The following is a 130,306-nucleotide window of genomic DNA, read 5'->3' on the forward strand; positions in this document are numbered from 1 at the left end:
AAGAGAAACACTCAAAGCTGAAACATGGATAGAAGAAACAAAGCACTCACAGAGACAGAAAGACAGGAAAACCCACGAATAGATTAACAGGGAAAGAAAGGGTCCTTCAGACAGATGGCAAGAGAGAAATGGAGAGAAAGACAGAAAGAGGAAAACAGAGATATAGATGGAGAGAGCTACAGAGAGGTACGCTGAGAGGAGAGACTGAGGCAGAAGGCAGGGAGAGGGCCCAGAGATGGGCTAAGAGAGAGGGGGGATGGTCTCACTGACGCCCTGGGATCCAGGCATTTTTCTGAAGTCAAATCCGAACACAAACTTTTCAATTACATGAAACCCCCAAATGAATGTTTTCCGTTAGGCTGATTTTAGGAGAGTTTTCATCATATGCACTGGAAAAAAATACTTGCTAATAAAAGCTTCCACTGTTGATTATACATTCCGATAGTTTGGATTCAATGAGCAATAATTTTATTGATCTTTTGCCCCAGGGAGACAGTGCACTTGACAGAAGATATTTGCTATCAGTTTGATTCATCACATTGGGCATTGGGTCCATGAAGGGACCAAACCGTTTCACTTACACAAATATATAAAAACCTGTCAGACTGTAGTAGAAGCCAGAAAAGTCTGCTGCACACAATCCCAGCTTCCGGGACCCACAGACGATGGAAAACTGAATTTACTTCACACCTCACTTCATGTTGTTACGTGATACCTGAATTAGACCAAGGATGGGGACCCATGACTTTCTAGTCTCCTTGCCTGGATCTGACCTTCTTGGGGACATAACTGAACTTGAGAATCTGACCTTTTCTTTGTCAGTGTTTCCCCAGGACCACCACTCAATAAGAATTCCACCATCACACTCAATAAGAATTGGGAACACAAGGGATACACAAATCTATTTAATTTTGAAAACTATTTGATGGACAGATAAGAGTCTGACACTGAATTCACGGGCAGTCTTCAGACGAGAACGAGATCAGAAATGCCTGTTGAGGGCATTTATGGTTCAAACAGACTCAGCAGGCAGCTCAGAGAGCCAAAGAGGAGAGCCGAGTCACGGGCAGAAATCCAGGAAAAATCGAAACAAAAAGAGCACATGACAGCTGCTTCTGGGTCACCGGGAGTCAGGTCCTGATGGATGATGCGGGCGGAGCTGGCTTGTTCACAGGTCCTGAGAGAAGGGAGGCAGGAACCACGGAGAAGAATCGCAGGACAAGATCAGAGAAGAGTCATGACAGACCCCAGGAAGAAGAACCTGGAGGACAGACGCAGGACTCATAAGTCACACCCACCCCTGAAGCAGACTCAGCCCTAGCCCCTCTGGCTCCCTTGGGGACACTGAGATTAATCTCGTCTAACATCTGCTCTTCACTATGTCTCCTGGAACTAAGGAAGGACCATATTCTACCAAAGTGAACACACATCTTCAGCTTGAAGGGCCACGAGGCCAGCTTCTGAGCACAGGTCATGGACTATCAGATGGGTGAAAACTGTGGGTCCTACCCTTTCTCCTACGGGAAAGTTCAGGAGTACTTCCTGTCATGGTGGAGTCTGGGGCATCATTCAGACACTCCTGAATGGCTGATAGGAAAGGCTGGGTCCTCTTCTGGAGAAACCACTTCTGAGGTCTCCTGCAGAGACTGCACAGAAGGTTCCAGACTTTTCCTTGACCGCAACTCACATGAGTGAATGTGGTGTGGACCAAGAAAGGAATAACAGAGGCAGGTGACAGAGTCCAGACCAACCCGCTCCACAACTTTTTCTATCTTGTGTGTGTCATTGTTCCGGACCAGAAGGGGAGGGGTCTTACCTGTGGATGAGGCCTCAGGATCGGCTAGCTGGAAGGAAGGGAAATAAAAACTCATTCACCCGGCTGGTGAGAAAATAACATCTCTCTTTATCTCAGCCTCCGAAAGGAAATGAGGGGGGCAGTTCCAGAGCGTTCTTTGCTCCCACCCACATACAATAAGGATTCAACTGCCACAAAAGAAGATCACCCCAACGTCACTGAGACAGTCACTAGAGAAGGATCAACAGAGGCTTTTCAGCCCAGCACCTGTCTTCCCCCTTTTTCTCCCAAGGCGCCTTACCTCTCTTATCCCAAAAGTGGACAAAAAGGCCCACACCAAGGAAGATCAGCCCCAGCACAAAACCTCCAATTCCGCTCTGCATCTTGCTCTGGGCTGATTCAGACTGTGCCCCTGGAAGTAAAAGCCCTCACGTCAGTGTCCCCACGGCCCACAGCATCCTCGTCTGGAAGCCTGGAGTCTGGTTGTGTGTATAAGAGACAGAGGGGATCAGAAACCAGACAGAAGAGGGGAGGGCAGGCAAAGATCCCGGGGGGCTCTGATGGATGGTGGGGGGAGGCTGGTAGCCCCAAGGAGGCATGTCCATCTGTTTGTCTGTCCTCCACGGGTCACTTCAGATACCAGCCTCTACGTCAAAGCCCAGAGCTTGAACACTTCAGAAGGCACATTACTCAGGCTGAACTGCAGCCTGGAGGAGAGGGGAGAGGGGTCCGGTCGTGTGAAGGGACCACCATCACATCTTGGGGGGGGGAAATGAGATAAGGACTCAACAGATGATACTGGGATCTAGTCCTCGGTCACTTCCAGCCCAGAAATTGTATCAGGGAGTTACATAGGACACGAGGGATGAAGACGGACTCCACCCCCACCAGACCCAGCGCTCTCCCTGAACTTTTTCTTTCCTGTCGGGTCCGTAGGGTCAGTGAAGCGGCCCTTACGCCATTCTACTGTGATGGGGCTCTGGAGGCTGGGGTGGTCCACGTGGCAAACGTAGACGTCTCCAAGCTGTGGAACTGTCTCTAGCATCACGTGAATCTGGTAGGTCCAGTCCCCATTCTGAGTAAGAGGTGTGAACCCAACTCCAGCTGTCTGCTCCTGTTGATTCCGGAACCATTTGACTTTAACTTGGCGAGGGTAGAAATCTGTCACTGAACAGACCAGCAGATTATGGTGGTTCAGGGCCTCTGTACTGGCTGGAGAGACAGTCACTGTAGGCTCCACTAGGAGGAAACGAGACAAAATTAGAGAATGAGGCGACAAAGAAATTCTTACCAGGGGCTGCGGTCTGTCCTTAGAAACTACAGTAGACCAGATAACAGGTATACCACCACCTCTGCTGCTGCTGCTAAGTCGCTTCAATCGTGTCTGACTCTGTGCGACCCCATAGATGGCAGCCCACCAGGCTCCTCCGTCCCTGGGATTCTCCAGGCAAGAACACTGGAGTGGGTTGCCATTTCCTTCTCCAATGCATGAAAGTGAAAAGCGAAAGTGAAGTCACTCAGTTGTGTCTGACTCTTGGCGACCCCGTGGACTGCAGCCTACAGGCTCCTCCATCCATGGGATTTTCCAGGCAAGAGTCCTGGAGTGGGGTGCCGTTGCCTTATCCGACCACCACCTCTAACCAGAGGCAATTACTATTCTAATTTCCAACACCATAGATTAATCTTACATGTTTGTAATTTAATGTAAATGGAACATTACCATATGTGCTATTTTGTTTCTGGCTTCTGTATCTCAACATAATTTCTATGAGATCCATCCACGTAATGGTTTCCCGTTCCTTTCATTGCTGCATAGCATTCTATTGTATGGTTATAACTCAGTTCATTTGTCCATTCGCTTGTTTCTTTTTTTAACATTTTATTTATGTATTTGGCTGCATCAAGTCTTAGCTGTGGCAGGGGAGTCTTCATTACAGCATGGATATTTTGTTTGGCACATGGGTTTAGTTGCTACACGGCATGTGGAATCCTAGTTCTCTGGCCAAGAACCCCACTAGCCCTGCACTGGAAGGTGTGGGTGACCCCACTATCCCTGACCGCTAGGGAAATCCCTCTTTATTTCTTTTTATTGCTGAGTAGTCTATTATATAGTAGTCTATTATATAGTCTATTATATAGTATATTATAGTCTATTATATAATATATATAGTCTATTATATACTATATTATATAGTAGTCTATTATATAGCTATGCCTCAATTTGTTTCTTGACAAAAAGTTGGGTTGTTTTCAGGCTTTGTTATAAATAATGCTCTCTTAACATGCTTGCATACACACACACAAAGATAACAAATATTTGTCGCCTATTAGAATTCCAGCTCTGGGTTTATTTAGCTTATATGCTAGCCTACTTTGTAAGAGAAGAATACCTTTGTTTAGCAATCATTGGTTTCTTGAACAAGATCATTTATGTGAAAGGTCTTTGTAACACAGACTGGATAATTTTTGCTGAAGTAGGGTTGATATTACTGAAGTACCATTGATATTTTTATTGAAGTATAGTTGATTTTTTTGGAGAAGGAAATGGCAACCCACTCCAGTATTTTTGCCTGGAGATGTTCGTGGACAGAGGAGCCTGGGGGGCTACAGTCCATGGGGTCGCAAGAGCCAGACACGATTTAGCAACTAAACCACCACATAGTTGATTTACAATGTGTTCATTTCTGCTGTGCAGCCAAGTGACTCAATTATATATGTGTACACATATAGACTCTCTTCATATTCTTTCCCATTGTGGTTCATCACAGGATACTGAACATCATTCCCTGTGCTCTACAGCAGGACTTTGTTGTTCATCCATCCGGTATATGATAGCTTGCATCTGCTACTAGACGGGATAACGTTTAAACTGTATATACCTACCATACATGCGCACGGGTACATATATGCCGAGTGTGCTGTGCTCACAGCTGGAGGACCAAGGCCAGCTCCACCCAGCTGCCCCAGCAAAGCTGACAGAAGCACTGCTCTTGAGGTTGGGACTAAAAGGATGAGAGATTTCAATAGAGAAAGAAAGGGAAGGTGGAGAAAAGGAGAGCATTTTAAGGAGGAGGAATTACTTCTGCGAGGGTAAGGATGAAGGAAGTACACAAGACTCAGATGCTGTAGGAAGGTGTGGAGCCTAGGAGATGAGAGGGACTCAGAAGCCCCACCAGATACGGCCAGGGCTTGGGACATTCGAAGGATTGCAGTTGCCAGTCACTGTTCCCAATGCGTCTCACGTCTCCTGCATTGGCAGGTGGGTTCTTTACCAATACCGCCACCAAGGAAGCCCCCAATGATTTTCACACCCTCCCAAGTCTGCCCTGCCAGATCTTCCAACATTTTTCCTCCTTAGAGATTGACACCCCTCCTGGTCCCCCCAAGATGCTGGGAAACCACAAAAGCCCACTTTCCTGCGTCCTTCCCCACAAGGCTCTGTGTGAAGGCATCTCGGCCCGTCCTAAGCCCACCTCTCCGCTGGACAGTGAAGCCGGCCGTCTCTTTGTAGTTGTGTCTACACAGCGTGTCCACGTAGGCCCGAAACTCCGCCAGGAGGTCCTTCTGGGTGTTCCAGATCTCCGCACACACCCGGCCCAGCTCTGTAACAGCCACAAACTCGCCCAGGTCACTGTCAAAGTGCAGGATCTCTTCCTTGTTGTAGATCTGTCTGGCCACAAGCCTCACGTGCTCTGTCCCGTTGGTGAAGTAGCACATGCCTTTAAACTGGTACACGAAATTCTCTGCGGGAGAGCCCGTGGAGTGAGATTTAGTTCAGCCTTGCATCCCAACCAGCCACTTGTCTTAGGGAGGCATGGACAACAGAAGGGAAATACCAAAGGATTAAATAAAATCTGCTCTCAACCCTCAGAGTTGTATCCCCGGGAAAAATTTAGATGAAGCTAGACCATTCTTCACACCCTGTACAAACTAAATCTGGATGAATTAAAGCTCTGAGTATGAAATGCAATCCTACCAATACATTAGAGATGAAATCTGAGAACATCTTCATGACTCTGGAAGTATAAAGGATTTCTTAAGCAAATCATGAAAATGACAAGCCATAAAGAAGAAATTATTAATCAACTTCATTAGAATAACAGCTTCTGCTCATCAAAAAATATCTTAAGAGAATAAAGAAGACAAGCCAGGAAGCGCCAACAAATATTGGCAAAGCATGTGGTGACCATGTGCTTGGTTTGGAGTATAGTATTTTTTTTATTTCTTAAAAACAAATAAGACAGATACTATAATAGAAAAAGAAAGGAGAAATGTCAAAATAGGTACTACAATAAAGACTAAACACAAGTAGAGAATAAACAGAGGCAGAGTTGCCCATGCTCATTAAAATCAAAGACATTCAAGTTAAAAACACAGTGAAATACAGACAGTGCCTTTGGGAGGGGAGGAATGGAGTGGGAGTTTGGGATGAGCAGATGCAAACTGTTATGTAAGAATGGACAGACAATAAGTTCCTACTGTCCAGCACAGGGAACTGTATTAAATGTCCCTGATAAACCATAGTGGAACAGAATAATTTTTTAAAAGAATGTATATATATATATATATATATATATGTATAACTAAATCATTTTGCTGTACAGCAGAAATTAACACAACATTAAATCAACTACACTTCAAAAGAAAAATACAGTGAAATACGACTCTATATCTGCTGCTGCTGCTGCTGCTAAGTCGCTTCAGTCATGTCCGGCTCTGTGCGACCCCAGAGACGGCAGCCCACCAGGCTCCCCCACCCCTGGGATTCTCCAAGCAAGAACACTGGAGTGGGTTGCCATTTCCTTCTCCAATGCATGAAAGTGAAAAGCAAAAGTGAAGTCGCTCAGTCGTGTCTGACTCTTTGCAACCCCATGGACTGCAGCCTACCAGTCTCCTCCATCCATGGGATTTTCCAGGCAAGAGTACTGGAGTGGGGTGCCATCACCTTCTCTGAACTCTATATCTACCAGATATGAAAGCATAACATCTAAAATATCAAAAGTGCCAAGAACTGGGTTCTTTTTATAAGAAGCAATCAATTTGAATAACTTTTGCATATTCTGTTGTAAAGATACATATTCCATTTTGAACCTCCAATTCCATTCTAAATATATAGCCGAAGAAAAAGCAGGCTCATAGGCTTCAGGATACACAGGGGGAAAAGTAGAAGCAATCCAAAGGTGCGCATGGAAATGGTAAGTACATGAAGGCTTCGACCAGGTGGTTGGCAGTGGAGGGTGTGACAAGTGTCTGGACAGGGGCTCATTTTGGAGGTAGAGCTAGCAGATTGGACTTGGGATCCTACAGTGAAGAAAGACTCAAGAATATCTCCCAGCCTCAGGGCCTGAACGTCTGGGTGGGATGGTGGTGGTATTTAGAAAGAGGAGAAAATCTGGGAGAGAAAGAAGTTTAGTGGAGAAAGTCCACAGTCCATTTGTCCTTGTTAAGCTTGCATGTCCTGTGAGACAGCAAGCAGAGATAAGCTTGGCAATTAACATATATATTTGCCATTGCACGGAGAAAAATCTGGACAGTTATCACCTAACTGATAAAGGGATTCTCTCCAGGAAGTGGAATTGGGGGTGGGGGAAGGGGAGACGAAGGGGAAAGAAGTTACTTCTACTTTTGACTTCATATTAATAAGGTTTGAAATTGTTACAATGAATATGTGCTACCTTTGAAATTCAAATAAAAGAAAAAAAAAGAATGGGTAAGTACATTGTAGCACACTCATAACATGGAATCTCCTACACAACAATGAAAACAGGTTGATGACTGTTACATGAAAGATCTATGACAGATCTCAAACATTATCCTGAGAAGTGAGACAATCCATTCATGGAACAGATGCAACTAGAGCTTATCATACTAAATGAAGTGAGTCTGAAGGAGAAAGACAAATATAATACGATATCACTTAAACGTGGAATCTAAAATACGGCACAAACAAACCTGTCTCCAAAACAGAAACAGAGCCACGGACACAGAGAACAGGTGTGTGGTTTCTAGCAGCTTGTGGGGAAGGAGAGGATGGACTGGGAGTTTGGGGGTGGAAACTAGTACATTCAGAATGGATAAACAACAGGGTCCTACTGTAGAGCACACGGAACTCTATTCAGCATCCCGTGATACACCCTAATGGAAAAGAACAAAAAAAGAATGTGTGTAAATGTGACTCAGCAAATGAGTCACTTTGCTGTACAGCAGAAATTGGCACAACACTGTAAACCAACTATTCTTCAACAAAAAACAGTTTGGTAACAATAAAAAATTTGTAGTAACATTTAAAGAAGGAAATAACTAATGTATACTGTTTAAGGATATGTTCATATATGTCCAAACCACGAAGAAAAGCAGTAATATTAAGATTATAAGAGTCATAATAGAGCTGACTTCTGGAAATTAGAAGTGGGTGTGATTGGGAAGACAGACGTGGGGGTCTTTTGGGGTGCTGGGCATAGTCATTTCAGACCTGGTTGTTGGTTTTTTGGATATTTCTGTATCACTTTTATTAAACTTTCCATATATGTTTTGCATAATGTCTGCGTTATACAAATAATGTTGTATTCCAAAATAAGCAATGTTTAAAAATAAACAGCGGCTAGTAACACTTACCCCAGAGTCATCTGTGTGCGCGTGTTTGTGTTTTAGAAAGATGTGTATAATGTATTACTACGGGGTTTGGAAATTTGTGCGTGCGCTGCTGCTGCTAAGTTGCTTCAGTCGTGTCCGACTCTGTGCAACCCCATAGACAGCAGCCCACCAGGCTCCCCCGTCCCTGGGATTCTCCAGGCAAGAACACTGGAGGGGGTTGCCATCTCCCTCTCCAATGCATGAAAGTGAAAAGTGAAAGTGAAGTCGCTCAGTCATGTCCAACTCTTAGCGACCCCATGGACTGTAGCCTACCAGGCTCCTCCGTCCATGGGATTTTCCAGGAGAGAGTACTGGAGAGCGCAGTAAATGTTAATTCTCTTCTTTTCTCAGTAGTCTCCCAGCCCTATTCCACAGCAACAGGGATTCGGGGTTGTACATAAACTCAGAATTAGTGACAATCGTTGCCTGGACCCTTCCCATTTCTCCTCTCAGACCTGACAAAGGGCCTGAGGACCTGCAGCTCACACTCAAGGAGCTCACCCTCTTCAGAGAGTGAAGCTGCAGAGACTAAAGCTGTCTCGAATTTCTCCAACCTTCAGTCAGAGCGGACATAAACACCCCTCACCCCAAAGAGTTACCTAGGACAGTAAATCCTTGCCACTGACTCTCTGAGCAGTCTTAACACTTCTTGTTTTGCCTGGCCTCTGGTGTAGAAATGGACTTTCTCTTTTTCTGCCGGAACTCTGCGATCCCAAAATCTTTTCCCTGAGAGACACTAGCCTTCCTCCAAATGCAGAGGTTGAAAAAAGGAACCTAGCAACATTCTTTTTTCTGAAGAGGAGAACCCTGGACCTTGATAGAAGCTCTTATAAATTCTCCCTGCGATTTGGCCAGAGTGCACTGCATCCAACCCTAAACCAAACAGACATCGGAGGTTAATTCCCAGATTGGAGAGCTCTGAAAAGCAGCCGTCGAGCACTTACTCGGAGCGTCTCTGCAGTGAGCCTCGGGGATCCTCAGCACCAGGAACACAGCCATCACCATTCCAGCCACAGTCCCGGGGTTCCTGGGGATGGTCACCCTCATCTTTCCAGCCTTGAAACAGAAATGGTGTAAGGGAAGCTCTGGCAGTCACCGCAGCTGCTACCAACGGACCCGACGCTTCACTTTGCAGAGCAGGAAAATGAGGAAACCTGTGAACTTTAGGATTGGACAGCGCCTAGGCGAAAGGCCAATCAATCCGGTGACTTGGGATCTCATTTGTCTCTGGGTGAACACCTTCAAAGAAAGTTCTCCATTCAAAAAGTATTCATACACCGTTGATAGGTACCCATCACTAGGTCATCACCAAAACCCACTGAACTGGGTCGCTGAAAATGTGTTTGGAGACTTTAGGAACCAGAAAAGGAAAGTGAATTGGCGTATTTCTTCTTGGGACATTTTTTCAACTTTTCTGGTTCTCATATTCAAGGTTTGACTGTATGGAGGTAGAAAGAAATGAAATGATATTCCTTGGAAAAGAAGATAATTGTCTAAAAGCTGTTCACTACCTTCCTTGACTTATGAGACACCATGAGATATGACATAAAACAACAGATTTTGAGGAAAATGTACTTGTATCAAAAGGATGAACTCTGTAACTGTATAGCTCAGGGAAATTCTACTCAATGCTCTGTGGTGATCTAAATGGGAAGGAACCCCAAAAAAGGGGATAAATGAATATGTATGGCTGATTCACTTTGCTGTACAGTAGAAACTAACGCAGCATCATAAAGCAACCATACTCCAATAAAAATTAATTTTTAAAAATAATAGAATAAAACATAGAAAAAAGGTTTTAAATTTTTCAAAATTAAGAAGAAGACAAACTATCTAATGAGGACTTGCAAATGAATTATAACATAATTTCATACAAGAAGTATTATGCTACCACTGAAAATTATAATGTAGAGTTATTTGACATGCTGTAGAGTAAAAGAAATCTACAACAAATAGACTCTGTGACCTTCAACAAATTATATAATCTCTAGTAGAGATCTTTTTTTTGAAGTAGTATTGGTTGATAACATTATGTAAGTTCTCGCCTAAACCCCATCCACAGACCCACCACCACTCACCCCACAGCCCACTGGGGAAGCAGAGACATCCGTACGCTGCCTGTCCCTGGGGGCCATACAGGAGCCACTCTACCCTGGAGGCAGAGCCTCGTTTACTGAACCACCAGGGAAGTCCCCAGCCTTTGTTCGTACACTTTTTGATGATGGCCACACTGATCAGTGTGAGGTGATACTTCATTGTAGTTTTGATTTCCAATTCTCTGATGATTAATGACGCTGAGCATCTTTTCATCTACTTTTTGGCCATCTGTATGTCTTCTTTGGAGCAAGAAAATATTTTGATTCTGGGTAGTCCTTGTAATGATCCTGTTTGGCAACGAGTATAGACAGAGGGGCTTTCCTGATGATTCAGATGATAAAGAATCTGCCTACAAGGCGGGAGACCCAGGTCGGGAAGATCCCCCGGAGAAGGGATTGGCTACCCACTCCAGTGCTCTTATCTGGAGAGTTTCATGGATGGAGGAGCCTGGTGGGCTACAGTCCACGGGGTTGCAAAGAGTCGGACATGACCGAGCAACTAACACACTTTCATAGACAGATGTGGACCTGGAAATAAAGACTGAGAAGGAAAAGCAGTGGATATGGACTGGAGGAGTGGAGAACAGTCAAGAGAGACTCCTCTGGTGAGCACATCTATGAAAGGCCAGTTTTATGAGTTTCGGAAGTTTGTTGAGGACAAGCACTAACTTCTTTTGCCAGCATCTCAGAATCTTTGCTCTATGGGTAGACTTCAGTGTCACCATCAGAATCTTCTCCTATCGGAGAACCCAATGTCTTGTTTTGTATCTAATCTGGAAACCAAGAATTATGATGAAATTGTTCTGTGATTTTATTTCTGCCAACCTCAGCAATCTTAGGTATTCTCCAAACCACTGTCTCCTTTCCTGGTGGTTTAGTCATTAAGTCGTGATCGTCTTCATTAGCATCTACTAATTAATCAATTTCTTTGCAATATTTTTGAAGTTTGCACATTTTTCACCCATACCATCTTTGGGCAACCAGTTGCGTTAATTTTGCCAATCGTATCTAGAGAACTCTTCTGTCATACCTTTCCTCTTTCAAATTACAAAGTGAAAGTGAAACGGGTATTCTCTTTTTCACTTTGCAGAAACTAATGAAGAAACTGAATTAGTAGATGTTTCCAAATTTGTAAAAATTGATATACACCCTAGAGGCCAGTTGTTATGAACAGCAATGGACAGGCTATGTACTACAGAATGGCCTGTGTTACTTTTACTAGAATAGATAACGGCTTCAATTTTTTATATGACTATCAAAAAGAGAAATGTGTTTCTTTTTCTAATCTCGTCTGTGTGCCTGAATTTTTTGACTTCCTACTCTCACTGAATCAACATTTATTGAGTAGCTCTGTTCTAGGCACCGGGAATCCATCAGTGGTGGGGAAGAAGAAAGAATTCCTTGTCTCCTGAAGCTCAGTTCTAGCAGGACTGCCTCCATTATACTCTGAAAAATTCGTGGGTTGAACTGGATCATCGCTACTGTCCCTTCTAGGTCTTAGAGCCTGTGATGAGGTGACATCTCGTGGTGACTGGGGAGCTGGTCAGTGCCCTGAGGTCACAGAACAGTCAGTTTGCCAAATGGACTTGCTTCTTGTTGACTCGAGTTATAATAAACCAGATTTGGGTTTGTATCTACAAGATCCTTTTATAGAATATTAAATTCAATGTGTCCTTCACCCAGATCTGTACCGATACAGCTGCAGACTTCCTCTGTAAGGTCGGTGACAGCAAGAATTAGGAACAGTGGCCTAAGGATGGAGGGAAGGATACAGGCCGTGAGGGGACAGAAACACAGGGCTTCTCTGGCTGGACTGGAAAGCACCTCATCACCTCTTTTCCCTTCCATGAATTTCCATGTCCCCCATTGGTCCATTCAGAGCCTTGCAGACAGAGGTAATACGAGAAAAAGGAGATGCGGAGGCTAGTGCGGAAATCCCCTTAGAAAATGTCAGATTTCCACGGGGATTCCCTCCATGAACTTGGAGAGTTCAGTTCAGTTCAGTCAGTCAGTCGTGTCTGACTCTTTGCGACCCCATAGACTGCAGCACACCAGGCCTCTCTGTCCATCACCAACTCCCGGAGTTCACTCAGACTCATGTCCATTGAGTCGGTGATGCCATCCAACCATCTTATCCTCTGTCATCCCCTTCTCCTCCTGCCTTCAATCTTTCCCAGCATCAGGGTCTTTTCCAGTGAGTCAGTTCTTCACATCAGATGGCCAAAGTATTGGAGTTTCAGCTTTAGCATCAGTCCTTCCAATGAATATGTAGGACTGATTTCCTTTAGGATGGACTAGTTGGATCTCCTTGCAGTCCAAGGGACTCTCAAGAGTCTTCTCCAACACCACAGTTCAAAAGCATCAATTCTTCGACGCTCAGCTTTCTTCACAGGCCAACTCTCACATCCATACATGACCACTGGAAAAACCATAGCCTTGACTAGACGGACCTTTGTTGGCAAAGTAACGCCTATGCTTTTTAATATGCTGTATAGGTTGGTCATAACTGTTCTTCTGAGGAGCAAGTGTCTTTTAATTTCATGGCGGCAGTCACCATCTGCAGTGATTTTGGAGCTCAGGAAAATAAAGTCTGACACTGTTTCCACTGTTTCCCCATCTATCTGCCATGAAGTGATGGGACCAGATGCCATGATCTTCATTTTCTAAATGTTGAGTTTTAAGCCAAATTTTTCACTCTACTCTTTCACTTTCATCAAGAGGCTCTTTAGTTCTGCCATTTTCTGCCATCTGCATATCTGAGGTTATTGATATTTCTCCCAGCAATCTTGATTCCAGCGTGTGCTTCTTCCAGCCTAGCGTTTCTCATGATGTACTCTGCATAGAAGTTAAATAAGCAGGGTGACAATATACAGCCTTGACGTACTCCTTTTCCTATTTGGAACCAGTCTGTTGTTCCATGTCCAGTTCTAACTGTTGTTTCCTGACCTGCATACAGATTTCTTAAGAGGCAGCTCAGGTAGTCTGGTATTTCCATCTCTTTAAGAATTTTCCAGAGTTTGTTGTAGTCCATACAGTCAAAGGCTTTTGCATAGTCAATAAAGCAGAAATAGATGTTTTTCTGGAACTCTCTTGCTTTTTCCATGATCCAACGGATGTTGACAATTTGATCTCTGGTTCCTTTGCCTTTTCTAAATCCAGCTTTAACATCTGGAAGTTCACAGTTCACATACTGTTGAAGCCTGGCTTGGAGAATTTTGAGCATTACTTTACTAGCATGTGAGATGAGTGCAAATGTGTGGTAGTTTGATCATTCTTTGGCATTGCCTTTCTTAGGGATTGGAATGAAAACTGACCTTCTCCAGTCCTGTGGCCACTGCTGAGTTTTCCAAATTTGCTGACATATTGAGTGCAGCACTTTCACAGCATCATCTTTCAGGATTTGAAATAGCTCAACTGGAATTCCATCACCTCCACTAGCTTTGTTCGTAGTGATGCTTCCTAAGGCCCACTTGACTTCGCATTCCAGGATGTCTGGCTCTAGGTCAGTGATCACACCATCGTGATTATCTGGGTTGTGAAAATCTTTTTTGTACAGTTCTTCTGTGTATTCTTGCCACCTCTTCTTAATATCTTCTGCTTCTGTTAGGTCCATATTATTTCTGTCCTTTATTCCCCATCTTTGCATGAAATGTTCCCTTGGTTTCTCTAATTTTCTTGAAGACATCTTTAATCCTTCCCATTCTGTTGTTTTCCTCTATTTCTTTGCACTGATCACTGAGGCAGGCTTTCTTATCTATCCTTGCTGTTCTTTGGAACTCTGCACTCAGATGGGTATATCTTTCCTTTTCTCCTTTGCCTTTCACTTCTCTTCTATTCACAGCTATTTGTAAGGCCTCCTAAGACAACCATTTGCCTTGTTGCATTTCTTGAACTTGGAGAAAACCAACTTAAATTCCACCGCGATCGCCACTGGCTGTAGGAGTACCACATCACATTTTCAGAGCAGCTACCCATGGTTGCCTAAGCAAAGCCAACTCGGGTTTAAGATGATTACATTGGAAATAAAAGCAAAAATAAACAAATGGGACCTAATTAAAATTAAAAGCTTCTGCACAACAAAGGAAACTATAAGCAAGGTGAAAAGACAGCCTTCAGAATGGGAGAAAATAATAGCAAATGAAGCAACTGACAAAGAACTAATCTCAAAAATATACAAGTAACTCCTACAGCTCAATTCCAGAAAAATAAACGACCCAATCAAAGAATGGCCCAAAGAACTAAACAGACATTTCTCCAAAGAAGACATACAGATGGCTAACAAACACATGAAGAGATGCTCAACATCACTCATTATCAGAGAAATGCAAATTAAAACCACAATGAGGTACCATCTCACGCCAGTCAGAATGGCTGCTATCCAAAAGTCTACAAGCAATAAATGCTGGAGAGGGTGTGGAGAAAAGGGAACCCTCTTACACTGTTAGTGGAAATGCAAACTAGTACAACCACTATGGAGAACAGTGTGGAGATTCCTTAAAAAACTGGAAATAGAACTGCATTATGACCCAGCAATCCCACTACTGGGCATACACACCGAGGAAACCAGAATTGAAAGAGACACGTGTACCCCAATGTTCATCGCAGCACTGTTTATAATAGTCAGGACATGGAAACAACCTAGATGTCCATCAGCAGACGAATGGATAAGAAAGCTATAGTACATATACACAATGGAGTATTACTCAGCTATTAAAAAGAATACATTTGAATCAGTTCTAATGAGGTGGATGAAACTGGAGCCAACTATACAGAGTGAAGTAAGCCAGAAAGAAAAACACCAATACAGTATACCAACGCACATATATGGAATTTAGAAAGATGGTAACAATAACCCTGTATGCAAGACAGCAAAAGAGACACAGATGTATAGAACAGTCTTTTGGACTCTGTGGGAGAGGAAAGAGGGTGGGATGATTTGGGAGAATGGCACTGAAACATGTATAATATCATATAAGAAATGAATCACCAGTCCAGGTTTGATGCAGGATATAGGATGCTTGAGGCTAGTGCACTGGGATGACCCAGAGGGATGGTACGGGGAGGGAGGTGGGAGGGGGGTTCAGGATGGGGAACATATCTACACCCGTGGCGGATTCATGTTGATGTATGACAAAACCAATACAATATTGTAAAGTAAAAAAATAAATAAAGAAATAAACATCTTCGAGTAAAAAAAAAAAAGATGATTACATTTCTGAACTTTTCTCAACGGAAATTTTATTTGATGGTTAATCTAGCATTGTGACCATTTCCCTCACCTGGACGTGAAACCTAGCCTTCTTTCAGCTCATCCCTGGTTTGCCGAGGATGCTACGGTTGAGATTGTTCTGTCCCCAAAAGCCCACCCACATAAGACCTGTGACTGCCTCTCTCGCCTTATTACCTTCCCCTCCCAAGCACCCTGTGGAGCCCAATCCTAAGAGGTCACCGTTAAAATCCTTGAGTTTATGAGACTACAAACAATACTTTAACTTGGACACTAGTAAGTCAAGGGGAAGAATTCAACTTTGATCTTTTCTTTCCGCAGTACCATGTGGCAAACCACTCCTCAGCGAAGGGAAGCAGCTCTTTACAGAAGCAACAATGCATGTAAATGAAGACGGGATGATAGAATTAGCTCATCCCCTATCTACATTCAGTTCAGTCAGTTCAGTCTCTCCGTCGAGTCCGATTGTTTGCGACCCCATGGACTGCAGCACGCCAGGCCTCCCTGTCCATCACCAACTCCAGGAGCTTACTCATCTCTACATTTCCCAGGGAATTAATTGACCCAGGCAATGGTTACTAACTTCACGGAGACAAGCAGGGTGTGTCTCATGGTGAGGTCACAGCACCACCTATGGACGTTTCAGAGGAATGACATCTAAGTCTAATCCAACCTCTTCAAGCAGATGCTGATGTGCGAGACCTGCAGAGGACAGAGGGACATGGCAAACGGCACCGGCTGTCTCAGTCAGCAAATCCAGACTGCAGACAACTGTGTGGGCCAAGAGCTCAGGAACGCCACTGTGCTAATCATAGGAACAGAAAGGGATGGAGGAGAAACCTGTAAATGTGAATAAACATAAATGACAACACATTCGACTCAGTTCCAATAAGATGGGTGAACCTAGAGCTTATTATACAAAGTGAAGTAAGTCAGGAAGAGAAAGACAAATATCATATATCAACGTATATACATACGGAATCTAGAGCCATCCATTCTCGTGACACTGATGAAGCAACGCAGACGCAGACAGAGGACAGACACAGAGCGGGGAGGAGAGGGCGGGATGAGCTGAGGCAGCAGCGCTGGAGCATGCGCACTGCCGCGTGTGAAATTAGAGAGCCGGGGGACTTGCTGTATGACCCGTGACCTCGAATCAGGGCTCTGTGACCACCCAGAGAGCTGGGATGGGGAGGGGGGTGGGACGGAGGTTCACGCTGGAGGGGACATACCTATATTCGTGGCTGATTCATGCTGATGTATGGCAGAAACCAACACAATATTATAAAGCAATTATCTGGTTAAAAATAAAGAAATTTAAATTTTTAAAGAGACACCTAAGCTAGAGTGTCCAAAAATTTATACTTGAGTAAATAGACCACCAAGAAATTTTTTAAAGTAGTTGTTATAATGGTCCCGGAGAAGGCAATGGCACCCCACTCCAATACTCTTGCCTGGAAAATCCCCTGGACAGAGGAGCCTGGTAGGCTGCAGTCCATGGGGTCGCTAAGAGTTGGACACGACTGAGTGACTTCGCTTTCACTTTTCACTTTCATGCATTGGAGAAGGAAATGGAAACCCACTCCAGTGTTCTTGCCTAGAGAATCCCAGGGATGGGGGAGCCTGGTGGGCTGCCGTCTATGGGGTTGCACAGAGTCGGACACGACTGAAGTGACTTAGCAGTCAGTCAGTTATAATGGTCCAGATATGATTACTTTTTTTAATTTAATTTACTCTTTTAAAATATTTATTTATTTGTTTGTCTGCGATGGGTCTTAGCTGTGGTTCATAGGATCTTGTTCAATTGTGGTGTGCAAACTTAATTGCAGTATGTGGGATCTAGTTCCCTGACCAGGGCTTGAATCCAGGCCACCGCTGTGGGAGCAGAGTCTTAGCCACTGGACCACCAGGGATTACTTTTGCAAATTTTATTGAGTTATAGTGGATGTACAATATTGTGTTAATTTCTGCTGCACAGCCAAGTGATTCATTTGTATATATTCTTTTCCATTATTGTTTATCCCAGGATACTGAATATAGTTCCCTGTGCTAAAGAGTAAGACCTTTTTATTCCTCCGTCTTGTGTATAATAGTTGGCAAACGTATAATTCCCTTTGAGAAGAGGGAGGAGGAGCTTTGATTGGCCCTCAGCAGAGAGACTTCTGCAGCAGCTGGAAAAGTTCTACTTCTTGAACTGGGTATTGATTACAAGGGTTTTGTCTTAAGTCATGTATTAAATAACACATTTTACGTGGTTGTTGGTACCTCGGTTTTATTTTAAAGGAAAAAAAGACTTTAAAAATCAATGAAAACGGGACTTCTCCAGTGGTCCGGGGGGGATGATTCTTCACTCCCACTGCAGGGGGCACAGGTTTGATCCCTGGTCACAGCGCTTAAGATCCCGCAGGCCTCACAGTGCAGCCAAAAACAAACAAAAAACAATGAAAAGGGAGCAGTGACTATCTGAACACTTGTCTTCTGAAGACTTCGGGGCTGCGTTTGGAGGAGAGAAAGTTGAAGACCACGACTCAGAGGGCTAGGGCTGGACCACAGAAAAGTAAATCATCTGGGGCTGGAAGGAGCTAGGTCTTGGGGGAATTTCAGGGCACTGTCCTTGGGAATGAGGATGTGTGTAGACAAGGAGGAGGACAAAGGGCAGGAGGGTAAGAGATGCGTGATCTCAGAACACAGCACTCCAGAGTTAGTTCAGGACTCCTCCAAGATCTCACAGAATGAGACATCCTGAACATTGACCTCACAGCGTCCTTCACTTGGTCCAGGGCCACCTGATGAACCTTCAGGCTCCCAGGGAGAAGCATCAATGAGAACCTAGTGCGGCTGCTACGGTGGTGGAAGCACTGCTCTTGGGACCTGCAGGGAGAGCGATAAAGTCTCGTGAGGTCCCCACCCTCCTGGGCAAGGACTTAGCAGGCAGCGCACCCACCCAGAGCCACTTACATCTTATCCCTCCCTCTGCCAAAGGCTGGGTGATTGATCTGGGACCCAAAGACAAGGAAGGAGACATTACCTCATTGCCAGGCAACGGAGTCTCCACACGTCCTGGAATTAAAAAAAAGAAGGAAGAAATAGAATGCATCAATTAGGATCAAAAGTGATTATCCTGAGTGGTGGGAGGTGACCCCCAATGACTCCCTGGAATGTTTCTGGCTTCAGAAAAGATTATCCCAGTGATCCCTGAGAAGTATGGTCAGCCTTCCGCTGTCACACATCTTAGACGTTAGGAAAAGTGGAAAGTGGGGGAAGCTGGAGGCGGGGGTAGGTGGCAGGGTGCTCCTCAAAACTTATTACCTTTCCAGGCCCTGATGTGGACGACAATTCCCACCAGAAAGAAGACTAGCCCGACCAGGAAGGCTGCAGCTCCACTCAGGATCTTTCTCCAAGAATATTCAGACTGAGCTCCTAAGGGAAACAGGTCTCAAAGTTGGCCAAAAGCTCCCAATATTTGGTGCTCCTTCCTGAAACTCCATCCACCTGCAATGCAGAAGACCCCGGTTCAATCCCTGAGTCGGGAAAATTCCCTGGAGGAGGGCATGGTGACCCACTCCAGTAATCTTGCCTGGGAAATCCCATGGAAAGAGGAGCCTGGCTGCTACAGTCCGTGGGGTCCCAAAAGTCGAACATGACAGTGACTAACATTTTCTCCTGAAATCCCAGGGCCCATGCTGGACAGCAGTACAATGCTGTTCCGAGAAAGAATACATCTTTGGGTCCAAGTTTTGTACTCGTGGAGTTTCTGTTAACGATTCTGATGGCCAATAAGAATGCCCCCCTAAATCCCAAGGCCAAAGTACCAGAGGATGCACGTTCCCAAAGCCAGAAGTGAGTGACGAGGTGATTAGACCTCCTTATTTCTTGGAAGATCCAAGGATATCTATCTGCCATGATTTTTCTCCACCCCAGCCCAACGACCCCAATTTCTATGACTCCTTCAGGTCAGAGGGAGGAGCTAGTGCTGTGGCCAAGGTGAATAGGGAGGTAACACAGGCCCTGTCCAGAGTCAGATCGACCCCAGCTGGGTCCAGAAAGTACAAGCTGGTTCTCACTCCACTCCACAGAAACAGGGCTCAGCAAGCTGGGATGGTCAACGAGGCAGGTGTAGACCTCTCCAAGCTCAGGAGTCATGGCCAGCATCACCGTCATCTGAAAGGTCCAGTCTCCATTCCTGATGAGACCAGTGGACATGATCCCCTCTCTCTGTTCCTGCCCATTCCGGAACCAGGTGACCTTGATGTCTCCTGGGTAGAAACCTGTCACCAAGCAAAGCAGCAGATTGCGGTGCTGCAGGGCTGGGGTCTTCTCCGGATACACCGTCACCTCTGGTTGTACTAGGAGGGGAGAGAAAAAATGAGAGGTGGTGAAGGAAATCCACAAAGCCAACCCCGGAGTGCCTTTAGGGGCTGTCTCTGCCCTGAATCTCTTCCCCAGATCACCCACGTGGCAACCGGAAATGTGGGGAAAGCTCACCCCCAGGACTCAGACACTGAAAGTGTCAGTGTCCGCAAGGAGGATGTGGGCTTTATCAGACACACCCACAATTTTCCTTGTGTTCAGGAAGACACTAGCCCTCAAAGGCGCCGAGAACTGGTATCTGGGACCAAGACCACAGCGACCTGACCCCTGAGGACAGAGTCACAACTGGGGACAGGTCATATATAGTCTCCCCTGCACCTGACCCTGATGGATAGATATCCTGAAGCAGGAAACTGCCCAGGACAAGGAAGAAGAGCCACGCCCAGGCTCCCACCAAGGAGACCCCAACTCCCACCTCACCTCTCCTCCCCACGGTGAAGGGTGCACCCAGATAGTAGTTGCGTCTGCAGAGCATGTCCACAGAGGCTCTACTCCTGGCCAGTATATCCGGCCGGTTGTTCCACCGCTCGGCGTCCGGCTTCCCCAGCTCCGTCAAGGCCACAAACATCCCCAAGTCGCTGTCGAAACGTGCATACTCCTCCAGGTTGAAGATGAATCTGACCACAAACCGCACCTTTTCTGTCCCATTGGTGAAGTAACAGTCAGCCTTTGCCTGGGTCACAAAATCTTCTGGAAAAACAAAAAAAGACTATGAACTAGCCCCCATCTTTAGGAAACCCATACCTGGTATATTACTATGGACCATATGGATTGGAGAGGAGGGCTTTGACCTCAGTAAATCTGACAAAGTAGCCTCTGCTCCTCTGGGCCCCACCCTGGTTCCTCTTAGCAAACAGACATCCATTCTTTAAAAAAGAAGTGGTACGCATATACAATGGAATATTCAGTTCAGTTCAGTTCAGTCGCTCAGTCTGTCCGACTCTTTGCAACCCTATGAACCACAGCACGCCAGGCCTCTCTGTCCATCACTAACTGCCAGAGTCCACCCAAACTCATGTCCATTGAGTCGGTGATGCCATCCATTTCATCCTCTGTCATCCCCTTCTCCTCCTGCCCTCAATCTTTCCCAGCATCAGGGTCTTTACAAATGAGTCAACTCTTCACATGAGGTGGCCAAAGTAATGGAGTTTCAGCTTCAGCATCAGTCCTTCCAATGAACACCCAGGACTGATCTCCTTTAGGATGGACTGGTTGGATCTCCTTGCAGTCCCAGGGACTCTCAAGAGTCTTCTCCAACACCACAGTTCAAAAGCATCAAGTCTTCGGCACTCAGCTTTCTTCACAGTCCAACTCTCACATCCATACACGACCACTGGAAAAACCATAGCCTTGGCTAGATGGACCTTTGTGGACAAAGTAATGTCTCTGATTTTTAATATGCTGTCTAGGTTGGTCATAACTTTCCTTTCAAGGAGTAAGCGTCTTTTAATTTCATGGCTGCAATCACCATCTGCAGTGATTTTGGAGCCCCAAAAAATAAAGTCTGACACTGTTTCCACTGTTTCCACTGTTTCCCCATCTATTTCCCATGAAGTGATGGGACCAGATGCCATGATCTTAGTTTTCTGAATGTTGAGCTTTCAGCCAACTTTTCACTCTCCTCTTTCACTTTCATTAAGAGGCTCTTTAGTTCTTCTTCACTTTCTGCCATAAGGGTGGTATCATCTGCATATCTGAGGTTATTGATATTTCTCCCGGCAGTCTTGATTCCAGCTTGTGCTTCCTCCAGCCCAGCGTTTCTCATGATATGTTCTGCATATAAGTTAAATAAACAGGGTGACAACGTACAGCCTTGATGTACTCCTTTTCCTATTTGGAACCAGTCTGTTGTTCCATGTCCAGTTCTAACTGTTGCTTCCTGACCTGCATACAGGTTTCTCAAGAGGCAGATCAAGTGGTCTGGTATTTCCATCTCCTTCCGAATTTTCCACAGTTTATTGTGATCTACACAGTCAAAGACTTTGGCATAGTCAATAAAGCAGAAGTAGATGTTTTTCTGAAACTCTCTTGCTTTTTTGATGATCCAGCGGATGTTAGCAATTTGATCTGTGGTTTCTCTGCGTTTTCTAAAACCAGCTTGAACATCTGGAAGATTACTCAGCCATAAAAAAGAACAAAATAACGCCATTTGCAGTAACATGGATGGACCTAGAGATTATCATGTTAAGTGAAGTAAGTCAAAGGCAAATATCATATGGTATTGTTTAAATGTGGAATCAGAAAAAAAAAGGGTACAAATGAACTTACCTGCACAACAGAAATAGAGTACAGATATAGAAAACAAACTCATGGTCGCCAGGGGTAAGAAGGGGAGGGATAAATTGGGAGATCAGGAATGAGATATATATACCACTGTATATAAAATAGCTAACAGCAAGGACCTGCTGTACAGCATACAGAACTCTACTCAGTACTCTGTAATGGCCTATATGGGGGAAAAGATAATGAAAAGAGTGGATGTATGTATATGTATAACCGATTCACTTTGCTGTTCACCTGAAACTAACACAACATTACAGATTAACTATTGCTATTGCTAAGTCACTTCAGTCGTGTCCAACTCTGTGTGACCCCATAGAAGGCAGCCCACCAGGCTCCCCCGTCCCTGGGATTCTCCAGGCAAGAACACTGGAGTGGGTTGCCATTAACTATACTCCAATAAATTTTTTTAAAAAAGAACACCCTTTCTTCTTTGAAAGAAGCCTGAGGTGCAGCCTATCAGGCCAGCCAAATAGGAGACATGTCACCCAAAGAAGCAAGTCAAAATGAGTCCAGAGACACGAACATTCATTCAACAAATATACAATCATTTGTCCAGTATGTATAGACTGTTTGTGTTTTGCCAGAAAGTGCTAAGTGTCTCCAGCCCAGGCTTGCAGAAGCCCAGACTTTTAATTCTCCTTATTATCAAGTCAAAACCAACCATCCCTGTACGGAATAGTTCAATTTTCTTGCCATTAGCAGGATCATTCTGTATATTCCTTCTGGAGTAAAATGAAAGGAAGATGGGGGTGGGGTTAAAAAAAAATGCAGAGCAAATTCACAGTAGTAGAAATTTCCCTTCTACTTTCCACTCATACGGGTTTTCTCAAGAATTTTCTCCTGTACCTTTTCCTGTGCACGATTACTCAGAGACCTCATCCCCTCTGTTGGCTCTAATAAGGTAATGACCTCATTACCTCTATCAACTTTGGGCAAAATAATATTAATTCCTGGTTTGAATATGCCTTTATCATCATCATCACCATCACTGGCCCTATATGTACAGTTCTAGTGGTTGTAATAACATGGTGATAAGGAATATAAGCTTAACTTAAACCTTCTCTGGAGCCTTTAATATTAAGCACTTCCACTGAAGAGTGAATTAAAAAATCCAAATCCAGGGATTCCCTAGTGGCTCAGTGGTTAAAAAAAAAAAAAATCCGCCTGCCAATGCAGGAGACACGAGTTCGATCCCTGATCCAGGAAGATGCCACCCACCGAGAAGCAACCAAGCCCATGGGCCACAATGACTGAGCCTGTGCTCGAGCGCCCGGGAGTCACAACTACTGCACCTGCATGCCCCGGGGCCCGTGCTCGGCAGTAAGAGGAGCCACTGCCAAGAGCAGCCCACGCACAGCAACTCGAGAGTACCCCCCTGCTTGTCCCAGTTGGAGAAGGGCCCACGCAGCAATGAAGACCAAGCACTGTAAAGTAATTAAATAAATTTTTAAGAATTATTTTTAAAACTCCAAATCAAAAACAAAATCTAAATCCTTCAATATTCTGTGATAAACCATAATGGAAAAGAATATAAGACAGTATGTACATATTTATATATATATACACATATAACTGAGTCCCTTTGCCATACAGCGGTAATTAACACAACATGTAATTCAACCGTACTTCAATAAAAATAAATTTAAAGTAAATAAGTAAAAAAATAAAAATCAAACTCATTCTCCATTATGATTTTCTACTCTCAAAGTATGTTCCTAGTATTGGTAGTGATTAGTTTGAGCTCTATATTAACTTTCATACACTGTACCTCATTTCTAAATGGCTCATGTTCTCCAAAACAGTTTTAATTTTCCAAAGTTATTTAATCAATCTTCATAGGTGAGGAAAAGTGTGACTGTTTACTATGGTAAATTCATATGTTGAAATCCCAAATCCCAAGGGTGATGGAATTAGTTGGTGGTATCAGGGGAGGTACCTCAGTTGGGAGCGTGAGCTCCTGATGAATGGGATTAGCACCCCTAGGGAAGAGGCTCCAGAGAGCGCACCAGCCCCTTCCACCACGTCAGGACACAGAGAAGGCACCAGCTCCGAACCAAGATGACAGCCTTTCCCAGGACACAACCAGGCTGGAGTCTTGATCTTGGACTCCTCAGCCTCCAGAACTTTGAGAAATAAATGTCTGTTGTTTATAAGCCACCCAATCTGTGGTATTTGTCATAGCAGTCCAAACAGACTAAGATAATGATAGCTGTCTTAAACTTGAAGATATGGGTAATTTTAAGACAGAAACTGGTACCTGGCCGTGGGCTAGGTCTCAGTTGACTGGAGTTTTAGTTCTGCATATACTGGTGTCACATAGAAACAGACACTTCCACTTCCTGACCTGCTTCCCCATCAATAAAGACGGGGCTTCAGTTCACACACATCACCACCAAGGTAGAACTCAAGAGCATTTGGGTCAAGTAAGAAAAGAAGCAGAATGTGAGAAAGCAAACGTGCTGCACGTGTACAGTGGAATATTACTCAGCCACAGAAAGGAACAAAATGGGGTCATTTGTAGAGATGCGGATGGACCTAGAGACTGTCATACAGAGTGAAGCAAGTCAGAAAGAGAAAAACAAATATCAAATATTGATGCATGTCTGTGGAATCGAGAAAAAATGGCATAAATGACCTTATTTGCAAAGCAGAAATAAAGACAGACGTAGAGAACAAACGTATGGATAAGTGGGGAATGGGAGGTGAGGCGGGGGGATGAAACTGGGAGATTGGGATTGATGTATATACACTATCGATACTTTGTATAAAACAGAAAACTAAAGAGAACCTACTGTAGAGCACAGGGAACTCGACTCAGGGCTCTGCGGTGACCCAACTGGGAAGGAAATCCAAAAAAAGAGGGGATACATGTGTGTGTATAGCTAATCCACCTTGCTCTACAGTGGAAACGGACACAACAGTGTAAACCAACTACACACCAATAAAAATTAATTTTAAAAATAAAACTTTTTTAAAAAGCAGAATGTAATTCAACACATGATGACATTTACTAATATTTTAAATACACCCAAAAAACTGCTACATCTTTTCTAAAGCCACCCTGATACTTAGTTGGAATGGAAGGGAGGGAGTGAGGATAAAGAGAAGGGAGTGATGACAAGGCGCTGTGAGCTCGCTGGGAGAGAGAACTCCACTCTGTGCACTTAAGAACAACGCAAAAGGACTTTCAGATGGGTTGGTAGTGCAAATTAACCGGGGACGATCTCCCTGAAGAAACGGCATTTCGGCTGAGATGTGAAGGGTGATCCTGACCTCAAATGCAGACCTGCCTTCATGTCTAAGCCCAGAGGAACTGCTGGGCTGAGTGTCAGGAGGCCAACATCCTTCCTGGGTCAGCCAGACTGATCTCAAACTGAGATGAGTCTCTAATCTCCAGTTCCCTCTTTCATCTTACAGTCTAAATTAGAAAAATAATTATTTTTCAGCCAGATCTGTGTCAGAGTTTAGGTCTTACTGATTGTGTGTGTGTGTGTTGTTGCTGTTTTTGTTTAATAGAAATTATAAGCTCAGAGAGGTTTCTGTTCTCCAAGAACAATGATCTCCTCACACCCACCCTCCCCACCCCTAGGGTTTTGTTCCTCTTTTGTGTTTAACGAGACTGACGTTCAAAGGGGTTCTGTTTTTAGAATGCTGTGTCCTGTTTTCTTCTGATAAATATGTTTTTGGAATGTACTGTCACTTCACGCTTGCGTAGCTTAACTTCTCAGCTAGGCAGATACCAGTAAGCGTATGTACCTGGCAACCTGAGCATGGGCATCACACATTCAATTTCTCCTGTTTGTCCAATCGCTCGGTACAATCTGACCATGTTACAGAGGCTTAAAAATGTCCAATGAAGCAGTCAAGTCCATATGTGCATAAAGAAGCAGTCACAAATAGAAGCAGGCACAATCTTCAAACTCCTGGCTGAAGGACAGTGGCTATGTTCAGCCTGCCTCAATTTTTCCCAGTTCTCCAGATGGCCATCAATACCATAAGGACCCTGAGCAAGCAATATGTTTCCCTTTTGTTGAATCAGCGGCTCTGAGACAGGAAGTCCCTTTCCCCGCCGGTCCATTTCATGTGGTAAAGCGGGAGGGAAAGCTTTTCTGTGAGAAAAAAGAAGATTCTCTGAAGCCAGATCTGCTTCCTGTCTGGACTGGAGCCTGGACCTGTAGGGAAAGGCCTCTCTCCCCCGTGTCAATGTGTGCCTTACTTAGAAAGAAATCACTATGTTCTTACCTGGAGAATCTCTGCCTTGAGTCACAGAAGCATCCAGCCTGAGAGCCGTGGATAAGAAGGTCACCACCCAGGGAACCCAGCTAGGACTCATTCTGAAAGAAAACCAACAAGACAGGAAAATCTTCACCTCTTTAGAACGGGGCTTGGCCACACACACTCAGTCAAATATTCATGCAGAGCAGAGATGTCTTTCTGTCTACCCCGGGATTGGAAACTCCTCATCCAGATAACCAATCAAGCTAGAGGAGCTTAGTGTCATTAGGTGCTGGGTAGGATGCCTTCATAAAACCATGTGATACCACTCCAGAATTTTTCACCTGCAGAATTACTGACTGCAGTTCAGGTCCTTGGAAACTAGACTAGGAGAAAAAAGAAAACTACTCTACAGGGTATGTGGTCTCAGAAGGACAAGGCAGATTGTTCACCGTGGATCTTTGTCATCCAGCACGGTCCCTGGCCTGCTGTGGCCAGTAGATCTCCATGATGATGCGGTGACTGACACTGCCAACAGAGAACATCTAAATGGAGACGACAGCGGACAGCATTCCGAGGCACGGGCCTTGTGAGGACTCAGGGAAAGGGCTATTGGGGAAAAAATGGAAGAGACTGAGAATTATCTGGAGAGGAGGATTTCCTATAAACCAGGAGAGGGAGGAAAAAACAAACACGGAGAGAAGCTTCTCGAAAGAATAAAATGCTGCAAAAAAATGTTTAAAAGGATAAAAAGAGAGAGTGTGGATATGTGGATATGATTCACTTTGCTGTACAGCAGTAATTAACACAACATTGTAAATCAACTATACTCCAATAAAAATTTAAAAATATGAAAAGAGTTTGGTGTATATCTGGGAGACAATAGCTCTCATGGATTTATATTTATAATAACTTGGTGAAATCTAACATTTCTAACATTTAACATTTAGTGAATCTAAATGTTAAACTTCTTAAGCTAATAAAGGTAGATTTGAAACAATCTTTAAAGAGGATAAAAGGGAAAAAAAGCATTATTATGTTTTATAATTAATGGGGCACCAGTAGCTTTCAGTGGAACAGAGTATTAAAAGAAGAGGCAATATTTTAAAAAGGCAGAGTGAATTAAAATGAGAAAATGAAGACAGTAGATATACCAGGACTTCAGGAATTTGGGAAGTTGACATATGTGCACTGTGTTGTTATTTGTTCAGTCGCTCAGTTCTGTCCGACTCTTTGCAACCCCATGGACTGCAGCATGCCAGGCTTCCCTGTCCTTCACCATCTCCTGGAGCTTGCTCACACTTATGTCCATTGAGTCAGTGATGCCATCCAACCATCTCATCCTCTGTCGTCCCCTTCTCCTCCCGCCTTCAATCTTCCCCAGCGTCAGGGTATTTTCCAAAGAGTCAGTTCTCTGCATCAAGTGGCCAAAGTATTCGAGCTTCTGCTTCAGCATCAGTCCCTCCAATGAATACTCAGGACTCATTTCCTTTAGGATGGACTGGTTGGATCTCCTTGCAGCCCAAGGGACTCTCAAGAGTCTCCTTCATTGCAGGGAGATTCTTTACTATCTGAGTCACCAGGGAAGCCCCATAAACTTCTTAATTAATGATATTATTAGGTAGGCCAAAAAATTCTATTGATCCAAACGTATTTTGGGCCAACCCAATAGTTTCTGGTGGCTTAAAAGTGATATGTCTCTATGCTGAGGGTCAGTCACCTTTAACGTTAATACTTGTTTTTATAGCTACCTTCTGCAGTGATGAAAGTGAGCAGTGAGTAACAGTGGTTTAAAATTATTTTTTTTTCTGTGAAATTGGCTAATTTGATACGTATAAGGGATGTATGAATCTGAGTGTACTTTTAAGCTAGATTTGTACATATAAATAGAAGGTAAAAAGAATAAAATGCATTGTTTAAAAAAAAGAAAGAAAAAACACTTTTTCAGACACATGATTAAAGTAGGAAGATTTGAAAAACAGGGGAATGAGGAAGTTCAAGCTGTGTGGCTTCAACAAACTTATTTTAGAACAAGACAAGATCTTCTGCTAAAAAGAAACTGGAAAAAAATATTTGATAAGTAAGGAGAGCAAGACTTCTTTTTCTCCAAAGTGATCTATAAGTGTATTATTATTTAATTTGCCTCTCAATCCATGGCCCAATATTGTGAATCCTGCAAGATGAAACAGACATGTTTCTTGTCCACGAGAAATGTAAAATTTAGGTGGAGTGACAGAGAAACAATCCACTATAATGTTAGGAAGAATCAAATGAGCTTTAAAGCTTGGGCACACATGAAAATTCGAGCCGCCTAGAAGGCGTTCATGATGAAGCTGATAAAGTTGACATTTCACACAAGTGGCCAACAGGAGATGTTATAATTCGGAATACCCAGTGCATGGGGACAATAGAGAAGAAATAAACAGTGAAACAAAAAATGTGCCAGGAATTCCTTAAAAGTTACTGTTTGGCCACAATAAATATATGTATGCCCACTAATTCACTGAGTGGGAGAAGAACACAGTAGAATTTTTTTCTTTTTCACTTCCCTAAGAGAACACACATTTTGATGGGTGTGTAAGGTGGGACTGTAATGGTAGGCGATCCAGAGAGTCTGGAATACTTGAGTTATGTGTTACCGAACATGCCAAGAGGCCCTCAGCTACCCACAAATGCAATATTCTTTCCATAATGTAATAAATGCAATACTCTTACTCATAAATGTAACAGCAAATTGTAAATAAAAGGCCGGTCAAATCCCTGATGCTTTAATAGAGGGTTTTACGGTAAAGCTTCTATGAAGCATGAGACCCCAAGCAATGTTCTCATGTTTCCACTTTTACCACTGCTGCTGCTGCTGCTGCTGCTGCTGCTAAGTCACTTCAGTTGTGTCCGACTCTGTGCAACCCCATAGACGGCAGCCCACCAGGCTCCCCCATCCCTGGGATTCTCCAGGCAAGAACACTGGAGTGGGTTGCCATTTCCTTCTCCAATGCATGAAAGTGAAAAGTGAAAGTGAAGACACTCAGTCGTATCCGACTCTTTGCAACCCCATGGATTGTAGCCTACCAGGCTCCTCCATCCATGGGATTTTCCAGGCAAGAGTGCTGGAATGGGGTGCCATTGCCCTCCACTAACCAGCTGTAAATCCTGAAGGACTAGAACTTCCAAGCACATGAAGTGTAGGAAGAAGAAAGATAGCGGGTCACAAAGGAACTCTGTTGAAGATGGTGGAAATAATGTTCCAGAAAAGAAAGGCGAAACGTGGAGGTTCCCCAGAGTTGAAGGAGAATGGGCAGCACGTCCCTGTACCTCAGCTCGAGGGTGATTCGCAGGAGCAGTTCATGGGACACCTGGATCTGCAGAGAAAACCTCTGGTGTTGAAAGGAATTGATTTGGGAGCATGTACAAGCAAATGGACAGAGGACTTCCCTGGTGGCTCAGATGGTAAAGCATCTGCCTACAGTGTGGGAGACCCAGGTTCTATCCCTGGGCCTGGAAGATCCCCTGAGAAGGAAATGGCAACCCACTCCAGTACTCTTGCCTGGAGAATCCCATGGATGGATGAGCCTGGTAGGCTACAGTCCATGGAGTCACAAAGAGTCGGACACAACTGAACGACTTCACTTTCACAAGCAGATGGACAGTGGATCACCTAAGCCAAATCAGAAGGAGAGAAGTGAAGAGTCATGTTGGTGCAGTTGCCCCATGGACTTTCTTAAACTTTTAGCAAGCTGGTACAGAGGGCAACTGAAGAAAACCATAAGGAATTCTTTATATCAGAGGATCTACTGTACTTCATGCTTTGTGGATCCACTTTTTACTACAAGCATATATAGAGACATTTCTTCATAAGGCCACCAGAGAGCATTAATAGAAAAGACTGAGAAGGACGACCTAGGATCACTTGGGAAAGAACCTAGAAAGGATCTTGCAAATATCAGAAAGCAATTTCTGCAATATTGAGTTTCCAAAATTCTTCAAAGAATGGTTCTTTTCCAGTGCTTTTCAAATTAAGCTCACCAAAGGTACAACTTTGGATCCACTATAATGTAATGGATAACTTCTCAATACAAGTAACAGTGGAAAAAATGCATTATACTATTCAGTCTTCAAGATGCCCAATATTTATAATTACCAGGTATTAAATCAGAAGTGTCGAACATAGATAACCCAGACTTATCTAAATATCTACTGTTTTCCAAGGCTAGGTGGTACAAATGTTCCCTTAAAGCTGGAGATGTATTGTTCATTCTTGCTTTATGATTTCATAATATAATTTCTGAAGAGTTTGGAGTGAGGGTGAATGTCTTTTGGAAGCAACTTCCCTCTGAATGCTATGGTAAAATGGATACTGCCGAGGTCCAGCCCCAGCTGATCCAGGGTGTTCGAAGGGGAGATGGCTTCGGTGAGTTCACTGGGTATACTGGCTTTAATTAAATATTAATTAGAGATATAAAGAGTAATAGAATAAGGATAGCTCATTAGGAAAATTCAGTGGAGAAAAGAGGCTGAGTAGCTTGGTTTACGCGGGAAACCAATAAAACTTCAAGACAAGAAGCTTGCACCACTTATGTAGGCCGCAGGCGTCCTTCCGTTCTCCCAAAGGAGAGGAGACACTGAGGCCTCCCCGGTCGGATCTTAGAAGCCCAGGCAAAGTTAGTAAGCTTGGCGGGCTCTGTGCTCCAGATGGAAACTCAGCCAGAGTTTGAGAGAGAGAGAGACATGGGGAGACCAGTATTTGGAGGAACTGATCCCAATTCTTTATTTTCCAGAGTCTGTTTTTATACACTGAGGTGTTATACAAAAGTCATGTGGGGACAGCAGTCCTGACTTTTATCAAAGTCAGGTGCTTCATACAAATGTATACAGAGGTCTTAGGGGTGTTACATCATCTTCTGGCCAGGGGGGCCTGCTGACAATTTATGACCCTCTCCTTGTGATAGCAGTCAGTCAACCAGAACACTTATTTCTCCAGGGGTGATTATTTTTGAAACAGACGCCACCTTCTGAAGGTACCAGATAAAGTTACATTCCTATAGGGTGAGGGTGTAGTGGGTTTTAATTAAGGAAAGAATTTGCTTAGCCTAAGGTCTAATGTGATTAATATCAAAGGTTAATACATATTTCTTCTATATATTCATTAATGGCAGGGGATGTGGAGACTTAGAAGTAAACATTGGCTCAACAAATGAAAAACCCTTCACCAATACAATTTCTAATCAGCCCACTATACTTATACTAATAGTTTTCTAACTTCTCTAAAGAACCTGTTTTTAGAAGGTTTAAAGTATCTCATGCCTCTCATGGTTGGGAAGCTGTGAGCAATCACATGTGGCCAGACAAGCCTGTAAGGCAGGCTAGAGAACCTTCAGAGGAGATTGTAGGTTGAAACACTCCTATCACGCCCAGGAATTATTATTAACTGGAGCTCTAAGTTAACTCCTTCTCTGAAAGAGGTGGTGGGGGACAGCCCCATGTAAAGTCAGAGGTGTAGGTGAGAGCACAAAGTAGTAAAGTAGGCAGACTCTGGTTTTCGAGGTAGATGCTCGAGAATTTCCAGGGGGACTCCTGAGGCTCGATCCTGCCTTTGCGTATGTCGAGCCTCCTTCCTCATGACCTTTGCCACGGGTGGAGGTCCTCACGCCAGCTCCCTGAAGGATACCTATGGAAACAAAGATCCTACAGCAGCATCAAGAGCTGCACAAATTTTGGACAGAGCCTTCAGTTCAGTTCAGTTCAGTTCAGTCACTCGGTCGGTCCGGCTCTTTGTGACCCCATGAATCGCAGCACGCCAGGCCTCCCTGTCCATCACCAACTCCCGAAGTTCACTCAAACTCATGTCCATCAAGTCGGTGATGCCATCCATGCAGCCATCTCATCCTCTGTTGCCCCCTTCTCCTCCTGCCCCCAATCCCTCCCAGCATCAGAGTCTTTTCCAATGAGTCAACTCTTCACATGAGGTGGCCAAAGTAATGGAGTTTCAGCTTCAGCATCAGTCCTTCCAATGAACACCCAGGACTGATCTGCTTTAGGATGGACTGGTTGGATCTCCTTGCAGTCCAAGGGACTCTCAAGAGTCTTCTCCAACACCACAGTTAAAAAGCATCAAGTCTTCGGCACTCAGCTTTCTTCACAGTCCAACTCTCACATCCATACATGACCACTGGAAAAACCATAGCCTTGGCTAGATGGACCTTTGTGGACAAAGTAATGTCTCTGCTTTTGAATATGCTATCTAGGTTGGTCATAACTTTCCTTTCAAGGAGTAAGCGTCTTTTAATTTCCTGGCTGCAATCACCATCTGCAGTGATTTTGGAGCTCAAAAAATAAAGTCTGACACTGTTTCCACTGTTTCCCCATCTATTTCCCATGAAGTGATGGGACCAGATGCCATGATCCTAGTTTTCTGAATGTTGAGCTTTAAGCCAACTTTTTCACTCTCCTCTTTCACTTTCATCATGAGGCTCTTTAGTTCCTCTTCACTTTCTGCTATAAGAGTGGTGTCATTTGCATATCTGAGGTTATTGATATTTCTCCCGGCAATCTTGATTCCAGCTTATGCTTCTTCCAGCCCAGCGTTTCTCATGAGAGCCTTAAAAACCCTCAAAGAATTGCCAGAGGAACATAGGGATTTCTATGCAGGGCGAATGGTTTTGCACATTCAAGATAAAGCCTATAGCAAAAATTTTGAATAAATAATGAACTGAATGCAAAGAGCATAAACATTTAAACACAATTCAGTTCAAATATTGTAAAAGTGTAACAAGATGTAAGTTATTTTTTTAAAGATTTATTCTTCTCAGAGGGGTGCTGCTGCTGCTGTCATTTCAGTCATGTCCGACTCTGTGTGACCCCATAGACTGCAGCCCACCAGGCTCCCCCATCCCTGGGATTCCCCAGGCAAGAACACTGGAGTGGGTTGCTATTTCCTTCTCCAATGCAGGAAAGTAAAAAGTGAAAGGCAAGTCACTCAGTCATGTCTGACTCTTAGCGACCCCATGGACTGCAGCCTACCAGGCTCCTCCGTCCATGGGATTTTCCAGGCAAGAGTACTGGAGTGGGGTGCCAGTGGTAAAGAATCTGCCTGTCAGTACAGGAGACATAAGAAACATGGGGTCAATCCTGGGTTGGGAAGACCCCCTAGAGTAAGAAATGGCAACCCACTCCAGTATTCTTGCCTGAAAAATCCCATGGACAGAAGAGCCCAGCGGCTACAGTCCATGGGGATCACAAAGAGTCAGACACGGCTAAGCATGCACACCCACAAAATAGGAAAGGCAGCTCAATCTCAGATTTACAAATTAAATAAGTATGAAGGTGAGGGAGGTGAAAGGCAACTTTGTAACATTTAGTGTCCTGTGACGCCCCTCCCCCTCCACTGTTAGTATGCATGCTCTGCCCAGGGATCTGAGGCTCCAGAATAAATACTTCTTCCCCTGGAAGGCCATGACAGGAAAAATCAGAAAAAGATGGAGGGAGTTCCCTGGGGGTCCAGGGGCTAAGACTGTGCTCTCACTACCATGGGCCCGGGTTTGATCCCTGGTTGGGGAGCTAAGATTCCCCAAGCCATGAGAAACAAAAATAAAATCAAAGTTTTAAAAGAAAGAAAGAAACAGATGAGGCAGTATGGAAGACATTATTGGTGTTCACCAACTTTCTCTATTCCTTAGGCATACAGAAAACTGCAGCTCCTACTCTCCTATAGCTGCTAGAGACTAGTTCTAGCCCCCCTGAGAGAAGAATCCACCGCATTGATTGTTAAATTCTGGAGGACTTTTCTCTTCCCCTACTGTAACCAACCAGAATCCTATGAGGTCTTCCCAGAATAGACGCCCCACCCACATTCTCCACCTGCCTTTCGTCTGTAGAAAAACCTCAATCAAAGAAATGAGAAAATACAAAAAAAGAAAAAAAATTAAATAGTGAAACAAGACAAAATAATAATATCTGAGCCATTATACAAAGGCAAGGACCTTGAGTTCTTCCTCAAGGACTATAGATAGTATTCTGAGTCATATCCTGTGAGCTGTTTTGAAGATACTGAGCACTCCCTGGTGGAAGACGTTAACTGTAGGCTGCCCAAAAGCATGTAGACCCCAGATCCCGGGAACCAGGAGGTTGATGATGCTGACTCCAGATTACCTCATCACCAACCAATCAGAAGAGCAGTCCACGAGCTGACCAGCCCCCTGCTGCTTGAACACTGTGAGACTCCTCACTACCTCCTCCTCCTATGACCCCCCGCCCAGCGTGGCAAAGGAATAAAGTTATTTCTTTATACTTCACCAAAACTCTGTCTCCAAGATGTAATCTGGCACTGTTGTAAAGAGGTCCAATTTTGGCAACATCACCAAGTCAACCAAAACAGGCTTGTATTCAAATGTTGGAATCATTATATAAAAGCAATCTAATTAGATGAGTCATTGGGGAAAGAAGGTCCCTGGAGCTTAATTAAGGCATTTGATAATGGGTCCTCCCTGGAGCTTCAGTGATTGGGACTCCACTGCAAGGGGTCAGGTTCACTCCCTGATCAGGGAACCAAAATCCCATAGTCCATGCAGTGCAGCCAAAAAAAAAAAAGGCACCAGCAGTCCTTGTTACCACAGCCTCACTAAACTTGCTAGAACAGGAACCAGAATGTCACCCAAGTCCTCAGGTAGATTCAAATATTTATGAATTAGGAGCCTGACCACAGGTCAGAAATTGACTAAGTGTAGGGATGTGTCACCTGTTGTGAGTGTGAGTGTTATGGTTGTGAGTGTTCTAGAGCTGGGTGGGGGTGTTGCTCCCAGTTGGAAGGGTGTGTGTGGCACTGAGTTAAAAAAAAAAAGGTAGCCATCAGAAGGAGCTTGAGCCGCTGGATTTTAATTTCCTTCTTTCTTCACACAAATACCTATGTATCTTTCCCATGTATCTCACCTCATCTGAAAATGAAGAAAAGTGTTTTGCTTGCAGCTGAGTGAGTGAGGACGTGACCTGGGGGTACCAGAAGCAGAAAAAGTCGGAGATAAGAAGGCCCCAAGGGTCTCAGCCTGTCTCCCCTCCTCTGCTGCCAGCCCCCTGGCCGGGCTCCTGCACCTTCTCTCAGAGATAAACAAGAGCCCGTGGGGAGAAGAGGACCGTGGGGCCCAGAGAACACAGAGTAAATGGGGCTTGTGCGTGCATTTGGAGGGAGGAGGAGGTCCTTAGATGGGGAAGATTGGAGGATACGGATGCTGAACCAGAAGTTAGCAGGCCTGTTCTTTCTTACTTCCGGTGTGAATGTGTCCGCACCACGTACGTTCTGAAATCTAACTTGACTGCATCATAACAATAAGAGTTAATGTCTGTCAGCTGCTTGTTACGAATCATTTTTCTAGGCACAGTGTGAATATGGGGGGCAGGAGGAGGGAGAGAGAATCATCAGAACAACTCTTCACTGTGATACTATCATGACGTCCCTTCTACAGGTGAAGTAATGAGAGAATGAACCAGAGTTCACAAGAAGTTAGTCCACGGGCTATGCTGTTTTCATTGCACTGTATTTCTTACTTGGGAACCCAGGAAAACCTCATTTCTACATCTTTAACATCCCTGCAATAAGATGCACAAAAGGTCAAAATGACTGAAGAATCGCACTACAACTTTGGTGCCAGGATAGATCTCCATCCCTGTCTCTTAAAAAGAAGTCAGTGGTCTCATGGATCAGGAACAAGGAATGACAGGGAGACCATCTGTAGGAAAAGGTAGCAAAGTCAACCGAAGAGAGAAGGCAATACCAACCTGGGAATCTCCCTTACCGGTGGCCTCTGAAACAGCTTGAATAAATGAAAGCGTCAGGTTGGTCCAATCAGAAGCTCTGTTGTTGAGTCGTTTTCTGTGCTGCTCGTTACCGTCCCCAGCGGGAGGATCTGGGTTTCCCAGGCTCTTCAGAGAAACTAGACATTGCAGGGAGACAGCTAATAAAGAGAGAGGTCATGCCTAGTTGCCTTCTCTCACATTTTTGTTTTTTGTTCTACTTGTATGAGTTTGAAAACTAAGATGGGGGATTTTTATTTTTCTCTTCCTGCCTGACTTCAACCAAGAGCTCTACTTCATAGAGATACGGGCTTTTCTGTGATTTTCCCCCAAAACTCACCCCTCATTTTGCACCCCTCATCTGCTTTCCCTCCCTGTTCTCTAGAGAGTGAGAGAAGTCAGGCATGGTAGATGCAGCTGTTCATTGAGGGCGTTAAAAAAATCATTCTCTCATTACCTGGCAAAAATATCTCTTCAGTTGCTATCTTGGTGACTTTATTATTTTTTATTGAGATATAATTAGGTTACAACACTATGTTAGTTCCAAGTGTACAACATAGTAATTTGATACTTCCATACATTACAAAGTGATCAACATGATAAATCTAGATGGCATCTGTCATCATACAAAGCTATTACCATAGGAATCACTGATTTAGCCACCCTGTGGATTTCATTCTTGTGACACATTCATTTGGTAACTGGAGGTTTACGCCTCTGAATCTCCCTCACCTATCTCACTCACTCCCCAGTCCCCTCCCCTTTGGCAACCACTCTGTACCACGTGTCTTTCTGCTCTTTGCTTGTTCACTTGTTTTTCAGATCCCACATGTAAGTGAAACCGTACAGTGTATGTCTTTCTCTGACTTACTTTGCCTTAGTGTGATGCCTGCCGGGCCCGTCTATGTTGTCGATAATGGCATGATTTTCTTTTTTTTTGACTGAGTAACTTTCCATCATATGTATGTACCGCATCTTCTTGATCCATTCATCTACGGATAGACACTTAGGCTGTTTCCATTTGATTTTGTTCCCTTTTCACTTAATTCACTTTGTTTCGGTCTTTCCTTTTATTGATATAAGTAATTAAGGTCATGAATTCTCCTCTGAACACTGCTTTAGCTGTATCCTAAAAATTTTGATGTGTGATTTTCAATTGTCATTTTTCTAGAAATTTTCCAGTTGTTGCTTTCTCACTCATGTGGAAGGGCATTTATCTTTTCTGACCTTATTATTATTATTTAGTTTATTCCATTATAGTCGGAGAATTGTATCTATATCATGCCTACTTTTTTGGGGAAATTACTGAAGTTTATTGTGCCAGAATGTGTGGTCCATTTTCATTAATACATTGTTGAAACTTGAAAAATTGTGTTCCCAGTTTTCAGTGAGAAGATGTCAATATAGATCCATCAAATCTAACTTTTGACTAAGTTAGTAGCATCTTCTGTGTTCATAACTTTTGTCTACTTGATTTCTCTAGTCCTAAGAAAAGTAAATTAAAATCACCTATTACTACCTTTCCGAATAATTTCCTAGTATCTTCCTTAATTTCTGCTCCGTGAAGGTTACTTATATGCTATTTGGAACTTATATATCTCTCAGATATCCATTTTTAATTTTACACTTTCCATTATAAAGTGCCTTCTTATCTCAATCAATTTGGGGAGATGGATCTGAATGTCACCTTCTTTAATAATAAGATTGTGACCTCTGCTTTCTTTAGGTTTACATTCTCTTTTTTTGTGCCTTTGTCTATCATTTTATTTGTTGAATAAATGAATGAATCTTTCAGGACTTCCCTATCAATCCAGTAGTTAATATTCCATGCTTTCACTGCAAGAGGAGTGAGTTTGATCTCTGGCCAGGGAACTAAGATCCACATGCCACATGGAGTGGCCAAAAAATTCAAATTTAAAAGTGAAAAAAAAAAAGAATCTTTCTGAGTCACTGTATTTTTAAACATATCTTTTGTATATTGCAAACAGTAGAGTTTTTTTTTAATCTAATCTGAAAATATTTTAATATTTTAATGAGTTCAGTCCATTTACAATTATTAATATGGCAAATGGATTCAGTCTAATTTGGAGATTATTATTTTCTATTAAATATGTTTATATGAGCATTGCATTTTTAAAATCTTTCACTATATCTTTCTGTGTTTTTCTAAACTGCAGTCTTTCAGATTTGGGGGAAGCTGTTTATGTTGGCATTATCTTGATTTTACCTTTATATAATGCAGTTAGATAGTTCTTATTAGTTTTCTACTATAAATATCCGAAAACTAGCTTATATTCTCTCCCTTTCTCTTCAGTTGTCCTTGTGTATACCTTTGTATTCTTAAGTATGTTCTAAATATGTGAAGTTGCACAAAGTCCACCTTTACGTAGCTCTGTGTCCCAGGCAAGTGAGCAAATGTTTCTCAGTCTCCATTTCTCATTCTTACAATTGGGAACATAATGCATGCCACATAAGATTACCTTAAAGGTAAAGTAGGGTATGGCAGGTTCTTAGCACAGCAGGAGCACACAGAAAGCACTCCATGAATGATTATCATTGATACTGAATATTGTAATTCATAAAATCCTTGAAACTCAGTATTTCCCAGGACCAGCAGATGGCACTGGATTCAAGAAAATGGATGTTCCTCTCACTCAGCACCCAAAACAGGGAAGATCTTTGTTTTCCCTTCCCCCTAGTCCTTTCTCTGGAGAAGGCAATGGCACCCCACTCCAGTACTCTTGCCTGGAAAATCCCATAGACGGAGGAGCCTGGTGGGCTGCAGTCCATGGGGTCGCTAAGAGTCAGACACGACTGAGCGACTCCCTTTCACTTTTCACTTTCATGCATTAGAGAAGGAAATGGCAACCCACTCCAGTGTTCTTGCCTGGAGAATCCCAGGGACGGAGCATCCTGGAGGGCTGCCATCTATGGGGTCGCACAGAGTCGGACACGACTGAAGTGACTCAGCAGCAGCAGCAGTCCTTTCTCTGCAGATTCTGACAACTCCACACTTCCTTCTGAGGCCCCACTGCCATTCAGAGGCAAGTGGCTGCCCCACTCAGCTGGGGCGTGAAAGACTTGGAGTTCAATATCGTTCCCACATTGGGCAGGGCAGACAGGGTGGGAGGTTGTTTGGGGACCCACAGTAATCTGAGAGTCTCCTAAGTTTCCTCTTCACCATTCATATCTTGCTTCAGAAAGAGCAGCACATGGCTAAGTGGAAAGACTCTGAAGATAAGTGACGAGAAGATGGGGAATTTAAGGGGTGGGAGTGAAATGGTGATGGGCAGTGGGAGGGGAAAATGAAAAGAACTAGAACTGGACTTCTCTGGTGGTCCAGTGGTTAAGAATCCACCTGCCACTGCAGGGTTGCAGGTTCGATCCCTGGTCTGGGAAGATCCCACATGCTGTGTGGCAACCGCACACCACAACTACTGAAGCCAAGTGCCCTAGAGGCTGTGCGCTGCAACAAGAGAAACCACCGCATCAGAAGCCCTTGCACCACAACTCGAGAGTACCCCACTCACCACAACTAGAGGAAGCCTGCAAGCATCAACCAAAACCCAGCACAGCCAAAAAATACACAATTTTTTTTTAAAAAAGAACCGGAACTCTGGACAAATCAGAATTACTAATGCTTGTGGTTACCAGGCAGAACATACTTGTAGGAGTTTGTTGAATGCACTGTCAGGGAATGTTTTTCTGTGTCTCTGAAGTAAGTCTTACCTGGGACTGTCCCTCAATCAGATCACATCAGTCGCTCAGTCGTGTCCGACTCTTTGCAACCCCATGAATCGCAGCACACCAGGCCTCCCTGTCCATCACCAACTCTCAGAGTTCACTTAGACTCACATCCATCGAGTCAGTGATGCCATCCAGCCATCTCATCCTCTGTCGTCCCCTTCTCCTCCTGCCCCCAATCCCTCCCAGCATCAGAGTCTTTTCCAATGAGTCAACTCTTCGCATGAGGTGGCCAAAGTACTGGAGTTTCAGCTTTAGCATCAGTCCTTCCAAAGAAATCCTAGGGCTGATCTCCTTCAGAATGGACTGGTTGGATCTCCTTGCAGTCCAAGGGACTCTCAAGAGTCTTCTCCAACACCACAGTTCAAAAGCATCAATTCTTTGGCGCTCAGCCTTCTTCACAGTCCAACTCTCACATCCATACATGACCACAGGAAAAACTATAGCCTTGACTAGACGGACCTTTGTTGGCAAAGTAATGTCTCTGCTTTTGAATATGCTATCTAGGTTGGTCATAACTTTGCTTCCAAGGAGTAAGTGTCTTTTAATTTCATGGCTGCTGAGGTTACCAAAGAATTTTAATAGATCCTTTTCTCCATGAAGACTATAGTTCCCACAAGGTAGGGGATATAGAACTTATTATTCCTATTTTACAGATGGAGGAAGGACACTTGGTGGGGAGGGGAAAGAATCAGGCCAGTCTTCTCTCTCCCAATGCTTAATTCGCCCTCGGTGACATTTGAAAGGCTACTGACTCCAGTATTCTGGCCTGGAGAATTCCATGGACTATACAGTCCATGGGGTCGCAGAGAGTCGGACAGAACTGAGCGACTTTCACTTTCACTCTCTCCCAATGCTTATCTCGCCCTCGGTGAAATTTGAACAATGAACAGGTGTGGAGCAGTAGGACAACCGCGGATGAAGTAGAGGTTTGCACGCATAGGAAGTTATGTACTCTGGCCTCACCCTGATGCCAACAGTTGCCAGGCAGAAACAAACCCCAAACAACAAAAGTTCTGGGGAGTTCAGTGCTAGTCTGGAAAGTACCTGCCACTTCTGGGAAAGTGAAAGTTTCAGTTTTCTAAAAAAGAGCAAATGTAAGACCCTCCAGGAACCAGTGACATGTAGAGCTCTGGAATGTCAGTGATTTGTATGTGTAAGGAATATTGAGATGGAAGACAGTAGAGGAAGGAGATTTATTCATTTACCCAAAACAGTTATTTATCATTCAGTGTGAACGGAGCCCTGTGCGAGGCAGTAGACATAAAGCTTTAATAAGACAGATGGCTTCCCCTGCAGGGGCTCACGGTCTAGTTTAAGGATGGAGGTCGATGGTGGGGGTGGAGAATTTAATAGGGACAGTGAGAGAGGTGAGCCCCGGGAGCAGAGCAGCTGGAGCACATGGAAAGGAGCTCTGAGACATCTAGAGAAAGATTCCTGGGAGACTTAAACCCTGCTGCTGCTGGTGAATCTTAAAGAACTAGGGCCTAACGGGGAGAGCCATTTTGGGAATGGCAGGGCACGCCATATACAGAGGCACAAAGGTATCAGGAGGGCAGGAAGTTTATCATGGATGGAACGTCCTTTCCAAAAGGCAAAGCAGAGAGAAATGGGCTAGATAAGCTGTGTTTCTGGGGAAGAAATATCAGTGCAGAAAAGAGTAGGGACACAGGAAGGATTTTTCAGGAGTGATACTGCTTTACTTGTCCCCTAGAAAGAAAAATGACTTCATTAACAATGTCTGGAAGAGATGAACCAATGGTAGGGGAACCTCTTTGGACATGAGATCATTCCCTGGTGGCTCAGATGGTACAAAAACCTGCCTATGATGCAGGAGACCCAGGTTCGATCCCTGGATCAGGAAAAACCCCTGGAGAAGGGAATGGCTACCCACTCCAGTATTCTTGCCTGGAGAATCCCATGGACAGAGGAGCCTGGTGGGCTACAGTCCATGACGTCGTAAAGAGTCAGACAGGACTGAGTGACTAACACTTTCACTTTCACAACACAATGAATGAAAGTTGTAACAATGGAATTAGAAAATAAGGAATTCAGAGCTGTTCACAACTAGAAGTGAAAGAGCTTTACGAGGTTTGATTATTCAGTAGACTATAACACAAGGTGCAATATAATTGGTTGACAGTGTGGACTCCGGGGTCAGGCCTGGATTCCAAGTCCAATTCCACCACTGTGCAACCTTGGGAAAGTCCTTTAATCTCTTTGAGACTCAGTTTTCTCATACATACAATGGGTATAAGGGTAAACAACCTCAAAGGGTTGAGGATAAGCATTAAAAATGATAACACATGGAAAAGACTTCGCATATTTCCTACACATATTAAAACACTGTACACAGTAGCTGTTATCAAAATTTTATTAAAACTGTTAATTAGGGAACAGTACTCTGCTCCCCCATATCCTAGTGGTCCCCAAAATATCAGACCCTGGTGGGAACTGAGAAAAAGACAGGGAAGGGCAAACTCATGAATAGTTATGTATCTCAAAGAACAATCCAAAGACTGATCAGACAGCCAGCAAAATAGTCATGGTGATTATCTCTGGGACATGAAACAGTGCATAATTTTACTTTTCTCCTTTAGACTCTTTTCTCTTTTCTTTTCTCCTTTAGACTGTCTCTATTGTCTAAATTTACTATACAAATGTATGCTATTTATGTAAGAAAAAATAGTTTTAAATATACTCAAGATGCCACAATACAGTACTCAGCACCAGGCAAAGCTCTGTTCGTCAAGTAACTAAGGTTCCTGGATGCAGACAGATACCACGTCTTCCGTCCCCCGCCCTCCCACGGCCCCAGCAGAAGTACCCACGGTCTAAATCCAGCTCCAAAAACAACCAGCCAGGGGAACACACCCAGGGAAAGCCAAGGCAGGAGCTACTCCGGGTCGCTGAGATGGCCCTGGGCGGGGCCGGCTGTGTCTGGGGTCTCCACGCTCCGGTTCTGCTGCACCAGCCAGGAGTAGAGGTCCTGCCCGTCCATGAGCTGCTCGAGGCCCTGCAGCCGCCCCTGCCTCAGCACCAGGACCTGGTCGGCGCTCTGAACCGTCTGCAGCCTGTGGGCGATCACCAGCACCGTGCGGGTCCCCTGTGCTCTCCAGTCCTGCAGCTGAAGGGGGAGGATCGCGATGCCCCGGGTGCCGGCTCAGAAGGGGCTGGAGGCCCGGGCCCACGGGGCTTAGGGGGAAGAGGCGTGAGCCACGAGAAGGTAGCACAGAGCAGAAGGGCAAGGTCAGCTGCCCTCCTCCCTCCGCGGGGTCAGGCAGCCTCAGAGGATCGGGGAGGTCCCCGCCCGGCCCCGGCCCCAGGATGGGTCCCGCCGCCCCGCACTCACAGCCTGCTCACACTCCACGTCCAGGGCACTAGTGGCTTCATCCAGGATGAGGACGCGGGGGTCCCGCACGAGGGCCCGGGCGATGGCCAGGCGTTGCTTCTGCCCCACGGCCAGCTGGCTGCCTTTCTCCCCCACCTCTGAGGAGACCGAGAAACCCCCTCTCCTCAGAGGCAGGGGCCCAGACAACGCCCGCGTCACAGGCGCGGCTGGTACTTCCACGGGCACCGCTCCGGAGGACGAGCGCCCGTGGACGGGGGTGGGGCGGGGGACCTCCGCGGCGGCCGCTCCTCTGGGAACACAGGCTCCCGAGGGGGTCGGGAGGCCACAGCGCCCACTTCGCGGGCGCAGGGGGCGACGCCGTGGCCGCAGGTACCTGTATCGAGCCCGAGCTCCAGCTCGCGGATGAACTCCTCCGCGCGGGCCGCCCGGGCCGCTGCCAGCACCTTCTCGTCGCTGCAGCCCTTCAGGCCGTAGGTGATGTTGTCCCTCACCGAGCCCGAGAACAGCACGGGCTCCTGCCCTACCAAGACCACCTGAGCGGAGGCGACGGGAGCAGAGGGCTGTGCATCATCCCCCGCGGCAGGGACCCGCCCTTCCTCCCCGCCCGCCCGGCTCACCACGGACCCCTTGGGTTCCCGCCCCACACCCTCCCCTGCCCTCTGCCCACCCTTCTCCGTCCTCCCCACCTGACGGTGCAGGTAGTGGTGCTCATACTCGGAGACCGGCTTCCCGTCCAGCAGCACCTGGCCCTCGGTGGGCTGGTACAGATTCTGCAGCAGCGCGGCCACCGTGCTCTTCCCAGACCCGTTAGGCCCCACCAGCGCCGTCATCTGCCCAGGACTCAGGGTGAACGTCAGACCCTAGAACAGCCGGGGAAGAGTCAGAGGCCTGCCCTTCCCCCGGCCTCCCCTCTCCTTGGAGGCCGATCATCCGCGCGGGGAGTCAGGGGCCCAGTCTCCCCCCATCGGACACCTGGAGCGCAGGCTGGTCGGGGCGACTGGGATACGCAAAGGACACGTTCTGGAAATTCACCCTGCCCTGCAGAGTGGGTGGGGCCAGAGTCCCCGGTGGAGGCAGATCTGGCTTTCGGTCCAGGTAGCGGAACACCTTCTCGGCTGCCCCCACGTTGCTCAGCATGTCCCCAAACATGTACACCAGAGTCTGCAAAACAGGAAGGCGGGGCTCAGCTAAGCAAAGGCAGCTGGGCCACGAACCAGCTTCCCAGCTCCTCACACAGCCCCGCCACACTCCTCCCCAGCTAGGCTTCTCCCCTTGTCCCAAAAAAGATCACCACCTTTAATTTTTAAAGATTAAAAAAAAAAAAAAAAAAAAAAACTTTCTTAGAAAAGATTTTTTAACTGGAGAAAGGAATGGCAACCCACTCCAGTATTCTTGCCTAGAAAATTCCATGGACAGAGGAGCCTGGCGGGTTGAAGACTGGGATGCAACTGAGCAACTAACACTCACTTTCCTGAATAATGAGGCAGATGGCTTCCATATGAGATAACTAGTATAAGAGTCTTAAAAAAAAAAAAAAAAGATTTTTACAAAAAATGTTGGCTGCCCCAGGTGGCAAGTGGGACCCTAGTTGCCCCACCAGGGATCAAACCCATGCATCCTGCAGTGGGAGCACAGAGTCCTAACAACTGGACTATCAGGAGTAAGTGTGCAATTTGACTCAAAATGGGCACCAGCACCCCATTATTCCAATTTGTACTGTAAAGGATGGAGACATCTTTGCCCCTCCCATCCAGCATCACCTTCATCTCCAGACCTTTCCAGCTTCTGTGCTGTGTTACTTGTACACAGCTGTCTAGCCTGGTGAGACAGGGACTCCTTAAATGCAAGCACTGTGCCCACCTCATCTTTGCAGCCACCAGACTGCCTCACACAGCTCTCCACACGTAAGAGGTGTTTATAAAAGTTATAAACTAAAGCCCAAGGTGCAGTAACTAATTACTTTTCAAAACTGGTTTATATAAGGAGGGTGTCCCAGGAGGCTCACTGGTAAAGAATCTGCCTGCCAATGCAGGAGACAAAGGTTCAATTCCTGGTCAGGAAGAATCCCTGGAGGAGGGCATGGCAACCCACTCCAGTGTTCTTGCCTTAATATCCCATGGACAGAGGAACCTGGTGGGCTACAGTCCATGGGGTTGCAAAGAGTCAGACAGGACTGAGCAACCGAGCACACATCTCTAGGGAACTAAATGCTATAGAACTAAATGCTATTTAGTTCTATAGAACTAAATGTTCATTCTGCCTTTCCTAATCAAACTATACCACTCAGCAGCTTATCAGCACATGAGAAGACATCTCCCCTGAGAGATGCATCCTGGCTAATAACTGAAGAAAAGGCAGAGTGCCACCATTTTTGCAACCCTGAATAATTCAATAGATCATGATACTAAGCTTTATTGATTGTTGCCACCACAAATGTATATGAGAGAGAAAAAAAGAGATCAATATAATATATACTTCTATGAAACATGTGGAAATCTGACCACTGTATTTGGTGAGGTTATTGTTAATTTTTTTGGTATGATCATGGCTTTGTGGTTATATATTTGTAATGTTTACATTTAGAGATACATATTTACAGATGAAACCATATCTTGCCTCTGATTCAAAGTAATATGGGTGGGGAGAAGTCGGTGGGTGGTATAGATAAAATAACATTGGCCATGAGTTGGTAACTATTAGATGCTGGGAGATAAAAAACAAGGTCCCATTGTATAGCACAGAGAAGTATAGTCTATATCCTCTGATATATACACACAGTTATATATTAAATAGATAACTAATAAGGACCTACTGTAGAGCACAGGGAACTCTATTCAAAACCCTGTAATGACCTACATGGGAAAAGAATCTAAAAAAGAATGGAGATATATATATATATAGATATAGATATATATATATATATAAAACTGATTCATTTGCTGTACACCTGAAATTGTCATAACGTTGTTAACCGGCTATATACCAATATAAAGTAAAAAGCTGTCTTTAAAAAGTTAAACAAAAAGTAAAAAAAAAAAAAAAAGATGCTGAGTACAAGGAGGTTCACGTTTATAGATTTATCGTTTTCCTCTTTTTTTAACCCAAGTTTGAAATTTTAAATGACAATGAGTTGGGGTTATTTCAGTTTGTTTTTTTAAGGGGAACAAAATAGAAGCCAAAGGAGGAAAATGAGAGCACGCACAGCTCCCGACTCACATGCATGTAGTTGCCCATGTCCTCCTGGTAAAGCAGGAAGGAGAGGAGCCCGCCGCGGGTGAGGTCCCCGGCCAGGATCTGCTGCAACGCACAGTTCAGCAAGAGCACCTTCATTGCCAAGTGCAGCATCTGGAGGGAGAAGAAAGGAGAGCCTGAGGACCTTCCACTCTTTGGCCTCCCTGCCCCTATGACGAGACATTCCATCCGACACAAAAACACCTGTTATACTACATTCACTCGACTCTGTAACTATAATAAGTAATATAAACTTTGAAGATGTTGGAGCCAGGTGGCGAATGAAGGGGTAAATGGATGGATGCTTGACACAGAACAGTGAATGAACAAATGCAGACTTTTCTTTGTTTAAGTATTTTGTGCTTTGTGCACAAAGGGGATTGAAAACAGGAGAGTAGGTCCCCTGAAAAAACTGGGGGCTAACAAATCGCTCATCACCTACCTCCCAACAGAGAAGAGACACCTGAAAAAGAAGGCACTGGCAAAAGCATCGAGAACCCCAAGGACCCCCAAGACCAGCCCCCACCTGTGCCCCTCCTCCAGCCCTCAGCTTCCTCACCCTCCTTAAGAGCAGATAGAGGGCCCGTTCCAGGTCCCGTCGCCACCACAGCCGCCGGCATCGTTCAAGGGCCTCCTTATAGCGACAGACCTCTTGCTCCTCGGCTCCAAAACTGCGCACGGTCTGCAGCCCTCCAACCGACTCCCGCACCACCTGCCCAGCTTTCGCCGTGGCGTCCTGGATCTCCCAAAGGACTGCCTGGAACAGTGGGGCCAACGATGGAGCGGGCCAATTTGGCAGAAGACAGCCAACCCCCACAGCCCACTCCAGTCCCTTCACGCTAAGTGAAGTAAGACAGAGAAAGACAAATATTATATGATATTGTTTATATGTGCAATCTAAAAAAAATACAAGTGGATCTATGCACAAAACAGAAACAGACTCACAGACATAAAAAATAAAAAATTAAAAAAAACTTATGGTTACCAAATGTGGAGGAGGGGATACATTTGGAGTTTGAGGTTAACAGATATAAATCACTCACACAAAGTAGAGAAGCAACAAGGATTTACTGTATAGCACAGGGAACCACATTCAACATCTGAAAATCTCTCCCTCTCCCCCCACTCCTCTCTCAAAAACACACACGTTCACATAAAGTCCCTGGGATGTGGTCTTCCCTGGGGATTCCCCAGCATCCGCACATACCTGACGGCGGGCATTGTACACCTTTTCAGCCGCTATCATGAGAGGCACCTCGAACAGAGAGAGGAAGGTGAGTCGAGGTGACAGGTTGAGCATGAAGCCGTAAAGTCCCAGCACTTTCACCAGGCTTCGAGACAGCACATTGGTGTTATAAGGAAGCCAGTTACTCATCAGTTTGGTATCCGAGCTCAGCCGGGAATTCAGCTCCCCTGGGCAGGACAGAGCAGGCAAGGAAACCATGTGTTGTAATGCAGAACCCCCAGAAATTCCATCCTGACCTCCCGATCATCTCACGGAGCCCCCCTTCCTTGCAGAGAGACAGGTCCCCAAAGAGAGAAAAACAGCTCCCGGCCCTGGCACCAAGGATGCAGGCAGGCCCGGCTGGGTGCAGGTAGGTGGCAGCAGGTGGGCAAGGAACATGTAGGGGGACCCCAGACCTGCACCCCAGGCCTTACCTGTCTTAGTCTCTTGGAAGAAAGGGAGGTCCTGGTGCAGGAGGGAAGAGAAAAGCATCTCCCTGATCCGCAGGTTGATTCTGGACATGGTGAAGATGAAGATGCTTCCTCGGCAGCCTGCACACAGAGAGCTGTGGGGAAAGAGGGTTGGAGGATGAAGGAGAGAGAGATGCAGAGAGGAAGGGGGAGGGAAGGAGAAGAAAAAGCACAGAAGGAAAAGAAGTACAAAGTTGGGGGTAGTATATCAAGACAGCAGAAGAGAAACAAATAAGAGACATGAAGGGCAGGAATCAACAGAGGAAGGAAAAAAGAGGACTCAGTGAGCCTCATCTTAGTCCCAACCCCTACCAAGTAGTTAGTTTGTAGACAGCAGATTCCTGGCTGTGTTGAAAAACAAAAGGGAAAGTAAATACAGTGGGAAAGAGTAAAGATGCTGGAAAGAAAGGTGACAAGGCTCAGAGTAAGAGCTTCCAAGACTGACAAGATGAGTTAGGGAAGAAGGGTCAGGATGAACAAACATGCCCCCCACCCTGACAATAGGCTAACTGGAAACAAACATGAGCTGGGAGGTCAGATCAGAAAAGAGAAACGGAACTTCACGGAGATAAAAATGCTCACAGGCAACTGAGAGACATTCCACTCAACACAAAAACACCTATTGTACTACACTCACTCGTATCTGAACTATAATAAGCAATATAAACTTTGAAGATGTTGGAGCCAGGCGGCGAATGGAGTAAATGGATGGATGCTTGATATAGACAGTGAATGAACTCATACAGGCTTTTTCTTCATTTAAGAGTTTTGTGCTTTGTGCACAAAGGGGATTGAAAACAGCAAAGTGAGGTCCCCTGTAAAAACTGGGGGCTAACAAATCGCTCATCACCTACCTCCCAACAGAGAAGAGACACACGAAAAAGATGGCACTGGCAAAGGCATCAGGATCAAAGTCGCCCCCCAGGATGTCAATCACACGGCCAAAATAGTAAGGGATCACGGTCTCACCTGCAACAGCCAGGAGGGCCCAGTCAGAGTGCGGCTGCTGAAGGGCCTCCTCCCAACCCCCAAGTCCCTGAGCCCTCTCCCCACTCACCCAACACGGCCAGAGAGAGGAAGGAGAAGGCGGCAACCAGGAAAGGCAGGTCAGGCCAGGACAGCTTCAGCAGCCTCCACATCAAGACTCTGTTCTCCTGGCCCTGCCCCTCCGCCTTGGCTCCTGAAGGGCTCAGCACGGCCCACAGGGCCCTGCTCAGCCCCACTGCCCCATACCCCAGCAGCAGCCAGGCCCAGGTGGCTGCAGCCACTCTGACCAGAGGGGCGCTCAAGGCCCCCAGGACAAGAGCCCTCAGGGAGAGAAACAGGGGGTTCACCAGGCAGAGGATCGGCAGCAGTGCTCCCACGCCCTCCAGCAGCCCTCCCAGCCTCAGCAGCCCCCAAAGTCCACCGAGTCGCAAGGCGCCCTCCAGCCACAGGCCGGGAAACCCGAGGGGAAGTAGGGCCCCCAGGGGCCCCTGCAGCAGCCAGAGCAAGGCCAAGTCCGCCAGCAGCAGGGAGGCCCAGGGTCTCAGGTCCGGGCTCCGCATGGCGAGATCTAGGGATAGAAAAGAAGGACAGAGGTGGCTTCCAGTCCCTATCCCCACTCCCACTCTGCCCAAGCGTCCGCTGGCTTCCCTTTTTTTTTTTTTTAAACTCTGTGCTGCCCTGAAAGATGCCCTGGGTACCCCGTCTCACCAGCACCCCCCTCCTAGGACCCAAGGCATTCGGCCTGACAGAGGGAGCTGGGAAGCCTGACCATCAGCAGCCTCGTCCTCTAAAACACGTTCCATGACCCCCACCGCACACCCCGGCCCCGCCAGCCGCCGCCGAGTTCCCAGGGGCCAGACGATGCCCGCCGCGCTCCCCAGGCCCCGGGTCCAAAGGGGCGGGAGGCGGGGGCGCAGCGCGCGTGCCGGGCGGGCTGCGCCTGTGTCAGCGTTCCAGGTTTCCACGCGCACAAGCTCACCAGTGGGGGCTCCCGAGCTCTTTGCTGGTGTGCCGAGGGCTGAGCTCTGAGGTCCCCTCGCGCGGCCTCCGCTCCGTCTCGCCTCTTTTGGCAGGCGAGGCTCCCCCAGCCGGGGGCGGCCAGGCTCCTGGGCTTTCGCTTTTGCTTTCGCTTCCGCCTCGGCAGCCCCCGCCTGGTTGCGCGCCTGGCGGCCGGCCGGGGGCGCGCGACACCCGCGGAACGCAGGACCGGTGCCCGAGGCCGGCTCCGCGTGCCAGGGCGAGTCTACCACCCTCAGCCACAAGTACTCTGTCGTAGGAAACTACTGCACTTCTTAAAACTACGGTTAAGTAAGATGACGCTGTTTCAAGGATTGGGATGCTTTGCAATTGAAGAACCGCTGGATTTTCTTACCTCCGCTCTGAGGTGAGTGCAGCCATGAAATTAAGACGCTTGCTTCTTGGAACAAAAGCTATGACCAACCTAGACAGCATATTAAAAAGCAGACACATTACTTTGCCAACAAAGGTCCGTCTAGTCAAAAATACGGTTTTTCCAGTAGTCATGTATGAATGTGAGAGTCGGACCATAAAGAAAGATGAGCGCAGAAGAATTGATGCTTTTGAACTGTGGTGTTGGAGAAGACTCTTGAGAGTCCCTTGGACTGCAAGGAGATCCAAACAGTCCATTCTAAAGGAGATCAGCCCTGGGTGTTTTTTGGAAGGAATAATGCTAAAGCTGAAACTCCAGTATTTTTGGCTACCTCATGCGAAGAGTTAACTCACTGGAAAAGACTGATGCTGGGAGGGATTGGGGGCAGGAAGAGAAGGGGACAACAGAGGATGAGATGGCTGGATGGCATCACCGACTCAATGGAGGTAAGTTTGAGTGAACTCCGGGAGATGGTGATGCTGGGAGACAGGGAGGCCTGGCGTGCTGCGATTCATGGGGTCGCAAAGAGTCGGACACGACTGAGCAACTGAACTGAACTGAACTGAACTGATAGTAATCCAAACAGTATGCTATTGGCATAAAAATAGACATATGGAACAATGAAACAGAAATTAAACCCACACATATATAATCAATGAATTTTTTTTTTTTTTAAGTCAAGACTATACAATGGGGAAAGGACAGACTCTAATAAATTATTGGGATATTGGGGAAATGGGCAAGTTGCATGCAAACCAATAAAAGTTGATCACTAACTTAGACCATACACAAAAATTAACTCAAAATGGGTTAAATACTTGACTAAAGATCTGAAGTCATAAAACTCCTAGTTGTTGTTGTTCAGTCGCTAAGTCTTATCCAGCTCTTTGTGACACCATGGACTGCAGCACCAAGGATCCTCTGTCCTTCACTATCTCCCGGAATTTGCTCAAATTCATGTCTATTGACTTGGTGATGCTATCTAACCATCTCATTCTCTGCTGCCCTCTTCTACCTTTTGCCTTCAATCTTTCCCAGAATCAGGGTATTTTTTTTTTCCTCCAATGAGTCAGCTCTTCTCATCAAGTGGCCAAAGTATTGGAGCTTCAGCTTCAATGTCAGCCCTTCCAATGAATATTCAGGGTTGATTATCTTTATGAATGACTGGATTGATCTCCTTGCAATCCAAGGGAATCTCAAGAGTCTTCTCCAGTACCACAGTTTGAAAACATCAATTCTTAGGCTCTCAGCCTTCTTTGTGGTCCAACTCTCACATCCATACATGACTACTGGAAAAACATAGCTTTGACTATATGGACCTTTGTTGGCAAAATGATGTCTCTGCTTTTTAAAACACTGTCTATGTTTGTCATAGCTTTCCTTTTGAGTAGCAAGTATGTTTTCATTTCATGACTGCAGTCATTTTGGAGAGACTTTGAAGCCACAGTGATTTTGGAGTCCAAGAAAAAAAATCTGTCTCTTTTTCTCCTTCTATTGGCCACGAAGTGATGGGACCAGATGCCATGATCTTAGTTGTTTTGAAAGTTGAGTTTCAAGTCAGCTTTCCCTTCTCCTTTTTCACCCTCATCAAGAGGCTCTTTAGGTCTTCTTCACTTTCTGCCATTAAAGTGGTATAATCTGCATATCTGAGGCTGTTGATATTTCTCCCAGCAATCTTGATTCCAGCTTGTGATTCATCCAGTACAGCATATCACATGATGCACTCTGCACAGAAGTTAAATGAGTGGATTGACAATATACAACTTGTTTTCCTTTCCCAGTTTTGAACCAGTGGTGTTTTTCCATGTGTGGTTCTAACTGTTGTTTCTTGACCTGCATTCAGGTTTCTCAGGAGACATGTAAGGTGGTCTGGTATTCCCACCTCTTTAAGAATTTTCCACAATTCGTTGTGATCCACACAGTCAAAGGCTTTAGCATAGTCAATGAAACAGAAGTAGATGTTTTTCTGGAATCCCCTTGCTTTTTCCATGATCCAATGAACACTGGCAATTTGATCTCTGGTTCCTCTGCCTTTCCTAAATCCTGCTTGTACATCTGGAAGTTCTTGATTCATGTACTGCTGAAGCCTAACTTGAAGGATTTTGAGTATAACCTTGTACAATGAGTGCAATTGTATGATAGTTTGAACATAATGTCATTGCTCTTATTTGGGTTTGGAGTGAAAACTGACCTTTTCCAGTCCTGTGGCCACTGCTGAGTCTTCCAAATTTGCTGACATATCGAATGCAGCACTTCAACAGCATCACCATTTAGGATTTTAAAGAGCTCGGCTGGAACTCCATCACCTCCACTAGCTTTGTTCATAGTAGTGCTTCCAAAGGCCCACTTGACTTCATACTGCAAGATGTCTGGTTCGAGGTGAGTGACCACTCCATCATGGTTATCCAGGTCATTAAACCTTTTTTCGTATAGCTCTTCCATGTGTACTTGCTGGTTCTTCTTCATCTTTTCTGCTTCTTTTAGGTCCTTACCATTTCTGTCCTCATACTCATCCTTGCATGAACTATTCCCTTGATATCTCCAATTTTCTTGAAGAGATCCCTAGTCTTTCCCATTCTATTGTTTTCCTCTATTTCTTTGCTTTGTTCACTTAAGAAGACCTTCTTAACAATTTGATGTATGGCAGAAACTAACACAATGGTGTAAAGCAATTATCCTTCAATTAAATATAAATTAAAAAAAAAGTTTAAAGGCCTTGTCTCTCCTTGCTATTCTCTGGAACTCTGAACTCAGTTGGATGTATCTTTCCCTTTCTCCCTTGCCTTTCACTTCTCTTCTTTCCTCAGCTATTTGTAAAGCCTCCTCGATCACCTCTTTGCCTTCTTGCATTTCTTTTTCTTTGGGATGGTTTTGGTCACTGCCTCCTGTACCATGCTATGAACTTCCATCCGTAGTTCTTCAGGCACTCTGTCTGCGAGATCTAATCCCTTGAATCTAATTATCACCTCTACTGTACAATCACAAGGAATTTGATTTAGGTCATACACAAATGGCCTAGTGGTTTTCTGCCGGGAGCCAGCATGTGAGTCCCCACCCATGACAAGGTCATGTGAGAGAGGTCTGGTGGGCAAGGTGAGCCAGAACTCGAGGGGTGCCTCTCTGGGCCTGCCTGAGTGTCTACCCCAAAACCTGAGCCTGTCTGTTTTACTGCTTCATGACTTTCACCAACTCCTCTGACAGTCACGAGGGGCTATCCCCAACCACTCTTATCTGTAAGGAAAGCAACTTAAAGCTCTAGTTAACAAGTCTCCAGGGTATAATAAGGTGTGTTCCAATTGTGATCCCCTCAGAAAGCCTTCTAACCTGCCTAACAGGTTTCCGGACTCCTATAGCTACGCCTGTGATTGTTTGCAGCCTCCCAACCAGGTGAGGCACAAGGAGACTTAGTTATCCTAACAGCGCAGAGCCTCTCGGGGAGTTAGAAATTGTTAAAAATAGAACTAATAGAAGATTTCTTTGTTGAGTTAATGCCTGCTGCCAAGTTTCCATATTCCTTGCCCACTGAGTCCCTGGGAGTATACTGATTGATATTGTTGGTATATAAGACATATAAGCAGAAGCTTTAATGTTAATAATAACCCTAGACCCTTGAGCTAATAAATTCTTCCCTTAATTACCCCCATGACACTCTTGCCCTATAGGAATGCAACTCTGTTTAGTGCTTTTGGGGAGTGGTACTAAACTCTAAGAAAAGTCACCTTTGGAGAAAATAAGTTTTTCTGGTTGACTAATTCTTATCAGAAGAAAAATGTTAGCCGGTCTCCTGACCAGAAGATGATGTAAATCACCCAAAGCCTTTGTATTTGCGATAATGATTCAGGTCTGCTGACTTTACATGACTTTGCATCCCTCATTATCTTCTATGTACAACTTGACGTATAAAAGTCCCTGCTAAAAATAAAGCTACGGACCCTGCTCACTGAGCTTCTCCCCGTGTCGTTCTTTCTCGTCTCCTTTTCTTTCCTTTTGTCTCTACTCTTTCTTCAGGCCAAAGTAATTGGAGCATGGGGGTATATTGATTTCCCACATAAACCAATTATAATTAGGCCTCTGATTCTCTCCACTGACGCTATTCCTTTAAATCGCCGAAGCCGTCATCCTGAGGGAATCCCTGGATCCAACTGGGGCTGGACTGCGGTAGTTTTCCCTACTTTCTTCAATTTAAGCCTGAATTTTGCAATAAGGAGCTCATGATCTGAGCCACAGTCAGCTCCTGCTCTTGTTTTTGCTGACTGTATAGAGCTTCTCCATCTTCAGCTGCAAAAAACATAATCAATCTGATTTCAGTATAAAATTCCTGGACGATAACTAAAGGGGACGTAATTGATACCTGTCTTGGTGATGATTTTTAAGATTTGAACCAAAAACAAAGGCAAAAAATCTAAAAATAAACAAGTGGAACTATTTCAAACTAAAAATTCTCTGCACAGCTAAGGAAATCATCAATAAAAGGAAACACAACCTCCTGAATAGAGGAAAATATTTGCAAATGGTATGTCTGATGAGAGGTTAATATCCAAAATATATAAAGAGCCTTTATAGCTTAATCTTTAAAATTTCATTAAAAATGGGTCAGAGGATCTGAATAAATATTTTTACAGAGAAGACGTACAGATACCCAACAGGTACATGAAAAGGTACTCAACATCACTAATTATCAAAGGAATTTAAATCAAGCCACAATATGATATCATATCACCTCAGGCAATTGTAACCCACTCCAGTACTCTTGCCTGGAAAATCCCATGGACGGAGGAGCCTGGTAGGCTGCAGTCCATGGGGTCGTGAAGAGTCGGACACGACTGAGCAACTTCACTTTCACTTTTCACTTTTCTGCATTGGAGAAGGAAATGGCAACCCACTCCAGTGTTCTTGCCTGGAGAATCCCAGGGACGGGGGAGCCTGGTGGGCTGCCGTCTCTGGGGTTACACAGAGTTGGACATGACTGAAGCAACTTGGCAGCAGCAGCAGCAGCAGCACACCTATTAGAATGGCTTTTATCAAAAAGACAACGAATAACAATGGTTGGCAAGAATGTGGAGAAAATCGAACACTTGTGCACTGTTGGTGGGAGTGTAAATTTGTGCAACCACTATGAAAAACCCTATGGAATTTGCTGAAAAAATTAAAAAGAGAACTACCTTATGACCCCCCAATTCCACTTCTTGGTATTTGTCTAAAGAAAATGAAAAAACTAAATTAAAAAGATATATGCACCCCCATGTTCATTGCAGTACTATTTATAACAGCCAAGATACGGAAGCAACCTAAGTGCCTGTCAATGGATGAATGGATAAAGAAAATGTAATATAGAAACATCTACTTCTGGTTTGTTGACTACACCAAAGCCTTTGACTGTGTGGATCACAGCAAACGGTGGAAAATTCTTAAAGAGATGGGATTACCAGACCACCTTACCTGCCTCCTGAGAAATCTGTATGCAGGTCAACAGGCAACAGTTAGAAATGGACATAGAACAACAGACTGGTTCCAAATAGGGAAAGGAGTACGTCAAGGCTGTATAATGTCATCCTCTTTGGACATGAGATCATTCCCTGATGGCTCAGATGGTAAAAAAAAAAATCTGCCTATGATGCAGGAGACCCAGGTTCGATCCCTGGATCAGGAAAAACCCCTGGAGAAGGGAATGGCCACCCACTCCAGTATTCTTGCCTGGAGAATCCCATGGACAGAGGAGCCTGGTGGGCTACAGTCCATGAGGTCATAAAGAGTCAGACACGACTGAGTGACTAACACTTTCACTTTCACAACACAATGAATGAAAGTTGTAACAATGGAATTAGAAGATAAGGGATTCAGAGCTGTTCACAACCAGAAGTGAAAGAGCTTTACGAGGTTTGATTATTCAGTAGACTATAACACAAGGTGCAATATAATTGGTTGAGAGTGTGGACTCCGGGGTCAGGCCTGGATTCCAAGTCCAATTCCACCACTGTGCAACCTTGGGAAAGTCCTTTAATCTCTTTGAGACTCAGTTTTCTCATACATACAATGGGTATAAGGGTAAACAACCTCAAAGGGTTGAGGATAAGCATTAAAAATGATAACACATGGAAAAGACTTTGCATATTTCCTACACATATTAAAACACTGTACACAGTAGCTGTTATCAAAATTTTATTAAAACTGTTAATTAGGGAACAGTGCTCTGCTCCCCCATATCCTAGTGGTCCCCAAAATATCAGACCCTGGTGGGAACTGACAAAAAGACAGGGAAGGGCAAACTCATGAATAGTTATGTATCTCAAAGAACAATCCAAAAACTGATCAGACAGCCAGCAAAATAGTCATGGTGATTATCTCTGGGACACGAAACAGTGCATAATTTTACTTTTCTCCTTCTCCTTTAGATTCTTTTCTCTTTTCTCCTTTAGACTGTCTCTATTGTCTAAATTTACTGTTAGGTAGGTAGAATAGGGAAAAGGAGTCCAAAATGGCGGTGGCTAAAAGACAAGGAAGGTCCGAGGACCAGAGTGAAGACTTCAGGCAGAACAAACAGAACAAACAGCACTCCTGGCTAAGCCCAATTTGCATAGGGCAGGCCCAGGTGGAGGAAAAAACATATAAAAGGAGGAGCCAAAGCGCTTTCTCTCGGACTCTCTCTCCCGCGTGCATGCGCGCTCTCTCTCTGTCTTTCTCTCTCTCTTTTTCTCCCTCCCCACACACTTCTCCACTCTCTTCTCTTCAAGTCTTGGATTCTCCTCCTATCTTATAAGTAAAATAGAGCTGTAACACTGATTTGCCTAAGAGCTGTAGCACGGTTTGTCCAAGACCTGAGAGCTGTGACGCGCCGAGGGCTTTAAAGTCCGTTGCTCCAAATCTTTGTTGTGACAAGACAAAGAACCGAGGAACATACACTCGCGTGACATTTACTATACAAATGTATGCTATTTATGTAAGAAAAAAATAGTTTTAAATATCTTCAAGATGCCACAATACAATACTCAGCACCAGGCAAAGCTCTGTTCGTCAAGTAACTGAGAGAGTCATTTCCTAGGCAGGTTGATAAGGAGTCTAGGGGTTCCCAAGGAGAGAGGGGTCTGGAATTCTCAAGGAGGAAGAAAGGACAAACTTTTTTTTCTTTCTCCACATTCCTTAGGATTAAATAACAATAATGTATCCTGCCTAAGGACAGTCTCTGGATTAAGGACGGTCTCTGGTTTAAACCTTCTGTTATCTTAAAATGTAAATTATGGGAGTAGGTCTGACAAGGTCTTTATAACCTCCAGACATTCTTTGGATTATATAACTTCATTGTTATCACTAGCAAGTGGGTACTCTTTCTGCCCCCTTCTGATGCCTATGTCAGAAGCTTTCTCTATCTCCTTTATACTTTAATAAAACTTTATTACACAAAAGCTCTGAGCGATCAAGCCTCGTCTCTGACCCCGGATTGAATTCTCCGGGGGCCAAGAATCCCGGTGTCTTCGCGTGATTCAACAACAACCTTTCATCTTGGGGGCTCGTCCGGGATCCTTCAGGACAAGGTAAGGCTGCTTGGAGCTTTAGTTCTTTGTTCTCTTAGCAAACACGTTTTCTGCTGTGCTTTACTAACTCTACGGTGTGCTTGTGTGAATGAATGACAGGCTCTGCATGAAGCAAGTAAGGAGCCCTGCTCTGCGGTTCCACGGTGATCTCATATGGCTTATGGCAGAAACCTGTCGGGGCATTATACCGACCTGCCAGTGCCAAGAGGCACCCAATGTCTCCTTCGGGAACCGACCAGAAATGGGCAAAGCGTGTGGACCGAACCCTCCTTTCTCAGTCAAACTTTTCAGTCCCTTTGACCATTTCATAACTCCTTGGGAATTAGAAGTACTAACCTAATCTATTGGATATAGACTTTCAAGGGACTTGTGATCTATACTGTTACTGTATACTGTGGCTTAGGTCCAAAACTTGGATTGGTAGTCAAGAAAGCGCCTAGCCTCGCTAGGAATCGAAAGTTTGGAAGCTAGATGGAGCTCTAGCTCCCAGAACATCTCTGAGGTTAAAGGTTACTCAGATTGGGACTGCAATGGGTTTTTTTTTCTTTGGTAACGCCGGCTCTTAGTGGATCAGAGGAGGCTGTTATACTGGTGTGGTGATGCTTGGAAAGAACATCTCAGTTTTGTTGGGGGCCAGAGTGAGGCACTCCGCCGGTGGCAAAGGTCATGAGGAAGGAGGCTCGACATACGCAAAGGCGGGATTGAGCCTCAGGAGTCCCCCTGGAAATCCTCGAGCATCAACCCCCATAACCAGAGCCTGCCTACTTTACTACTTTGTGCTCTCACCTACACCTCTGACTTTACGGGGGGCTGTCCCCCACCACCTCTTTCGGAGAAGGAGTTAACTTAGAGCTCCAGTTAATAAAAACTCCTGGGTGTGACAAGAGTGTTTTAACCTACAAACTCCTCTGAAGGTTCTCTAGCCTGCCTGACAGGCTTGTCCAGCCACATGTGATTGCTCACAGCCTCCCAACTGTGAGAGGCACGAGATGCTTTAAACCTTCTAAAAACAGGTTCCTTAGAAAAGTTAGAAAACTGTTAGTATAAGTATAATGGGTTGATTAAAAATTGTATTGGTTAATTGTATTGGCTCAAACATTTGTTGAGCCAATGTTTGTTGCTAAGTCTCCATATCCCCTGCCCTTATACACATTAATGAATATATAGAAGAAATAAGTATTAACCTTTGATATTAATCACGTTAGACCTTAGGCTAAGTAAATTCTTTCCTTAACTAAAACCCACTATACCCTCACCCTATAGGAATGTAACTTTATTTGGGTGGCATCTGTTTTAAGAATAATCACCCCTGGAGAAATAAGTGTCCTGGTTGACTGACCGCTGTCACAAGGAGAGGGTCATAAATTGTCAGCAGGCCCCCCTGGCCAGAAGATGATGTAACACCCCTAAGCCCTCTGTATACATTTGTATGAAGCACCTGACTTTAATAAAAGTCAGGACTGCTGTCCCTGTGTGACTTTTGCCTAACATCTCAGTGTATAAAAACAGACTCTGGAAAATAAAGAATTGGGATCAGTTCCTCCAAATACTGGTCTCCCCATGTCTCTCTCTCTCTCAAACTCTGGCTGAGTCTCCATCTGGACCACGGAACCCACCAAGCTTACTAATTTTGCCTGGGCTTCTAAGATCTGACCGGGGAGGCCTCAGTGTCTCCTCTCCTTTGGGAGAACAGAAGGACGCCTGCGGCCTACGTAAGTGGTGCAAACTTCTTGTCTTGAAGTTTTATTGGTCTCCCGCGTAAACCAAGCTACTCAGCCTCTTTTCTCCACTGAATTTTCCTACCGAGCTATCCTTATTCTATTACTCTTTACATCTTTAATTAATATCTAATTGAAGCTATTGTATCCTGATCCTCGCCGATGCTGTCCCCGCTTCGAATACCCTGGATCAGCCGGGGCTGGACCCCGGCACAGTTTTATATTCGCGTCGGTCTTGTTGTAGTCAGGAAATACTCAGGGTCGTGCACAGGCACTCAGGTGACGAATGTTTCCCCTAGTAGTCTTTAGCTTGGGAGGCATTCCGGAAGGTTACTCTGATTCACCCCGGGTGACATCAGAGGCAAGCAAGGTTAAAGGTGAAGAGCTGGACGTCAAGTAGGGATGCTATCAAGTCTACCCCTGGTACATCCCCACCCCATCTCGGTGGTAGAATCGGGAGGGATGCAGACTGCGCCTGCGCCGGTAAGGGACAGACTAAGTCCGACCAGGAAGGAAAAGCTTTTGGTGTAACGTCTGTAACACCCCCATCTAGAGCAGGGAGGGACGCCTCCGGTAGAAAAAATGGCGCTGGTCGCTTTTTTTCTCTCTTACAGATGGGAGCTAACAATTCCAGCCTCACTCCTTTGAACTGTATCCTGAAAAACTGGGATAGATTTGATCCCCAGGGCTTAAAGAAGACACACCTGGTCTTCCTATGTGATACTGCATGGCCACGGTATCCACTGGAGGACGGCGAACGGTGGCCAGTTGGAGGGTCTCTTAAGTATAATACTGTTCTACAATTAGACCGGTTCTGTAAGGAACAGGGAAATGGGTAGAAGTAGCATATGTGTTGCCCTTTTTCTCTGCGAAATATGCCAGACTTATGTCCTAAGGGTATAGATTTGGGCGTGAAACCTTCAGCTCCCTCCTGTCCTCTTACTTTGCCCCCATACCTAGGACTCCAAGTTGAGCAAACTGAAAGCCAGAGAACCCCCCTCAGAAGGGCTGCCTTGGTCTCAAACTGCCCACGTGGAGGTCCAAACAACTCCTGTCTCAGTACGACCTCAGACTACTCCGGTTTCAGTAGAAACTCAGACCATCGAAGTAAGAGATGAGATGGAGGACAGGAGACAAAGAGAAGAGGAAGAACAGGTTTCTCCAATCTATCCCTGGGATTATATGCACAGAGCAGCCAGAGAGACTGAGGAACAGCCACACAAGCTGTTGCCTCTTTATGAAACACCCACTGGGAGAAATAATCAGTCTGTGAGAGTTAATAAGCCTTTCTCTTATCAAGAAATACAAAGAATCAAGGAGGATCTGGGAGACTATTTAGAGGACCCAGAAAAATATATTAGAGCTTTTAAAGGTGTTACTCTGTTTTATGACCTCACTTGGAAGGATGTGATGTATATCTTGAGACAAACGCTGACTCCCGAGTCAAAGACTCGAATTTTGGGAAAAGCGGTTGCTTATGGAGATGAATGACTTGGTAATGCATCAGTAGGGAAGAGGGAGAACGAGATAGCGGCCCTCCCCACTGGGAATCAGGCAGTCCCAACTATAGAACCAGACTGGGACTACAACACAGCTAAAGGAAGATGGGATCAGAGTCATTTTGTTAGATGTATTCTTGAAGGACCTAGGCAGGCGCGTTCTAAGCCTTTAAACTATGGCAAATTGGCAGACATAGAACAGGAGGGGAAGGAAGCTCCTGGTAAATTCCTAGATAGACTGAGAGAAGGCCTTCACAGATTCACTGAGATTGATCCCGAAAGTGAAGAGGGAAAAGTGATCTTAAAGGATAGATTTCTCACTCAGTCGGCTCCAGATAGCTGATGTAAGCTATTAAAACAGGCGTATGGACCAAATCAGTCTTTAGATACTCTGTTACAACTGGCTCAGACAGTCTATTATGATAGGGAATATGAGCAAAAGAAAGAAAGGCAAAAAAAGACAAAGGAAAAGGCGGAAGCCTTCACCATGGCTATGAAAAATGTTCTTAAACAGCCTGAGAAAAATGCCCAGAGGGGCCCAGGTGAAAAGGGATGGGCTTGCTATTACTGTGGAAAGGAGGGGCACCTCAAGCGGGATTGCCCTCAGGCATTTAAGCTGCCCCCGGCTCCATGTCCGGTCTGCAAGAGACCACCCTGGAAGAGAGACTGCCCCCAGAGGCATAGGTCTCCAGGGTCGGACTCTCAAGACAATCAGGACTGAAGGTGCCCGGGGGTCCCCACACAAGCTCCCGTCCTAATTACACCTGAGGAGCCCCGGGTATCAATAATTGTGGGGGGCCAATACGTCGATTTCCTTTTAGATACTGGGGCAACTTATTCTGTGCTTACTGAAGCCCCTGGCCCACTTTCTTCCTGATCCGCTTCAGTAATGGGGACTGTCTGGACGAGCCAAAAGGTATTATTTCAGTTATTCTTTATCTTGCAACTGGGATTCTGTGCTATTTTCACACGAGTTTCTGATCGTGCCAGAATCTCCCTCACCCCTTTTGGGAAGGGATATACTGAACAAGGTCCATGCCTCTGTTTTCATGAATATGAAGCCCTTCCTTTCTCTCCCTTTAGTTGAACAAAATGTAAATCCTAGAGTATGGGCTGATGGAAAATCTGTGGGTCGAGCACAAAATGCTATTTCTGTAGTTGTTAAGGTCAAAGACCCACACGTATTTCCACATAAGAAGTAGTATCCACTGAAACCTGAAGTTAAGGAAGGGTTAAAACCCATCATCGGAAATTTAAAGGAGCAGGGACTATTAATTCCCTGTAACAGTCCTTGCAACACTCCTATTTTGGGTATAAATAAATCAAATGGTAAATGGAGACTAGTTCAAGATTTACGAATAATAAATGAGGCTGTAGTTCCTTTACACCCCGTGGTGCCTAATCCTTATACTCTATTGTCTGAAATTCCTGAACGGGCCAAATATTTCTCAGTAATTGATTTAAAGGATGCCTTCTATTCAGTGCCTTTGGCGGAAGAAAGTCAATTTCTATTTGCCTTTGAAGACCCTACGCAGCCAGCTTCTCAGTTAACCTGGACAGGTTTGCCCCAGGGATTTCGTGACAGTCCTCACTTATTTGGACAAAGTTTGTCACAGGATCTACAAAACTTTAATAGCTCTGAAGTGGTGGTGTTACAATATGTAGATGATATTTTGCTCTGTGCTGAGACAGAGGAAGCTTGTTCGCGAGCCTCAGAAGATTTCTTAAACTTTCTGGCAGGCTGTGGTTACAAGGCGTCAAGAGAAAAGGCTCAGCTTTGTCAACAATTGGTTAGATATCTGGGCCTAATCATATCAGAAGGGACTAGGGCCATAGGCCCTGAAAGAATTAAACCTATACTAAATCATCCCCTACCTATGACTTTAAGACAATTGAGAGGATTTGGGGGAATCACAGGTTACTGTCGCATTTGGATTCCCGGTTATGGGGAACTTGCCCGGCCTTTATATAAACTTATAGCTGAAACTCAGCAGGCCCAAACCGACAAACTGGTTTGGTCTCCAGAAACTCAAAAGGCTTTTAAGGTTCTTCGGACTGCTCTCCTGCAAGCTCCAGCTCTGAGCTTGCCCACAGGGTCAGAATTTAATTTGTTTGTCGCTGAAAGGAAAGGTGTGGCACTGGGAGTTTTGACACAACCCGAGGGCCTCACCAGCAACCTATTGCTTATCTAAGCAGAGAATTAGATGTAGTTTCATGTGGATGGCCCCACTGCCTAAGAGTAATTGGGGCAGCGGCTTTATTAGCACCTGAAGCTTTAAAAATAATTAATGGACGAAACCTTACCGTACTGACTTCTCATGATGTGAGTGGAATATTAAATTCTAAGGTTAATATTTGGATGACAGACAGTAGGCTTCTTAAATACCAGTTATTGTTGTTAGAAGGACCAATAACTAAGCTTAAAGTTTGTGGAAATCTAAATCCTGCCACTTTCCTTCCTGAGAAGGAAAATCAAACACCTGATCACGATTGTTCTCAATTCCTAACTTTAAACTATGCAGCTCGGGAGGATCTAAAGGATACCCCACTAGACAATCCTGACATGGAAATATTTACAGATGGCAGTTCTTTTGTTCGGGATGGAAAGCGTAAAGCAGGTTACGCCGTGGTGACTGCTAAACAGGTTTTGGAAGCAAAATCTCTCCCCTAGGGAACCAGTGGTCAGTTAGCCGTGCTTGTGGCTCTGACCCGAGCTCTAGAGTTAAGCAAAGGGCAGCGGATGGGCCTGATAATCTATGTGAGTCTACTTCTGCTGACTCCAAAAATCCTGAGTCTGCCGTTTGAGCCTCAAGACAATGCCTTCCTGTCCTGGGCTCACTCCTACGCTGCATTCCACAATCAGTCTAACTGCTGGGTCCGTGGAGCACTCCCCTCTTCATCAGTGGAAGGCTTCTGGAGGTGGACATCTCCACTTCAAGGAAAAGACTTTCTCCAAGTCTGTGAATACCTTCAACAACAGTCACATGCAATGCCTCTTCTTCATCTGATGACATCTACCAACCTTAAAATGGACTGATGCAGCACTTTGCACTTTAACTATGTACATAATGTGACTTTTAATTTCGATTTTAACTTGTTTTAATGACTGTGTTGCCTGCATCCGTAACTGTATAACTGGATTTGTTTCTAGCCGCTTGAAAGCTTTTAAGTTACAAATGGTTGCTCAAACTCCTGCTACTGCTACAGCTTCCTCCAACTACTATTTGGGGCCCCTAGATCAGATATCCTCAATATGAGGATTAGGAGAATATGTTGCCTCACCAATTTAGGGACAACATCCCTTGTCAGCTTGGAAGCAGTTATGGAACGAGAACAACACCCCTTTTCCCTAGGCAACATAATTCTCCTAAAAGAAAAGGGGGGAATGAGAGAGTCATTTCCTAGGCAGGTTGATAAGGAGTCTAGGGGTTCCCAAGGGGAGAGGGGTCTGGAATTCTCAAGGAGGAAGAACGGACAAACTTTTTTTTCTTTCTCCACATTCCTTAGGATTATATAACAATAATGTATCCTGCCTAAGGACAGTCTCTGGATTAAGGACAGTCTCTGGATTAAACCTTCTGTTATCTTAAAATGTAAATTATGGGAGTAGGTCTGACGAGGTCTTTACAACCTCCAGACATTCTTTGGATTATATAACTTCATTGTTAACACTGCTGCTGCTGCTAAGTCGCTTCAGTTGTGTCCAACTCTGTGCGACCCCATAGATGGCAGCCCACCAGGCTCTCCCATCCCTGGGATTCTCCAGGCAAGAACACTGGAGTGGGTTGCCATTTCCTTCTCCAATGCATGAAAGTGAAAAGTGAAAATGAAGTCGCTCAGTCGTGTCTGACCTTAGCGACCCCATGGACTGCAGCCTAGCAGGCTCCTTCATCCATGGGAGTTTCCAGGCAAGAGTACCGGAGTGGGGTGCCATTGCCTTCTCCATTGTTAACACTAGCAAGCGGGTACTCTTTCTGCCCCCTTCTGATGCCTATGTCAGAAGCTTTCTCTATCTCCTTTATACTTTAATAAAATTTTATTACACAAAAGCTCTGAGCGATCAAACCTCGTCTCTGGCCCCGGATTGAGTTCTCCTCCTCCAGGGGGCCAAGAATCCCAGTGTCTTCGCGTGATTCAACAACAACCTTTCATAACTAAGGTTCCTGGATGCAGACAGATACCACGCCTCCCGTCCCCCGCCCTCCCACGGCCCCAGCAGAAGTACCCACGGTCTAAATCCAGCTCCAAAAACAACCAGCCAGGGGAACACACCCAGGGAAAGCCAAGGCAGGAGCTACTCCGGGTCGCTGAGATGGCCCTGGGCGGGGCCGGCTGTGTCTGGGGTCTCCACGCTCCGGTTCTGCTGCACCAGCCAGGAGTAGAGGTCCTGCCCGTCCATGAGCTGCTCGAGGCCCTGCAGCCGCCCCTGCCTCAGCACCAGGACCTGGTCGGCGCTCTGAACCGTCTGCAGCCTGTGGGCGATCACCAGCACCGTGCGGGTCCCCTGTGCTCTCCAGTCCTGCAGCTGAAGGAGGAGGATCGCGATGCCCCGGGTGCCGGCTCAGAAGGGGCTGGAGGCCCGGGCCCACAGGGCTTAGGGGGAAGAGGCGTGAGCCACGAGAAGGTAGCACAGAGCAGAAGGGCAAGGTCAGCTGCCCTCCTCCCTCCGCAGGGTCAGGCAGCCTCAGAGGATCGGGGAGGTCCCCGCCCGGCCCCGGCCCCAGGATGGGTCCCGCCGCCCCGCACTCACAGCCTGCTCACACTCCACGTCCAGGGCACTAGTGGCTTCATCCAGGATGAGGACGCGGGGGTCCCGCACGAGGGCCCGGGCGATGGCCAGGCGTTGCTTCTGCCCCACGGCCAGCTGGCTGCCTTTCTCCCCCACCTCTGAGGAGACCGAGAAACCCCCTCTCCTCAGAGGCAGGGGCCCAGACAACGCCCGCGTCACAGGCGCGGCTGGTACTTCCACGGGCACCGCTCCGGAGGACGAGCGCCCGTGGACGGGGGTGGGGCGGGGGACCTCCGCGGCGGCCGCTCCTCTGGGAACACAGGCTCCCGAGGGGGTCGGGAGGCCACAGCGCCCACTTCGCGGGCGCAGGGGGCGACGCCGTGGCCGCAGGTACCTGTATCGAGCCCGAGCTCCAGCTCGCGGATGAACTCCTCCGCGCGGGCCGCCCGGGCCGCTGCCAGCACCTTCTCGTCGCTGCAGCCCTTCAGGCCGTAGGTGATGTTGTCCCTCACCGAGCCCGAGAACAGCACGGGCTCCTGCCCTACCAAGACCACCTGAGCGGAGGCGACGGGAGCAGAGGGCTGTGCATCATCCCCCGCGGCAGGGACCCGCCCTTCCTCCCCGCCCGCCCGGCTCACCACGGACCCCTTGGGTTCCCGCCCCACGCCCCTCCCCTGCCCTCTGCCCACCCTTCTCCGTCCTCCCCACCTGACGGTGCAGGTAGTGGTGCTCATACTCGGAGACCGGCTTCCCGTCCAGCAGCACCTGGCCCTCGGTGGGCTGGTACAGATTCTGCAGCAGCGCGGCCACCGTGCTCTTTCCAGACCCGTTGGGCCCCACCAGCGCCGTCATCTGCCCGGGACTCAGGGTGAACGTCAGACCCTAGAACAGCCGGGGAAGAGTCAGAGGCCTGCCCCTTCCCCCGGCCTCCCCTCTCCTTGGAGGCCGATCATCCGCGCGGGGAGTCAGGGGCCCAGTCTCCCCCCATCGGACACCTGGAGCGCAGGCTGGTCGGGGCGACTGGGATACGCAAAGGACACGTTCTGGAAATTCACCCTGCCCTGCAGAGTGGGTGGGGCCAGAGTCCCCGGTGGAGGCAGATCTGGCTTTCGGTCCAGGTAGCGGAACACCTTCTCGGCTGCCCCCACGTTGCTCAGCATGTCCCCAAACATGTACACCAGAGTCTGCAAAACAGGAAGGCGGGGCTCAGCTAAGCAAAGGCAGCTGGGCCACGAACCAGCTTCCCAGCTCCTCACACAGCCCCGCCACACTCCACCCGAGCTGGGCTTCTCCCCTTGTCCCCAAAAAGATCACCACCTTTAAATTCAAAGATTAAAAAAAAAAAAAAACTTTCTTAGAAAAGATTTTTTAACTGGAGAAAGGAATGGCAACCCACTCCAGTATTCTTGCCTAGAAAATTCCATGGACAGAGGAGCCTGGCGGGTTGAAGACTGGGATGCAACTGAGCAACTAACACTCACTTTCCTAAATAATGAGGCAGATGGCTTCCATATGAAATAATTAGTATAAGAGTCTAAAAAAAAGAAAAAGATTTTTACAAAAAATGTTGGCTGCCCCAGGTGGCAAGTGGGACCCTAGTTGCCCCACCAGGGATCAAACCCATGCATCCTGCAGTGGGAGCACAGAGTCCTAACAACTGGACTATCAGGAGTAAGTGTGCAATTTGACTCAAGATGGGCACCAACACCCCATTATTCCAATTTGTACTGTAAAGGATGGAGACATCTTTGCCCCTCCCATCCAGCATCACCTTCATCTCCAGACCTTTCCAGCTACTGTGCTGTGTTACTTGTACACAGCTGTCTAGCCTGGTGAGACAGGGACTCCTTAAATGCAAGCACTGTGCCCACCTCATCTTTGCAGCCACCAGACTGCCTCACACAGCTCTCCACACGTAAGAGGTGTTTATAAAAGTTATAAACTAAAGCCCAAGGTGCAGTAACTAATTACTTTTCAAAACTAGTTTATATAAGGAGGGTGTCCCAGGAGGCTCACTGGTAAAGAATCTGCCTGCCAATGCAGGAGACAAAGGTTCAATTCCTGGTCAGGAGGGCATGGCAACCCACTCCAGTGTTCTTGCCTTAATATCCCATGGACAGAGGAGTCTGGCGGGCTACAGTCCATGGGGTTGCAAACAGTCGGACAGGACTGAGCGAGTGAGCACACGTCTATAGGGAAAGAACTAAATACTCATTCTGCCTTTCCTAATCAAACTATACCCCTCAGCAGCTTATCAGCACATGAGAAGACATCTCCCCTGAGAGATGCATCCTGGCTAATAAATGAAGGAATGACAGAGTGTCACCATTTTTGCAACCCTGAATAATTCAATAGATCGTGACACTAAGCTTTATTGATTGTTGCCACCACAGATGTATATGAGAGAGGAAAAAAGAGATCAATATAATACATATCTCTATGAAACATGTGGAAATCTGACCACTGACTGTATTTGGTGAGGTTATTGTTAATTTTTGTGGTATGATCATGGCTTTGTGGTTATATATTTGTAATGTTTACATTTAGAGATACATATTTACAGATGAAACCATATCTTGCCTCTGATTCAAAGTAATATGGATGGGGAGAAGTCGGTGGGTGGTACAGATGAAATAACATTGGCCATGAGTTGATAACTGTTAGATGCTGGGAGATAAAAAACAAGGTCCCATTGTATAGCACAGAGAAGTATAGTCTATATCCTCTGATATATACACACAGTTATATATTAAATAGATAACTAATAAGGACCTACTGTAGAGCACAGAGAGCTCTATTCAAAACCCTGTAATGACCTACATGGGAAAAGAATCTAAAAAAGAATGGAGATTGATTCACTTTGCTGTACACCTGAAATTGTCATAACGTTGTTAACCGGCTATATACCAATATAAAGTAAAAAGTTGTCTTTAAAAGTTAAACAAAAAGTAAAAAAAAAAAAAAGATGCTGAGTACAAGGAGGTTCACGTTTATAGATTTATCGTTTTCCTCTTTTTTTAACCCAAGTTTGAAATTTTAAATGACAATGAGTTGGGGTTATTTCAGTTTGTTTCTTTAAGGGGAACAAATAGAAACCAAAGGAGGAAAATGAGAGCACGCACAGCTCCCAACTCACCTGCATGTAGTCACCCACGTCCTCCTGGTAAAGCAGGAAGGAGAGGAGCCCACCGCGGGTGAGGTCCCCGGCCAGGATCTGCTGCAACGCACAGTTCAGCAAGAGCACCTTCATTGCCAAGTGCAGCATCTGGAGGGAGAAGAAAGGAGAGCCTGAGGACCTTCCACTCTTTGGCCTCCCTGCCCCTAGGAGGAGACATTCCATCCAACACAAAAACACCTGTTATACCACATTCACTCGACTCTGTAACTATAATAAGTAATATAAACTTTGAAGATGTTGGAGCCAGGTGGCGAATGAAGGAGTAAATGGATGGATGCTTGACACAGAATGGTGAATGAACAAACGCAGACTTTTCTTCATTTAAGTATTTTGTGCTTTGTGCACAAAGGGGATTGAAAACAGGAGAATGAGGTCTCCTGAAAAAACTAGGGGCTAGCAAATCGCTCATCACCTACCTTCCAACAGAGAAGAGACACACGAAAAAGGTGGCACTGGCAAAGGCATCAGGAACCCCAAGGACCCCCAACACCAGCCCCCACCTGTGCCCCTCCTCCAGCCCTCAGCTTCCTCACCCTCTTTAAGAGCAGATAGAGGGCCTGTTCCAGGTCCCGTCGCCACCACAGCCGCCGGCATCGTTCAAGGGCCTCCTTATAGCGACAGACCTCTTGCTCTTCGGCTCCAAAACTGCGCACGGTCTGCAGCCCTCCAACCGACTCCCGCACCACCTGCCCAGCTTTCGCCGTGGCGTCCTGGATCTCCCAAAGGACTGCCTGGAACAGTGGGGCCAACGATGGAGCGGGCCAATTTGGCAGAAGACAGCCAACCCCCACAGCCCACTCCAGTCCCTTCACGCTAAGTGAAGTAAGACAGAGAAAGACAAATATTATATGATATTGTTTATATGTGCCATGTAAAAAAAAAAAATACAAGTGAATCTATACACAAAACAGAAACAGACTCACAGACATAAAAAATAAAAAAAAACCTTATGGTTACCAAATGTGGAGGAGGGGATACATTTGGAGTTTGAGGTTAACAGATATAAATCACTGACACAAAGTAGATAAGCAACAAGGATTTACTGTATAGCACAGGGAACCACATTCAACATCTGAAAATCTCTCCCTCTCCCCCCACTCCTCTCTCAAAAACACACACGTTCACATAAAGTCCCTGGGACGAGGTCTTCCCTGGGGATTCCCCAGCATCCGCACATACCTGATGGCGGGCACTGTACACCTTTTCAGCCGCTATCATGAGAGGCACCTCGAACAGAGAGAGGAAGGTGAGTCGAGGTGACAGGTTGAGCATGAAGCCGTAAAGTCCCAGCACTTTCACCAGGCTTCGAGACAGCACATTGGTGTTATAAGGAAGCCAGTTACTCATCAGTTTGGTATCCGAGCTCAGCCGGGAATTCAGCTCCCCTGGGCAGGACAGAGCAGGCAAGGAAACCATGTGTTGTAATGCAGAACCCCCAGAAATTCCATCCTGACCTCCCAATCATCTCACGGAGCCCCCCTTCCTTGCAGAGAGACAGGTCCCCAAAGAGAGGAAAAACAGCTCCCGGCCCTGGCACCAAGGATGCAGGCAGGCCCAGCTGGGTGCAGGTAGGCGGCAGTAGGTGGGCAAGGAACATGCAGGGGGACCCCAGACCTGCACCCCAGGCCTTACCTGTCTTAGTCTCTTGGAAGAAAGGGAGGTCCTGGCACAGGAGGGAAGAGAAAAGCATCTCCCTGATCCGCAGGTTGATTCTGGACATGGTGAAGGTGAAGATGCTTCCTCGGCAGCCTGCACACAGAGAGCTGTGGGAAAAGAGGGTTGGAGGATGAAGGAGAGAGAGATGCAGAGAGGAAGGGGGAGGGAAGGAGAAGAAAAAGCACAGAAGGAAAAGAAGTACAAAGTTGGGGGTAGTATATCAAGACAGCAGAAGAGAAACAAATAAGAGACATGAGGGGCAGGAATCAACAGAGGAAGGAAAAAAGAGGACCCAGTGAGCCTCATCCTAGTCCCAACCCCTACCAAGTAGTTTGTAGACAGCAGATTCCTGGCTGTGTTGAAAAACAAAAGGGAAAGTAAATACAGTGGGAAAGAGTAAAGATGCTGGAAAGAAAGGTGACAAGGCTCAGAGTAAGAGCTTCCAAGACTGACAAGATGAGTTAGGGAAGAAGGGTCAGGATGAACAAACATGCCCCCCACCCTGACAATAGGCTAACTGTGGAAACAAACATGAGCCGGGAGGTCAGATCAGAAAAGAGAAACAGAACTTCACGGAGATAAAAATGCTCACAGGCAACTGAGAGACATTCCATTCCACACAAAAACACCTATTGTACTACACTCACTCGTATCTGAACTATAATAAGCAATATAAACTTTGAAGATGTTGGAGCCAGGCGGCGAATGGAGTAAATGGATGGATGCTTGATATAGACGGTGAATGAACTCATACAGGCTTTTTCTTCATTTAAGAGTTTTGTGCTTTGTGCACAAAGGGGATTGAAAACAGCAAAGTGAGGTCCCCTGTAAAAACTGGGGGCTAACAAATCGCTCATCACCTACCTCCCAACAGAGAAGAGACACACGAAAAAGATGGCACTGGCAAAGGCATCAGGATCAAAGTCGCCCCCCAGGATGTCAATCACACGGCCAAAATAGTAAGGGATCACGGTCTCACCTGCAACAGCCAGGAGGGCCCAGTCAGAGTGCGGCTGCTGAAGGGCCTCCTCCCAACCCCCAAGTCCCTGCGCCCTCTCCCCACTCACCCAACACGGCCAGGGAGAGGAAGGAGAAGGCGGCAACCAGGAAAGGCAGGTCAGGCCAGGACAGCTTCAGCAGCCTCCACATCAAGACTCTGTTCTCCTGGCCCTGCCCCTCCGCCTTGGCTCCTGAAGGGCTCAGCACGGCCCACAGGGCCCTGCTCAGCCCCACTGCCCCATACCCCAGCAGCAGCCAGGCCCAGGTGGCTGCAGCCACTCTGACCAGAGGGGCGCTCAAGGTCCCCAGGACAAGAGCCCTCAGGGAGAGAAACAGGGGGTTCACCAGGCAGAGGATCGGAAGCAGTGCTTCCACACCCTCCAGCAGCCCTCCCAGCCTCAGCAGCCCCCAAAGTCCACCGAGTCGCAAGGCGCCCTCCAGCCACAGGCCGGGAAGCCCGAGGGGAAGTAGGGCCCCCAGGGGCCCCTGCAGCAGCCAGAGCAAGGCCAAGTCCGCCAGCAGCAGGGAGGCCCAGGGTCTCAGGTCCGGGCTCCGCATGGCGAGATCTAGGGATAGAAAAGGACAGAGGTGGCTTCCAGTCCCTATCCCCACTCCTACTCTGCCCAAGCGTCCGCTGGCTTCCCCTTTTTTTTTTTTTTAAACTCTGTGCTGCCCTGAAAGATGCCCTGGGTACCCCGTCTCACCAGCACCCCCCTCCTAGGACCCAAGGCATTCGGCCTGACAGAGGGAGCTGGGAAGCCTGACCATCAGCAGCCTCGTCCTCTAAAACACGTCCCGTGACCCCCACCGCACACCCCGGCCCCGCCAGCCGCCGCCGAGTTCCCAGGGGCCAGACGATGCCCGCCGCGCTCCCCAGGCCCCGGGTCCAAAGGGGCGGGAGGCGGGGGCGCACGCGCGTGCCGGGCGGGCTGCGCCTGTGTCAGCGTTCCAGGTTTCCACGCGCACAAGCTCACCAGTGGCGGCTCCCGAGCTCTTTGCTGGCGTGCCGAGGGCTGAGCTCTGAGGTCCCCTCGCGCGGCCTCCGCTCCGTCTCGCCTCTTTTGGCAGGCGAGGCTCCCCCAGCCGGGGGCGGCCAGGCTCCTGGGCTTTCGCTTTTGCTTTCGCTTCCGCCTCGGCAGCCGCCGCCTGGTTGCGCGCCTGGCGGCCGGCCGGGGGCGCGCGACACCCGCGGAACGCAGGACCGGTGCCCGAGGCCGGCTCCGCGTGCCAGGGCGAGTCTACCACCCTCAGCCACAAGTACTCTGTCGTAGGAAACTACTGCACTTCTTAAAACTACGGTTAAGTAAGATGACGCTGTTTCAAGGATTGGGATGCTTTGCAATTGAAGAACCGCTGGATTTTCTTACCTCCGCTCTGAGGTGAGTGCAGCCATGAAATTAAGACGCTTGCTCTTTGGAAGAAAAGCTATTACCAACCTAGATAGCATATTAAAAAGCAGATACATTACTTTGCCAAGAAAGGTCCGTCTAGTCAAAAATATGGTTTTTCCAGTAGTCATGTATGAATGTGAGAGTCGGACCATAAAGCTGAGCGCCGAAGAACTGATGCTTTTGAACTGTGGTGTTGGAGAAGACTCTTGAGAGTCCCTTGGACTGCAAGGAGATCCAACCAGTCAATCCTAAAGGAGATCAGTCCTGCATATTCATTGGAAAGACTGATGCTGAAGCTGAAATTCCAATACTTTGGCCACCTGATGCAGAGCTGACTCATTGGAAAAGACCCTGATGCTCAGAAAGATTGAAGGCAAGAGGAGAAGGGGATGGACGACAGAGGATGAGATGGTTGGATGGCATCACTGACTCGATGGACATGAGTTTGAGTAAGCTCCGGGAGTTGGTGATGGACAGGGAGGCATAGCGTGCTGCAGTCCATGGGTTGCAAAGAATCAGACACGACTGGGTGACTGAACTGAACTGAGCTGAACTGAGCCTATTTTGAGAACAGCCCTCTTTCCCCCATCCAAGTTCCAGTTGTGGGATCTTGGGGTTAAAAAAAAAAGAGAGCGGAGACCAAGTGAGAAACAAGCAGGACTTCTGCAAAACAGAAGGCCCCTCCACTCTCACCAGGACCTGTGTGAGTTTCCACCTGCAGATTCTTATCTGAGAAGGCACTCACCCTACATCTTCATGTCTTCCTCAGCAGAGCTCCTGAGCAAGCACGTGCTCAGAAGCCTCTAAATGTGTGCCTCAGTTATTTGGGGAATGCCTTGATCATATAAGGAAAGTGGGCTTTGTTTCTTGGTCTACTCTAACACTGATTAGCTCAGTAATCGGGTTTCTATAGGTCCTACCAGACCCAGAGCCCATTTGTGGAACATGCAACTGGGTTTATTCCAGAAATAACTCTTCTAGTTGAAACTACCTCCCAGACTCAAAATGTCCCCCAAGGGAGGACCACTTGAATTCCAAACCACCCTCTTGGAATGTTGTTGGCACAATTACCATGAGTCACTTCAAATTTAGATTTGAAGTTAGGAAATTATTTAAACTTCTCCAACCCTGTTCATTCTGGAATTTTAAGGATCTCTCTCTAATTAAAAAAAAAAAAAAATCCACACTCAGCTGCTTTCTACTTACAGGCTTTTCTCTTGATTAATTCTCCTGGGAAAGTGACACTGTGCTGCTTCTCCCTGCAGGCCCAACATAATTCAGAGAATCTCACAGTGGGGACCTCCCTAGCTGTCAAGTGGGACGTTTCTAATCCAGGAGACGTGGTTCGATCCCTGGTGAAATGATTTTAATATTTAATAGAGGATTATCTGGCCTGATTTCAATAGACAGTCATTAAAAGAAGAGAAATAGAAACAATTGAGAAAATTGAACAACAAGTACATCACCAAATTGGGCTAACCAACATTCCGACTTAAACAGCTGGGAAGTCCCTCATTAACAGCAATCTGGAATCCTAGTTAGGAAAAGTTCCCGAGTGGTGCATCCACCCCACGAGTGAGACTTCGAATTGCAGTTTCCGGGGCTCCTGATTATAATTCCAAACCATAGACTGATATCATCATGAGTTTGTGTGCAAAAATACCTTTTTATAATGCTGTTTCTTTTACCTTGTGAGTCATAGGATTTCATTATGTCTTGGGGGGTTGGCCAGACCTCCAGGGGCTCAAGAATTCCAAGGTGCACCCCTTTCTCTTTTTTTAATATAATTTTATTTTTGGTTATTTTTGGCTGTGCTGGGTCTTTGTTGCTGCTCAGGCTTTTCTCTAGTTGTGGTGAGTGGGGGTACTCTCTAGTTGCTTGCGTGGGCTTTTCATTGCAGTGGCTTCTCTCGTTGCCAAGCACAGGCTCTAGGGCAGGAGGGCTTCGGTAGTTGTGGCTCCCGGGCTCAGCAGTTTGGCTCCGGGCTCTAGAGCACAGGCTCAGTGGCTGCAGCACTCGGGCTTAGTTCCTCTGAGACACGTGAGATCTTCCTAGATTGGGGATCAAACCCGTGTCTCCTGCATTGGCAGGTGGATTCTTCACCACTAAGCCACCAGGGAAGCCCCACCATTATCTTTATTTCAAGTGCCACCTGACTTGCTCTGCTTGAAGACAGCCACGGAATTGGGCAGTGTCCAGGCAGGTCAGAAGCAGGTCAGAGGCCTGCTCTCCTGCTTCTGAAGCCTGAACAAGACTACCTCCACTTTAATTTCCCTAACAGTCAGGGGACTAAAATCCCACATACCATGCAGCACAGCCGAAAGAAAAAGGAAATCTTACTATGCCTGTCTCATCTTTCTAACCGGTTACTTTTTCCTCATTTTTTCCCAACTTCAGGGAAGCCTCCTTTATCTCCTCTTCCACTTCAATCGCAGTCTTGTCATCTGGCAATGAGTGTGACCCATCATGAAACTGAATGGCTAACGTGCATCTTTTCATGTAATATCCACTCCACAGGAGGGAAGCGGGCAGGGCCCAACCTTTAAAGGAATGAAGGAGCCCAAGGACATAACACAAACTGACTGAACCAAACAGGTCCAAGATGGTGGACAAGTCGACTCACCCTAGATCTTGATCCTAGGTGAATGCTCACTGTAACACATAATCCAGGTAAATGACACTCCCACAAGGTGCCATGACAGTTCCAAGATCAACCAGCAAAGACCCATATGTGGGTGGGGGCCCAGTTCCTGGAAATCTCCACCCCTTCCCCAAAATAGTTGGAATAATCCTCCCACTCATTAGCCTATGAAGTTACCCAGCCCATGAAAGCTAACCGTACTACGTTTCAAGCCCATTCTTGCCTTCTGAGATGGCCCACACTCCATCTGTGGAGTGTGTTCCTCTCTGAATAAATCCACTTCTCATCTATCACTTCGTCTCTCACTGAATTCGTTCTTCAACGAGACGTCAAGAACCTGAGCTCCATTAAGTCCTTAAGCCAGGTGTGTGATCTGTCGGAAGATTCTGAGTTTTGTCTGGGTTCACACCCTGGCCACGTGTGTTCGAGTCCCAACCTGAGGTGAACGGTTTCATCTCCGTGAGGCTATATGAGGTAAATGGGGCTGTGTTCACAATTCGTGCACACATGTGAGGAGGAAACTTGTTCCTCCCATTCTAACGCAGTTAAAAACAGGTGTTCCAAGTGCCCTCCTCCAACATATCCAAACCATTGACAAGCAGCCACACAGGAGCCGCCTGGTTGAGAGCCCGCAGAAAGGACCCTAACCTCGGTTAAACACAGATAACACAGCCTTCCAGCGGTCCTGGAGGAATGAGAGTGGAAGCCCGGGAGAAATATTTGGTGAGGCCCCATTTCTGAGGCAGGGGTTTCTCTCTTCTCAGGAAAAACCTGTCTCTATTTCCTGTCCCCTCCTCCCAGCCACCCCAGCCCTGAGCCCACAGCCACAACACACAGCTTTTATAACCGTTTTCCTTTATTGTGCTTAGTGGGGCATCCAGGAGGGGGGGTGGGGGTGACGTTCATTGAGACAGAGAATACACAAAGGGATAAACTCTGTGCTGCCTTCCAGTGGCCGCTGGTTCTCCGTCTCTGGGCCAGGTCAGGCCTCCTTCTCCCAGAGTGCGATCCGGCCCAGGTCCCTGAGTCAGCCAGGCTTCCCCCGAGGAGGCCCGCGGGTCACCGCCACCATCACTGACTGGCCTCCCGGTACTGGTGCATCAGGTCACTGACGTCTGTACTTTCCACTTTCACCCAGCCGTCCTCCTTCATGTGGTACACTGCAGGCAGACGGGAAAGAGCATGGAGTCATGGTCCCCTCGGCGAGGTCCTGCTGACACTGTTACATCAAAGGCGACAACAGCAGCACACGCTCTCAATGCCCTTGTGACAGGGGCTTCAGTGCCCCTCTTCTGGCTCAGAAAACCTGCTCTCTGCCACCCTGCCTCCCCCATACCTCCCAATCTCAACCCCCTTGCCCCCACCCCAGGGACAGAGGGGGGCACTTTGATCTCTTACTATTGACAACGCCTCCAGAATAGCTGTCTCGGTGGGTGGCATGAACAATTGCCCTTCGGCCCAGGTCATAGGCCTCTTCAATACTAAGGTCAGGTCGATAGCCACTATCCATGACCCCATAGGCATGGGAGTTCCCACTACCGGTGGAGAACATATTTCCCGAGAGTCGAGTCCCATTCTCATCCACATAGTAGAGTCCAGGACCCTGTAGGAAGCAAGAAGGTTGGAAGTTGTTGGTAACACCCAGATACAAGTGTGAGCCACAAGAAGTGGACCAGAGACTACAGATGAGTCCAGGAACATGGGAACTAGGAAAGCACTTTGGAAACAATCGTAGAACTTTGAGGAGGAAAAACAAACTTGGAATCAGCCATTTGATCCAAAGGGACAAGCTTATGAAACAATGGTCCACATCCGGACCTAGAAATTGCTGTTGAGCAACAGTTCTGCAACTAAGCTTTCTCTGTGCCCTGCAGAGGAGGGGAGGGAGGGGAGTGTAAGGCGAGGAAACTTACCTCTCGTCTACACCTTGGAATATGGAGCAGGGAGGGGACTCACCTTCTTGTCCCAGCCACAGATCATGCTGCCCATGGAGAGGCCCATGCCCCGGTACTGGCACATCATGTTGGAGAGCAGCTTGGAGGCGGCCGACACGGAGATACGCTCCCCATTCCGCAGATAGTACAGCCTGGGTGAGGACCGGACAGTCCAGGGAGAGAGTTTACAAGGGGCAGGAGGGCAGCCCTCTGGGCAGGTTACTTGATGGGCAGAAAATGGCTGAAGAGATTAGCATCTAAAAGGAATGGTTCTGTAGGATCTCAGGATGGGCAAAGATCTGGAATTTATATAGAATTCTTTTCTTTTTTTTAATTCTTTGGGCTCTTGGTGGAGCATGTGGGATTTAGTTCTTGAACTAGGGATCAAACCCATGCTCCCCGTGTTGGTGTGTGGAGTCTTAACCACTGGACTGCCAAGGAAGTCATCAAAATCACCTAGAGAAATCCCAGTAAATGATATCCCACTAGGGTTGATGGTCATTGCTAAATAGTTGACAAATAACCTGGGCTTCCCCAGTGGTTCAGATGGTAAAGAATCTGCTCGCAATGTAGGAGACTTGGGTTCAATCCCTGGGTTGGGAAGATCCCCTGGAGAAGGGGCTGGCAACCCACTCCAGTATTCTTGCCTGGAGAATCCCATGGACAGAGGAGCCTGGTGGACTATACAGTTCATGAGGTCTCAAAGAGTCAGACAGGACTGAGCTACTAACACGTTCGCTTTCACTTTCAATCTGGCTTCTTGGCAGGAGCACAGGCTTGAGATTAGAGAGAAGGTTTTTTAATCACCAAAAGGTGGCTTTTTGAGATAGGACATTAGCACTAAGATGTTCTGTGAGTGTAGGGAGAATGGGGGAGGAGCAGTGATCTGCAAGAAGCAGAACCTGGGCTTAGAAGAGAGTAAGAGGCCTGGCCTACCTGCACTCCTTAGCCAGCAGGCGCTCCCAGTACAAGCAGTCAGCCGCACAGCCGGACATGGTGCCGAGCAGGTAAGGGTTAATCTCAATCACCTTGTTCACCTTTAATGTGGCTGGAAGAAGATGGAGTTTGGGGAGTGGGGGGATGAGTGCACAGGTTTCCCTGAATGTCCTGAGTCAACATCTGGTCCCACTTTGGTGCAGATACTGGACTCCTGCTGAGAGGAGGGCCCAGCTCCCTAGATTCCACCAGCCGGAACCCACACACTCACCAATGTAATTCCCAGCTGAGGCCCGAGAATCCACGGCCACAATCACCCCATGCTGGAACTTGAAGGCCAGCGTGGTCGTGCCATGAGCCATCTCGATCTGCACCTTACTTTCTCCATTCCCACCCAGGGACCGGAAGAATTCAGTGGGCTAATGAGACAGAAGAGGCAGAGAAAGGACCACTGCAAACTTCCGAAGATGGATGCTCCAGGAAAGCAAATTTGCAGAGCGTGGGAAGGTGAAGATAGCCATACCACGAATAAATGAAGCAGTTAACAACCCAGTTTTGCAAGGAAACGATTGGGGAGACGAAAAAGACGAGGCCACGACACTGACCTTTTCCATTTACCAGCACAATCAGAAATGAAAATAAAAATTTTTTAAGTTACCATAACTAAACATTTTAAGGGTAGCTATAATGATTTTCCATTCATAGGTCATTTAATCCTCAGGAAACACGTTTTATGAATTGTATCCCCACTTTACAGAAGAGAGGCCCAGGAGATCTAGACCAAGTGCTAGGGGACTTGGCCAAGGCACAACAATGAACGGCCGGGGCCAGGCCAAGCGCTCAAGGTCATAGGTTTCCCAAGAGAGTCTACAGCCCCTGTATCATAGGGTCGCCCAATACGGAAGACTCCGTGATCTGTGTGTGATGGAGAACGGGGATCCCACCCTCAGCTCTTTGTCCTAATCTGCACTTCCTAGCCCTCAGGCGGCCAGCCCCCAGGTCCCACGTGGCCTCTTCCCCAGCTCCGGCCCTGGACCCCAAACGAGGCTCTCCTAAAGGATGCCCCCTGCGCGTTTCCCTGCCTCGGAACAGCCTCCAGGCAGCCCCTCCGTTACTCTGTGCACACCCCCACTGCACCGCCCGCCTGCCTCCCACGGGATTTTGTTAGAGCCCTGACCTGCATGCCCCGGGGGAGGGCGAGCTCCGGAGATCGCAGGGAGAAGCCGTAGTGGCCGGGGTCCGAGCGCTGCCGGCTTCCCGCGAGGGGCACAGCCCAGTCCCCCCGCTGCCCTCCGGGGGCTCCGCACACGTCTAGCAGCGCCATGGCCGCCCAGCACCCAGAGATCTGGCGGCTCGCGGAGGAGGAAGTGAAAGCGAAAGCCCGAAGCCTTAAGGGGAGGGAACCAAAATGTTTTCCACATCCCCCTGCCCTTTCCGAGGAGCCGTCCCGTGCGAGTCCGGGCACGGGGAGTGTTAGGTTGGGAAGAGGCTTCTCTGCTTCGCCTTCATGGAAATTGGGGAAACGAGGGTGCCAGGCCGTTAGAAGAAAGGAAGAAAGACAGAGCGGCTTCGAAAGCCACCCCCCTCCCCACCCGGCGATGAGGTTTCAGCGAAAGACACGGCCAGCCTGCGGCATCCTCCCGGGACAGTTACGGGGCGGGGTGGGGGTCATAGCATCAAAAGCGCAGCCTCACCCCAAACGGGCTCAACCTCAGCGAGAACCTGGGAGCAGTTTCAGCGGAAACGGAGGAGGGGGGCGCCTAGGAGCCTCGTTTTATAAAAAGTAGGGGAGGGCTAGGAGTGCGTGGCGGCCCTGAGTCCCAGGACAGGTCCCGGGGCGACCGCCCGCCGAATATACCTGCACGAGTGGGGGAACGGAGCGCCCAGGAGAAGGCACAGCCCCAGACTTCCGCCTGGTGCCTCCTAGGGCCTCTCCCAGTTCAACGGTCTCCCCAACCTGTAGCCACCCACAAGAACTGCGCTTTCCGCCCCCAGCTCCTCGCGTAATTCTTGCTGGACCGAGCACTCCGGAGCTCGCCTTTTCTAAACCCCGCCTCTCCTTGCAACCTGATTAGGCCTCATCTGCCCAGCAACTGTTGACGTCACACGAGCACGGCGCGCTCTGAATGGAGGAGGTGTACTAGAGCGCCCCGCCCACTACGCTGATGACTCCCGCAGGTTCCACCGCACAGCGCGGTGAACCCCGCTGCAAAGGGCCGGCGCTGGCGAGAGGGATGAACTGCTTTCAGCCGTGCTCACCCTCCAGCCTCCTCCTCCAGGTTCTGAGGCACTGCTGCTGCTGGCGCCTTGGAGGACGCTGCATCCCTGTCTGGCTCACTCTTAGGGGGGCTGGCACAGAGGGCTGGAGAAGTGGAGAGAGCAACCATGGAACAGAATACTTAGGGGAGAAGATGCCACACTTCGGGCTGGGGATCACTGAGGATGCCGAAGGAGGGAAAGATCAGGCTTCCGAAAAGTGCGCTGCAAACTTCGGCGGGCCACTTGGGCCAATGAAAACATGAGAAACCAGGGTAACAAAACACCAATTTTATTATAAATATCAAGAAACTACAGTGTACTTACGCAAGAAACTATAGTGTATTTATGGGCCAGCATCTGCCTGGGGTCGGACTGGAAAGAAGCCGACCTTCCATGTGTATTCTAAATATTTCTCTTCATTGTCTGGGTGCTAGCCACAGCAACCCTGGCTCCAAACCCAGTTACACAAGGAGTTAGCACCCCTGTTTTCAAGCCTGAAATCCGCATCACCACAAGAGGAGCTTGGAGAGCAGGTAACACTCATGGCAAAATTTCAGGCATCACCTAGGGGGTTACGTTTCAGAAGCAGCTGCCCATGCTGCAGCTCTGGTAAGACCTCTGTTCTCAAACTCTCCACTATAGACAGGAGGGAGTGAGGGAGGGAGACAGAGTCTGCGGGTCTGAGGAGTGTTTCATTCTGGAGCCCCTGGCCCGCCAGGAGCCTGCACCATGGCCCAATAGCGTCCTTCATTCGTCATGAGCTGCTGGTGGGTTCCTGCCTCAATGATCGTGCCTCCTTCCAGAAAGAGGATGTGGTCAGCCTGCTCCACCGAACTGAGGCGCTGGGTGATGAAAAGCACTGATCGAGAGCCCCGCTCAGGGCTTTCATAGAGCAGCCGCTCCACCTGAGAAAAGACACAGACTGTCAGAGCTGAGGACCCCTCCCGGCTCAGGAAGACACCTGTGTTTCCAGAGCTGGGAGAGACTTTGCCTCAATCAATACCACCTCTGCCAATAACCTCAAAGAGAGTGAAGAGTCTCCTTCTGAGTGCTTCTCTGTCAAACTTATGATCTGTGAAGGGCTGTTTACATGAGGTGGCAACAGTGGAATAAAAGTAAAGAGTCCTAGGGTGAAACTCAAAACAAGAGAGGGGAGGGTATTGGAAAGTCTCTCCACCCTAATTTTTATATTCTTTTAAGGAAATAAACTGAGTAAAGAGCATGAGCATTCAAGTCAAGCAGACTTTAACTGGGGTCCAGGTTCTGCTACTCAACAGCTGCACAACACTGAGCAGGTAATTCCACCTCTCTTAGTGTCCATGTGCTCATCTGTTGAATGAGGATGACAAGAGCCAGCTCACAAGGGTTCGTGATAAGTGAGGGAGAGAGTACATGTGAAGGGCCATCCAGCATGGCTGGCACATAGAAAAAGTTCAATTCACATTAGCATTACAAGCATGGCCTTTTGCTCATGTTTGGCTTCACTGATTCAGGATTGTAGATCATCTCTTCTAACCAGTTTTAGGCCTCTTGGGCTCCCCTGATGGCTCAGTGGGTAAAGAATCCACCCACAATGCGGGAGACACAGGAGACTCGGATTCCATCCCTGGGTCAGGAAGATCCTCTGGAGGAGGAAATGGCAACCCACTCCAGTATTCTTGCCTGGGAAATTCCATGGACAGAGGAGCCTGGTGGGCTACAGTCCAGGGGGTTGCAAAGAGCCAGATATGACTGAGCATATGGCTCCAGGCACTAGGCCACCTTGGAGAGAAGCTCATGGGAACTGAGAACTACAAGGACTGGATTGGAAAATTTCCACGTAGTATAATGACAGAGGACGAGTGAGGCAAGGCAGCTTGGGTGGGAAATAGGCGATAAGAAGACGACTGTCTCACCAGGGATTGGCTGTTTGCATCCAGGGCGCTGGTAGCATCATCCAGAATGAGTACACGTGGTTTCCGGATCAGGGCTCGAGCCAAGGCCACTGCCTGTCGCTGACCCCCTGACAGCTGGCTCCCAGCCTCACCCACCTCTGCAGAGACAAGGGCCAAGGCGAGGACTGGGTAAGCACACATGCACACACACGCACACCCAACAAGGACTGCTGGATGCAGCAGGGTAAGAAAGGTTCTGGGAAGGTAAAGGAGTTCTGAGAATATGAGGATGCAAGAGACACGAGAACAGGATCTTAACTTCAAACTGATGTCAGTGGGGTGGGAGGACCTAAGGAATGAAGGCAAGACTACTGGGGTTTCAGTGAAGGTAAAGATGTCTGGGGGGTGATGGGAGCAAGCACCTGTGTCGTAGCCTTCAGAGAGCTCAGAGATAAAACCGTGGGCTCCGGACTCCACCGCAGCAGCTGTGATTTCCTCCATGGTTGGCTCCTGGACCAGGCCATAGGCAATATTTTCTTTAAAGCTTCTTCCAAACAGCAGAGGCTCTTGTCCCACAGCAGCCACCTAGGACAAAATACAGTGCAGAGTCATAGAACGAGGAACATAGGAGTGTGGTCATCTAGAGACTGAAGGCTGAGCATCTCCACTGACAGCCTGTCACAGAGTGACACGGCCTCTCTGCTGACCACACGCCCACCTCTCCCCCAGGGTCTCCTAACTTCTGCTCAGAGTGCCCGCAGAGAAGGCTCTCCTGACTTGAGGCTCCCTGCCCTCCCCCATGCCATCTTCTTGCTCACCTGTCTGTGCAGGTAGCGGTGCTCGTATTTGGGGAGGGGCTCCCCGTCCAGCAGCACCTGGCCCTCGGTGGGCTGGTACAGGTTCTGCAGCAGCGCGGCCACCGTGCTCTTCCCAGACCCGTTGGGCCCCACCAGCGCCGTCACCTCACCAGGACGAAGGGTGAAGGTCAGCCCCTGGAAGCCAGAGAACCACACACTAAAAGAGAGCCAGAGGCCCCTAACCTTAAGACCAGGTGTCATCCACTCATTATGGTGTCTCGTCTATGTCTTCCCCCAGAGAAGAAAGGAGAAAAGCGGGGGAAATACAGCAGCTCCTCCCTTCCCACAGACATAGATTGCTCCCCGTGGAGTAGAGATGAAAGATGAAACAAAGACAAAGGCAGAACTTAAGCACCAAGAGCCACATGCTGGATCTCAGACACTGTGGGGAAAAAAGAAAAAATCATATTCAAAAGCACAGTTGGAAAGAAAAAGGAAATACAGAAGATTGGAGACACAGCCTCTGCTTCGGTGATGCCTTACAGGAGAACCTTCTCCCTAAGAGCATCCACTCCCATTCTCCTTGGAAATCTGGACTGTTCTTGAGTTTGGGGTGGCTTTTTGTTTATTTATGTGTGTATTTTGGCTGTGCTGCATCTTTACTGCTACATGCGGACTTTCTCTAGTCGCAACAAGCAGGGGCTACTCTATTTATGGTGTGTGGACTTGTCTTTGCGGTGGCGTCTCTTGTTACACAGCACAGCCTCTAGAGCACATGGTCTTAATTGCCCCATGGTGTGTGGGATCCTCCCAGATCAAGGGTTGAACCCATGCCCCCAGCATTGGCAGACGGATTCTTAACCAGCGGACCACCCACGGAAATCCCTGGGGCAGTTTTAGGGGACAAATGCTACTCATCTTTGCCTCTGAAGGGTGAGGGAGGGTCTGTACATGGTGCTAAGCAGGCTGAAGGCAGGAAGACCATTTAGGATGACCGAGTTGAGAGGGAGGCTGGAGGAACGGAGGGATCTGTAGGTTGTACCTGCAGCACGGGGACATCCGGACGGTTTGGGTAGGCAAAGGAGACATCCTGGAACTGGACGCTGCCGCGCAAAGTTAAGGAAGCCAATGATCCACTCTTTGGGCAGTTAGGGACCCGGTCCAGGTATTCAAATATTTTCTCTGAAAAGCCCACAGCCTTCTGTACCCTGGGGTACCTGGACAGCAGCACCTGGAGGGGAGGTATGAATAGTGCGGTGGGACGCAGGAAGGACCCAGTCTGTTGCTAGGGTTACAGGATGTGAGGAGGGTGAGGGAGGGAAGGGAAGTGACTTGAATGGCGGTGGCACACAGGAAGGAAAAGCACTGGGGAGTGGCCACGGAGGGACCTCACCTCAACAGCTATGGTGAACTGGATCTGGTACAGAATAAAGGTGACCAGGCGCCCACTGCTGACAGACCCACTTGTCACCAGCTGCCCGCCAAAATACAGGATTCCCACCTTCAGCAGCATCCCTGAGAGCTGTGGAGAGACCACAGAGAAAAAGGGACTGAAGCAGGAAAGTCAAGAACCAGAATGGTTAATATCAAGGAAAGAGAAAGTCCCTTTGCACCAAGTAACACATGGGGCTCAACGGAGATTAAAGGATGAATCACACAGCATCCCGTAGTGTGATCACTCAGGCGCACAGGATACAAGTCAACTACCATCATCACCATCACCAGGAATGCCTTGTTTGGGGAGCATTCTGCTCTTCACAAGAGGCTTTCATGAACGTGATGTCATCTAATTTTCATATCAAGAATCTTATAAACAAGGTTATAGCACTCTCATCTTTTAAAATAAGAAAATAAGTCTCAGAGAAAGTAAGTTACTATTAATAGCCCATGGCTACAGAGCTAACAAGTGGTAGCATCAAGGCAGGAACTTCTGATCACTGGTCTAATTCTCGGTCAATTACATCACAAGATGCCCCTCCTCCTTGGCTTCTGCTAGTCCCTTGTCTCTCACAAGTTCATCTGCATAGTCCCAGCATGAAGCTGCCCAACAAAAGCTACCTGCCATTCCCCATGCTGCCCCATGAGGCAAGGAGAAGTCCTGGGACTGGAAGACATGGTGCTTTCCTACAAAGGGGGTCATGGAGATTCTGTGCACCATGGGGAAAAGAAGCCATGTAGCATGCCTAGAAAGAAGGAGGGGGTTCAGAACACTAGGTCACCCAGCCCCTGGTTGCTAGGATACAGACACTGAACCCACCCCTGCCCAGTGAAGGAAGAGTGCGGAGCAGGGTCAGCGGAAGGGGAATGGTGATAGGGGATATCAGGGGATAGGCATTCATGCCCAGGTGCTCACACTGGAGGTCCAGACGTTGACCGCGTAGGCCAGGGCCTCCTTCTGGTTGAGCACCATCATCTCATGCAGCTTTTGCCTGAACTTCTGGGCCTCACCCTCTTCATTGGCAAAGCTCCGAACTGTAGGCATGGCTGACAGCACCTCGATGGCCACCTGGCTGGACTTTGCCAGAGATTCTTGTACCTGTTCTGCCAGCACCTGTGGAGATATGAACCAGAGATACCACACAAGGTTGGCAAACCATGAGGGATGCTAGGACCTGAATTATCCAATCAGAGATTACAGGTGAGAGGCAGCAGAGGGACAAGAGAGAAAAAGACACAGCTCCTACCACTCACCAACTCCCCCGCCCCCATACCAAAGAGAAACAGAAAAGAGGGAAATGCTTCAGAAGGGCCATGGGGGTCATATTCCTGAGATCGGTGTCATATTCTTTTATTTTCTTTTATATTACAGTACAGTTTATTTGGGGGCTTCTGTGGTGGCTCAGTGGCAGAGAATCTACCTGCCAGTTCAGAGATATGGGTTTGATCCCTGGGTCGGGAAAATCCTCTGGAGAAGGAAACGGCAACCCACTCTGGTATTTTGCCTGGGAAACCTCATGGACAGAGGAGCCTGGTGGGCTACAGTCCAGGGCTGGGGTTGCAAAGAGTTGGACATGACTTAGCAACTAAACATGGAAAAGGAAATGGCAACCCATTCCAGGACTCTTGCCTGGAAAATCCTGTGGATGGAGGAGGCTGGTAGGCTACAGTCCATGGGGTTGCAAAGAGGTGGACACGACTAGTGACTTCACTTTCTTTCTTTCTAGCAACTAAACAACAACATAGCTGATTTATAATATTGTATTAGCTTCAGTAGTACAGGAAAGTGATAGATATTTATGTATATATATACATATATATATGACTTCCCATGTGGCTCAGTGATAAAGAATCCGCCTGCCAATGCAAGAGATCTGGGTTCCATCCCTGGGTTGGGAAGATCCCCTGGAGAAGGAAATGGCAACCCAATATCTATTCTTTTTCCGATTCTTTCCCTATATATCATTACAGAGTATTGAGCAGGGTTCCCTGTGCTATCCAGTCGGTTGTTACTGATTATTTTATTAATATATATACAGTAGTGTCTATATGTTAATCCTAACCTCAGGTTGTGGGAGACGTTAGAAGACACGGAGAACATGAAAACTGACACTGAGCAGCCCAAGAATGTGCACAAATAGACCCACAGAGATGATGAATCAGTGCAGGCGCCAGGAAAGAACCCTGACAGGAAGCGAGCCCACCACATCTGGGCAATAGGAGTCAGTGTAGATTGAGGCAACTCCCCAGACACACCTTGTACCATTTCCCCATCTTCTCAGGCAGAAGAAAAAGCAGGGGCAGGGCGACCAGGGTGATCATAGTGAGGGACGGGGACGCCCAGAGCATGAGCCCCAGGAGACACAGTCCCCGGATGAGGTACCACAGCAACAGGCTGAGATCCGAACTCAGAGACTCACTCATGGTGGACGTGTCATCTGTCACCCGAGATGTGATTTCACCTGTCAAGGGTTGGGGAGAAGAGGGTGGTGTGAATGAGAATCTCAGAGTGATGGGAGGGACAGGTGAGCCAGGGTGCCAAGGGAAGGGTTCTAAGAAGGCTGAGAAGACAAGGTCAGTGGTTAGGGAGACTTGGAACCTCAACACAAGGAGAAAGTATTCCAGAGGAAAAGACTGGCTAAAGACTTTCCAGTTTAAAAAAAAAAAAGATGCACTTGTGAATTTCCTTTTCTCTGACAGATTTCTGTTCTCTAAGAACTTTTATATCCCAGGTACAGGGGCAGGAAAAACTTAAGCAGATCATCTAACATAGCTGGAGAGAAACAAAGTTGCTGTTAGACAGCAGTCCAGGAAACTGTAGCAAGCACTGGACTGAGAATCAAGAGAGGGGTTCTGTCTCCGAGTTCATCTCTGTCCATACGGATCTATTCAAGTGCCAGCATTTGGGGATGGCCTCAGTTCCCTTCTCTGCAAAGCAAGGTGGCTGGACTGTGATCTCAAAATTCCAAGGTTTTAAATTCCAGTCATTTGTATCTAAACACACACAGAGGGATAAGTCTGTAAGGCTTGGATGGAAACACTAGGCTTTTCTTAAATAAAAGGAGTATGTTTTGCTCTTGAGACATGTTGAGAATAAGACATGACAATGTTTATGTGTGAGAGATAGAAATCAAGGTTATAAGTAAAAGAGGAGGTATGGGCTTCCCTGGTGGCTCGGATGGTAAAGAATCTCCCTGCAATGCAGGAGACCTGGGTACGATCTCTGGTTCGGGAAGATCCCCTAGAGAACCCACTCCAGTATTCTTGCCTAGAGAATTCCATGGACAGAGAGCCTGGTGGGCCACAGTCCATGAGGTCCCAAAGAGTCGGACATGACTGAGAGACTAATAATTTAATACTTTATGGGTATATAAACAGTAAGTGAATGGATAGTGAAAAGATTTTCATGAGAAACCTGTTTGGTTCTTTTGAAAGAACTCTGTCTCCTGGCGCAGGACAGCCTGAAACACCTCTCCCTGCAGGTGGCTATGCACGCGGCCCATGGTGCTGTTGTAGATTCCATCCGCTGCGAACTCCAGCACTGCGCTACAGGGAGACAAGAGAAGGGGGCCCAGGGCGGTCAGGAGGTCCCCCAGAAGCTCACCCTGGACGGCAGCCCCAACTTCCAATTCCCACTTTTTCCGAATCCCCTGTCCCCCAGCTTCCAACTTCAGTGCCCAGACCTGGCTATGGTGAGGACCGACATGAGAGTCACGTTCTGAGTGAAGGCAGCGGCGGTCTCATCCTGTACAATCCAGTCGGTGAGCCGGCCAGTGAAGAACGGAATGGCCATCTCCCCTGCGGAGGGGAACAAATAGCAAGTCTAAGCAGGTCAGCTCTCACCAGGCCCTGGCCCACCGGCCTTTATTCATTCTCCTGCAGAGCAGTGGCAGAAAGATACCATCTCCACTTACACGGGGCCCAAAGACCTTTAGAGGTTTAATGAGGAAGCCTAGCGGTTGTAGGATGGGCTGCCCCGGAAAAGCCCTTGTCCACGGTGGCCAGTAAAGCAACAACACGCAGGGCAGCCCTGGAGTCCAGGACCCCTGACAATTACCCAGTCAGGACCTTCCCGCTCCAGTGGGGTGATCAAGACCTGAGCTGGGTCCCCTTCCCCTCACCCACATTTCCGAGAACCCACACCAATTGATCTCACTGACCATGCCCCTCGATTCTTACCCAGTCCTCCAGTCCCGTCCCCCTTCCCGTTGCACCACCCCCCCTTACCGAAACAGGAGAGGAACACCAGGGCCAGAATGAACTGCACGTGGCTTTTCTCCGGACCCAGGAAGACTAGAAGCCGACTCATCGCCAGGCCAAAAGCCCCGCGAGCTCCTTGCACCCAGAGGCTCCTGATCTTATACCACAGGGTGGCCGCGGGCAGTGCCGCCCAGTAGCTGAAAGCGAAAGCGTCCAGGCGACCTTCCCAGTGCAGGTGCCCGGCGCTGTCCGCGTCCTCGGGGGCTCGCCAGGAGACCAGCTCTCGGAACAAGGCAAGTCCCGGCAGGGCCAAGCCCAGCGCCGCCGCCAGCGGCTCCAAAACAGCCAGCCACCCGAGGACTCGCGTGCTTTCCCTCCGGAAGCCCAGCGCGGCCCCGACGACGCCGCGGGCCCCCAGCCACAGCAGCGCGCAGCGGCTCAGGCCGGCCACCCAGACCCGGAGCAGCGGCAGCTCAGGGGGCACCAGCCGCGAGGCCACTCGGGGCAGCGCCGGCCGGAGCAGCATCCAGTCGGCGAGGAGAAGCAGCGCCGTCCCCAGCCACCCGACGGCGGCGCGGGGGAGGCGCGGGCGCCCGCGGGGAACTGGGGACCCCGAGCAGGCCATGGGCGCGCGCGGTCCCGGATCTCGCTGTCCCCGACGGGGTGCTGTAGGAGTCCGAGCCCGGGGCAGGAGCCGGGACCGCCGTGGGGAGGGGCCGGGGCGGGCCGGGGCGGGGCCTCGGAAAGTCCCGGGAGCCGGCCGAGCCCGCGGCGCTGCCCAGAAGCGGGCGGTTTAGAGGAAAGAGAAAACGAAAGCGGCCCGGCTTCCCAGGCCCGGCCCCTACGGAGGCGGCCGGCCCAGAGCACCTAGGAGGAGCACGGAGACCTCAGATCCGAGGCTGACCTCCTCCATCGCCACCCGAGCCCCGCCTGCAGGTGCCGCGCTGCTGGGGACTTTCTGGCCCCGGGTCTGCAGGCGGGGCTCCTGCGTCATCCGTCTCTGGGCAGATCCGCTGGCACCGGTCTCTTGCGTCATCTATCTCCGGGTAGACCCGCCCCGCACAGGTTAGCTCCGGGCCGCCCCACGCGGCGGCGCGGACTCGGGCGCCCCCTGGCGGGCGCGGCGCGGCGCGGGGGCGGGGCCTCGGGCAGCGTGCCGCGCGCGGTCCCAGGTCGGAAACCAGAGCCCGAAGCGGCGAGCCTCGCGGAGCCGGGATGCTGCGGACCGGAGCCCCCAACGGGGACTTGCCCCGGGCAGGAGAAGTCCACACCGGGGTAATGAGTCTGGAGCATCAGCTGAGGGACGAAGGGACGGGCGGACCCTGGAAGCGCCACAGGGTGAACTCGGAGACTCGCAAGAGGGAGGAGACCGCTTGCAGCAGCCGGGGCGCGCATCCCAAAAGGAACACGGGCGTCTCCGTACAGAAGCAGGGTGCCCGGGTGGCCGCCAAGGGACTGGGCGCGAGGGGCCGGCGGGGAAGGGGCGCTTGGGCTCCGATCTGAAAGCGTTGAGGGGAAGCTGCTCTAGAGCGCTTTCGCTTTCACTCTGGACTAGAGACAGGGGCTGCTTCAATGAAGGGGAGAGAGCTGGGGAAGGTGCGCAGAGATAAGGACACGGTGCCCAGAGTGAACAGGACGGCACTTGGGGAGGAACGCGTCCCACAGACCTTTGATGGACTCGCGCGGGGGAACTTACGGCCCGGGCCCTGCTCACGGGGGTTCCCTGTGAGCTGGCGCTGCCAGTGCCCAGCCTGGTCCAGGAAGGAAGGCAGCTACTTGGGCCGGGTGCACCGTGCTCCCCTCCCGGTGTCTTCCTCATCCACCTCCACAACCTGCTAGAGGACTTTTGCCCAGGCTGGGCCCCCGGGGGGCTGGTGGCAGCCCTTGGCTGGCTGGCTTCTGCTCTCAAGTGACCGCCACCATTCTCAGCTTCTGGCAGCCTTGTTATAACGGAGTAACCTCTCGGGTGGGGTTACTCCTTATCTCTGGTCCGCTCTTCACGATGAATCAGTGTGTCAAAATGAGCACCCCGGCCAATATCCCCGGAGGCCAGAACAACTTATGAAGCCCTGAGGAATATAGCAGTGAAATCATTTATTAATTAGAAACTCTTCCCCTCACCACCAGATGAACAGTGGAAAGTAAGAAGTACAAGTCAGAACAAACCCTGGGAGCTGGATGGGGGTTTTAGTCCTGTGTGACCTTGGGCAAGTCACTTGCCTTCTGTATGATGCAGTTTCTTCCTTTGTAGGATCTTTAAAGTTAAAAAAAAGAAAATGTGGCTTTATTCTCCTTCACTTTTCCTGGAAAAGTCAGCTAAAACTCCCCAATCAAATCCTCTCTTGCTACAGATCTCTTCCCCTGGCTATTTACTCTTTTAAAGAAAAAAAAATTACTTTTTAGCTACTCCACATGGCATGTGGGATCTTGGTTCCTTGACCAGGGATCAAACCCATGGCCCCTACAAAGGAAGCACAGTCTTAACCACTGGACCGCCAAGGAAGTCCCCTTGCTGTTTACCTCTTGATCAGAAATTCTTAAATGAGACCTTTATTTTAAACTGTCCCATGTGTTTCTTGATATTTTACTCCTTCCTTGACACGTGGCCATGGTAACCACTGACCTCCGAGATGTTTTCCCTTGTTCAGTAAACTGATTAAGGGGAGAGTGGGGTGGACGATTCTGGGCTAATAAAAAGGCTTGAGCTTGTTTCCCAAGGTCACGGTCACTTGCTGTGTGGCAAGATCTGCAGCACATCTGTTCACACAACAAGCCCGAGCAGAGGTCATTCATTTGTGCAGCTGCGTCATCAGGGCCTGGAAGTGCCCCCCTGAGCCCTTCACTCAGAGGGAGCACTTAAGCCCCTGGGAGCTTCATCCCACCTCTCTCTTCACAGCGGGAATAATTTTAGGGATGCCATTCTTTCTATGTGATACCACCAGCCAGACTCTGACGTTCCCTTGCAGCCAGGAAAGACAATAGACAAAACGGGAAGAAAAAAAAAATCCCATCCTGGGAGTCAACTCTGGCCTAAATTACCAGATAACCTTGAGCCAGTTGCCTCCCCTCTCTGAGAATGTTTCCTTATCTAACATGAAAGGGTCAAGGCTCTTCTGCTCTGACGTTCTATCCCATGTCTCCGCAGACAACCATCATGGCAGTAGAGTTTGATGGGGGCGTTGTGGTGGGATCGGATTCCCGGGTGTCTGCAGGGTGAGTACCAGTGACCCTGGGTACTTTTGGAAGGAAGTCCATGGCGCCTAATGCACAATTTTAATCATTCATAAAGAGACTGGCATACTGAAGCTCTGGAGAAACTGAGTGAACCTTTCAGAAAGGCACTATAATAAGATATTGGGTGAGGGATTGGGTCTCTGAATTCATGGAGAGCAATCTGGGGCCTGAATGCTAACGTGGCCTGTCCCAGGGGGTCATCGAATTGGGTCTGAAAACAGTTTAGGAAATAGGGATTTCAGAGGTCTTCCTTCCATCTGTGTTTAGAGATAGAAAAGATGGTTCTGCCGAGCAGGTATCCTGGTTTCTGATCCACTGTGTGAACTAAGTTTGTCTTTCTCCCTTTTGGCCAGTTTCCCCACATACAAGAAAAGTATACAGGATTAGATCAACATTACTTACTTTACATGCCATAGGACATACAACTTCCTCAAGATGGTTAATAACAAAGAAAAATTAGTAAGGGGAAGATTGTTCTTAATTTAATGTAGTATTTTTGTTTTATTATAAAATGTAAGTCTGATTTTGATTATTACTTGCAGGGTTTCATTTGTCTGAGACAATTTTTTCCTTCCTGCTTTAATCCAGGCATTAAATTTCATGTACTCTGAAGCCATTCTATTGTCAAAAGAACATCAGAAATTTTAACAACTCGATGTATGATCCTGCAGTCCCACTCCTGGGCATATAGCCAGGCAAAACTGTAATTCAAAAAGATGCCTGCACCCTTGTGTTCATAGCAGTACACATGTTCTTTATCCATTCCTCTGTTGATGGACATTTAGGTTGCTGCTGTGTCCTGGCTATTGTAAATAATGAACACTGGGGTGTATATATCTTTTTGAATTATAGTTTTCTCCAGAAATATGCCCAGGAGTGGGATTTCCGGGTGATATGGTAGTTCTAGGTTTAGATTTTTAAGGAAGCTCCACACTGTTCTCCATAGTGTCTGTACCAATTTACATTCCTATCAACAGTATTAACGATGTTCCCTTTTCTCCATACCTTCACCAGCATTTATTGTTTGTAGATTTTTTTATGATGGCCATTCTGACCAGTGTGAGGTGATACTTCATTGTAGTTTTTATTTTTACAAAAACAGAGACTCACAGACATAGAAAACAGACCTGTGGATGTTAGGGTGGGAGAAAGGAGGAGGACAGGGTCTGGGATTGGCAGGTGCGAACTGTTAATGTACAGAGTGGATAGAGCGTGTCTCTGATAATCAGTGGTTGAGCATCTTTTCATGTGCTTTTTGGCCATCTGTATGTCTTCTTTGGAGAAATGTCTATTTAGATCTTGCACCCGTTTTTTGATTGGATTATTTGTTTTTTGATATTCAGCTGAATGAGCTGTTTGTATATTTTGGAGATTAATCCCTTGTTGGTTGCATCATTTGCAAATATTTTCTCTCATTCTGAGGACTGTCTTTATACTAAATTTTAAAAAAGGAGTGGATAACTGTATATAATTCACTTTGCCATACACCTCAAAGTAACACAACAGTGTAAATCAACTATACTCCAATACAAAATTTTTAAAGATGTGATATATATGTATATTATGTGTGTGTGTGTATATATATATATCACAATGGACTATCAGTCCTAAAAAAGAATGAAATAATGCCATTTGCAGCAATGGCAGAGATGATCAAATTAGGCACAGTCAGAAATAGATACCATATGATATCACGTATACATGGAATCTAAACTACGACAAATGAACATAGCCGCAAAATGGAAACAGACTCACAGACGCAGAGAGCAGACCTGTGGTTGCCGAGGTGGGGGCGGGGAGAGGACTGGGAGTCTGGGATCAGCAGACGCAGTTATATACATAGAATGGATAAACAAGGTCCTACCATACAGCACAGGGAACTTATTCAAAATCCTGTGATAAACCATGATGGAAGGGAATATGAAAAAGAAGAGTATATATGTATAACTGAATCACTTTGCTGATCGAACCTGGGTCTCCCGCATTCCAGGCAGACGCTTTAACCGCTGAGCCACCAGGGAAGCCCCGTAGAAATTAACACAACACTGCAAATCAACTATACTTTTTTTTTTAATTGGCAACTCTGACGCTGATGACTCTGCACTGCTTGCTGACAGGGAGGCGGTGGTGAACCGAGTGTTTGACAAGCTCTCCCCGCTGCACCAGCACATCTACTGCGCTCTCTCCGGCTCAGCTGCTGACGCTCAGGCCATAGCGGACATGGCCGCCTACCAGCTGGAGCTCCATGGGTATGAAACGGTGGGCTCCCCCGTCCAGGCTGCCTAGAGTTCCCCCACTCAGTGAACGCCAGCACCGTGTCCTATTCCAGGGGTGCTACCGTGGAAAATGAAAACTTCTTGCTTTGCCTTCAGCTTTCATTTCTCTTTGAACTGGCACTTGGCTCTCTCAAAGCTGGTTTCTGCATCTGTAAAGCAGAGATAACTAACAACACCTCCCCTACCTCACCAGATAGTTATTTCCAAAACCAAAAAATATGCGTAAAAGTGATTTGAACACTGCAGATCACTCTCCTAATATAAATAGTGAGGAAGAAAATGAGGACTTCGCCCACCACGGTATCAGGTGGTGACCGTGTGGGAACCAAGGTCACGGGGCAGAAGTGATGCTTATCTGCTAAACCCATATGTGCAGGGCTCCGGCAGCCAGGAGACTTTTGTCACTGGGGACCGGGGGGCGGGGGACAGAGTAAAGGAGGGAGAACAATTAACAATTGAAACCTTCTTCCTAGTGGGTAATGTGAGACTCTGGTTCCCCTGCACCAGTGGGAAGGGAGCTGGAGTCTGAATCCTTACAGCTAGTTTTTAGGGGTCACCTGGCAGAGATGAGGATGATGGTCTAGGAGGGTGGACCTCCAGGAAAGCGTATCACCACCTATTCCTAACCCTTCCTTCAGGATGGAACTGGAGGAACCCCCGCTCGTTCTGGCTGCTGCCAATGTGGTGAGAAACATCACCTATAAATATCGAGAGGACTTGTCTGCACATCTCATGGTAGCTGGCTGGGACCAACGCGAAGGGGGCCAGGTGAGTCTCTCCCAGCGTCCCCCCTTCCTTGGAGTTACCCTCTCCCCCAGAGAGGGAGATGGCGGTTATATGGCATTCCAGCCTTGAGTTCCAAAGACACTGCCCCTAAAAGCATAGGACCGTCTCAAAGGAGAAGCGTATGAGGTGCTGGGACTTCACTGCAGGGCGTGGAGACCACCTGCCTGTCTCAGGGCTGAGCAGAGGATGCAGGCTCCCAGAGTCTGAACGGAGGGTGCCTCCCCAGGTGTACGGGACCATGAGCGGGATGCTGATTCGACAGCCCTTCGCCATCGGTGGCTCTGGCAGCACCTACATCTATGGTTACGTGGATGCAGCGTATAAACCAGGCATGTCCCCGGAGGAGTGCAGACGCTTCACCACAAATGGTAATACGCAGGTGGGAGGGCACCTGGGGCAGGGGCTACACATGGTAAGGACGTCGAGTGTGAGGACGAGAAATACATCGATGCCCATCTAACGAAATGTCCAAATGGGACACCTTTGAGAGTGAAGGGGCAAAGGCTAAACGAGATGGGCTTTCAGGACAAAGTTCAGATGGTCAGGAGTCCGCCTGCAATGCAGGAGACTTGGGTTCGATCCCTAGGTTGGAAAGATCCCCTGGAGAAGGGAATGGCTACCCACTCCAGTACTCTTACCTGGAGAATTTTATGGACAGAGGAGCCTGGCGGGCTACAGTCCATGGGGTTTCAAAGAGTCGGACACGACTGAGGAACTAACGCACTTCAGGACAAAAGGCATAAACCAAGACTGTTCTGTGCACACCAAAGAAAGATCTAGGGTGACCGCAGGAAACGAGTTGTGTGCTTGGGCCAGCCCGTAAGAGCCAGTTGTTACATATTCAAGGATTTGGGAGCTGCTTGCTTATCTACTTGTTACAAAATCATCATGGTGGGAGTATTGAGACCATGGACATTGCATGAAGACCTTTGTATTTTTCTAAGTTGCATCTCTAAATATGCATCTCTAGGAGATGTGCTCTGAAGTCTGCATGTAGTAGTAGGCATATGGGCAGAAGGGAAGGGAAACCGTTTTTTAAAAATAGTTATTTATCTGGCTGCATGGGGCCTTAGTTGCAGCATGCGGGATCTAGTTGCTTTACCAGGAATGGATCCCAGGCTCCCTGCACTGGAAGCACAGGGTCTTAGCCACCAGACCACCAGGGAGGTCCCATGGGACGCGACTTCTGCAGCTAAGCTGCTCTCACTTCCTCTCTCCACCCGGCACCCTTTGCAGCGATTGCCCTGGCCATGAAGCGGGACGGCTCCAGCGGGGGCGTCATCTACCTGGCCACCATCACGGGCGCTGGGGTGGACCATCGCGTCATCCTGGGCGATGAGCTGCCAAGATTCTATGACGAGTGAATCTCCTTCCTCGGACTCTCCTTCTTTATTTTGTAATAAACTTTCTGGAACCAGAAGCTGGTATGGTCCGTGTGCACTCAGAGAGGTGAAGCTTGGGAAGGGGGCTTCTGCCCACCCAAATGTTAGTGTATCTTTTGTATTCTTTTGTCCCCTACTTCTAAAACATCTTTCCCAGAGGAGGGCAGTGGGGGAGCAGGTGAGAATCAGGTGTACGTGACAGATCTCAGGTAGCTAAGACAGCTACACACCTGAGAATTAGCTAGAAGCACCAGCCAGATCACATGGAAAAGGATTCCTCTCATAACGCATTCATTCACATTAGAAGCCAAAACATGATAAGTGTTTAAATATTTGTGGAAGGGGGACTTGTGAATTTCAAAGAATAGTAACAATAACCCAAAAAAGCAACATTTATTGAACTGAGCATTGGCTACATGCCTGTAAACTTTTTATGTCTTAGAACCCAAACCAAAAGACCTTAGGTATGGGCTACAACTATTGACTCTTCAATGTAAGAATCAATGGAAGGTTACTATGAGTAAGTCATGGCAATTCAAAAGTGGAGATGTGGGATTTTGTTTACAAATGCCCTTCCTCTACCACTGACGTGAAACCTGTTCCCTCAAGACTCAGATACCATCTCCTCCCTGAAATCTGCAATAATTAGCCCAGCCCAACATTTAACACTTGGGACGCTGTTTGATGTTTGAATAACGGTATTCAACAGGCTGAGCTCTGGACCTGTCTTTGCCAGGCATTTCCTGAGAAACAGGACAAACCACCCCCCTCCTCTGAGCCCTTGTTTTCTCTTCTGTCAAATGGGGTGTTGAGTGACTTCTGAGATGCTTTAATGACAGTCAATGCCATTTGACACACAAGTGAGCAGTCAAGAGGTATATTTAACAGAATCCTAGTGGGCCACCGAGGAAGCTTCTGTCTGCTTTTCTTTCCAGATCTCAGGGGAAACATACAAAGCACCCTAAGACATCCCTATGTTCTTGGTAGTATGTATTCGGTTTGGAGAAAATGAATCTAAAATTACTATTGCCTTGAGTTCTTTCTAGCCACGAGATTTAACTTATTTTGAAATTCAGTGTAATAGTTTTGAGTATATTTTTCCTGCTGATTACAACAACTCAGAACACTGGAGAGTAGACAAAAGCAGGCACTAAACCACTCTGAAAAATAAACAAAAAACAGGTGGATTGTGGAGAGACTGAAAACCGGAGGAGACAGCATTCTGAGGGGAAAGGAGGGCTCAGAGGCTTTTCCACTTTCCTCTCACAGCTCTGCCCTGAAGTCCAGCGTCGACTGCAGAGCTGCACTCCTGAGCTTCATCTCCAAGAAAAACACTATGGTTCTGGCCAGGGGAAGGGAGAAAGCGGGCCCCTGTGGGCCGGAGGGCGCAGAGGAATCTCCCAGATGAGAGAGCTGGGGATGGGGATTCCCTGACTCTAGGGATAAATCCTTGTGACGACCTAAACTGCACATGTGCGCCACAAAATCAGACAGCACAGCAGAGGCCTTGAGAACGTAATGCAGATACCAACCTTTAAAAACTGGAGAACTCAATGCAGATACCAACCTTTAAAAACCGGATGGCCGGCTTTTTCTTTATTGGTCAAAAAATTTGCATTGTTTGCCCCTCATTCCACAAAGGGCTTGTAGCAGCTTACAATGTAAAAAGGAGGAGGAGGAAAAGAAGAAAATAATTGGAGAAAAGACAAAGTTAAATAAATGAAGCCAAGAGGTAAAACTAAAATACAACATGAATATCTGTTTTTAAAAAAGAGCAGTGATATGCTGGAGCTGTCTTGAACAGCTTAACAAGAGCAGATTGTAAAACACTCAGGAGATTCAAAAGGCAGTTGTTAACCACTGGTAGTTTTGACATTGACCACGGCAGAAATATTTATACTACAGAAACCAGAAATGCTACGTATCAGAACTTTGGGTTTTGTTTTTTTTCCCCAGAAAGCTGGTTTACCAGGCCATGCATTGACCAGCCAGCTATCCACAAGCTTAGTTAGTTTTAAGCTACAGGGTAGTGAAAGCAAAGAAGGAAATGAAATCAGGTACAAGATTCAAAAGATTCATTTAAAAAGCAGGGACCTCCCTGGCAGTCCAGGGGTTAACACACTGCACTGTCAAAGGCCCACGAGCCACCTGCTGTGGCCAAAAGATTAAAATAAATAAATACAATGAATATAAGGAGGAAAGCTTTTTAAAAAACTATAGGGACTTCCCTAGTGGTCCAGCGACTAAGAATCCGTCTTCCAATGCAGGGCATGCAGGTTCGATCCCTGGTCAGGGAACTAATAAGCCCGCATGCCACATTGAAGACCCAGTGCAGGCAAAAAAAAATGTTTTTAATTTTTGAACTAAAAAAATTAATAAAACTTCTAAGAGTATTTTAAAAATAATAATAAAGGAAGAAAGAAAATCATCCAAAAGCAACTATATATATAATTTTTCAAGTCACGTAGAACATTTACTGAAAGAGAATATGCATGATGCCATAAACTCCAAAGTATTAATATCTTTGAAACCACACTCAGCAGCCATACCCTATTAAATTAGAACTTGATAACAAAAGGACACCTAAAATTCTCATGGTTTGCAAACTAAGAAAATTTTGATAAATAGCAGATTTAAAAGATGAGTCATAAAAGAAACTTACTCATTCAGGAGCACACGGTAAAACTGTTAGCTATCAAATTCTGTGAGACACGATTAAAGGAGTGCTGGGAATTTTATAACTTCAAATACATTTATTAGAACAAAAAAATGTTTAAAATAAATGATGTAAAAATTCTCCTAAAACTTTGGGAAAATAGCAATTAACAAACCTAAAGAAATAAGGAAGGAAATTTTCTACAGTGGTATCATACCCACTGCATTGTGTTGTATGTTCGTCGCTCAGTCGTGTCCGACTCTTTGCGACCCCGTGGACTGTAGCCCGCCAGGCTCCTCTGCCCATGGGATTCTCTGGGCAAGAATACTGGAGTGGACTGCCATTTCCTTCTCCAGGGGGTTTTCCCAACCCAGGGGTCAAACCTGGGTCTCCTGCATTGCAGATCTTAGTAACCTATTGCTATGTAAAAAATGACACTGAAATTTAGCAGCTTAAGGTAACAATCATTTACAAGTGGGCATTACTAGGATCACAGGGGAAATTTAAATATGGACTGCGTGTTAGATAATATTATATCCTACATGAGTATCTTGGAGGTGATGTTATTCTGCTTCTGTAGAAGAAATGTCCTTATTCTTAAAATACACATGCCAAACTATTTCAGGGTAAAGTGTCATGATGTCCACAAATTTTCTCAAATGGCCTAAAAAAAATAGTTCCTCAACAGGAAACAAATAAAACATAGCTCATTAATACAACAGAATACTACATAAGCAATGCATATTAATGAACTACTGATAATGCAACAAGATAAATTTCATAGAAATAATTTGAATAAAAAAGCCACACATACACAAAGCTACATAATACAGTATGTTTTGAAACAACAAGGTCCTATTGTGTAGCACGGGGAACTATATTCAATGTCTTGAAACAAACCATAATGGAAAAGAACATGAAAAAAAATGTGTATAGCTGAGTCATTTTGCTGTGCAGCAGAAATTAACACAACATTGCAAATCAAGTCTACTTCAATAAAATTAGAGAAAGAAGAAAAAAAATAGTGTATCTATTGCTGTGGAACAAACCACCCCTAGACTTTGAGGCTTAAAACAAAGATAATCATTTTATGATTTCTTGTGAGTCTGGGGGTTAACTGAACTTGAAGAACTAGTGATGTAACCCATGAACCAAAGCATTTATCACAGCAGGCACTCCACACAGCCCCTCACAATTCATGTAAGGACACTGGTTATGTGTCCCATCAGACTTGAACACCTTAAAAATACTGTAAAATTTCCCTGGACTTTCTGGGCTCTGCCTTTCCATAGTACAGTGCGGAAAGCCCACTGCTGCTGGCCCTCTTGGAAGTCAGGGCACCAATAGAGGACCTAAGTCCTACTTTAAAAAAAAAATCAAATTTGGGCTTTCCTGGAGGCTCAGTGGTGAAGAATCCCCCTGCCAGTGCAGGAGACATGGTTCAATCCCTGGTCCAGGAAGACCCCACATGCCTCAGAGCAGCTAAGCCCATGAGCTCCGACTACTGAGCCTGTGCCTTAGAGCCCGGGAGCCCCAACTACTGAGCCTGTGCCTTAGAGCCCGGGAGCCCCAACTACTGAGCCCACGAGCTGCAGCTACTGAAGCCTGCATGCCCCAGAGCCTGTGCTCCGCAACAAGAGAAGCCCCCACACCGCAATGAGGAGTAGCCCCCGCTCGCCATAACAAGAGCAGCAACAAAGACCCAGCACCGCCAAAAATAAGTTAAAAAAGTTTTAATAAATCAAATTCATGCACCTGAGACTTCAATTCACAGTTAAGCAACAGGAGGAAATGGGAATCTCCCCTCCATTCATTTCACTGGCAAAGGTGACAAGAAAAGCAACTGGCTTTGGAGAAGCAGCGTTAAAAAAAGGTGAAGTTCCTGACACAGAAGTGGCTTGGAAGTGGTTTGAGCGGTGGTTGCTGTAAAGTCTAATTCCTGACGACACAGCAAACAGCAACACTTAGAAGCAGAAGTAAAGCGGTTTGTCAGATCGGTTCTGGCTGGCAGTTGCAGGGGGTGCTTTATCTGTTTATGATGTGCCTCCCATATGTTGCAGAAATGTATTTGTTAGACTTTTTAAAGTGTTACCAAACATGAATCGGAATCAGGAAGAATATAAGAGGCTAGATTCAAAGAGTATTTGCAAACCAAAGATGTACATACATAGTCTGGGAAATGGCTGTTGGAGATTCAGAATGGTTAATGTACTACAAGCAATAAAATCATAACCATGGACTTATCTTCCTCACCAGAGAAAAGGCAAAGTCATCAGACCTTATCAGCTTTCTGCAGATCAACCTCTCATGGTACAGGGCCAGCTGGGTTTTTAGTCAAGTTACAATCCTTGAAAACACTCAGATTTTGGTCAGGCAGGATTATGAGAAAATGTTCACATACAATATTAATCAAGAAAGCTGATTTTTGCCTTATTTCCAATTTTTGGAATATTTTCCCTACATGGTTCCTACCCTTAAGGTAATGAGTTGACCAAATAAAATTTTCCAGAAATGTTCTAACTCCATGTCCTGAATCTGACAGGCTGTTTTATATGGTCTGTTTTAGAATAAGATGTGACGATCGCCTTGCTGTGTGGCTAACAAATAGAGGTCTCAGTGATGTTAAGACTAGAGAGTTGTCATCTCTCTAGAAGACTTTTGCCCATAAGGTCATAGTTTTATTTACCCCTTTGATAACCAGAAATAATTTTATTGCCATGTATCAACTTACTGATTCCAAGAACCCTCCCCCAACTCACCTTCTCAGAGCTTTGCTGATAGGGCCTTTCACTGTGGATGAAATCTCATTTTCTCTGAGACACCCGAAGTTCATCAATGATCCTGGCTCACCAGAAATTAACATCCTTTCTGGGATTTTCCTGGTGGCCCAGTGGCTAAGACTCCATGCTCCCAATGCAGGGGTCCTGGGTTCAATAATTTCAATCAGGGAACTAGATCCCTTATGCCGCAACCAAGACCTGGTGCAGCCAAATAAGTAAATAAATAATTTTTAAAAACAGAAATAAAAAACATCCTTTCCACCTGTCAGACAGTGACTTAATAAACTAGGAACTGATGTGCTCAGAGGATTTCGTAGGCCTTGTTTCCACATATAAACTTCAGTCCTTTCTCGTATTACTGACTGGTCATACCCAATTAAATGAGATTTTCTTTTATATGTGACATTTCTGGCCTGCTCAGGATTCCGAATTAGGGGATGTGAACCACTGCTTATCACTACATTGCCATAAAGACAAAGCAACCCATAAAAGCACTTTCCATAGTATTTGCAGAGAAGAACCATATACCAGATTTTCTATAGAATCATCATATATTCCACCAGCGAGGCTGGCCACAAAAATATTTCATTGTCTCTAGAGGTATGGTAGCTCTAAAAAGCAAAATTTGACTTACTATCCTTTAACCAAGAAGAGTTGGGATTTTTCTAAGCTTCAAAATTGTAAAAGCATTTGTCGGAATTCCAGTCATTAGGGTCATCATTATCTTTCATTTTTCTTGAGTAGTTTTCAGTCTATATTAAGATTTAGATAGAATACTTTTCTTGAGTTCTGAAGTTTCACTGGAACAAGAAAGACATGGTTCAAAGAACACTAAGTTTCATTTTCCACAGGCACAGGCTAACGTTGAGGATTATAGATAGATAAGAAGAAAATAAAATGGCTTATTCACAAGCTTATCAGAAAACAGAACATTTAAAACCATATTCTAAAACAAATCACCACAATTAAATATGGGTTAACAGTTTCACTCAGTCTTATTCCCTATTCCATTGATCTAGGGCTAGCAGACTATCTTAATGCCAAAGAATGTTCAAACTACTACCCAATTACACTCATTCCACATGCTAGCAAAGTAATGCTCGAAATTCTCCAAGCCAGGCTTCAACAGAATATGAATGGAGAACTTCCAGATGTTCAACCTGGATTTAGAAGAGGCAGAGGAACCAGAAATCAAATTGCCAACATCTGTTGCTGCTGCTGCTAAGTGGCTTCGGTCGTGTCTGACTCTGTGCGACCCCCATAGACGGCAGCCCACCAGGCTCCCCCATCCCTGGGATTCTCCAGGCAAGAACACTGGAGTGGGTTGCCGTTTCCTTCTCCAATGCATGAAAGTGAAAAGTGAAAGTGGAGTTTCTCAGTCATGTCCGACTCTTAGCTACCCCATGGACTGCAGCCTACCAGGCTCCTCCGTCCATGGGATTTTCCAGGCAAGAGTACTGGAGTGGGTCGCCATTGCCTTCTCTGACCAACATCCATTAGATCATAGAAAAAGCAAGAGAGTTCCAGAAAAACATCTATTTCTCCTTCATACTATTCTGAAGCCTTTGTATGGATCACAACAAACTGTGGAAAATTCTTAAAGAGATGAGAATACCAGACCACCTGATCTGCCTCCCGAGAAATCTGCATGCAGGTCAAGAAGCTGTCAGAACGGGACTGGTTCCAACTTGGGAAAGGAGTACATCAAGGCTGTATATTTTCACCCTGCTTATTTAACTTACATGCAGAGTACATCATGCAAAATGCTGGGCTGGATGAAGCACAAGCTGGAATCAAGATTGCCGAGAGAAATATCAGTAACCTCAGATATGCCGATGACACCAAAGTGAAGAAGAACTAAAGAGCCTCTTGATGAAAGTGAAAGAGGAGAGTGAAAAAGTTGGCTTAAAACTCAACATTCAGAAAACTAAGATCATGGCATCCTGTCCCATCACTTCATGGCAAATAGATGGGAAAACAATGGAAACAGTTACAGAATTTATTTTCTTGGGTTCCAAAATCACTGCAGATGCTGACTGCAACCATGAAATTAAAAAACACTTTGCTCCTTGGAAGAAAGGCTATGACCAACCTAGACAGCATATTAAAAAGCAGAGACATTAAAAGCTTCTGCACAACAAAGGAAACTATAAGCAAGGTGAAAAGACAGCCTTCAGAATGGGAGAAAATAATAGCAAATGAAGGAACTGATAAAGAATTAATCTCGAAAATATACAAGCAACTCCTGCAGCTCAATTCCAGAAAAATAAATGACCCAATCAAAAAATGGGCCAAAGAACTAAAGAGACATTTCTCCAAAGAAGACATACAGATGGCTAACAAACACATGAAAAGATGCTCAACAGCACTCGTTATCAGAGAAATGCAAATCAAACCCACAATGATGTACCATTTCACGCCAGTCAGAATGGATGCTATCCAAAAGTCTACAAGCAATAATTGCTGGAGAGGGTGTGGAGAAAAGGGAACTCTCTTACACTGTTGGTGGGAATGCAAACTAGTACAGCCACTATGGAGAACAGTGTAGATATTCCTTAAAAAACTGGAAATAGAACTGACATATGACCCAGCAATCCCACTGCTAGGCATACACACTCAGGAAACCAGAATCGAAAGAGACACGTGTACCCCAATGTTCATCACAGCACTGTTTATAATAGCCAGGACATGGAAACAACCTAGATGTCCATCAGCAGACGAATGGATGAGAAAGCTGTGGTACATATACACAATGGAGTATTACTCAGCCATTAAAAAGAATACATTTGAATCAGTTCTAATGAGGTAGATGAAACTAGAGCCTATTATACAGAGTGAAGTAAGCCAGAAAGGAAAACACCAATACAGTATCAGTTCAGTTCAGTTCAGTCGCTCAGTCGTGTCCGACTCTTTGCGACCCCATGAATTGCAGCACGCCAGGCCTCCCTGTCCATCACCAACTCCCGGAGTTCACTCAGACTCACGTCCATCGAGTCAGTGATGTCATCCAGCCATCTCATCCTCTCTCTCCCCTTCTCCTCCTGCCCCCAATCCCTCCCAGCATCAGAGTCTTTTCCAATGAGTCAACTCTTCGCATGAGGTGGCCATAGTACTGGAGTTTCAGCTTTAGCATCATTCCTTCCAAGGAAATTCCAGGGCTGATCTCCTTCAGAATGGACTGGTTGGATCTCCTTGCAGTCCAAGGGACTCTCATGCATATATATGGAATTTAGAAAGAAGGTAACAATAACCCTGTATGCAAGACAGCAAAAGAGACACAGATGTACAGAACAGTCTTTTGGACTCTGTGGGAGAGGGCGAGGGTGGGATGATTTGGGAGAATGGCATTGAAACATGTATATTATCGTATGTGAAAAGGATCGACAGTCCCGGTTTGATGCATGATACAGGGTGCTCGGGTCTGGTGCACTGGGATGACCCAGAGGGATGGGATGGGGAGGGAGGCAGGACAGGGGTTCAGGATGGGGAACACATGTACACCCATGGCTGATTCATGTCAATGTATGGCAAAACCAATACAATATTGTAAAGTAAGATAAAGAAATAAATTTTTTAATTAATTAAAAATTTAAAAATAAATAAATAAAATAAAAAGCAGAGACATTACCAACCAAGGTCCCTCTAGTCAAAGCTATGGTTTTTTCAGTAGTCATGTATGGATGTGAGAGTTGGACCATAAAGAAGGCTGAGCGCCAAAGAATTGATGCTTTTGAACTGTGGCATTGGAGAAGACTCTTGAGAGTCCCTTAGACTACAAGGAGATCAAACCAGTCAGTCCTAAAGGAAATCAGTTCTGAATATTCATTGGAAGGACTGATGCTGAAGCTCAAGCTCCAACACTTTGGCCACCTGATCCAAACAGCTGACTCACTGGAAAAAACCCTGATGCTGGGAAAGATTGAAGGTGGGAGGAGAAGGGGACAACAGAGGATGAGATGGTTGGATGGCATCACCAACTCAATGGACATGAGTTTGAGCAAGCTCCAGGAGATGATAAAGGACAGGGAAGCCTGGTGTGCTGCAGTCCATGGGGTCACAAAGCGTCGGACACAACTGAGCGACTGAACAACAGCAACAAAAGGGCTAACAGACTATGTTAGTGACTTCCTCTGCTTCTGTACTAAAGCAGTCTTACAAGTTCCCATTTTTAAGTCCCTGGTACAGTTTGACAAGTGTCAACAGGTGGCAATGGCAGCTTACACTGACCAGTTTGTTCTCATAATTCTATGCTCTGCAAGAGTGAGGATCAAGAAATCATGGTCATCTCATTTCAACTGAGCCCTGAGATTGTCCTTTTCTGTTGTTTCTCTCAGAAGACCGAATTTTCTAACACTTGTTTTTCTTTCTTTATTATTTATTTGGCTGTGCTAGGTCTTAGTTGAGGCATTCAGGACCTAGTTCCTCCACCAGGATGGAACTGGGGCCCCCTGCATCAGGAGCATAGGGTCTTAGCCATCAGACCACCATGGAAATCCCAGAAGACCCAATTTTGATGACAGCTTCTAGCAAAGGGCTTCAGAAATTATGAGAGAAAAACAGAAAACATCTCTTTGGTCCTGTTGCTGCTGCTGCTGCTAAGTTGCTTCAGTCGTGTCTGACTCTATGAAACCCCGTAGACGGCAGCCCACCAGGCTCCCCTATCCCTGGGATTCTCCAGGCAAGTGGGGTTTAATTAATCGCAGTAACCAACAATATCAGAATAGAGGAATAGAATCTAGAAATCTCACAGTTTCACAAAGACTTACCAGTCATTACCCCAAAGGTAAGTACACATCTGGACACTGAGGGACTTTGGCCACTTTCCACGGTCTTCTAATCCAGCCTGTAAATTGAAGACTAGGGTTTCTACTAATCAACAAGGGTATTTTAAACCCAGAAACAAAGCTTCTTTAAAATGAATGTATTAAAATAAGCCTGCCAGACTTGGAATATGAACCAGAGTGTGCTTTACTCTTTCTGAAACATCTATGTGCGTGCATACTAAGTCACTCCAGTCGTGTCCGACTCTGCGAACCCGTGGACTGCAGCCCGCCAGGCTCCTCTGTCCATGGGGTTCTCCAGACAAGAATACTGGAGTGGGTTGCTGTGCCCTTCTCCAGGGCTACAGTCATTAATAAACCCCTACAATCTGCAGTGGGGCTCCCTGGTGGCTCAGATGGTAAAGAATCTGCCTGCAATGCAGGAGACCCTGGTTCAGTCCCTGGGTGGGGAAGATCCTCTGGAGTAGGAAATGTAACCCACTCCAGTGTTCTTGCCTGGAGAATCCCATGGACAGCGGAACCTAGGGGGCTACCGTCCACGGGATCACAGAGTTAGATACGACTGAGCAACTAATGCACACACACACACAATCTGCAATACTTTTATCCGGACAAGATTAATCAAAGAAAGATTGAGCACCCTGTGTTTTGTCAGCTCTTTCTACATTGTGGGGTTGAGACACAAGGTAGCTCTTTTGAGAGTACGGAATGACTTCAAAGTGAATGGGCTGTGCTGTCCTTCACCACAGCGTGTGCTAAGTGCTACACGTAGTGGAAGTGTATGAAGCTTGCCAAGTGCACCTAAGTAACGTCCTTCTGCAGTTCATGTGGCGACAGATTAAGCCTTTGGCGCCACCTAGTGGTCAAATAAGTAGTGGCTATCTAGTGGGGGGAACGGAGGCAATGGCACCCCACTCCAGTACTCTCGCCTGGAGAATCCCATGGACGGAGGAGCCTGGTAGGCTGTAGTCCATGGGGTCGCTAAGAGTCGGACACGACTGAACGACTTCACTTTCACTTTCCACTTTCATGCATTGGAGGAGGAAATGGCAACCCACTCCAGTATTCTTGCCTGGAGAATCCCAGGGATGGGGGAGCCTGGTGGGCTGCCGTCTCTGGGGTCGCACAGAGTCGGACACGACTGAAGCGACTTAGCAGCAGCAGCAGCAGCAGTGGGGGGAAAGGGTTTTTTTAAGAGTAAAAAATAGCTGGACAATTTTAGTATTTTCAATTCAGAGTTTAGGCTTCAGGAAGGGGACAAAAAAAATTTTTTTTTCAGATGGAAACTGGTCACTTAACTAATATAAATGGACAGGCACTTAAGAGTGGGCAGTTGTTAAAGCTTTTGCTATCCCAATAACCAGAGTGAAAATAAAACATTTTAAAATAAATAAGTTAACATAATAATTATAAGAAGCTTTAGGTCTCTCATGATTCAAAGGGGTTTTGTTATTTGTTTTTAAAACAATTTAAGAACATGGAAGTATCAGCAAAATATTCAAATTATCAGGATACTGAGTGAGAGTATTCTGAAAAGAAATGGCTGTTGGCTGGGCTGATTACACTCAAGGGGAAAAAAAAACTTTTTTATTTCTTTTTAAGAGTTCAGTGAATATTCCAAGAGCAAATTTGAACAAATCCTCTCTTTTTTTGCTTATTAATTTTAATTCATCATTATGTATGTGTTTTAAATGTACAGAAATATAGTTAGATGACAATATTATTTAAAGCTTTCAGCTTCAGCTTTAAATGTAAATTAATCTTATTAATACAATACAGTAATGTGTGTATGACACTGAGCTGACCATCATTTTTTTATTGAAGTATAGTTGATTTACAGTGCTGTGTTAGTTTCAGGTGTATAGTTTTACATATATGTGGGTTTCCCAGGTGGTGCTAGTGGTAAAGAAGCTGCCTACCAAAGCAGGAGATATAGAGACGTGGGTACCATCTCTGGGTCAGGAAGATCCTCTGGAGGGGAGCATGGCAACCCACTTCAGTATTCTTGCCTGGAGAATCCCCATGAACGGAGGAGCCTACAGTCCATGGGGTCGCAAAGAGTCAGACACGACTGAAGTGACTGAGCATGCACACATGCAAATATGTATGTGCATATATTTTTTTTCATTTCTCGGCCTTCCGGCTAAGATCAAGTGTAGTATGGGGGCTTCCCAGGTGGCACAGTGGTAAATAAACTGCCTGCCAATGCAGGAGATGCAAGAGATGCAGGTCCAATCCCTGGGTTGGAAAGATCCCCTGGAGTAGGAAATGGCAACCCACTCCAGTATTCTTGCCTGAAAAATTCCTTGGAAAGAGGAGCCTGGTGATCTATGGTCCACAGGGTCTCCAAGAATCAGACGTGACTGAGCACACATATTCTTTTTCAGATTATTTTCCTGTATCTGTTCAGCTCAGTTGCTCAGTCATGTCTGACTCTGCGACCCCATGGACTGCAGCACACCAGGACAAAATTTTGAGTATAGTTCTCGGTGCTATACAGTGGGTCCTTGTTGGTCATCTGTTTTATATATAATAGTGTGTGTGTGTGTGTATGTTACTTCCAAATTCCTAATTTATCCCTCCCACCAACCTTTCCTCTTTGGTAACCATAACTTTATTTCCTCTGTCTGTGAATCTGTTTTATAAACAAGTTCATTTATATCATTTTATTTATTACCACATATAGGTTATACATGGGACTTCCTTGGTGACTCAGATGGTAAAGAATCTGCCTGCAATGCAGAAGACCAGGGTTCGATCCCTGGGTTATATATGGTATTTGTCTTTCTTTGTCTGACTTACTTCACTTAATATGATCATCTCTAGGCCCATCTAGGTTGCTGCAAATGGCATTATTTCATTCTTTTTTATGGCTGAGAAATATTCCATTATACAAACACACACACACACACACACACACACATATGCCACATTTTTTAATCCATTCATCTTAAGTTGACCATCTTAATTTGAGTTTTGCAAAAAATAAATATTGTTAAGAGTATATACATAAAAGCTGATTCAGTCTTTTTCAGTGAGTCAGTATTTTTCTTCCTTTGTCTCTATAAATTGTTATTTCTTTTAAGCATGTTGCAGGTAAAGTTATTTCTTGATTAGCTCAATTTAAATTAGTCCAAAGTTATAAAATCATTTAGGTGAGACTACAAAGTTAACATAATCACTATTGATCTTAGAAGTTTTCACTTAGAGGTGAAATTTTAAATTTTTAGGGAGAAAGTAAGTGGAGAAACTGTCAAATGATTTGCAACATTGTCTAAAGGTCACAAGAACCAATAGTTTAAAAAATAAAAGCATGTCCTGTGTTAATTAGATTAAATATGTATGCCTACATTTAGGTTTGCTTCCCAGAAATTGAGACAGCAAAATGAATCTGAGGACAGAAGTCCTTTCGTTTTTTTCCCCCAAAATCAATTTAAAGTGATAGAAATCAAATTAGTAAGTGACTAGACTGGGAAGTGGGAGAAGGCGATGGCACCCCACTCCAGTACTCTTGCCTGGAAAATCCCATGGATGGAGGAGCCTGGTGGGCCGAAGTCCATGGGGTCGCTAAGAGTCAGACACAACTGAGCGACTTCACTTTCACTTTTCACTTTCATGCATTGGAGAAGGAAATGGCAACCCACTCCAGTGTTCTTGCCTGGAGAATCCCAGGGACGGGGGAGCCTGGTGGGCTGCCGTCTATGGGGTCGCACAGAGTCAGACACGACTGAAGCGACTTAGCAGCAGCAGCAGCAGAGTGGGAAGTGGCTGCAAAATGTCAAGACAGAGTGAACTTTTTGACGCAAGAAAAATGTTCTATGTATCAGCTGAGGTGGTGGTTACACGTGTATTCATTTGTCAAAACTCATCAAGCTGAATACTTCAAATGGTTCCATTGGGTTTTAGGTAAATTACACCTCAATAAAGTTTTTCATGTTCTTAAATCATTTTAAAAGCAAATAACAAAACCCTTTGAGTATAAGAGACCTGAAACTTCTTATAATTATCATGTTACCTGCTTACATTTATTTTTAAATGTTTTATCGTCACTCTAGTTATTGGGACAGCAAAACCAAATAGGTTATAGGTCAAGAAGAGCACATCAAATATACTGTTTCCTTTTTTGCTCCCGAATTTAGTAGGTCAGATTTTTAAACTCAAATTATTTAAACTAAACTAAAACAAAAGCATCTGTGACACAGTTTAGAAGGATTAGAGTGTAAGGCTCCGATCCAGTCCCTGACACTCTCCTCAGCCCATAGATCCTGTATCAACTCCAGGCAAGAAAAGTGGCACTAACTTCATCAGGAGTCCTTCCCAAATCTACCATTTACTGACCAGATATTTACTAATTTAGGCCTTTCATTCTTCTTTCTTCTACCGTAGTTTTCAAAAGTAAACTTTAAGTTCAAAAGCTTCACCATTTTTAATTAAAAAAAAAAAAAAAAAACTGAACTATAGTTGATTTACAGTACTATGTTAGTTTCAGGTGTAAAGTGATTCAGTTATACATTTTTTCCAGATTCTTTCCCCTTACAGGTTATTATAAAATCCTGAGTACAGTTCCCTGTGTTATACAGTGGATCTTGCTGCTAAGTCGCTTCAGTCGTGTCAGACTCTGTGCGACCCCATAGACGGAGCCCACCAGGCTCCCCCGTCCCTGGGATTCTCCAGGCAAGAACACTGGAGTGGGTTGCCATTTCCTTCTCCAATGCAGGAAAGTGAAAAGTGAAAGTGAAGTTTCTCAGTCGTGTCCAACTCCTAGCAACCCCATGGACTGCAGCCTACCAGGCTCCTCTGTCCATGGGATTCTCCAGGCAAGAGTACTGGAGTGGGGTGCCATTGCCTTCTCCAACAGTGGATCTTAGTTATCTGTTTTATATAGTAGTGTGTTTATGTTAATTTCTAACTCCTAATCTATCCCTCCAAGAGTTTAACCTTTTGACCATCTTTGTCTGCCTGTGGCCACTCAAGGCATGAAGCGGTGATGCTTTATCTGTCTCTATAATAGAAGGACAAAACAATCTTCAGCTGATGTCTTAGAATTTTTCTGCTGTACATCTGAATATGTAAAAAATACAGGAAGTGTTCTTGCAGGATACAGGACACAGGGCACAGTTACCTTTGGGAAGCAGAGTGATAGGGGAAGGGGAAGTGAGAAAAGGAGCCCTTTTACCCTTTTTACACTCTTCTGTAGGGTTTGAACTTTTTATAACAAGATAACTTTATAAGAAATCAGGTATTTACTGCTGCTGCTAAGTCACTTCAATTGTGTCCGACTCTGTGCAACCCCATAGACAGCAGCCCACCAGGCTCTGCTGTCCCTGGGAGTCTCCAGGCAAGAACACGAGTGGGTTGCCATTTCCTTCTCCAAGGTATTCTCCAGATATTTACAACAAAGCTAGTAGAGGTGATGGAATTCCAGTGGAGCTATTTCAAATCCTGAAAGATGATGCTGTGAAAGTGCTACACTCAATATGCCAGCAAATTGGGAAAACTCAGCAGTGGCCACAGGACTGGAGAAGGTCAGTTTTCATTCCAATCCCAAAGAAAGGCAATGCCAAAGAATGCTCAAACTACCGCACAATTGCACTCATCTCACACGCTAGTAAAGTAATGCTCAAAATTCTCCAAGCCAGGCTTCAGCAATACGTGAACCGTGAACTTCCAGATGTTCAAGCTGGTTTTAGAAAAGGCAGAGGAACCAGAGATCAAATTGCCAGCATCTGCTGGATCATGGCAAACGCAAGAGAGTTCCAGAAAAACATCTATTTCTGCTTTATTGACTATGCCAAAGCCTTTGACTGTGTGGATCACAATAAACTGTGGAAAATTCTGAAAGAGATGGGAATACCAGACCACCTGATCTGCCTCTTGAGAAATTTGTATGCAGGTCAGGAAGCAACAGTTAGAACTGGACATGGAACAACAGACTGGTTCCAAATAGGAAAAGGAGTACGTCAAGACTGTATATTGTCACCCTGCTTATTTAACTTATATGCAGAGTACATCATGAGAAACACTGGGCTGGAAGAAGCAGAAGCTGGAATCAAGATTGCCAGGAGAAATATCAATAACCTCAGATATGCAGATGACACCACCCTTATGGCAGAAAGTGAAGAGGAACTCAAAAGCCTCTTGATGAAAGTGAAAGTGGAGAGTGAAAAAGTTGGCTTAAAGCTCAACATTCAGAAAATGAAGATCATGGCATCTGGTCCCATCACTTCATGGGAAATAGATGTGGAAACAGTGGAAACAGTGTCAGACTTTATTTTTCTGGGCTCCAAAATCACTGCAGATGGTGACTGCAGCCAGGAAATTAAAAGACACTTACTCCTTGGAAGGAAAGTTATGACCAACCTAGATAGCATATTAAAAAGCAGAGACATTACTTTGCCAACAAAGGTTCGTCTAGTCAAGGCTATGGTTTTTCCTGTGGTCATGTATGGATGTGAGAGTTGGACTGTGAAGAAGGCTGAGCGCCGAAGAATTGATGCTTTTGAACTGTGGTGTTGGAGAAGACTCTTGAGAGTCCCTTGGACTGCAAGGAGATCCACCCAGTCCATTCTGAAGGAGATCAGCCCTGGGATTTCTTTGGAAGGAATGATGCTAAAGCGGAAACTCCAGTACTTTGGCCACCTCATGTGAAGAGTTGACTCATTGGAAAAGACTCTGATGCTGGGAGGGATTGGGGGCAAGAGGAGAAGGGGACGACAGAGGATGAGATGGCTGGATGGCATCACTGGCTCGATGGACGTGAGTCTGAGTGAACTCCGGGAGTTGGTGATGGACAGGGAGGCCTGGCGTGCTGCGATTCACGGGGTCGCAAAGAGTCGGACATGACTGAGCGACTGATCTGATCTGATCTGATTTACTATGGAATTACTATGGAATTTACTATGGAATTTTTAAAATAAGAAACAGATGGATTTTCCACTAGGTGGTAGTAGAGAATTACAATCAGTATTAGTCTGAACCTATAGGGCATTTTCAGATTTTTCTGTGTTGTTGGGTGTTGTCATTATAGACATGCCTGAACCGGCTAAAAAAGTTCCTGCCCCTAAAAAGGGCTCTAAAAAAGCTGTGACCAAGGCCCAGAAGAAGGACGGCAAGAAGCGCAAGCGCAGCCGCAAGGAGAGCTACTCCGTGTACGTGTACAAGGTGCTGAAGCAAGTCCATCCGGACACCGGCATCTCGTCCAAGGCCATGGGAATCATGAACTCATTCGTCAATGACATTTTCGAGCGCATCGCTGGCGAGGCATCGCGCCTGGCGCATTACAACAAGCCCTCGACTATCACACCCAGGGAGATCCAGACCGCCGTGCGCTTGCTGCTACCTGGGGAGCTAGCCAAGCATGCCGTGTCCGAGGGCACTAAGGCTGTCACCAAGTATACCAGCTCCAAGTAAATATAATATGCCTAGCCGCTGTTAACGGAGAAGGCAATGGCACCCCACTCCAGTAGTCTTGCCTGGAAATCCCATGGACGGAGGGCCTGGTGGGCTGTAGTCCATGGGGTTGCTAACAGTCAGACACGACTGAGCGACTTCACTATAGGGCAGAAGGAAATACTAAGCTGAGAAGAAAAGGCTCTAGTTCATTTGTAGCTACAAATGTTTATTTAGAAGTTCAGTCTGAGGTTTCATTGCTTCATGAACATTAGATAACAGATTTATGCGTTTGAGCAACGCTTTTCTGGTCATGTTCTCCTATAACATGCCTTTCTGAAAACTGGCGTGAGGTGTACTTCTACTGAAATTGAACAGTCATAATACCAGGAGCCCTGCCTGGCTCTCTGTGATGACCTAGATGGGTGGAATGTGGGGTGGAGCTCAAGAGGGAGGGGATATATATATACAATTATGACTGATTCGTGTTGATGTACAGCTGAAGCCACCACAACATTGTAAAGCCATTATCCTTCAATTAAAAAAAGAAGTATAAAAAGCTTGGTTTCTTTGGTTGCAGAAGTCTGAAAGGGTTTCTTAAAATTAATTATTGAAGTTTCACTGTTATGATACTATGTGATACTATTTCTTGAGACTTTTACTCTAAGGAGTTGAGGAATTCGGATATAACAACTTTGCATCCTGAAGGAAAGAATTAGATTGTTGATTGTCTCTTCCATGGAAGATCTAACAGAGAAACTATAGAGGTTCAGAGACATGGGTTTTTTAAAATCTCTTAATTCAACCTTTCTCTCTGGGCTTAAAAGAAAAAAAAATTTTTTTAAAGGACTTCTGGGAAAAAAAAGAAATTTGAATAATTGAGATGCGTTATGGAATAATGGAATCTTGAGAAGAGATACATACTGATAACAAATATATACATTTTTTGCTTAGCTGAAGTGAAATTGCAGAAATATACATTGAATCTGAACACCTTCCTCCCCTTAAGTCTCCCTGGATGGAGGGAGCGTGTGTGTGCTGAAGGAGGAGCCTCCCACAAGCGGGCTGCCGCATCCTCACCGAATCTCTTGACCCATCGAGTCAATGACCCTCATGTCTCCGCCCAGTTGCAGTGCCCACTCCACCCAAAAGCAGCGGGACACACGTTCTTCTCAAGCGAACGGGGGACATCCTCCAAAGCAGATCGCATGTTTGGTGACGAAATAAGTCTCAAGAAATTTAAGGCTGAAATCATATCAAGCATCTTTTGGGATCACAACAGTATAAAAGTAGAAATCAACTACAAGAAAAAAGCTGCAAAAAACACAAACACGTGGAGACTAAACTACATGCTTCTAAACAACCGGTGGGTCAAGGAAGAAATCAAGGAAGAAGTCAAAAAGTACCTTGGGACAAGTGAAAATAGAAACACATCTGTCCAAAATCTATGAGACACAGAAAAGCAATCCTAAGGGGGAAGTTCAACGCAATACAGGCCTAATCCCAAGAAACAAAAGAAATCTCAAATAAATAACCTACTTTTACATCTAAAGGAATTAGAAAAAGAAGAACAAATAAAGCCCAAAGTTCATAGAGGAAAGAAAATAAAGATTAGAGCAGAAATACATGAAATACAGACTTTTTAAAAGGAGAAGATTAAGAGACTAAGAATTAATTCTTTGTAAAGATAAACAATCAACACTTAGTCCCTTATATATTTTTGATATGTCTCCTTAGGCAAAAGAAAAGAAAAAATAAAGAAATGGGATTACACCAAACTGAAAAGTACAGCAAAGACATCACCAACAGCACGAAAAGGCACCCTACTGAACTGAAGACAGCATTTGCCTGTGACATACCCAATAATGGGTTGGTATCCAAAATGTGTAATGAACTCATGTAATGAACTCATGTAATGAACTAAGCAGAAAAGCACAACCCGGTTAAAACCTGGGCAGAGGACCTGAAGCAACACTTTCCCCCAAGACGCACAGATGGCCAACAAGCACATGAGAAGGTGAGCAACTTCACTAATCATTGCAGAAAAGCAAGTCAAACCCTGATGAGACACCACTCATACCTGTCAGAACGGCCGACGAGAGGACAAGAAGTAACAAGCGCTCATGAGGGTGCGGAGCACAGGGAGCCCACATGGACAGCTGGCAGAAATACTGGTGTCATCATTGTGGAAAACAGCATGGAGGTCCCTCAAAAACCTAAAAATAGAACCATCATGCTGCTGCTGCTGCTATGTCGCTTCAGTCGTGTCCGACTCTGTGAGACCCCATAGACGGCAGCCCACCAGGCTCCCCCGTCCCTGGGATTCACCAGGCAAGAACACTGGAGTGGGCTGTCATTTCCTTCTCCAGTGCATGAAAGTGAAAAGTGAAAGGGAAGTTTCTCAGTCATGTCCGACTCTTAGCGACCCCATGGACTGCAGCCTACCAGGCTCCTCCATCCATGGGATTTTCCAGGCAAGAGTACTGGAGTGGGGTGCCATTGCCTAGGACCCAGCAATTCTAGGTCTTTATTTGAGGAACATGAAACACTAATTTTACACACTTCTATGTTCATTGAAGTACTATTTACAATAGCCAAGATTGGAATCAACCTAAATGTGGATCAATAGATAGATGAAGAAAAAAGATGTGGTACATAAATATACAGCAGAATACTCCTCAGCCATAAAAAAGATGAAATCTTGCCATTTGCAGCAACATGAATGGACCTGGAGGGTATTACACTAAATGAAATGTCAGAGAAAAACAAAGCCCATGTGAGTTTATATAGGGATCCACATAGGCAGTGACAGAAAAAAAAATATGGACAACAGCAAAAAACAGAAATAGATTCATGGATACAGAGAACAAACTGGCGGTTCTGAGAGGGCGAGGGGCTGGGAGGGCGGATGAAATCAGTGGAGGAGATTCACAGGTACAAACTGCCAGGTATAAAGTAAATAAGTCACCCGAATGTAATGTACACATAGGGAGTATAGTAAAGACTATGGTAACAGCTATGTGTGGTGACAAAGAGTAACTGGTCTTATTGCAGTGACCATGTCATACACACAGATTTGGATCACTGTCGTAAACTGAAACGAATGTAATATTGTGTGTTAATACAACTCAATACAAGAATAAAATAAAAAGTGATTCCAAATGCATCTCTATTGCAGGGCAGCAATGGAGATGCAGAGAGAACAGACTTGTAGACACAGGGAGGAAGGAGAAGGTGGGAAGAATGGAGAGGGTAGCTTAGAAACATATTCACGAAAAGACCCTGATGCTGGGAAAGACTGAAGGCGGGAGGAGAAGGGGACGACAGAGGATGAGATGGCTGGATGGACATGAGTTTGAGCAAGCTCCGGGAGTTGGTGATGGACAGGGAGGCCTGGCGTGCTACAGTCCATGGGGTCACAGTCAGACACGACTGAGCGACTGAACTGAACTGAACTGAACCTTATGTAAAATAGTCAGTGGGAATTTGCTGTGACTCAGAGAGCTCAAACCAGGGCTCTGTGACAACCTAGAGGGGTGGGACGGGGTGGGGGGCAGGAGGGAAGTTCAGGAGGGAACCTATGTATATCTCGGCTGACTCATGCTGATGTATGGCAGAAACCAACACAGTATTATAGAGCAATCATCCTTCAATTAAAAATAAGTAATTTTAAAAGGCCATTCTAATTCATAATTCTGATAATTATTGAGAATGTACATAATTTTGTATATTTATTGGTCATTCATATTTCCTTCTTTTGTGAAATGCCTATTCCCATCTTTGACCATTTTCTCTTGGATTGCTATGAACTATTCTGAATATAATCCTATGTGAATTATGTGTGATACAAGTAAATCTAGTTTGTAGCTTTTGGTTTTCTCTCTTTAAAGTGTATTTTGATGGAAGTTTCTAATTTTAATATGGCCAGATTTATTAACCTTTCCTTTATTTTTCTGTTTTCAAGTATTTGTGTGTCTTATTTGATAACTGTTTTCCCATCTTGAAGTCATACAGTTAATTTTTTTACATTTTTATCTGAAAGTTTTAATGTCTCGTCTCTAACATTTTATCCCTTGCATGTGTGCTAAATTGATTCAGTCATGACCAATTCTTTGTGACCCTATGGACTGTAGCCCCCAGGCTCCTCTGTCCATGGGATTCTCCAGGCAAGAAATACTGGAGTGGGTTGCTGTGCCCTTCTCCAGCAGATCTTCCCAACCCAGGGATCAAACCCATGTCTTTTATGTCTCCTGCATAGGCAGGCAGCTTCTTTACCACTAGCACCACCTGGGAAACCCTTTTAAACCTTAGTTCTTTTGAAATATATTTTTATATGTGATGAATGTATATTCAATTATTTCAGTGTCTTTTATTTAAGAGTACATCTTTTACCCACTTGAAGTGAATGCCCACTCTTCATATATTGGTACCAGGGGACCTGATGCTGTCTTTCTATTCTATTTTATTGGTCCAGTTGGCTACACACATACTATCATCAGTCGTGCATGCTCTTAACTACAGTGGCATTGTAATATCTTGTTACATGGTTGAGAAATCCCCTCAACTTCCTGTTTTTCTTCAGTGGTATCTTGCTTCTTCTTAACCTTTTTCTACTTTATTTCATTTAGAATCAGTTTGTCTACATTCCATGGGACTTCCCTGGTGGCTCAGCCAGTAAAGAGTCTGCCTGCCATGTAGGAGCCGCAAGAGATGCAAGTTCGATCCCTGGGTCCAGAAGATCTCCTGGAGGAGGGCATAGCAACCCACTCCAGCATTCTTGTCTGGAGAATCTCATGGACAGAGGAGCCTGGCAGGCTCTAGTCCATAGGGCCCCAAAGAGTCAGACACAACTGAACCCACTTAGCACCCACATTCCATGAAATACCCAATAGAGACTTTTTTTTTTTTTTGAGGAATTGCATTGAAGTTGTAGATCATACAGGGGAAAACTGACATCTTCTAATATTGAGGCTTCCTAACCATGATTATGGTATATCTCTCCATTTCCACGGGGCTTTCAATATTTTTAGTTTCCCCCATTTAAATCTTGTATGTCTTTTCTTTCTGAGAATTTATTTCTAGTTCCTGTAAATTTGTTATTAAATGAGACCATTTTATCACGTCCCACTTGTTTGTTTTGAAAGTGCAATTGATTTTTGTGTGCATTTATCCCACCGCCTGGCTAAACTGTTATTTATCCTTATATCTTAGATTTGGGGGTATTTTTCCTGTAGACAGTCATACCATGTATGAATAATGAAGATTTGTTTTTTCCTTTGCTACCCTTCTAACTATATTTTTCCTTCTTTCCTTCCTTTTGGCTGTTGTTAAAACTCCTGAATTCTCTCCCTAAGGAACTCCATTTTCCATTTCACAGTATAACATTTGACTCTCTAGAAGGGTCTACCTCTTTTTAACTCAATGCCAATGATAGGATTTCAGTTCTTAGCCTTAAGACGCAAGTGACAAAATTCTCTGTAAGATAATAAAAAAAAAAAAGAGGTTCTTTTCTTCTCAGGAAGCTGGGGAGAACAATGAATACATTTTTAACATAAATCTGTCTTTGTAAATGCTATATCTAACAAAGATAATTTGTCAAACCCTTAGACCTCAAAGACTTTGGACAAGATCAGATAAAATACCCCTTAACCTGTAAGTTTGAGCACCCATCTTTCTTAACAGTGTAGAGAGCCCTAGTGATATTGTTAACATCTCCATCTGCAGGAAGTTAAAATTACTTGAGAATTTTTTTCTGTCAAAAAAGAAAAAGAATAACTTGCATTTTTCTCTTCTCATACACAGAATAAAATGACTCTACTGGACTTTATATTAAACAAAGAATGAGAGACTGTTGAATGACTGAACCAAGCAGAAAGTAGAACCATAAGGTGAGTGATTCTATGCTGAGCCTAAAGATGAGCCCACAGTAATAACAAGAAGAAAAGTTTTTAATCCTAAGAAATCAGGTAAGACAAATCTCTGTTTGGGCTTCAATGGGAGTCTGCCCAGTTCTGTGATCTTTCCCCAGATATCTCAAAACTTTGTCACTCAAGACTCATTTGTACTAAAAATCCAGAGCTATTAGAAAGTAAGAGAATTACAGGATTTTCTTTCATTGTTGATTTTTGTCTAAAGATTTTTGCCAGATGTCACAGGTGTGGGTCCAGGTGGAATCTCATCTGTGCGTGACTAGTTGAACCACGCAGGCATTCCCAAACTTGAGTGCGTAGAAACTCTCTGTAAAGTGGGTTAAAATGCAGATTCCTGGGTCCTGTATCTGGAATGTCTGATGCAGAAGGTTTGAGTTCAGACAAAAGAATTTGCATTTTAAGTACATCTCTGGGTGATGAAGGTTCTAGTCTGAAGACCACATGTTGAGAACTACTGGAGTAGAAAAACACCTGTAATTCCAGCATACGTTCTATATTCATTTTTCTAAGTTGGTTGTGCTCTAAATTCATCTGATTCCAAGTGAGTGATTCTTTGTGAGAAATGAGGCTGAGCTGGAGAGTGTCTCCATGGAGAGGCCTGAGAACAACCCAGCCTGGGTTAAGTCCATGCTGCAGAGCACAGAGGTTGCGATCGGTGGTTATTCCTCAGTAAGACACCCACAACCCACCACCCCAAGTTTTTATTAAGGAAACATAAGGAAGCCATGTGCTTTTTTTTCTCTTCTAGATGTATGCGTTTTCTTCTTTCTTTTCCTTGGCAGGAAAACGCTATTGTACAATCTCCAGCTTTCCCAAGAAGTTAATGATTTCTCCTTTATTAGAGTGTGAGATTTATTTTCCCTGTTGTGAAAGCCCACGTGAGCCATGTGTTTAGGATGTTTGTATCTATATTCATGGATGAGACTGACTTATTTTCCTTTCTTGTACTGTCTTTGTCAAACTTTTAGAGTAAAGTTTACATAAGCCTCCTACAGGGCTTCCCTGGTGGCCCAGTCAGTAAAGAATTCAGGAGACATAGATTCAGTCCCTGGGTTGGGAAGATCCCCTGGAGGAAGGCATGGCAACCCACTCCAGTATTCTTTCCTGGGGAATCCCCAAGAACAGAGGAGCCTGGCAGGCTGCAGTCCATAGGGTCGCAAAGAGTAGTACATGACTGAGCACCTAAAGCACAGCATAAGCCTCCTAAAGTACGGGATATACCCTCCTTTAATATTCTGTACGAATTTCTATAGGATTAGAATTGCTTTTTCCTTCATTGTTTGGTACAACTTTGTTGTTATTGAGTTGCTAAGTCATGTTCGAACTCTTTTGAGACCCCATGGACTGTAACCCGCCAGGCTCCTCTGTCCATGGGATTCTCCAGACAAGAATACTGAAACAGGTTACCATTTCCTTCTCCAGGGGATCTTCCCAACCCAGGGATTGAACCTGCATCCACCCGAGTCTCTGCATTGTAGGCAGAGTCTTTACCACTGAGCCATCAGAGAAGCTCTTGGTACAACTTACTGGTGTAGCATTCAGGGTTTGAGTTTCTTTTGTGCAAAGACATTCAACAATCAATTTAATTTTTCCTACACGATTATTAAAACAAAGAATTCAATGCAACTGAAAAATGATGAGTTGATCACTGTGTGGAACCTCCACCCAGAGCTATTTTCAGAAAGAAATGGCAGAGTCCCTTTCCATTACATGCCATGTCCTGAAGGAAGGTCACTCTGACTCAGGGCTCCTTTCCTTATAAATGAGTCTAAGGGTGGTGGGGGAGGGCTCAGAGGGAGAAGGCTCTCAGTTACCTTGTTTGGGCGGGGGGGGGTTGTGTTTTTCTTTGCTTTTCTTTTCTTAATTTTATTTACATATAGTTGATTTACAATGTGTTAATTTATGCTGTACAGCAAAGTGATTCAGTTTTATATATATATATAGTATTCTTTTCCATTATGGTTTATCACAGGGTATTGAATAAAGTTCCCTCTGCTATATAGTAGGACCTTGTTGCTATCCATCCCATATATAATAGTTTGCATCTGCTAATCCCAAATTCCCAATCCATGTCCCTCCTGCCCCCAAACGCCTTAGCAACTACAAATGTGTTCTTTATGACTGTGAGTCCCTTTCTGTTTTGTAGAAAGGTTCATTTGTGTCAGATTTGAGATTCCACATGTAAGTTGGGGGGGGTGGGCTGCTAAGTCGCTTCAGTTGTGTCTGACTCTGCAATTCTATGGACTGTAACTTGCCAGGTTCTTCTGTCCATGTGATTCTCCAGGCAAGAACACTGGAGTGGGTTGCCATGCCCTCCTCCAGGAGACTTTCCCAACTCAGGGATCAAACCTGCATCTCCTGCAGCTCCTGCCTTGTAGGCAGATTCTTTACCACTGAGCCACCAGGGAACACCCCCATCTCCCCCAGCCTGCACATAAGTGATACATGGTATTTGTCTTTCTGTTCCTGACTCACTGGGTCCATCCATGTTACTGCTGCTGGTTTACTTTGGAAGCAAGGGCACCAGGAGTTCAGTTCATGGAGAGGGATCAGTGCTTTACAAACTTGAAAAAAAAAAAAAAAAAAGTTTTGTTTAGGACTCCCCTGGTGGTCCAGTGGTTAAGAATGCACCTGTCAATGCAGGGGACACAGGCTCAATCCCCGGTCGGAGAAGATCCCACATGCTGTGGAGCAAACTAAGCCTGTGATCCACAGCTATTGAATCCACATACTCTGGAGCTCATGCTCTGCAACAAGAGAACCCACCGCAATGAGAAGCCATGCACCGCGGGGAGAAGGCCCAGGCACAGCAGTGAGGGCCCAGTGCTGCCAAAAATTAATTAATTAAACATTTTTAAGTATTTACAAAGAAGCAAGTTTTTTTAAATATATTCACCTGTTGATACACACTAATATATTTAACTGAAGCATTTCACGAAACTGTAGTTACACTCACTATCTGTGGTGCAGGTTGCTACTTTCTATTCCACTGTATTATATTCCATTCCACTAAATATATAGTTATAGTATATTTATTTCATATAGGGCTTCCCTGGTGGCTCAGCTGGTAAAGAATCCGCCTGCAATGCAGGAGACCCGGGTTCGATTCCTGGGTTAGGAAGATCCCCTGGAGAAGGAAATGGCAACCCACTCCAATATTCTTGTCTGGAGATACAATATTACTATATATTTTATAAATATCTATATAGATATAGATATATATAGATGGCGCTAGTGGTAAAGAACCCGCCTGCCAATGCAGGAGACCTAAGAGACCAGGGTTCGATCTCTGGGTCGGTAAGATCCCCTTGAGAAGGGCATGGCAACCCATTCCAGGATTCTCGCCTAGAAAATCCCATAGACAGAGAAGCCTGGCGGGCTAGACAGTCCATAGCTGTCGTTCAAAGAGTCGGACACGACTAGAGCGACGTTAGCACGCCCATATATTATATATAAAATATATACAAATATTACATACATTTACATTACTTACCCCATTCCACTAATAATACACATACACATACATACAGGCTTTCAGCGCCGTGGATGAGGCTCGGGAATGGATCTAGGAGCGTGACCCGCGCTGGGGATTCCCAGGACCCACCTTTCCACATCCGTGGTGCCAGTGACTCCAGGTTTCTCTCTTCCACCCGCCCACGGGGAAGATTCCAGCCTTAGTCAAGATTCGCACTGATCAAGTCAAAGGCAGGGAATTTCCTTTCTGAGTTCCCACTTCGTGCTGTGGCATCTGGAACCCGATAACTACTAGAAGTGCCCGTCCAGCTCCTTTCATGGGCCCTGCCGCAGGGGCGAGCAGGTGCGTGGGGAACCGCGCTGAGGCCGAACAGCCCGGGTCACGGCGGGATGGCGCTCCTCCCGGGAGAGCGGAGAGCAGCCCTGCCTGGTCCAAGCGGGAGGGTGGGGCTCTGTGCCCCGGGCCGGGAGCCGAGCTGTGACTGGCGTTCCAGAGAGCCAATCTTACCCTCCGACGCGAGCGGGTGGGGCCCGAGTGCGCCAGGCGCGGTGACTGAGAATCCTCCCGGCCCGGTGCTGCGGTTTCACCAGCCCCGGAGGAGCACCCCGGGAGTCCCGCTTCTCCGCGCCTCAGACAGCGCTCTTAAAAGTTTGCACCTGGGCCTGGAGACTCGACAGAAGCGGAAGCTGCGTCTCGAAAGCCCAGGCTCCGTGGGAGATTGCGAAAAGTCCTGGAGCGCCTGGCTGGAGGAAAAGGGTATCCGTTCGGTGGCTGGCACACAGCTACAGATCGCGCAGGAGACGCTTATAGCGGGTGAATTTTGGGACGGTGATTGTAGCCCCCAGGGATCACCTAAGTAGGGTTCAGTTCAGTTCAGTCGCTCAGTCGTGTCCGACTCTTTGCGACCCCATGGACTGTAGCACGCCAGGCCTCCCTGTCCATCACCAACTCCCAGAGCCTACTCAAACTCATGTCCATCACATCGGTGATGCCATCCAACCATCTCGTCCTCTGTCGTCGCCTTCTCCTGCCTTCAATCTTTCCCAGCAGCAGAATCTTTTCCAGTGAGTCAGTTCTTCGCGTCAGCTGGCCAAAGTACTGGAGCTTCAGCTTCAGCATCAGTCCTTCCAAGGAATATTCAGGACTGATTTCCTTTAGGATTGACTGGTTTGATCTCCTTGCTGTCCAAGGGACTCTCAGAGTCTTCTCCAACACCACAGTTCAAAAGCATCAATTTTTCGGTGCTCAGCTTTCTTAGTAGTCCAACTCTCACATCCATACATGACTACTGGAAAACCCATAGCTTTGACTAAACGGACCTTTGTTGGTTATGTCTCTGCTTTTTAATATGCTGTCTAGGTTGGTCATAGCTTTTCTTCCAAAGAGCAAGCATCTTTTAATTTCTTGGCTGCAGTCACCATCTGCAGTGATTTTGGAGCCCCCAAAATAAAGTCTCTCACTGTTTCCATTGTTTCCCCATCTATTTGCCATGAAGTGATGGGACCGGATGCCATGATCATAATTTTCTGAATGTTGAGATTTAAGCCAACATTTTCACTCTGCTCTTTCACTTTCATCAAGGTTGCCTGAGCTGCTCAGACCTGGGAAGGCCACAAAACACATGCCCAACCCGCAGAGACTGAGCCAGAACTGTGTTTGAGCATCTCCTGTGGAGGTATGGGTCAGCAGTGGCCTGCCACAGGGTCAGGGGCTCTGGGGCAGCAGACCTGAGTATGGCATAAGCCCTCTTGGAGGAGGTCGCTATTAACCCCACCATAGAGCCTCCAGAGCTTACACAGGACTGGGGAGACAGACTCTTGGAGGGCACAAACAAAACCTCATGTGTACTGGGACCTGGGGGAAAGGAGCAGTGACCCCACAGGAAGCTGACCAAGACATGCACATGAGTGGGACCCAGACTTGCCCGTGAGGGTCCAGGAGTCTCCGGTGGTGGCCTGCTGCAGGGTTGGGGGCACTCTGCAGCAGTGTGTGCATGGGACCTGTTGAAGGAGGTGCCATTATCTTCATTACCCCTACCACAGTTTGGCCTCAGGTCAAGCAACAGGGAGGGAGCACAGCCCCGCCCATCAACAGAAAATTGGACTGAAGATCTGAGCATGGCCCCTCCAATCAGAACAAGACCCAGTTTCCCCCTCAGTCAGTCTCTCCCATCAGGAAGCTTCCAAAAGCCTCTTATCCTTATCCATCAGAGGGCAGGCAGAATGGAAAGCGAAGTAGGGTAGTGAGGAAGGAATCCAGACCTCCAGAGTCCTTTCTCCTTCCCTCCACGAAGCCCTGGCGAAGCCCTGGATGGGGCTGCCCAGACCTGTAGACCCTGTGCTGCTGGCAGGCACACTGAGTGCTCCTCCAGGGTCGTGGCGGGAACCCAGGTCCTTGAGGAGAGTCCTAGGAGAACACTAAGGACGGGACGTTTATCCCTTCATGTCTCACCGCCTTTGTTTGGACTTGTAACTCGTTCTGCTTAACCCGCGGTGGCCTTAGTTTGTGCAATAGTCGCTTCTTCTCTTATACATTACCCTCTGAGCCTCACACCCACATCTGTCACCTTAGGAAGGGTTACTTAGGAAGGAGGGATGTGGGCAAGGAAACCTCTTATCAGACCGGGGCAATCAGGAGCCATCCAGGGCGCCTTAAGCAGGACCAGAGTTCCAGCCGAGAGAGAATCATAAGCCATCTCCTTTCCTCTACTCAAAACCCATCTTCCTACCTTCTTGTAATCATGAACACAGTTGCTCAATAATTCAAACTAATAAAGAAATTTAAGGGGAAAAAAAAAACCTGAGTTGAGCTTCTTCTGAATATCATATTTCTAACTGAAATGTCACTGATTAGAAATATCTCTACACGCATGGGATAAATAGTATTGTAGATATTTGTTCTATACATAGTCCTGAAAGTAAATGTATTAACTAACAATTTTTCTTTTTACAGTTTGGAATGGTATAATCATGGAAGTATAAAACAAAGATAATGCTTCAGTCACGTCTGACTCTAAAAAAAAAAGAAAAATAAATAAATAAAACAAAGATAAAATGTACAATTAAAAATTTTAGCTGTAGAAAGCAACAGTTTTTTATGGAATCTTCACAATATCTAAAAAGCAATTTTAATTTGGTTTCATAATTTAAGATAAAAGCCAAGAGCTTTTTGCATCCCAGAAATAATCTTCTATTAAAGTAAGATATCTCATGTATTCTATATTCAATCTGAACTATGTAGCCCTCCCTTTTATAGATCTTTCAGTTGGTATAGAAAAGGACTAATGAGGCAAAAAATTTACTGATAAAAAGTTGAATGAACTTCCATTTTTCTGTAACTCTTAAAAAAAAAAAAACCATTATGGACATAATTGCTGGCCTGCTCTTCCCTGGTGCTCTGGTTATCAGAATGGAGATTGGATAATATAGAGGAAAAGCTTAAAAAAAAAAAAAAAGTGGATTGAATTTGTTACAATATTGCTTCTGTTTGAAGTTTTGAGTTTTTTGACCCTGAGGCAGGTGGAATCTTAACTCCTCCACCAGGTATCAAACTTGCATCCTCTGCATTGGAAGGTGAGGTCTTAACCACTGGAGCACTGGGAAATCCCTAGATGGAAAACTTGAGTGAGGATGCCAGATCCGTTTACCCTGACTTGTGGGTTTCCCACTCAAGTCGGTGAGTTACACAATCACCCCCAGCTCTTACTCCAGGGCCAGAGACGGTGACTCATAGGTGTGCTGCAGAGAGCAGGGAGCTGTCTGGTGTGAGGCAGGCAAGTCCAGCTTGGTAGAAGGGTGTGGCCAAGTAGCCACTCGCTGAGGGGCCAGAATGTGCAAGTGTGTTCCCAGCGCTGTTTGTGTGAAATGAGGGAAGGTGAGAAGCTGCTGAAAACTCAGCCTCATAGGCAGTCCAAGCAGCAGTCAAGACGGAGGACTGCAAAATCAGCAGTCCAGGTTTTCCAGATGTCCCGGGGCCCGGTGGCAGGCTTCCAGCAGGGATAGCCAGGCTCTGAGGGCTGTGCCCCATGCCTGGTCTGCACTCAGACCTCCCCTGCTTACTCAGACAGCTGGGGGAGCTGAGCAAGGGGCCTGGAGAGGGACCAGAACGGGACCCAGGCACCCGAGGAAGGGTTCTCCTGTCTTCAAGAGATCCTCTCCAGGAATCTTCTTCTCCACTTTGTCAACAGTGATTCCATGGGAGGAAACCAGGTGCCAGCCTTGGTTAAAAACAGAAGCAAACCCCGAAACCTCTAGGTGAGCATGTGTGGGTACGGATGGTGCTACAGCTGGCATGCCAAACACTCAGAAGGGGACATCTACCCCAAGCAGAGAGGAGGAGAATTGTAGAGCAGAAGCAATGGTGTGGCCCCCAGACGGAGGGTCCACTGGAGGAGTCACTGCTGCAGGACAGACCTCTAAGACAGTCTCTGTCCATCTTCCCCTCCCTTGTTTCCAGACACCGCCCTCGGCCTGGTGTCCACCTTTTTATACTACTTCAAAGAGAAGACTGACGGGGCTGCTCCAGGACGTCACAACCTCCACTCCACCCTGACCCCACAGGGCCATTTTCTCTTCACAGAAATGAAAAAGGGTAGGATCTTCATCATGGGGAAAATAAAGGGGACGGATTCAAATCACATGGGAAAGGGAAAACTGGTTCTTTGCTGTGGGGAAGAGTTACTGAGAGTTTAAGAACAGTCTACTGAGCAGAAGGGAGCCTTGGTGGTTGGTCATTGATGTTGCGGGCAGGCCTTCCAGAATACCAGGGGTTTCAAAGCTCGTGTGTCTTATTGTCTCTTTCCTCAGTTTGAGTGGACTTCCTGGCATAGAACTGAGAAAAAGGTCCCCTCCTTCCCATCTCTGCTGACGCGGAGGTTCCTTCCCCAGTTGCAGGTCTGTGTTCCTATCACGGTAACACAGAGAGGGTAGAGTTACTTAGTGCTTGTCTATCCACCTCGCTCCTAAAAGAAATGTGAAACATCTTCCCACTTCGGGCTGAAGTGGACCTGAAATTCTCAGCATGGATTCAAATAGTTGCAAAGAAAAGAAATTTCAGTATATTATATATTTACATTAAACTGTCATTCACTCCATCACATGTCCAGTGGAATCCATGTACCGTAATGATTGACACCCATCATTAATTTTTGAAATGTGCAAGCAACCCCTTCCTTAACAGTTGGAATTTTTACTTTGCTCCTCCTCCTTTTTCCTTTGAATTCCTATTTTCATTGTACTGTCCCCTATAGAATTGTTTTTGAATTCTCCATGCTGGCTGCATCCTAATGTAATATGTTTTTGTTCTTGGAAATCTTTTCTTGATCCAGCTATTATGTTTCTTTGCAGTAAAGTACATTCTTAAAATGAATTTTTAGTTTTCTCTGCTAAGTGCTTAAAAAGTCCTGTGGATTAAAATAATATTACAATTATTAAAGATACACAGTTGCTCAAAACAATACAAATAATACAGGTTATGGTAAATAAAAATATAAAAAGTAGAGGGAACTTTCTGGTTTTCCAGTGGCTAAGACTCCACGCTTGCAATGCTGGGGCCCCAAGTTCAATCCCTGGTCAGGGAGCTAGATCCCACATGCTGCGACAAATGTTTACCTGCTGCAACCAAAAGATCTCGTGTGGGGCATCTGAGAACCAGCACAGCCAAATAAATAAATAAAAATGAACTTTAAAAAATATACACAGAACAATGTCTATAAAAGATTGACATATATAAAAAGTATGTTTTAAAAGTAAAATTTAACCAAAATGCATCTCTTACTGAGATGAACAGGAGACTTATTTTCCCAGCTTCATGTTGATGAAAGTTACTTACCGATTGTGAGGCCAGGTTCGGTATGATTTCTGTTCCTTAGGAAAAAAGTTTACCATCGAATAACTAAATAATTTTGTTCACATATAGAAGTATGGGGAACAGAAAAAATATGGGAGTGGGAAAGAATCTTCTTGAAGCAACTTCACCCAATTTTACAAATTTTGTCTTAGTTAAATGCCAAAAACTCACATAGCAAGCTCTTATTAAATGCT

General features: G+C 46.2%; 8 protein-coding genes, 1 long non-coding RNA gene and 1 pseudogene across 13 annotated transcripts; 4 read left to right on the forward strand and 6 right to left on the reverse strand.

The window, feature by feature from the left end:
- Positions 1–933: 933 nt before the first annotated feature.
- BOLA-DYB (major histocompatibility complex, class II, DY beta) lies at positions 934–17,913 on the reverse strand. 2 transcript variants are annotated; one of them, XM_024983393.2, is made up of 7 exons: positions 16,729–17,913; positions 9,373–9,484; positions 5,269–5,538; positions 2,753–3,034; positions 2,097–2,207; positions 1,817–1,844; positions 934–1,261 (listed from the first exon to the last, which is right to left on the reverse strand). In XM_024983393.2, the coding sequence occupies exons 1-6, from the start codon at positions 16,843–16,845 to the stop codon at positions 1,831–1,833; spliced, it is 906 nt and encodes a 301-aa protein (XP_024839161.1). In that variant the 5' UTR covers positions 16,846–17,913; the 3' UTR covers positions 934–1,261; positions 1,817–1,830.
- Positions 17,914–18,273: 360 nt separating this feature from the next.
- On the reverse strand, positions 18,274–26,762 carry BOLA-DOB (major histocompatibility complex, class II, DO beta; the record flags this gene model as incomplete). Its single annotated transcript, NM_001013600.1, is given in 6 exon segments — positions 18,274–18,622; positions 18,780–18,811; positions 19,061–19,171; positions 19,816–20,097; positions 20,543–20,812; positions 26,648–26,762. Coding segments are annotated over 6 exon segments (816 nt in total).
- A 3,057-nt stretch (positions 26,763–29,819) lies between these two features.
- Positions 29,820–33,358, forward strand: LOC100140517 (tRNA wybutosine-synthesizing protein 5-like; annotated as a pseudogene).
- Positions 33,359–42,765: 9,407 nt separating this feature from the next.
- TAP2 (transporter 2, ATP binding cassette subfamily B member) lies at positions 42,766–50,525 on the reverse strand (the record flags this gene model as incomplete). Its single annotated transcript, NM_174222.2, is given in 12 exon segments — positions 42,766–43,271; positions 43,497–43,633; positions 43,870–44,029; positions 44,183–44,356; positions 44,469–44,657; positions 46,713–46,841; positions 47,287–47,484; positions 47,935–48,140; positions 48,387–48,517; positions 49,277–49,391; positions 49,480–49,977; positions 50,389–50,525. Coding segments are annotated over 11 exon segments (2,160 nt in total). The 3' UTR covers positions 42,766–43,040.
- A 6,420-nt stretch (positions 50,526–56,945) lies between these two features.
- Positions 56,946–73,224, reverse strand: LOC618733 (transporter 2, ATP-binding cassette, sub-family B (MDR/TAP)-like). 3 transcript variants are annotated; one of them, XM_005223265.3, is made up of 12 exons: positions 73,082–73,224; positions 72,176–72,673; positions 71,973–72,087; positions 71,085–71,215; positions 70,632–70,837; positions 69,986–70,183; positions 69,411–69,539; positions 67,270–67,458; positions 66,983–67,156; positions 66,669–66,828; positions 66,296–66,432; positions 56,946–66,070 (listed from the first exon to the last, which is right to left on the reverse strand). In XM_005223265.3, the coding sequence occupies exons 2-12, from the start codon at positions 72,663–72,665 to the stop codon at positions 65,840–65,842; spliced, it is 2,160 nt and encodes a 719-aa protein (XP_005223322.1). In that variant the 5' UTR covers positions 72,666–72,673; positions 73,082–73,224; the 3' UTR covers positions 56,946–65,839.
- An 11-nt stretch (positions 73,225–73,235) lies between these two features.
- LOC132343596 (uncharacterized) lies at positions 73,236–76,432 on the forward strand. Its single transcript, XR_009492497.1, has 2 exons — positions 73,236–74,201; positions 76,016–76,432. It is a non-coding gene; the product is annotated as an uncharacterized lncRNA (long non-coding RNA).
- Positions 76,433–76,977: 545 nt separating this feature from the next.
- Positions 76,978–80,356, reverse strand: PSMB8 (proteasome 20S subunit beta 8). The gene is given in 6 exon segments (NM_001040480.2): positions 76,978–77,299; positions 77,538–77,742; positions 78,096–78,225; positions 79,010–79,121; positions 79,281–79,428; positions 80,187–80,356. Coding segments are annotated over 6 exon segments (831 nt in total). The 5' UTR covers positions 80,334–80,356; the 3' UTR covers positions 76,978–77,210.
- Positions 80,357–81,541: 1,185 nt separating this feature from the next.
- Positions 81,542–90,254, reverse strand: TAP1 (transporter 1, ATP binding cassette subfamily B member). The gene is made up of 11 exons (NM_001098058.2): positions 89,604–90,254; positions 89,060–89,174; positions 88,792–88,922; positions 87,633–87,838; positions 86,293–86,490; positions 85,333–85,461; positions 84,982–85,170; positions 83,961–84,134; positions 83,565–83,727; positions 83,164–83,300; positions 81,542–82,173 (listed from the first exon to the last, which is right to left on the reverse strand). Exons 1-11 carry the CDS (start codon positions 90,199–90,201, stop codon positions 81,961–81,963), a joined length of 2,253 nt encoding a protein of 750 aa, NP_001091527.2. The 5' UTR covers positions 90,202–90,254; the 3' UTR covers positions 81,542–81,960.
- Positions 90,255–90,398: 144 nt separating this feature from the next.
- On the forward strand, positions 90,399–97,292 carry PSMB9 (proteasome 20S subunit beta 9). 2 transcript variants are annotated; one of them, XM_005223226.4, is made up of 6 exons: positions 90,399–90,641; positions 92,722–92,789; positions 94,928–95,059; positions 95,725–95,854; positions 96,099–96,240; positions 97,109–97,292. In XM_005223226.4, the coding sequence occupies exons 2-6, from the start codon at positions 92,731–92,733 to the stop codon at positions 97,234–97,236; spliced, it is 591 nt and encodes a 196-aa protein (XP_005223283.1). In that variant the 5' UTR covers positions 90,399–90,641; positions 92,722–92,730; the 3' UTR covers positions 97,237–97,292.
- Positions 97,293–114,500: 17,208 nt separating this feature from the next.
- H2B (histone H2B-like) lies at positions 114,501–114,881 on the forward strand. The gene has a single exon (NM_001114854.1). The coding sequence runs from the start codon at positions 114,501–114,503 to the stop codon at positions 114,879–114,881; it is 381 nt and encodes a 126-aa protein (NP_001108326.1).
- Positions 114,882–130,306: the final 15,425 nt, after the last annotated feature.

Source organism: Bos taurus, chromosome 23 (assembly GCF_002263795.3).
Source record: "Bos taurus isolate L1 Dominette 01449 registration number 42190680 breed Hereford chromosome 23, ARS-UCD2.0, whole genome shotgun sequence".
Taxonomy (NCBI): domain Eukaryota; kingdom Metazoa; phylum Chordata; class Mammalia; order Artiodactyla; family Bovidae; genus Bos; species Bos taurus.

Excerpts from the sequence above, each read along its gene's own strand:
- BOLA-DYB (XM_024983393.2), bottom strand. The coding sequence starts at position 16,845 with ATGCTCCAGCGCTGCTGCCTCAGCTCATCCCGCCCTCTCCTCCCCGCT. Across the intron at positions 5,539-9,372 it reads TCACTGCAGAGACGCTCCGA|AGAATTTCGTGTACCAGTTT; the intron begins GTAAGTGCTCGA and ends GCTCTCCCGCAG. Across the intron at positions 2,208-2,752 it reads CCCCATCACAGTAGAATGGC|GGGCACAGTCTGAATCAGCC; the intron begins GTAAGGGCCGCT and ends TTTTACTTCCAG.
- LOC618733 (XM_005223265.3), bottom strand. The coding sequence starts at position 72,665 with ATGCGGAGCCCGGACCTGAGACCCTGGGCCTCCCTGCTGCTGGCGGAC. Across the intron at positions 69,540-69,985 it reads TCTATCTGCTCTTAAAGAGG|ATGCTGCACTTGGCAATGAA; the intron begins GTGAGGAAGCTG and ends TTCTCCCTCCAG. Across the intron at positions 66,433-66,668 it reads GGAGCTCGGGCTCGATACAG|AGGTGGGGGAGAAAGGCAGC; the intron begins GTACCTGCGGCC and ends CGGTCTCCTCAG.
- TAP1 (NM_001098058.2), bottom strand. The coding sequence starts at position 90,201 with ATGGCCTGCTCGGGGTCCCCAGTTCCCCGCGGGCGCCCGCGCCTCCCC. Across the intron at positions 87,839-88,791 it reads CTTTCAAAAGAACCAAACAG|GTGAAATCACATCTCGGGTG; the intron begins GTTTCTCATGAA and ends AACCCTTGACAG. Across the intron at positions 85,462-86,292 it reads TCAACGTCTGGACCTCCAGT|CTCTCAGGGATGCTGCTGAA; the intron begins GTGAGCACCTGG and ends GTCTCTCCACAG.
- PSMB9 (XM_005223226.4), top strand. The coding sequence starts at position 92,731 with ATGGCAGTAGAGTTTGATGGGGGCGTTGTGGTGGGATCGGATTCCCGG. Across the intron at positions 92,790-94,927 it reads GATTCCCGGGTGTCTGCAGG|GGAGGCGGTGGTGAACCGAG; the intron begins GTGAGTACCAGT and ends GCTTGCTGACAG. Across the intron at positions 95,855-96,098 it reads ACCAACGCGAAGGGGGCCAG|GTGTACGGGACCATGAGCGG; the intron begins GTGAGTCTCTCC and ends GTGCCTCCCCAG.
- H2B (NM_001114854.1), top strand. The coding sequence starts at position 114,501 with ATGCCTGAACCGGCTAAAAAAGTTCCTGCCCCTAAAAAGGGCTCTAAA.